Source organism: Phyllostomus discolor, chromosome 5 (genome assembly GCF_004126475.2).
Source record: "Phyllostomus discolor isolate MPI-MPIP mPhyDis1 chromosome 5, mPhyDis1.pri.v3, whole genome shotgun sequence".
Taxonomy (NCBI): domain Eukaryota; kingdom Metazoa; phylum Chordata; class Mammalia; order Chiroptera; family Phyllostomidae; genus Phyllostomus; species Phyllostomus discolor.
In genome coordinates, this window is record NC_040907.2 from 772,564 (window position 1) to 904,545 (window position 131,982).

General features: G+C 71.6%; 5 protein-coding genes and 1 long non-coding RNA gene across 9 annotated transcripts in view; 3 read left to right on the forward strand and 3 right to left on the reverse strand.

Annotated features, from left to right (window-relative positions):
* The first annotated feature begins 432 nt into the window (after nt 1-432).
* Nucleotides 433-55,570, forward strand: SKI (SKI proto-oncogene). The gene is made up of 10 exons (XM_036025103.1): nt 433-656; nt 3,751-4,044; nt 6,237-6,423; nt 6,888-8,534; nt 49,614-49,733; nt 49,826-49,941; nt 50,522-50,784; nt 50,873-51,174; nt 52,159-52,389; nt 52,690-55,570. The coding sequence occupies exons 1-10, from the start codon at nt 433-435 to the stop codon at nt 52,882-52,884; spliced, it is 3,579 nt and encodes a 1,192-aa protein (XP_035880996.1). The 3' UTR covers nt 52,885-55,570.
* An 11,547-nt stretch (nt 55,571-67,117) lies between these two features.
* MORN1 (MORN repeat containing 1) lies at nt 67,118-98,165 on the reverse strand. Of its 3 annotated transcripts, none has more exons than XM_036025206.1 (14): nt 98,085-98,165; nt 97,058-97,129; nt 95,697-95,795; nt 95,091-95,201; nt 93,982-94,072; nt 93,471-93,558; nt 90,158-90,254; nt 89,000-89,110; nt 85,229-85,352; nt 84,846-84,994; nt 76,640-76,770; nt 76,442-76,521; nt 69,269-69,327; nt 67,120-67,435 (listed from the first exon to the last, which is right to left on the reverse strand). In XM_036025206.1, the coding sequence occupies exons 1-14, from the start codon at nt 98,146-98,148 to the stop codon at nt 67,287-67,289; spliced, it is 1,425 nt and encodes a 474-aa protein (XP_035881099.1). In that variant the 5' UTR covers nt 98,149-98,165; the 3' UTR covers nt 67,120-67,286. The 3 variants fall into 3 exon arrangements, with proteins under 3 accessions (XP_035881100.1, XP_035881099.1, XP_035881098.1); XM_036025205.1 differs by having other exon boundaries at nt 76,640-76,773; XM_036025207.1 differs by lacking the exon at nt 95,091-95,201 and having other exon boundaries at nt 67,118-67,435; nt 76,640-76,773.
* A 249-nt stretch (nt 98,166-98,414) lies between these two features.
* On the forward strand, nt 98,415-116,542 carry RER1 (retention in endoplasmic reticulum sorting receptor 1). Of its 2 annotated transcripts, XR_004903045.1 has the most exons (9): nt 98,415-98,554; nt 101,409-101,496; nt 102,616-102,720; nt 104,150-104,249; nt 105,378-105,456; nt 106,196-106,331; nt 106,725-106,863; nt 116,489-116,491; nt 116,531-116,542. XR_004903045.1 is itself a non-coding variant. In XM_028511744.2 (7 exons), the coding sequence occupies exons 2-7, from the start codon at nt 101,416-101,418 to the stop codon at nt 106,812-106,814; spliced, it is 591 nt and encodes a 196-aa protein (XP_028367545.1). In that variant the 5' UTR covers nt 98,415-98,554; nt 101,409-101,415; the 3' UTR covers nt 106,815-107,566. The 2 variants fall into 2 exon arrangements, 1 of the variants encoding a protein (XP_028367545.1); XM_028511744.2 differs by lacking the exons at nt 116,489-116,491; nt 116,531-116,542 and having other exon boundaries at nt 106,725-107,566.
* LOC118500496 lies at nt 107,519-125,775 on the reverse strand. The gene is made up of 3 exons (XR_004903046.1): nt 125,764-125,775; nt 115,158-115,163; nt 107,519-107,609 (listed from the first exon to the last, which is right to left on the reverse strand). It is a non-coding gene; the product is annotated as an uncharacterized LOC118500496 (long non-coding RNA).
* Nucleotides 108,629-113,414, reverse strand: PEX10 (peroxisomal biogenesis factor 10). Its single transcript, XM_028511741.2, has 6 exons — nt 113,239-113,414; nt 112,321-112,401; nt 111,470-111,888; nt 110,153-110,328; nt 109,895-110,030; nt 108,629-108,853 (listed from the first exon to the last, which is right to left on the reverse strand). The coding sequence occupies exons 1-6, from the start codon at nt 113,348-113,350 to the stop codon at nt 108,785-108,787; spliced, it is 993 nt and encodes a 330-aa protein (XP_028367542.1). The 5' UTR covers nt 113,351-113,414; the 3' UTR covers nt 108,629-108,784.
* Nucleotides 122,389-131,982, forward strand: part of PLCH2 (phospholipase C eta 2) — a 51,472-nt gene continuing 41,878 nt past the window's right edge. The window contains exon 1 of the mRNA XM_036025196.1: nt 122,389-122,494. Coding sequence (XP_035881089.1) covers nt 122,416-122,494 — 79 coding nt within the window. The 5' untranslated portion in view covers nt 122,389-122,415. The remainder of the gene's footprint in view (nt 122,495-131,982) is intronic.

The window sequence follows — 131,982 nt, forward strand, 5'->3', positions numbered from 1 at the left end:
CCAGCAGGGGGACACAGGAAGACAGGGGTGGGGGGGCACAGAGCGGGCAGGCATCCACTGTCCGACCAGCGCCTCTGGCGGTGTGCTGGGGTCGCCCCCTTCCCCCCCCAGGTGACAGCAGCGGGGCTCCTGTGCCCAGGACCTGGCCCTGCACTTGGCTTCCCTGGGCGTCACCCCCACTGACCCTGAGAGGCTGGTCCTGGCTCCGTGCTGCAGGCGGGGACCCATGTGTGACGCCCCTGGCCACCCCAGGCGGGCAGACACACGCCCTCAGCCACATGGGGCCCCGAAGCTGGCCCCACAGAAGGTTCCGTCGGGGGAGGGAGGGTCCCTCCCGGCCGGAATGGCCCGGAAGGAACAACGGGGAAGGTCAACCGAACTGACAGCAGCTCTTCTGGAAAACCAGCAGATGCAGGTCGGCACGAAGAAGGAATGAAAAGGGGCCTGGAGTTCCCGCACGCGGCAGAAACCGCTCTCTCGTGTTCCAACACGGGGACCTCGGACACGGGGACCGTGGACACGGGGACCTCGGACACCGGGACCTCGGACACGGGGACCTCGGACACGGGGACCTCAGACACGGGGACCTCAGACACGGGGACCGCGGGCTGCAGGGGTCTCAGCACCGCGGCGGCCTCGGCGGAGTCCGGTCTCGGGTGTGTTCGTTGCCGTCCCGCCGCAACGCCCCCCGAGTCCAGTTTGATTCCTCCCTCCCCGGACAGACGACCCGTCCGGAGTGCGCCCCGCGGCGTCCGGGCTGCGCTGTTTTGCGGGGAAAGTGTCCGTTCGTTTGCCTTTGTTATTTATGTTTAGTTGAGAGTCCCGGTTTGTTTGCTTTTATTCTTATCGAAGAAAGACACAGATTAGACAAGAACGGGGAGGGCCCAGAGGGTTAGCACCCTTGTGAGGAGCCTGCAGCGCCCCCGCCCCCCAGCCCCTCCCGACTCTGGCCCCGCGCCCTGGCCCCTCGGGTCTCTCGGCGGCCGCCTCTCCGGCTTGTCTCCGCGGCTCCAACGACGTGTGTGTCTCTGTGTTGACTGGGTCTGGATGGGGTGCGCCGTCCACCCGGGGCTCCCGCCCAGCACCCTCGCCCCCCCCCCACCGCCCCCGCTCTCTCCGTCCTTCTTCCCCGACGAGGCCCGCGGCGCGTCCTCACTCTGGCGGTCCACACCACCCCAACTGCGCACACGCCGCTCACCCGGGCCGGCCTGGGAGCTCTGCTCGGACGCCCCCTTGTCTCTCCCGGAGCTCGCCTGGCTCTGCCTCGTCCTCCGCCCGGTCTTCCCCCCCGTCCCTGCAGCGTGCCCCGCTGCCCTCTCCCGGCTCTCCGGACGCCTGGACCTGGCCGGACACACCCGTACCCCAGCCTGCGTCCTCCGGTCCTGGTCCCGCTGGTGCTCTCTGGGCTCCGCCTCCGTCCCCTTCACGGAGGGAACAGCCCTTCGCAGCTCATCTGGTCGTGGCCATGAGCTGAGAAGGTGCCCACCCTGGTGGCCACCCTGTTTCGGAAGGGGCCTGCGACCCGGATGGACCCCGCCCGGCAGGGGCCCCGCCAGCCCTGCTCACGTGGCCGCCTCTCCTGCACCCGCTCCCCTGCGGCTCTCCAGCACGGGGGAGCGGCCTTCCTGGCGCCTCTTCCCAAGACACTGTGAGATCCCCCCCGTGTCCCCTGGCCTGTGTGGCGAGGGACGAGGAAGGGGCAGCTCCGTGCCCTGGGGCTGGGGGCCACAGCAGATGCCCCAGGTGTCCCGCTGCGTCCCTTCCAGCCACGCCCCCCGCTGGGCCCCCTTAGATGCCCCCGTGGGCTCTCCCGGTGCCCAGCTCCCCAGAAACCTGCACTGACTGTTCAGGGAGTGCCCCCCGCACCTGGCATCGGACAGGTGACGCCCCCATGGGGCCCTGCCCCGGCCCCCCCACAGGGACGCCCTCCCGCAGGGCTGCAGTGCCCGTCCCAGGCTGGGTGGCTGCCGTCTGCTCCTCAGATCACGTCCGGGCCTTTCGGCTGTCCTGCCGACGCCCTTTGCCGTGACTCGAGGTCTAGCCCAGGCCCTCACGCGGTGTTGAACCTCCCCAGCTGTCTGGTCTCCATTGCTCCAGAACATTCCTCGGCCGTTCCCTGACTGCGTGGCCCTGACCCTTTTGAGGGCTCTGGGCCCGGCCTGTACAAAGTCCCGCTGTGCGGGCGTCCGAGGGTTCATCCTGGCCGGATGCAGGCTGTGCCTCTTTGGCAAGAGAGCCACAGACGTGACGTGTGGGTCGCGACCGTGACGGTGGCGTCTGCCTGCGTCTCCCCGGGGCCTCGCCCCTCTTCCCGCCGGGAGTAACGGGAGTTTTGTGGGAGCAACGTTGAAGCCATGCAAGAGGTCCACTTCCCATCTAGCTGCCCACTTACGACTGTGTTTATTGTAAAAAACAGCCCTGGCTGGTGTGGCTCAGGGGATGGAGCACCGGCCTGTGAACCGAAGGATCGCCGGTTCAATTCCTGGTCGGGACACGGGTCTGGGTTGCGGTCCGGGTCCCCAGTAGGGGGAGTGCATGAGTGGGAAACGATCTCATGTCCACGTTTCTCTCCCTTTTCTTCTCCCTCCCTCCTCTCCTCTCCAACAATACATAAATAAAATCTTTAAAAAACATTGAGATATGCTCGGACTCGTGGTTCCTTATTTTACGCTCCAGTTACGATCCATGAGCAGCAGAGTGGTCTCTGGCTGCCTGCGGGGGCCCCGAGGGGGGGGGGCCTCCGTGTCCTTCTGGCCCCTCCCTGTTGTGCTTTAAGACCTCCTCGACCTCCCGGCACAGTGACAGGTCTCAGACCTGCCGTGGGTGCTCCCTGACCACGCCCCGGGACCAGCCAGTTCTCCAAAGGGCTCCAGTTCCTTCCAGCGGAAGACGGACTTCAGAGCACAAGGGGGGGGGCTCTCGGGGGGCTCCCTGCCTCCGGGGTGTCGCCTCGAGCTGGGCAGGCCCACGGACGGGGCAGAGGCCTGTGCCAGCACACCCAGACCTGTAGCTCTTCTGTTTGCTCACAAACACCAACGTGCGTCCACCGTGAATTCTGGCCCAGCCCCGCCCGGCTCCCGTGTACATACCCCTCCCCGCGTGAGCTTCCGTCTGGGCCGGCGGAGACCCGGCTGCCCTCGCCCGCCCTGCACCACCTCCTCTGCTCAGTCCCGTCGGCAGCCGGTCTCCCCGCGCCGGCGGCTGTCCCCTCCCCCGCTGCGCCCCACGATCCGGCTCCCGGAGCCCGAGGGTGCACAGCACCCGCCTGGGCCCTGCCTCCCCCGCCCGGCCCCCAGCCCGAGCCCCGGGATCGCCTCCCCGGGGAGCTGTGTGCACCCATCTTTGTGTCAAAGTCACATTCGGCGGAACGAGAAAATGAAGACAAAAGTCTTTTCTAAATTTTTATCAAGATCACGTTTCTTGAGAATTTTTTTCAAATTTAAAGTTTGAAGACGATATCTTTTTTTAAAAACAGATTTTATTTTCAGAGAGCGGGGAAGGGAGGCGGAAAGAGAGGGAGAGAGGTATAGATCAGTCGCCTGGCACGCGCCCCCGACCCGGGCACCTGACCGGCAACCCAGGCACTCGCCCCGACGTGGGGGGGGGGGTAATGAGCCGGCGACCTTTCGGTTGGGGTACTGGGGCGCAGTCCGCTGAGCCACCGCGGCCGGGGTTTAAGACGATACCTTAGCCCTCTCCTGACGGGTGGTTTGTGCCCAGCTGCAACCAGGTGCTCCTTCTGCTCCCCAGGGAGCAAGCAGCAGGAGCCGGTGGGAGCCAGGAGGCTGGAGCCGTCCTCCCAGGGCAAGCCATCTGTTGGGGTCCCCCTGAGGGGCCGGCCGACCTGAGCCTCGCGGCCCATTTCCCCCGTTGCGCCTCGAAGCGCCTCCCGAGGCAAGGGGCCCCTGCCGTCGCCAGCACCCTCACTTCTGTGGTCCGGGAGCGTGGCCGCCCCAGGACTGAAGCCCTGGGGCCCCGGGAGCCCCCTCAGGGCCTGCAGGGTCTCTCTCTGTCGTCAGACTTCTCTGTTCTGCGCCCGTCTCGGTAGGAGAGAGGGGCCACGCGGGGAGACCCTGGCTGGTCCCAGGAGCTGGCTCGTGCCTGCAGGGTGTAAGCTCCGTGTGCTTCCTGGGTGAGTGGACACACGCATGACCAGCCGCCCACAGCCATAGCTGGGCCGGGGCTGGGGCTGGGGCCCTGCCTCAGCCCCCAAGTCGACTGCGGCCAAGCCTGCACCCTGGCCCCCCGCCGGCTGGCACGCTGCCTGGCCCGTGGTCTCGGGACAGTGGGAGGAGCGGGCCGCTGGTCAGAGTGGCTGCCGGAGGAAGGCCAGGAGGCAGGGAGCAGCGCCTCCACGAGACTCCGGCTCGGAAGCAGGCAGGGCCTGGCCAGCTCAGTACTGACGCCTGGTCGTGGGCGGGCGGCGAGGGCTCGGCTGCTCCCGGAAGCTCCAGCATCTTCCAGGAGGAGGCCTCAACTTCCCCAGGGTTCCCGAGAGCCGCTGACCTCTCTTTCTGCCCCTCAAGGCACCTCCGCCCTCCCCTGCCCCCCACCACACCCCTCTGGAAGCCACGCTGGCTTCATTCTGGGTTCTGCGGCTGTGGGGACCTGCTGGCCCTTGGCCGGGCTCTTCCTGGGACCCCTTGTCGGAGCTCCACCAAGCCAGAGGTGGTGGGGGGAGTGGCAGGGCCAGCATGCCCACTGAGGATGGGAGGGGCATGCCTGGTGGCTGAAGGAGCAGGAGGGAATCCTCCCGTGGTCAGAGGCCCTTGCTGGCTGGTCCTGTGCTTGCTTACCCAGCAGCCACCTTCTCTCAATGACAGGGCCTGCCCGGGGTTGTGCCGGGTTCAAATCCAGTGGAAAGGGCGGATGCTCTCGGGGGGAATAAAAACATTTATTTTTATATTATATTTATTTTATCTGTGCTGGGGGTCAGCCAGGTTTTCCAATACTGAGCGCCCTGCACTGAGTCTCAGGCCCCGCCCACAGTCCTGTGCTGGCCTGGGCCTCAGCTCTGAGGGTGTGAGGTCGCCCCCCCACCCCACCCCACCCGCCGGCTGCCTCTCCAGGCACCTGCCCGACCCTCCAGTCCTGCAGAGGTGCCCGGTCGGCTCCCTGGGCAGGCACTGCCCCAGGGGCACTGGTTTGGGGTCAGTTCCAGCTTCCACCAGGGAGGCGGGAGCCGTAGGTGGCAGGTTGAAGGTCACCCAGGCCCAAGTGGCTGTGGCACCATGGCCTCCGCCCAGCACCACAGGTATTCCCATGTCCCCCGGTGGCCAGGCTGGTGAGGGCACCCTCGACCTGTGGAGGAGGAGGTGCCGCTGCCCTGCTCTGCCGGCCTGTCTGTCCGTCCTCACTCAGGTTCCAGACAGCTGGCACCGTTCCCCTGATTTCAGGTCCCACCCCCAGGCCTCTGCGGGACTCTGCCTCCCCTGGGAGCCACCCAGTTCGGGTCCCTCGGCTCTCGGCAGACACCCTCTGTGTCTTCCCCACGACACAGCCAATGCCGGGAAGGACAGGCGCTGGGGGCTCACTCCATCCACACCCCAGGGCCCTGCAAAGGTGCATGTAGCTCTCTGGCCTGGGAAGCTGAAGGGTGAGGGTCCCGCCGCCCCGCCCGAGGCTCTCAGGGGCCAGGCTCTGCTGACCCAGCCTAGGCCCGGCCCTGGCAGCAACCCGGCCCGGCACAGGGCACAGCGCCCTGGACGCAGTGCCGACTGTCTCTGGGGACACAGCGCTAACCCTGCTGCCCGCGGTCGGGCCTGGGACAGCGGGGCGGGGCGGGGGGCAGGGGGAGGGGTGAAGCCCCGTGGGCTGCGTGGTGGGGACTCGGGTGCAGGGTCCGCTCGCGGTGGGGACTGCTTGTCAATCACCCCGGGGGGAGGGGCCGTGCGGCCTCGCGCCAGGTGGGCGTCTTGGGACTGCGGCGGTGTGTCTGCCTCCTGTGTGTGTGGGGGGGGGTCTCCGTCGTGTTTCCACTCTAACGCGTTAGCAACCCTCGTTGTGTTTCCTGGCGTCCTTGTCCTACGTGGGACCTGGGGTCACGCTGCGTGGAGTCCCCGTGGTGGATGGGCCCCGGTTCGTGTTTCGTGGCGTTCTCATCGTTGCGGGGACCTAGGTCGTGCTGCGACGTCGCCACCGTGCGTGGGGACCCCGCGGTGTGTTGCGTCCCCGTCCCGGAGGGGGTCGCGAGGCGTGCGCTGGGGCCGCGTGGTACGGTCCCGCCCGCCTCTTAGCTGGTTTGCGGTTGTGGCGGGGCCGCGTGTGGGTTTCTGGGAGCCGGCGTCGGCGGCGGTGGGACGGGAGCCCTCCCAGCCGCTCAGGAAGCGGCCCCAGCCGGAAAGGGGGCCCCCGGCGCCGCCGCCGCCGCCGCCACCGCCCCCGCCGAGCGGCCTTCCGGCGGGCGGGTCCAAGAGCAGCCGAGTAGGGTCGAGTCCCGGGTGGGCGGGACCGAGCGGAGCCGAGCGGCGCCGACTCTCACACGGGCGGGGCCGAGCGGAGCCGAGCGCGCCGAGTGGGGGCCGAGCCGAGCCGAGTTCCGGGCGGGTGCGCCCGAGCGGAGCCGAGCCGCAGGCGGACGGGGCCGAGGCCCAGGCGGACAGTCCCGAGCGCGGCCGAGCGCGGCCGAGCGCGGCGGGGGGAGAGCGCGCTCCTGGAAGAGCCGGCCGCGGGGCGGTCGCATTCCTGGCCAGCGCTCGGCTGAGGCGGACGCTCGGCCAGACGGCGCGCGGGGCGGGGCGGCGGCGCGGGGCGGGGCGGGGCGCGGGGCGGGGCGGCGGCGTGAGCTCAGCGCCGGGCACTCAGTCCGAGCTGGAGCGAGCCGCCGGGAGGATGTACGCCGAGCCCCGCGCCGCCGCCGCCGCCGCGCTCTGAGGGCCGCCTCGCAGGCGCTCGGCCGCCCCGGAAGCCGCGCGTGCGGGGGCGGGCGGGCCGAGGAGCCGGCGCGGGCGGCGGGGTGGGCGCGGGCCGGGCCGGGGCGGCCGGTGGCGGACGCGACGCGGCCGGCCAGCGCCGCCGGGACGAGCCGGGCGGGCGCCGCGCGGTGGGAGGAGCGGGGCGGCGGCGGCGCGCCGCGCGAGGACGGCCCGGCGGGCCCCGCGCCCGCGCCCCCGCTCCTCCCGGGCCCCTTGGCCTCGGCCACCGCGGCGATTCGCGCCTCGCGGCGCCGGCACCTGCCCGCGCGCCCCCCGCGAGCCCCGGGCCCGCGAGCGTTGGCGTTGGCGTTGGCGGCGCGCGCCGGGGCATGCCCCGCGCCTAGGGCCCGGGGGGCGCGCGGGGGACGCGCGGGGGGCCCGGGCGGCGGCGGGCGCGGCGTGGGGCGCGTGGATGTGGCGCCGGGCCCGGGCGGCGGCGGGCTCCAGCGGCGGGACCCCTTCGCCCCGCCCGCCTTCCCCTTCGCGCCCCCGGGCGAGGCCGAGGCCGCGGCCGTGATCGGCCGGGAGCCGGTGGCGGGGGGAGGTCGGGGCCGGGGCCGGGGCCGCCGCCGGGGCGCGCGGGGCGGCGGCGGGGGCCGCGGGGGTCCCGGCGCTCGTGAGCGGGAGCGGCCCGGGGAGTCGGAGCGCACCATGGAGGCGGCGGCCGGCGGTCGCGGCGGCTTCCAGCCGCACCCGGGGCTGCAGAAGACGTTGGAGCAGTTCCATCTGAGCTCCATGAGCTCGCTGGGCGGCCCGGCAGCCTTCTCGGCGCGCTGGGCGCAAGAGGCCTACAAGAAGGAGAGCGTCAAGGAGGCGGGCGCGGCCACGGTGCCCGCGCCGGTGCCCGCGGCCGCCGAGCCGCCGCCCGTGCTGCACCTGCCCGCCATCCAGCCGCCGCCGCCCGTGCTGCCCGGGCCCTTCTTCATGCCGTCCGATCGCTCCACCGAGCGCTGCGAGACCGTCCTGGAGGGCGAGACCATCTCGTGCTTCGTGGTGGGCGGCGAGAAGCGCCTGTGCCTCCCGCAGATCCTCAACTCGGTGCTGCGCGACTTCTCGCTGCAGCAGATCAACTCGGTGTGCGACGAGCTGCACATCTACTGCTCGCGCTGCACGGCCGACCAGCTGGAGATCCTCAAAGTCATGGGCATCCTGCCCTTCTCGGCGCCCTCGTGCGGGCTCATCACCAAGACGGACGCGGAGCGCCTGTGCAACGCGCTGCTGTACGGGGGCGCCTACCCGCCGCCCTGCAAGAAGGAGCTGGCCGCCAGCCTGGCGCTGGGCCTGGAGCTCAGCGAGCGCAGCGTGCGCGTGTACCACGAGTGCTTCGGCAAGTGCAAGGGGCTGCTGGTGCCGGAGCTCTACAGCAGCCCGAGCGCCGCCTGCATCCAGTGTCTCGACTGCCGCCTCATGTACCCGCCGCACAAGTTCGTGGTGCACTCGCACAAGGCCCTGGAGAACCGGACCTGCCACTGGGGCTTCGACTCGGCCAACTGGCGGGCCTACATCCTGCTGAGCCAGGACTACACGGGCAAGGAGGAGCAGGCGCGCCTGGGCCGCTGCCTGGACGACGTGAAGGAGAAGTTCGACTACGGCAACAAGTACAAGCGGCGGGTGCCCCGGGTGAGTGCCCCCGCGGCCTCCGGGCGGGCGGCGGGCGGGGGGCGGGGGGGAGGGGCAGGGCCGGGGCCTCTGTCTCTGCAGGCTGAGACCTGTGCCTCTGTCTGCTCCCGCGTTTCGGGGTTTTGCTTTGTCTCAGAGAAAGTGGGTTGGTCGGAGCCTCTGTCGAGGGCCCTGTAGCTCGGGAGGAAGGGCCTCCTCCTGCCCAGCCCCCGGGACCAGCCGGCTCGCCTGGCATGGGGGCCGGGGCCCCGCCTGGCGGGCGGGGGAGCCCCCCTGAGGCGCAGCAACTGCTCTGAGGGGCCGGGAAGGGCAGGCCACGCTCCGCCAACACGCCTGCCGCAGCCCGGGAAGTTAGGGCTGGGCCGGGCTCAGGCTGGAGGCGGAGACCCAGGCCTTCCCCCGGGGTGCCCGAGGGAGCGTCCGGACGGGGTGGGGGCAGAGGGCACGGCTGTCACCCTGGAGCTCCCAGACTCGCAGACAGGTGCCTGCCTGCCCGGGGTCCCCCGGAGAGAGAGGGTTTGGCCAGGCGGAGCCTTTGGTGCCTAGAGGTCTCGGGAGACACACTAAAAACACGAGGAAGCTAGGTGTCCAGGCGCCGGCTGCGGGGGCCGGGACTTGGGGGCTCCAGCTCTGTGTGTCTCCCTGGCCCTCCTGCGCAGTGAACCTGGGGTCCCTCGTGCTGGGGGAGGGCCCCTGGGCCCTGGGGGCGGCCCAGGCTCTGGACTTGTTTTGGACTCGCCCGTTTCCCTCTCCCGGAAAGGCTGGAGGGTGCTGCGGGCGGGGCGGGCCCTGCCCAGGCTCTGTTGTCTGCCTGCGGGGACGTCTGTGACCCAGGCAGCTCCTCGGCCGCTGGACCCGGGGAGCAGCCTCGGAGGCCCTCGCCGTGGGCCCTGGCACCGGCCCCTCCCCAGGCGTCGGCACCCTCCCCCTCGGTGCCCGGCCCCCCACGCCGCACACGCAGCACGCTGGCCCGGCCCGGCTGTCCTGGGGAGGGCTCGTTAATTCAGCCGTCGCGTCGAACTCCTTTTTCCGAGTCTGCGAATAGAGGCTCCCCCCGGTCTCCTCCGGGCGCCCCTCCAGCAGAGCGTCAGTCTCGGGGTGGGGGAGGGGCCGGGGACGACGAGGCCCCGCCACCTGGGCTCGCAGGGGCCCCGTGGGTGCGCACGCGCGCCGTGCTCCTGCCGGGTGGGTGGTGTGTCTGCCCGCGGCGCGGCCGGCGCCCGGGTGGCGGCGTTCTGCAACGGTCTGTGTGGACGGCGTGCGGCGGGGGTGCTGGCGCAGAGGCTTGCCGCGGGGTCCTCCGTCTCAGGCGGGGAGGTGGACCCTCCCGTGGACCGGGGGCCCTTCCGTCTGGGGTGGCTGAGCCCTGTGTGGCCGCCACGGCCCGACAGAGGCGTGGGCAGGATTGGTAGGCTGCGGCAGAAGGGAGCGGGTGGGCAAGGCTGTGGCGGCCCCTGACCTTCCCCGAGGACGGCACAGGGTCGTCTCAGGCGGGTGCGTCCGTGTCCGTGTCCCGAGCCGGGTCGTGTGTGTTTGTGGGCTCCGGGCTTCGCGGGTCTGGCTTTCCGTGGCGGCTGCAGACTCGGGCCCAGGCTCCCTGGCGGCGGGGCCTTCAGCTCCGGGCCAGGCGCCCTCAAGCCCAGGGAGGGCCCGGCCTGAGTCTCCCGGCCCGGTGTCGCCTGGGGAGCAGGCGGGCCGGTCCCCCCAGCCACAGTCCCGGAGGAGGGGCTGTGTCACACCCCCCCCCCCCCCCATCGTCTCAGCAGGGGGCCCTCGCCCCTGCTCCTCCTGCAGTGGTCTCCCAGGGCTGCTCAGAGCCCTCACGTGCTGCTTTCAGGGAAGTTTCTCGTGTGGTGGTGGTCGGGGTCTCCAGGCCCGGGGGGCAGCCCAGCCCTGCCCTCACAGCGGTGGCCTGGGCCTGGGGTCTGGTGCACCCCCTTCCAGGCCCACGCGGTGTCCGGCCGGCTGCCCGTCCCTCCCCAGGCCCGGAGGCCCTGCTGCCTCGGCTGGGACGGCACAGTTGTGAGTCTGGGGCGTGGGGTCCCCTTGCAGTCTCCCCCGCACGGCCGCGTGCTGGTGTGTCTACGGGCCCCCTCGTGTGAGGAGGGGGCCTTAGCTTCAGGGCAGGAGGACTCGCAGCTGCCCAGACCCTCTTATTCTGGAAGGAGCTGCCGGGAAGACCCCCCCGCCCCCCGGCACCCTGCCTGTCTCAGCACACCCCTGGACGGTGCGTCTGGGTTCCTCACGTCCTCCGCAGCCCGTCCTGGCGTCTGACGCGCCGGGGGCGAGGACAGAGGGCGGCGAAGCAGGCGCAGAACTGCTCTGCGTGGGGCCGAGGCTCCCGGGGCAGAGCGTCCTGGAGAGCTGCCGGTGGGCAGAAGCGCGTCCCCGGAGGTGCTGGCCCAGGTGCCTGCCGCCAGGTCTCCCGCCCAAGGGTCACCTAGTCAGCGTTCCTGGCCCCCCCCGGTGGGAGGGGCCGGTGAGTGCACTGTGCCCCGCCCCCCACCCTCCCCTCGCTCTGCCTCCCTGCGGCCCGGCCGCGGTGGGCTGGTGGTTCCTGTGGCTGCCCCAGCGTGGGGCCGGCTGTGGGGCAGGTGCCAGCTCTGCGCCTCGGAACCCCGTGAAGGCGGCTCGTCTCCTGCAGGCCGGTGGCCTCCTCGCGACGTCGCCGCCGTGGCAGGGTCCCCGCGCGAGTGCTCTCCGCTGTCCCGGGTCCCTCCGGGGGCCCCCCCGGCGGCTGTCCGTGGATGGCCACAGCGGTGGGCCAGGCGCAGAACGCACGGGGCTGATCCCGTCCCGCACTCCGCTCCTCGCGGGGCTGCGTGCCCTGGAGCACGCCGCGTCAGCCGTGCTGCGCCTCGGTTCCCTCGTGTGGCCGCCGCTGCCTTGCTTCTCTCTGGCGTCCGGGTGTTGGTGTCAGGGGAAGGGTGCAGCGGGCCGATTCTGCGGTGGGAGACGTGGCGAGGAGAGGGGGGTCCCGGCCCCCACGCGCTCCGTCCGCCCTGCCCGTCCCCTCGGGCTTGTCCGGTGGCGTTCGGACTCAGTGGGGCTGACTTCCCAGCAGCACACGGCGCTGTCAGTCTCGGAGGAGGCGGTGGTCTGCCCGCCTGGGTGCCGCCCTCTGGGTGCGGCTGCTGGGTAACCAGGGGCCTCCCCTGGGGGGTCCCCAGGCCAGGCTGCGTGTCCGAGAGCCGGGCTCCCCGGGGGTGCTGCCCAGGGCTCCGAGTCCCGGGTCTCGGACGGGAGGAGCTGAGCCTCTGCCCTCCTGATGCCCACGTTCTGCAGGGCTCTTTCCCACGGACTCGCCCCGTCACGTGGTTGCGGCCGAGTGGGGGCCGGGGGGGGGCCGGTGTGCAGTGTGGGCACCCGAAGCTGGGGAGCCCAAGTTCTCAGCATGGACACGCTCTCCCCGCCACCCCCGACGGCGTCGCCGCTCCGAGGGCAGCGTTCCCCCGATGCTGGGGCGTCCTGGTGCCCGTGGGGGGGACGCCCGTGCGGGCACGGCGGCCTCCAGGTGTGGGGGTGGGGGTCTCGGGCAGCCCTTGGAGCTGGGGCTCCTGCAGGATGGAGTGGCGTCAGGAGCGCCCTGCCGGGCGGCTGCCCTCACCCGGGGTTGTCAGGACCGGGCAGAGGTTGAGAGGGTCGGCTGTTCCCTTGTCCACCGGGTCTGTTCTGTGTGTTTGGGGGGGTCTGTGGCGATTTCGTGTCCCAGGCGTTTGGCTGAGAAGGTGGGTCCTGCTTTGAGGCAAGGCCCCCCCCGCCCGGTGCACAGGAGAGAGAGGGGGTGTCTGCGGGCCAGCCAGTCTGGCCATCGGGGGGCAGGCCCAGAGCAGAGGTGGGGGGACAGCAGCTGTAGTGAGGTCCCCGGCTCGCGCCCTGCGCCCTGGAGTCGGCCGTGTGAGCAGGGGCAGGGGCGGGGTTGCTGGGCCCCGGTGTGTCTGCGGTGAGCCGGACCGCCTGTCCACTCTAGAACCTTCTTTGGACTGCTGTTCTTCCGGGGTTTCCTTGGTGTGGGGGGGTCTTGCTTGGGGGTGGCAGGGTCATTGAGGGCCCCCCTCCTGCCCTTGTTGCCCTCAGGGTCCCTCGGTCAGGGTAGGGCTTCCAGGGCAAGGTCATTGCCTCTTGGTGCCCGGGTTTCCCAACCTCCGGCCGCGGGCCGTCTGCGCTGGGTGTTGGCGCGGCGGGAGGCAGGAGGTGAGGCCGTCTGGAGAGCGTGACCCCCGCCCCGTCCACACCCCTGGCCGCCAGGCACTTCCGGGCCGGCCCCCCGGCTGTCTGGCGGGACCTCTGCGGCCCGGAGACCCACACAAGCAGCAATAATGTGTCTCTTTCTAAGGATTGCGAAAGTCAGGGAGGTTTCTCCACTGGAGGAGTTATGCAAGTTTCAACTGAAATGTTTTTTAAAAGTTTCTTTGTTTTGAGTCAAAACACAGAGGCTGGATTATATCGGCACGGCCTGGGAGCGCCGGGGAGGAGAGGGCCCCGCTCACCCGAGGCCGTGGCCCCGTGGGCAGGGACACGGAGGCGCTGGGCCCGCCTCGAGGTTACGAGCCGCTCAGACGCTGCGGGGGGGACGGTGCTGGAGCCGGGCCGCCGAGGGAACAGGAAGTCGGTGCTCCGGACTGTGTGTGTGTGGGGGGGTGCGGCCGCCCGGTCTGGGGCTGCTGCGGTTTCAGCTGTCAGCCCTGGGGTGGGGCCTCGGGGCCGCAGGAGGCCGGTCCCCAGGTGGGCCTGTGGGGCGTGTTCAGGTGATGGGGTCCGCTCAGGAAGCACCTGACCGAGGCGGGCGGCAGAGCAAGGGGCAGCTCTGAGGGTACCTCTCTCCGGACGGGGCCCGGGGTTCCCGAGAGCCCCACACGCGAGCCTGTGGTTGGGGCCGCCCCAGGGCTGCTGTTTTCCCACGCAGAGGTGCCGGAGCCTCCGGCAGGGTGGGGCCTGGCCGGGGTCCCAGGGGTCCTGCGGCTTGGGCGTCCCCGCCCCTGGTGTCCGCTCACCGACCACAGTGAAGGACCCAGCCCCGGGCGAGAACTTCAGGGGAGATGGGGGAGCAGAGTGGGTGGGGCTCCTGCTGGGTCAGGGGGCCCACGGGGTGGCTAGGGCCCCTGGGGGCGCCGGGGCGCTGGGCGTGGGGCCTGCGGGTGGGGGGCCTTTTGGCCTGAGCCCTGGAGGGAGCTCAGGCTCTGCCCTGGGGTTCGGCACTGGCGTCTTCTCTGATTTCACTGGGGTGTCACGTGGAGATTCAAAGAAAGCGGCGACTTCTTCATTCTGCAGCCGCGGATAAGGATCCAGGAAGTCCCGGTGCGGCTCCCAGCCTGCAGCCCGCGGCGGTGCGTCTGTGGCTGTGCTGGGCCTCACCGGGGCGGGGGTGGGGGCCGAGTGCAGCTGGGTCCCTGGTTCCAGGCGGGCAAACACCGGTCCAGTGACTTGAGGAGGCTCGGTGTCCTGCCCTGCTGGCCGGGAGGGGTGGGGCCGAGAGCCTCCCCGGGACGGCCGCCGAGGCCCCAGGGTGGGGGGGACACACCAGGCTCTGCCTCCATCTCGGCTTAGCTCCCGCCGGGGTGCTGAGCCACTGCTTTGACAGAGACAGTTTCTGTGGGGGACAGGCTTTCTGCTCGGGGTGGAGACATGGGGTGGTGGCTGCGGGCAGGGAAGGCGGTGTGGCCGGCACCCTGGTCTGGCTTCCTTCTGTCCTGAGGGCCATCGGGGGGCCCAGGGGGGCCTGTGAGCTCTGGTGTGGCCCTGGGCCCTCGTGCGAGGGAGTGACCGTCACTGCTGGCAGCAGAGCTTCGCCGCCTGCCCCCCCGGGACCACACACCGTGTGCAGGTGGCACGGAGGAGCAGACCAACGGAGCCAGATCACGGTGGGGGTCGGGGTACACCAGGGGCTCCCCCAGGTGTCGGACTGTCCCGCAGGCTTGCACCCGCATCCCTCTGTCCCAGGGGCTGTCGGCTGTCATCCCAGGACCCAGCTGGGTGTGACTTGCTGAAGGGGCGTGGCGTGGAGCCGGGTCTCCTGCACTCCACTCTTCCTAGCCGGGCAGCGGGTCCCCCAGGCCCGTCGGGGCCAGGCAGCCCTGTGCCCTCAGAGGAAGCCGCAGGCTGAGGGGCTGTCGGGAGACGACCAGCACCGGAGCCCCTGCCATCCGCTCCCGTGAGCCCGGCCACCCTGGCTGTGACGGGCAGCTGGTGCTGGCGCCCAGTGAGGCCTCGGCGTCCGGGCGACCTGGGGGAATCTGATGGAGGGCCAGCGCCTTCGTTCCTCGGGAGCCAGCTGCTCCGGCATGGCCTGGTCCGTTTGCTGTCACCTGGGTGTTCTGTGTGTGATCCCAGCCCGTGGCGCTGCTCTGTGGCTCCGGCCGGGCGGGCAGGCTGGCAGGACGTCCCTGTAGAAGCAGCAGAGGTGGGGCTGGTGCCAGGCTGCATCCCCGTGCCGCGTGGGTCCTGGGGTGCCTGCTGTCCAGACCCCGCCCCACTGTCCCTGCGCAGAGCCGGCGTGGCAGTGCGCGTGGTCCTCCCGCTCATGGTGGGGCGGGCGGTCGTGTCCGAGGGCCATCTGTCGCCCTTGGGGCTGCACTCGTTTGCCCAGCCTTCTGACATCGTGGCCACTCGCCGCCGCCCTTGCCCTCGGAGCATGGCATGACCTCGGCCTGGGCAGCGTCGCGTGCAGGGCTGGGTGCCTCGCGCGGGCCACGGGTCCAGCTGTGGGGAGGCCAGTGTGTGTGTGCGCAGACGGTGGGCGGAGGGGCTGGGCTGCTGGAGGCACTGGAGGCGCCGGCTACCAGGGGGCCGTGCACCTGCCTCACCTGCGGTTCTGGAGCCGGCTGGGGAGGTTGAGGTGGGCGTGCTGGGCAGCAGGGAGGGGCTGTCACCGCACTGGGCCGGGGTGGGGGGCCTCCTGCCTGAGGTCGGGCTCCTGATGCCCCAGACTCGCCCGGCCCTCCCCGCTGCCTCCCCGAGGTTGCAGCCGCGGTGCCCGGACCATTAGAAACGTCGAGCTCCCAAGCTGAGTGATATGCAAATGCAGTCAATTAAGCGAGGGGATTTTAATTAGCAGTTTAAGTTCATGTGTGAAGTGCCTTGCCTTAATTACTTGACAGTTTTGTTGTAAATTTGCTAAGTTTTTTTTTTGCAGAACTATCAAAACTGTGATTTTTTTTTAACATCCTTGCACGCAGTGAGTGTCGCCCAGCGCGCCTGACCCTGGTCGGTTTTGTCTCGGTGCGTAAAGGTCTCTCAGCCGTGAAGACGGGGCGAGCTGTGGGCTGCCTCTGGTGGGCAGCGAGGGGGGCCCTTCCGTCTCCCAGGGAGAGAGAGGCTGGCGTGGCCCTGGGCTCGGGGAGGGGTGGGGGGTAGGGCAGCTTGCCCAGCCAGGTGGGGGCTCTCCCCCCTGGGGGTGGCAGTGGGCAGGCTGGCAGGCAGGTGTGCCTGCATGGAGGGTGGGGGGTGTCTGGACCTGTGGGACTATAGGGGAGCGGTGGCCACGGAGCCCAGCCCAAGGGCAGCTGCGTGGCAAGGGGCCCTCGTCCTGTGGGCTGGGACACTGGGTCCCTGCTGTGGGCGCCAGGGCTTTCGAACCTCCGTGTTCCTTCTTGGCCAGGTGGAGGAAGCCCCCCCTGGCTGCCTCCCGAGACCAGAGCAGGTGGGCACAGTGCCGGCACATGGCTCTGGGGTGGGTGGGCACCCACTGCTCTTCCCGTCAGACTGGGGGGCTGGGGGAGGGCAGCGCTTGCCGCCGCCGTCGGGGTGGTCTCGGGCTGTGGGGCCTCTGCCATGCTGGCAGCCGGTCTGTGTTCCCTCCTGAACGTCCACCCTTGAAGTGTGGGGTCTGTGTGACAGAATCCCCCCCCCCCCGCCCCTCATCCCTCTGTGAGTGCTGCAGGCTGAGGACAGCAGCCGACCAGCAGGCCGGGGGCCCCGCAGGGTCCGGCTCGGCAGGGGTGGCGGGCGCTGGGCCTCCGAGGGAGTCGCTGACTGGCCGCCTGAGTCCCCTGCACCCGCTCCTGACGGGCCGGGACGTCCTGACAGCCCCTGGGTGCACAGTGTCGTGTTGGGAGGGGTGCACCGAGCTTGCCCCCGGCGGAGCCTCGCTGAGGGCCGAGGTGGCGGCGCCCACTCCCGTCCTCTCCGCTGACACTCCCCTCTCGTTCGGGGAGGGGGCTGGGGTTTTCCAAAGCAGATCCCGGCCATCGCCCTGCTTCACGTCCACGTGTTTCGGCATCTGCTGCACGCAGGGAACTGTGGGATACCACCGACGCGGTGCCGCCTGCGGGCCGGGCAAAACCGGCGGGGTTCCTCGGCGCCCCGGACCGCGTTCGGACCCCGCCACCGCAGAAACCGCCCTCCGCAGCTGCTGGGCGGGGCCTGGGGCCTTCGGTGCGCGCCCGCCTGCGCACACGTGTGTTTGCGTGTGCGCGCCCGCGTGCACACGTCTGCAGCACACCGCATCGTCGAGCCTTCCGTGGCGCCGAGGGTCTGGAGTCGGTGGAACGTCTAGGGCGCTTGCTTTCCTGTCGTTGCGAGTGACGCGCCCCAGACTTCCGGCGCGGCAGTGACGTGTGACGGCGCGGGCCGCTGGCCCGCCGGGCCTGCCCTCGAGCCGCGCCCCTGGGTCCGGCCCTGTCCCCCCGCGCGCGTCAGGGCCCCATCTGCCGTGTCCGTCGGCCCGGCTCATCCCGGGGCTCCGGGGCTCCGGGGCGCCCGCCTTCGGCCCCGGCCCGGCCCCGTTCCGGGCTGGGCGCACCTGTGCGCCTGCGCCTGGGGCCCCAGAGGCAGGGGGCGGGGCCTGCCGGACGGGGCGGAAGTGGCGGCACGGGCTGGCCGTCCCCCTGCAGGGAGGCGGAGCCCGCGACCCAGCGTGGCTCGTGGGGGTGGGTGCGGCCCCCCCCCCCACGCCTGTGATGTCAGGGGTGCGGGCTTTCTCGCGGGAGGCCGGGCGGGTCACCCGCGACCCTCCCGTCTCACGGAGTCACGCGCGTGCGGCCTGCGGGAGTGCGTGGTTCTTCTGCACCTTGGATCGCGCGGGTGACCGGTTTTGCGCTGGGAGCTCGGGGCGCTTTCGAGGAGGAGGCGCAGTGGGGTGGTGACGCTGGGTGGCAGGGACGCGAGTGACGAGAGTGCGGTCCGGGAAGGGCGCCGGCGGGTGTCGCACTGCGCGCACACTTCCGGTCGCTGCCTCTGTGGACGCCACTCCCCGGGGGCGGGGCCTTCCGAACCGTCTCGGTCTCACGGGGCATCTCCTCCAGACCCCGGTCGGGTGTGCGCGCAGGGCGGCTGCCGAGAGCCGCGGGCGCTCCTGCCTCCTCACCACCTCAGGCTGTTGTCGCGCAGAAAGTACAATCCCCGGGTCGTGTGGCCGTCACCACCCCGGTCTCCAGAACCTTCCATCCTCCAGGATGGCACCTCTGTCCCCGTGACACGCTCCCCACCCGCCCCAGCCCCCGCACCACCATCTGCTCTGTGTCTGTGGGTCTGCGTCCTCCGGGGACCCCCTGAGAGTGGAGTCGCTAGTCTGTCCTTCTGTGTCTGGTGCGTGTCACGCAGCGTGACGTTCTCCGGTCCGTTCTCCTTGTGTCGCGTGTTATGGCTTGTTTCCTTCTAAGGCTGAGTATGTTTCTGCGTGCGCGTGTGTGGGAGACGTTCTGGAGACGTTCTGTGTGTCCACCCATCCACACGTGGGTCGTCCCCACGTCGGGCTGCCGTGAGCAGAGCTGCCGCGGACGTGGGGGGCGCCTGGAAGTGGAGCTGCGGGTCGCAGGGGACTCTCCCCGACGCTCCGAGGAGCGGCCACACCGTTCTTGTCGCGTCTGCACCGTGTGTAGCCTCCCCAGCCCTGCTCGGGTTCCGATTCCTCCGTGTCTGGCTGGTACCTGTTTTTTAAAAACATCTTTCTCGGGGAGTCACTGATTCGGAAGACTGTGCACCCCAACATTTGTGGCGGTGTTTACCGGGGCCGAGGGCCCGAGCAGCCTCAGCGCCTGCCAGTGAGTGGGCGGGTCCAGAAACCGCGGTGCATCCGCGCAGTGGCCCGCGGCGCAGCAGAAAGAACGCCCTCCTGCCCTCCGCCGCAGCGGGTGGACCTGGAGAGCGTTGTGCTGCGGGAAATAAGCCAGGCGGTGGGACACAAACGTCGTATCATCTCGCCTGTAAGTGGGGCCTAATCCACCACACAAGCAAGAAAAATAGAACCAGAGACGTGGAAATAAAGGACAAACTGACCGTGACCAGAGGGGGAGGGGGGAGGGAGACGAGCGGGAAGCGGGGGAAGGGGCGGGCCAGGGAACACGCGCGGAGGACTCCGGAGGATTCGGGGACCAGGGCGGCGGTGGGGAGGACTGAGTCTGGGAGGTGGGGCGGGTGGGGCAGGGGGAGAGCGAAGGGAAAGCGGGGACAATGTAACCGAAGGACGACAGAAACCGTGCTGTGCTGCGTGTAGAAAAGAAGTTTCATTGGTTGCGAACAGAGGAAGGGGGGAGAGAGAGACGTCCAGTTGTTTCAGCCGCTGGTGGACTCGGGCACAGGCCGTGACCGGGGCTTGAACCCGCAACCTTGGCCCAGCAGGTTGACTGTCCGGAAGCTGACCCTGGGGCCAGGGTGGCCCCCCCCACCGTGGGAGCTGCCCCCACGGGCGTGAGGTGGTGCCTCACTGTGGCCTGCGCTGTGCCTCCCTGGGGATCCGTGATGCTGCTGTGCGTGTGTGTCGTCCCGTGCGCGCTGGCCACGTGTGTGTCTCCTTGGGAGACGTGTCTGAGCGTGTTCGTCGCTGTCTTCGAGCTGGGCTGCGGGGGTTCTCTGTCGTGGGAGTCGGCCCTGCCACACCCCAGTGGCTGGCTGACATTGCTTCTGCCGCGTGTCGTCCGCGTCCTGCCAGAGCCCCGGCCGCAGGGCATCGGGGGCCGGAGACCCATCTCCCCAGGAGGAGACGCTGCGCCCGCCCCTGTCTGCCGGACGTGGCAGCGGCCTGCTGGGCGGGGGACAGGGGGTGAGGGGCAGCTGCCGGCCTGGGGTCCCACGGGGGAGCGTGGCCGCAGGCTGACCTTAGCCTCCCAGGGAGGCCTGTGTGGGAGCCGTGGTGCTTGCGTGTGGGCCTCGGCCTGGGGGCCGGGCGGGGCGGGGCGGCAGGAGGGCTCGGGGTCCTGGGGGTCCCTGCGAGCCCTTTGTGTGCTTTCTCTCCTTGTGTCTCTGTCCCCTGCATCTGGAGGAGGGCCTCTGGGAAGACTGACCGAAGGGCGGACTCACCAGAAAAGGTGCCTCTTGCCGCACGAAGGCTGCACCGTTTTCCTTTCAGTCTTGGCACCGAGGGGCCCAGAGTGAGTGACCCCCGCCCCTGCCCTGGGGGGGCTGGACCCTGGCCCTTGCGGAGGGCAGCAGGTGTCGGGGGCTGGCTGCAGCCCCTGCTCCCCTGGAGAGCCGGGAGCATGTGTTGGGCCCGCCCGCCACTTTCCTCCCCGCTCAGCCTCTGGGAGCCACGGCTCAAGGCCTCCTCACAGAGGCCGGGGCTCCTGGGTCCCAGCTGCTGTGGGCCCCGGTTTGCTCCGGTCTGGCCCAGTCGGTCACCAGAGCCGTGGACACGGGGGGCCTGGCCAATGCTGGCCCCGCAGGAGGGCCGCTGGCTCCTGAGCTCTGCAGCTCTTTGTGGGGAGGCAGGCCGGCAGGAGTGCCCGTGGTCCTCGGGCTCAAGGGGAAGGCGGGGCCCTTGCCCCCGGCCTGGCGAGCGAGGCCCAGGGCCTCTGGGCCCCTCGGGGGTAGGAGCCTGGCTGGCAGGCTGGGGTGCCTCGGCTGGGACAGGCATGGCCCATGCTACCCCAGCCCCTCCACGGCTGCACCGGTTGAGCTGATGACTCAGCCGCAGCCGCCATTTCCGTTACTTGGTTTCCAAACGCCCCGTCTTGGCCTCCTGCGTCTGTGCAGGCCGGGGCCTGGGCGGGCGGACTCCGGGCTGGGTGAGCCCCGGGCTTTTGTCCTGCTTTGTCTCGGCTGTCGAATATTAATGAGGGGCTTGGGGAGGAGGGCAGCACCCCCACCCCCAGAGACTCCTGGAAGGAGGAGCCTCGATTTTTGTTTTGCAAAACTGCTGGGGCCCCACCTGCTGGGTGGGGTGACCCCTCTGCCCCGAGTGCACAGGAAGGGGCGGGAGGGGCTCCCGGCGTCTGGGGCGAGGAGGGCCGGGCGGGTCTCGCGCTGGGAGCGCAGCAGCAATCACTGTCGGCGGCTCTGATTTCGACCTCCTCCTTCCTTCCCCATCTCCTCTGTGCAAGCGGCGGATGGTGCAACCTCGGCACTCCTGGCCGAGGAGAAGTTCTAAGAGTTCGAGGGAGGCGGCACTGCCCAGCGGCCCGGGGAGTGGGTCCCCGTCTGTGGCAGTGGGTGGCCGGTGTGCACCCACGCCGGTGCCACAGCTCCCAGCCGCCCTGCCCCTGCCCTGACGGAGCCGGGTCCTCTGATGGGAACCTGCCGGGGCCTGGGTGGGCACATGGGGCGGGGGCAGTGCCCCCCCCCCCCCAGTCTGCCAGGCCAGTCGGACGGGCAGGTGCTGTGAGTGGAACACAGGGGGGGTGTGCCAGCCGCTGGCGCATCAGTAGATGGACAGGCACCCGCTGAGGTCCCGGCCGACTTCCCTGGCGGGTCTGCAGTGGGGCGCGTGACGGTGCCTCCCGGTGTGGTCCTGTCTGGGGGTCCCCACGGGCCCCGCCTCCCTCGTGGGGAAGCCAGCCCCAGACCGGCGACGCCACAGGCTCCTGGACCGTGTGCGGGGGGGCGTGCGCACGCAGGTGGGCGGTGTGCGGAGAGCCGTGCCGGACTTGGTGGCCGTGACGGGCTCAGCCCGTCCCTTCTCTGCCAAGTGCTGACCTTCAGGGGACGCCACGGCTGGACGGGAACCCTCCGTCCTGTTTCGCACAAGGCTGGTGGGACACGGTCTCGTGGGACAGCTTCGGGGGGGTCTCCAGCAGTGGTTCTCGCGATGGGACCGGCGGCCCAGCCTGGAGGGGGGTGGCCCACGCCCGGGGCGGCTCCTACTGGGAAAGCGAGGTCTTTCAGAAAACAGCCGTGTGCAGGGGACCTGGCTCAGGAGCTCAGGGGCTGGGGCTCGCGTCCTGCTGGTCTGGGCGTGGCTGGGAGTTTGGGGCGAGGGGGGCTAGCGCCACAGGCTCGTGGGCCTGGCCTCCCCAGTGTCACTCGCCGGCGTGGGGCTGCACAGTCCATGGTCCGGGCGGGCAGGCAGCGGGGTCCCACACCCTCGCGCTGGAGGGCCGAGCGCTCTGTTCCGGCGCCCGGGGCTCGTCCGCAGGGCGGGAGCCAGGAGTCCTTGGAGACGGGGCCACACTGTTCGCTCTGGGGCCCCGGCCACCCGCTCTGCAGAGCGCGCCGCCGTGGGCTCGGGCACGGCGGGGGCGCACCTCCCCGCACAGCCCCCCGGACGCCCAGGCACAGTCCGGGCAGCCGGCGTGCGTTCTCAGCACGTGCTCTCGCGTGTTCCTGGCGTCCCTGGTGTGGGGCGGGCCCAGTCCTGTGGCGGCGGTGCCCTGGAGGAGATGTCCTCTGCGTGGCTGCTGCGGGGGACCCCCGGGACCCCCGCAGCCCACCCCCCGCCGCCGTCCGGCCTGGGCTGTGTCTCTCGGCCGTGTGTCCCTGCCCGGGCCCCCGCGGGACACGCCTCTCAGGGGGTCTCTGTCCCGCAGCCCTCTCCTGCGGGCCCCTCCCCGCCTTTGGTCCTTGCCCACGCCTGTCTGCTGGGAGGCCGGGCCGCCCTGTGGATGGTGCCTCCAGTCGGGTGCGGAGGCGGGAGTGACGTTTGGGTGGGGGCCCAGTGCCCCCCCCACGTCCTGCCCAGCACCCCGGGGCGGGCGGCCCGGGCGTCACCTCCCCTCAGGGCTGGTGGCTCTGATCTCGCTCTCAGGTGGGTCTGCCTCTTCCCTCCCTGGCTAATGAGTAACCCTTGGGGAGACTTTAGACTCGGCCCGCACCCCGTCCCCGAGAACCTCTGTGGTTCAGCGCCCCTCGCGGTCCTGCCCATCCCCGCCAGACGCTGATGGCGCGAGCCCCCCCCCTCCCCCCGCCCCGCTGTCCTGTGTCCTCCTGGCTGCCTCCCAGCCCTGCCCCGCACAGGCTGCGGTCCTTTCTTGTCATCGTTGGGGGGCCTGCGTCATCCCCGTCTGAGCCGCCTGCTGGGACCCCGTCCCTCCCGGTGTCCCTTCCTGGGGTACCCCCCGCCTCACGGCAGCGTGCGAGGCCCGTCCTTCCGGAACGGTCACCGGGAGGGAACCGGGTCACCGGCGCGGCTCAGGAGGACCGGTTTGCCGGCCCTGGGCGGGGACACGCCTCCCGCACGTGAACCTTGGCTCCGGTTTCCTTGTCCAGGTCGTCCCCAGACACCGAGCCGCCACCTCCCGGCGCTGGTGGGCTCCTCCCGCTCCTGCTCAGAGGCCTCCCCCGAGGCGCGTCCGTCGGGGTTGCGCTCTGACCGCACGCCTCGGGACTGCGGCCGCGGCCGGAGGGAGGAGCGAGTCTGCGGGGCAGGGGCGCCGCTCCAGGGTGAGCGTGTGCCCTGGGCGCGGCCTCCCTGTCTGGGGGCCCCGCGGGGCCGGGCAGGCTCCCGGCAGGCGCCCGTGGCAGCCAGGACACTGCCCCCACTCCCGAGGTCTGTGCCGGGCACACGCAGCCCCCAGGGGATGGCCCGTGCCTGGGCCTCGCCTGGCACCAGGCGGAGTCCGTGAGGGTCACGGTGCCCCGCACCCGCTGCTGGCTGTCGTCTTGGCGACCGCAGAGCACTGCCGGACGCTCGGCAGAAGACCCGCGCCCCAGTGGCCTGTGGCTGCGCCGGCGGTGAGGGGTGCACGGCGTGGCCACTCGGCCCTCGGGCCTTGGCCTGAGGCCCCCGGGCCCCCCGCACGCCGGCCTCGCCCCCGCATGGGTGCAGCTATATGTGTCTTTCCAGGGGAGGTTTTACGAGTTCACTTCGGAGGGAGGGGAGAGCGGGGGAGAGGCGTCGGTCGGCTTGCCTCCTGCACGTCCCCAACTGGGGGCCGAACCTGCGACCCAGGCCCCTGCCCTGACGGGGAATCAAACTGGTCACCTGTTTGGTAGGACCTCGCCCAGCCGACAGGGCCACACTGGCCGGGGTGGGCTCTGCTGCTAGACGCCACCTTTGGGTGCCACCTGTGCACTCAGTGTGACTGCCAGGACCCTCAGTGGACGCTGGTGGCCTCTTGGCTCCCCAGACCTGTCCCCCCTCCGGGGCCCGCTCCTGGGGCCTGCCGCCCCTGCACAGCTGACCCGGGCTGTGCAGGGAGGGGTCCACGCAGTGCCGGCGGCCCCCGTGTGCGGTGGGTCGGCGTGGACGTCGTGTGCAGAGCACCTGCTGGTGGAGGAGGAGGCCCGCCCCTCCGGCACCGCGGGCCCACGAACCGCGGCCTGCCCCAGCCTCATCCCCGGGGGCTCTGCTCTCCTGGGAGGCCGTCCCGGGGGCCCACGGGCACCCCCTCGTTGGCGTGGCCTTGCTCCTCGCCCGGGGGGTGGACACCGCCCTCGGCACCCACCCTCTCCCCTGCTTGTCGGCTAGGGAAGGGCCCCTCCCAGAGGCGCCAAGTGCAGAGACCGGCGGCCTGCCCAGGCCTGCTCCCCGGCTGCGTCCAGGTTGTGACGAACCCACCCTTGGTGCCGCCGCTGGAGCCCGGGGGAGGGGCCGCCCCGGGCTGGCCCGTGTGCACCGACCCCACGGCCTGCCTGCTCTGCCCAGGAGCCGCCGCCTGCAGTTCCGACCGACCGCACTTCCTGTCTGTGCCCCCGGGTCCCCAGTTCCGACCGTACTTCCTCTCGGCCCCCAGCCCCCCTGCCCTGGTGGTCCCAAGCTGGTCCTCTGGGCCCCGCACAGCACTCTCCTCGCCCAGGTCAGCGTCCGGGGGCAGGCCCTGAGCTGGGTGCCCGAGCGCCCCGGCCCCCGTGGAGGCTGCTGGGGTGTCCCGGTTCCCCCTCTGCAGGGCCTTCTGGCCCGCGCCTGGTCCTCTGGACATCTGGGCCCCCGCTTGCCCTGGTCCTCCTCTCTCTGGGGGCCGCCCGGTGCGGCTTCCTGAGCTTCGGCGCCGAACCCTGCCCATCCGCCCTGGGCTCCCGCGCCCACCACGCTGCGGAAGCGCCGGGGCCGGGGCCGTGGCGACGTCGCTCTGGCCACCCCGTCCGGTGGTCTTGGGTTGGTTTGGACTCCGGCCTGAGCGTGCAGCCCTCTGCCCTGCACTCGGACTTGCTCCCTCGAGACCCCCCTCTGCCCCTGGAGCGTCCCCCCTCGCGTGCTCACGGCCCCGTGGTCCCCTGTGCGGTGCCGCGTGGGGGCTCGTTCCAGAGCCCTCCTGGTGCGGCCCCGCGGGTTCCCAGAGGGTCCCCGTGCGCGGTCACGCTCGAGGCGGGAGGCCGAGGGGCTGCCCCGAGAGAGGAGCCGAGGCCACGCCGGGGACCTGCGACTGTAACAGACGTGTTCCCCCCGGTAAACGGGGCTTGTTTTCTCAGAACGTCTGATTCCACGCGTGTGCGTGTGCACGCGGGAGCCGCCGCCGCCCTCACAGGTCTTCACACGCGATGTGTGTGTGCCGGAGCGTGGTCTCCGTGGCTGTTTGGGGGAGTGACTCAGGCCCCTCGTCCGGAGGCTGAATCACCTCCGAGGAATGAGCAAGTGCCCCCGGTCTGTGGCGTGGAGGGAAGGGGGGGGGGGCCACGGCGGGTGAGGTGGCTCGGAGGGGCTGCCGGCCGTCGGTCGGTCGGGGGAGGGGTGCAGAGCCCCACAGCCCCGCGCTGCCCGTGGGCCGGGAGGGGCCTCGTTTCCCTCCCTCCCCCTCCTGCCTGTCTTCTTTGGGGATCCCCCGCAGACGGACTCGACCCGAGATGGCCAAAGGCCGGGGCCGCCTTCTGGGGTTCGGGCCCCAGCCCCCCGAGGAATGCTCCTCATCCCCGGCTCTGGGTTGGTCTGCTGCCCGTGCCGGCTTTCCCGGGCCCACGGCGCCCGAACCGGAGCTGAGAAATGCCGAGATAGTGAGCTTCTGGGCCCCGGCTCCAGGGTCGTGGTGCCTAGGCCTGCGGCGGGCCCTGAGGACCTGCACTCCTGGGGATTGTGCAGGTGATGCCGCTGCTCCGGCAGCAGCGCCAGAAGCCTCCCCGGCCTCCGGCGCTGGGCTGGGGCCAGCCCCCACCTGCTCCTGTCAGTCCCGGGGCTCGGCTCTCGGCCCCCCGCCGGCTCGCCTCGCTGGCAGCGGCGGCCCTCACGCCGGACCCGCGGAGCCGGGAGCACCTGTGCTCTGGCTTCCTTTGCAGGGAGAGCGTACGGCCCCCCCCCCCCCCCCCCCGGTCGGACCCCCGCTGCGGGGAGGGCGGGCCTGGAGTGTGCACTGCTGTGTTCTGTGTGCCTCTTCGGGGAGGGGAGAGTGTGTTTGGGACCCGCCGGAGGAGGGACGAGGGACGAGGGACGGCGGCCTTGTGCCGTGCCCTGACGCCCATCACCGCGCCCTGGACGTCGTGGAAGGCCCCGGCCCAGATGAGCCCCCGCGAGTGGCCGGTCCGGCCGGACCGCTGCTCTGAGGTCACTCGAGACGGCAGCTGGTGTGCGCACCTTGGGCGTCATGAGCTGCAGGTCACGTGTGCTGGCTGGCAGCTTCGACAGACGTCTCCCCGAGTGAGACACGCACTGGAGTGGAGATGAGCACCCTGTCCGGCCCCCACAGGGGTCCCTGGGACCCTGGCGACCCCCGCGGGCCGCTGGCCGGCTGCCCGTCGGGCTGCGTGGCTTCCCCGGAGCCCCGAGGGAGCGGCTCTGGCTGTGGCCCGGCCCCTCCCACGCGGCACGACCGTGCTGGCGTGCCCTCCGTGGCCGCGGGGGTCGGTCCCCTCCTGTGTGTGTTTTTTCACTGCTGCTGCGAGGTGCCCCGTCGTGCGCAGCCGCACGGTTCCGTGTGTCTGAGTGACTCCAGTGCCTCCGCTGAGGGACCGGGGTCGCCCGCGGGTCTCGGCCGCCATGAGCTCGTGGACGAGGCTCTGCGGGGCGCAGGAGCCTTCTCCCGCGGGTGGGCACCCCGCTGTAAGCGGCCGTGCCACCCGTCCATGTGCACGTCTGGCTTTTCAGAAAGGCTGCGGCGTCCTCCGTGGCGCGCACCGGTGCCTCCCCGCCCTCGGTGCTCGGGATCCAGGCCGCACGGGGCGCGGGCCGTCTTTCGGCTCTGACCCCCCCCCGTGCTCCGCCGTCCTCCCGGGCGCTGCCGCTGCGTCGCCGTCACCCTCTGCGGGTGGCCTCTGCCCGGAGCTCTGCCCCCGTCGTCTCCCTGTCGGGTGCCGAGCGCTCTTTGCGTTCCAGACCCAGGTTCCTCTTCGCGTTTGTGTCTTGCAGAAACTTCCTCCTTGTCTGTGGCTTTTTCCCCCTTTTCCCTGACCAGCGGCTTTTGACGCAGGCTGTCGACCTTCCGATCAGCCCCGGTTCGCCGGCGTCTTCTCTGGCATCGGGCTGCGGGGCTGCAGCCGGAAACCCGTGCCTGGCCCGAGGTCGCGGGGTCATGTCCTGGGAATGCCGCCGAGGTCAGGCTTGCCCTCAGGTCCGAGGTCCGGCTGGAGTTACGGTGTGCGCCCGGCCCCCGTGCCGCGTGCCGGCTGTGGTTCCGCAGCGCTCGGCGCCCGGGCAGGTCCCGGCGCGCTGGCTTGCCGCGGCCCTGTGGTCGGAGGCAGGCTGTCCGGAGGTGCGCGGGCTCGTCTCTGACCCCCCCCACCCCCCACCCCCGTGCGTGAGGTCGGTCTGCCCGCCCCCACCGGTCAGCGCCCAGCTGCTCCGTGACCGACAGCGGGCGGTGCTCGTCCTCCAGCCCTGTGCTGTGCTGTGCCGGGGGCTCTGGCCGCGCCGGGGGCTCTGCATCTCCACGTGGGTTTCAGAGTCAATTGGTCGGTTTCTGGGGGGGAAACCTTGACGAAGCTTCGATCAGGGCTGAGTTGGATTTGTAGATTCGTCTGGGGAGAGCTGGGCTCAACAACACGGAGTGTCCCAGCCTGGGGTTAAGGCGCAGGTCCTCCCGGCTTGACTGAGCTCCCAGGTGTGGAGTTTCTTACAGGTCGGGGGCAAGACCCCCACCAGCAGAAAGCCTGCGGCTCCCGCAGCCCGGCCCCCACCCCCGGTCCTCGCGTGCCCTCGAGGCACCCCACTTGCTTCGTGGGTTTGACGTCAGCAGCGTCTCCAGCGCCCGCATCTTGGATGCCGTTTGTCAGACTTGCCGGCCTACTGTTGTTTAAAAAAGGTTCTGTTTCTTTCCTGGAGAGAGGTGAGGGGAGGAGAAAGGGCAGGAGAGAAACGACAGTGTGAGCGGGGATCACCATCCGGTTGCCTCCGGCGTGCCCCCACTGGGGGCCTGAGCCGCAGCCCGGGTGTGGGGGTTGTGCCCAGACTGGGGATTGAACCTGTGACGACGTTCTGGTTTGCGGAACGGTGCCCAGCCCACTGAGCCACACTGGTCAGTGCGGCTTCAGAACAGGTTTCTCTCTCTCCTTTGGCTGTCACCCCACGCGGTGCAGCGCTGAGGTTCTCGGCCCCGACGGGAAGGTGCTGGCACCTCTGGGTGTGTGCGCTGGGTGTCCTGCGTCCTGCAGCCCTGTGACCCCCACATCGGTTCTGGCGGCTGTTTTCCTGGGGGGGGGTCAGTTCTTGACACAGGTGTCGCCGCCGCCATCTGTGAGGGAGGACAGTTCTGCCACTCCCTGTGCCCGCGGGACGCCCAGCGTCCGCGTCTCCCGAGTGCGGGCCGAGGGGCTCTGCGCCACGTAGGGCTGGGGGGCCACCGAGGGCCGGGTCGGCAAGTGCGTGGTCAGGAGCGGGGCTGGGTGGGGCCGGGCGCCGCCCCTGAGCTCCCCGAGGCGCCTGTCGCAGGCGACGTGGTGAGGTACGGCGGCCGACCCGGGGCACCTCTGGTCCCCGGGGTTCTCCCCGGCCGGCCCGGCCCTGGCGTGGGGCGTGCTGGCCTGTCGGAGTGGCTTTGAGTCGGATTTGCTAAAACTCTGTTTGTTGTTTTTGCATCAGACCTTGTGAGGGATCTTGGTTTTTGTTTCTTGTTTCTTCCCATTTTGTGTTTGTTGTTGTGACGCCTCCGTCGGGTCTCGCCGTCCCAGTGGCGCTCGACCCGTGGGCCCCTTGGGGAGCGTCCTCTCCTCCCACGTTCCCTGCGGGCGTGCCCTCGTTGTCGTGGAACTGGGTGGCACTCAGGGAGGGAGCCCGTCTGGGGCGGGGGGGGGGGTCTCCGGTGGGAGCCCTTGGAACAACCCCGGGCAGCTGGGGTTGAGGCGCCTGCGCAAGGCCTCGGGGGACCCACCTGCGGGGGCGTGTGCTCCTGGCGCCGCTGGCCGAGCTCGGCCCAGCCTGGCGGGGGCTCGCCCGCCCCTCGGGTCCCCCAGAGCCCCGGCGCTGGGTTCTCTGGCGTGTTTTCTGTTCCTCCCGGGTCTGCGTTCCGACCGTCGCGCTTCCTTTCCTTGGCGCCTGTGGGTCGGGGCTGTCCAGTTTCCGGCGTCCTGAGTCGGCGGCCGAGGCGGTTACTCGGGACTGTTCCCTTCTGCCCACGCAGACGTGCGGGTCCCTCCGAGCGCGGTTCGGGGCGCCCGCGGGTGCCGCCACGTGGCGTTGCTGCCTCCGCCCACGTCCGCAGCTCTTGTCTGTCGACTCCGTGAACGTGTTTTCTCTTCGGTGCGGTTTTCTTTCCTTCTTTAAAAGATTTTACTTACTCACTTTTAGGCAGAGGGGAAGGGAGGGAGTAAGGGAGGGAGAGAAGCATCCGTGTGGGGTTGCCTCTCACGTGCCCCCAACTGGGGCTCTGACCTGCACCCCAGGTGTGTGCCCTGACCGGGAATCGAACCGGCGACCCTTTGCTTCGCAGGCCAGTGCTCAGTCCGCTGAGCGGAGTCCCAGAGTCCGGGACCCCGTCCGGTTTTCTCAGCGACGCCGTCTCTCCCCCAGCGGCAAGGCTGCGAGAGCGTGTGTGTGACACAGGCGACACGCACAGCGTGCGTTAACTGACAGTGACGTTGGCCAGGCTTCCGGGCCACCGCGGGCTGCCGGTGGCTCAGTCTGGGGGAGTCCGGAGTCACATGCAGATTCCCTGCACTCCCGGGGGGCAGCTGTGCTCCAGGCGCTGCAGGGCGGCGGGGCGCCTGCCTCCGCCACGGCGCGGTCGGCCCCGGGGAGCGTCCCCCGTGCTCGAGCGGGGCTGCAGGGCGGCGTGCCCGGGCGCCAGCGCTCCTGTCCACGCCGGCAGCTGACGTCTCCTGTCGCGGTGCAGGCTGGGCCCTGAGCGGCCACGTCCCTCTGCTGCCCGTGCTCTGGAGCTCTGTCCGTGGGGACGGCAGCGGTTACGGTTTGTGGGTGGCTTTTCGTGGCCACTCCTGGACCCTTTCCTTGACCCTGGGATCTCCTGTGTCCTCAGGGCTCGCACCTGTTCCGAGACGCCCTGCGCCTGGCACCGGCCCCGTTCTGTGGGAAGTGGGTTTCCCGTGGCCGCGTGTCCTCCCACCCAGGCCGCCGTCTCCGCCCTGCAGGCGGGTGTCGCCACCGTGGGTGTCGCTGCCGTGATGGTCGGGGTCAGGTGGGAGTCTTGCCCCTCGCTGGTCGGGTTTGAACTCGCTTCCTTCTCGGCAGCTTCTGCGTTCTCCGGGCTGCCCAGACAGTTCCCGTGGCGTCCTCGTGTCTCCCTGCCGACTGCCCTGCCACACGCGCCCCCTTCGTCCCAGCGGTGTCCCTGGGCGTTAGGGACGCCCCTGCGTGCTGCCCAACGGCCCCGTCCAGCCGCCAGCAGGGACGTCACCGCAGGGCCCCCACCCGACACTCAGACCAGGAGGGAAGACGTGGGCAGTCCCGCTCCGCTCGCCCTCGTGCTCCGGCCTGTTCCTCCGAGTCGTGGGCAGGCGGCTCCCGGCGGCGGCGGTGTCTCCTGTCTGCCCGAGGGTCCCCGCGGCCCCCGTCAGGGCGGGCCTGCTGGGTGGGGTCTTCATGGGCCGGAGTGGCTCCGACACCCCGCCTTCCGGGAGACCTCGGCCGGGGTCTAGGAGCCCGGGGTCTAGGAGCCCGGGCCGGCTGCGTGTCCCTCCGGCCGCTCCACGGGGGACGTCTTCGGGACCCGCGCCCCGTCTCTGGCCTCCAGCCGCCAGCGTCTCGGCGATGACAAACTTCGAGGTGGCGTTGGCTTTTAGGGGCGTGTGTGCGCGCAGACGGGGCGCCGTTCTGTTGGGGCTCCGCCCACACGTCGGGCTGTTTGGGGCGGCGGCTCGGCGGCCCCTCTCGGTCCCCTGGGCTCCGCTTCTCCCTGCATCGTGACAGCTGCTCGCGCCCCCCCCGCCGAGCGTCCAGCGCGGTTTTGTCTCTGCCCCGGTTCTCGTCTCCGAGCTCCGGGCGCAGGTCCTCGGGGTCTTCGGGCCTCGGTCGGACCCCTGGGACCCCTGGGGCGTGTGGAGGGTGGCCCTCCCGCCGGTCCCCGTGGCCTCTGCGGAGTCACGTGGCACAGCTGGGGTGCGTGCCGGGGGACCGCTGCCTCCCCGGCGCCTGGGTCCTCGACCTCACTCCTGCGGCCGCGGACGTTTTGGGGTTCACCTGTTCAGGTGCACATGTCCCCGTGTTCCCGTAGGCACTCTGGGGCTCTGCTCTGGGGCGCCATGGAGCCGCTGGGGGACAGCGGGGCCTTTCCAGTTTTGCTCTTGTGATTTCCTGGTGGCCTTGGTGCTGCATCCCTCCTGCGGCTCGTTGCCCCCCTTTCTCCGTGGCGACGCCCTCCTGAGGAGCCCACGGCCCATGCACCTGGGGGTCTTCCGCCTGCCCGGCGCAGCGGGGGCTGTGCCCAGGTGTGTGTGAGAGCAGGTCCCTCCCATGCGGCGGCTGACCTGCACTCCCCTCCGCCGTGCGGCCGGGGGCCCCGGGCTGCCCCGTCTCCCTGGACGCCAGCTGCAGAGGGGAGGCCCCGCGCTCCCGGAGGCGCCGTGCTCGGGGCCTGACACCGTGCGTGCGGCGCAGAAGTAACTCCAGGCCTCGAGGGGCAGGTCCCGGGTGTGGCCGTGGGCGGCCTCAGGAGGGAAGGTGAGCGCATCCAGCTCCTCGGCCACATTGGAGACGCCGCTGGGCCGCGCCGGCCGGCGTGAGCGGGCGCGTTCCTCTTTGTGGGTGACCTCGGCCGCGTCGGTCGGCCCGTGAGCGCGCTCATCTCGGGCTCTTGGGTTCAGTGGGCCTCGGCGAGGAGCAAGAGTGCCGTGACCCTGCCGGCTCAGACCGGCAGCTGCGGCCCCTGCGTGTCGGGGCGCAACGGCCTGAGCCGAGACGGGGCTGCCGGTGTCAGCGTGCCGGAGCCCCCGGGGCAGCACGGCCCCTTCTGAGTGAGGAGGCGGCTGTGTGGGGACCCTGTGCGGACGGCAGAGCAGGAGGCGCGGCTGCGTCCCCTGTGGGCCGGCGTGACCTCCAGCAGCGCCTTCGTCTGCAGCCTCTCGTGGGCTGCAGCCAGGCCCGGGGCCAGGGCTGCGTGGCTGCGAGACTCCCTGGCACGGGGGCCTTGGGGACCGCGCAGGCCAGCGCCATGCTCCCATCTGTGCGGTGCTGGGCCGCAGCCGGGGCACCGGGAGGCCCCGAGGAGTGTGCACCTGGGAGGCTCTCGGAGCCTCCGCCCGCCCCGGGCCCGGGCCGAGTCTCGGTCTCCGCGTGTCCACGTGTGCGCGTCCTGGGCCTCGGGCGCTGCGGCCTGTGCCTGGTTCTCCACACGACGGGGGCCCGCGAGCCCGAGGAGCGGCTGGAGGCTCCAGTGGCAGCGGGCCGAGCCCTGTCTGTGCCACGGTGCCGGCTCCACGCCGTGGTGCTGGACGGCTTGTCCCCAGGGCCGGATGCCCAGGTGGGAGCGGGGCCGTGGCGTCGGGCAGGCCAGGAGAGTGCAGTTTGCTCCCCGGCCCGGGCGTGGGTGGCGGAGCAGCCCGGTGGCCAACCCCGCCCCTCCCTGGCCCGAGGGGCGTGAGTGCTGGGCTGTGCAGCCACGTCTGGGTGCGGTGGGACCGGTGCCCGCGGTGCCCACGCAGCCTCCCCACTGGCCCGTGTTGGACCCAGTGCCTGCTCCGAGGGTTGTGTCTCTGTGTGGTTCTCACGGGAGCGGGTCTGGGAGACGCCGGACGCTGCCTGCTGGCCTGCACCGGCCCCTCCTGGGCTCAGGGGTGTGGCCCCAGGCCCAGGGCTCCGTCCCCGTTTACGAGGGTCAGGCGGTCACAGTGGGTGAGGAGGCCCGCGGCCCCGGCCGCCATCTGGCGATCGTAAACCGGGCTGTCCCGCCGGGGAGGGGGCGGGGGCCCGGCCGCCCCCGGCAGACAGCTCTGTGGCCTTTCCCTGCGGCGTCTGGGCCGAGGGTGAAAAGTTCAGGTGGCCCCGGCCCCAAAGGGGGCTGGGGGTGGGGCGGAGCCGCTCTCTCTCGCCTGGGTCTCTGGAATCGGGGGCGAGTGGTGGGGGCAGCCAGGGCCGGCCGAGGTTGGGAGGCCCTGATCGCCCAAGGTGGGGCATCCTGGGGCCGGACCTCGGACGGACCCATACGCCCTGCACCGCCACCCCCCCCCCCCCGCCCCGGGCCACGGGGGTTCACTGTCGGGGCCGACGGGAGTGTGAGCATTGTCGGGGTCTCCCCCTCCTTGTCCCTGAGGGGCTCCCCAGTGTGTGCCTGGCCCGTGGGGACCTGGGGACCCCGGGGTGCCCTACCCGTGGCCGCAGGGCCAGGATGTGCTGACATTTGTGCTGCTGGCTTCAGAGGCTGATGCCAGGTTGGGGGCTGCCCGGCCTGCTTCCCCGGAGCCCCTCTCTCGGGTCTCAGGGAGGATGGGGCACGAGGGGCCTCGCTCGTCCTGCGCCCTGGCTTCTCCGCCTCCGGGCGCTGGCCCCGCGGGCAGGTGCAGGGCCGAGGGGCCGGGGAAGGGGCTCGGCCTGGCTGTGGGGGCACAGCCCTCCTCCCAGCCCCCTCGCTGCGCTCCAGGCTGGGCCCGGCGAAGACGCTGGGGTCGGAAGGTCACCGCCCTGATTTTTATTGCCGCCCTCTGAGTTCTCACGACCCCGCGCCCTCCGCAGAGGCGGTCAGGGCCGGGGCTTTGAGGAGGGTCTTTCAGGGGGTGGGGACTCGCTGCAGGGCCTGCACTGAGCGTCACCACGGTGGGATGTCCCAGTGGCTCTCTGAGGCGTCACAGCCGCGAGGAAACCCATGCCCGTCCAGTGTGGGCGGGGAGGAGCCGGAGGGGCAGGCACCCTGCGTCCTCCTGGGGCGCCCCGTCCGAGGGCTGGCAGGCAGGGACAGCTCCTGCCTGCGGGGCCTGGATGCCCTTGGTGCCTTTGAGACGATGGGGGAGCCGGGTTTCTGCACCGCGGGGGCCCCAGGGCCCTGCAGTGAAGCACCGCCCGTGGCGTCGGCAGCCTCGCACTCCCTCCAGACCGCGCCTCCCAGGGGGGGGGGGAGGTCAGCGTGTGGCCCGTGGCGCCGGCGGGGGCTCGCTCCTCATCCCCGCACTGCATGTGCCGGCCTCTGTGGGCCCTGCAGCGGCTCACGGGGCGTCAGTGGGCACCTCCATGAGCCTCGCCAGCCCTGCCCGGCGTCCCCACGCGGCCTGCGAGACCCCAGGCACCCTGGGCATCCACCGGCCCCCAGCGGGCCTCGTCCGGCGGTGGGGCCGGTGGCCAGAGGGCCGGGTCTCGGTCCGCAGCTGCCGGGACGCCCCGTGGCCTGCGGACACCGGTGCTGCCCGTGCTTCCGGGAGCTGTTGCTCCTGTGGCCCACGTGTGCACTCGGGACCTGCTTTTCCCAGGGGATCCCTGGGGCCACCTGTCTCTCCGCCTCCTACACGTCCAGGGCCTGGCCCCGGGAGACGCTGGGGCAGCCGGGACGGAGGGTCGGTGGCGCCGTGTCCCGGGGCCTGTCTGCGGGTGACGGCGAGGCTGTCCCACGGACCCTCCTCCTCATGTGGGGCCTCGGGGCCGTGGGCAGGCGGGGCGCGTGGCCCTCCCTGCTCTGCGGCGGGACCGCCCCCCTCTCTGTCAGCCTCGCTGCCCTGGCTTCAGACACCCGCAGCCCGGACGGCTCCGGCACCGGGACAGCTCGTGGGGAGAGCTGTGGGCCCTGCGGGTCGCCCCCGGGCTGGGGTCCGAGTGTGGGGTCCGGGGTGTGTTTCCGGCTCAGAGTCCACTCGGGTGGCCGCACGTGTGTGGGGTGGGCTGGGCCCTGAAGGTGGGGGTGGTCCGAATGCTCGGTGCTGCAGAGTTGGGGTGCAGGGGACTGCAGGGAGGGGGGTCGAGTGGCCCTGGGGAAGGGTGCAGTGGGCCGCCAGGTGGCCCCGTCTTCGGGCCATCTTGGTGTCGCCACCCCGGACCTGGCGCAGCTGAGGTGGCGGGCAGTCTTCCGGTTTGAGGGCTCCTGAGAGTGCCATCGGAGCGCAGGGCGGGCCCAGCGCCCCACACTCCTGCCCTCCCGTAGCCCTGCTTCTGCGTACCCCGGCCGTCCGCCGTCTGCCAGGGGCAGGTCCACGCTCACGGGCCGGGGAGGCGCCCGAGATTCCGCGCAGGTGATGCCGCAGGTGCCTGCCCCCTGCCCCCAGGACGCCCGAGTGCCCCGTCCACTCCGTGGCAGCGTGCGTTCCCGCGTGCGGCCACCCTGTCCCCAGCACGGCTGTGCGGACCCCACGACTCGTCCTGCTCTTCCTGGGGCCCCTTGGTGGTCCTGGCACCCCGGTCTTTCAGCGTCCCCCCCCCCGGGCCGGGCCCCCCACCCCAGGGCTCCTGCAGCCCCTCTGCTCCGGGAGGAGAAGGGCCCCGCCCGCCCGGGAGGGTGCAGCAGCGGAAGGGGCCGGGCCGGGACACTGGCCGGCGGTGCCATTGGGGCTGCGTGTGGCTGGGGCGTCTGAGTCTTCTGTGACCTGGTCGGGCAGGGCCGGGCCCTGTGTCCCGGGGCTGCCCCGGCCCCGGCCGGGGGGGTGCAGTTTATAGGAAACACTCCGCTGTGCCTTTAAATGTTTGCCGGAAGGAAGTTCCCAAGGGGGCTTGGCGGGGGCGGGGCCCCAGCAGCCCGGCGTCCTCCTCTCCTGGCTCCTCGGGAGAGCCCTGCACCCCTCCCTGGCCACCCCCCGGCTCCCAGGGACAGCCCCCCCCTCCCCTGGGCCCGGGCAGGGGTTCCCGCAGCCCTGGGAGCCCACGAGGGCATTGGGGCCAGGCCCCAGGGGCCGCCTCGCGCCCTCCTCCCCCGGGCCCGGGGGTGAGTGGCTGCGTCCCGCCTGTCCCAGCGTCCCTTTCGCTCCGAGCGCGGTGGGGGTGGGGCCGCTCTGTGGGGGAGGGGGCCCTGGTCCCGGCTGCGCCTGCCCTGGTGGAGCTCAGGCCCCTGACGCTGCCTCGGCCCCACTGCCCGGCGGCCCAGGCCCGGGGGCCGTGTGCCTTGTCGCAGCCAGTGCTTTGCAGGGGGACGTGTCAGTCCTCCGTCCCCCCCGCGCCCCGGGCGGGACATGCCCCTGGGGACCCCAGGCCCCTGCTCTGTGGCAGCCAGAGGCCCTTCTCTGGGACGGGGGGCAGAGGGGGCGGCCTGGGGACCCGACGGGAGGCTGCAGCACTCACTGGGCAGGCGGGCCTGCGGCCTCTGCCCAGCCCGCTCCTCCTGGCCCCCTCCCGAGGTGCACAGAGTCTCGGCCCCTGCAGGAGACTCACCCTGGTCCGTCCCCTCCCGGAGCCCTGCCTGGAGCGGGGGCTGCAGGCGGTGCCCCCGAAAGGAAGGGCAGGCGCCCGCGGCCCTCGAATCCCGGGTGCCTTCCCTGACAATTGTCAGTGCTGCGGCCTGAAGGCAACAGCCTGTTCCTGTAGCTTCGGCCCCGACGGTCCGGGATCCCGGCCGTCGAGGGCCTTCTCTCCCGTCCTGCAGCCTTGGGGGGGGGGGCGGTGTCTCCTGTGTCTGTAGCAGGGGCCTGTGGGGTCTAGGCCCTTTGCCATCTGCTGTGGGGACCCCCAGGGCTGCTGTGGGGACCCCCCCAGAACCTGGTGCTGCCACCTCTCTCCTCGGGGGCTGAGAGGGGAGGTCTCCGTCTGCCCGGGGACACGTGTCTTGTTCCAAAGGAGGACCGAGTCAGACTTCCAACACACGGGGCGTCTGGAAACGTGTGTCCTCCCCTCTGTCCACCGGGACTCGGGGGCTGTGCCCCCCCACCCTCGACCGCTGCCTCTCCGCACCGTGGCTCCCAGCGGGGGCGTGCCATGGCCGTGCATGACGATGATATGTGATAATGTGTGCACACGCACAGGCTGCCGGCCCGGCAGGCGCACACAGTGCCATCCTTGCCGTCCCTGTGTGACTTCCTGCCTCACGGCTCAAAGTGGCTGCTCGAGCCGGGTCCTCACGCCCACGTGCCAGTCACAGCTCGCAGGGCAGGGTGGAGCTACGTGGCTGCACCTAAGTGCCAGAGGGCTGGCCCCTGCCGCCTTTGCTGGGGGGTTGGCAGGCTGGCCTCACGCCGGGCCCTTGGGGTCAGACCAGCGGCCCTCCTCGGGGCCGTCCGTGCAGTCCGAGGCCCCTGAACCTGAGCGAGGGGAGGGGAGCCCCCGTGGGTGACCGACTGTGCTGCTGCTCACAGAACAGACACTCCCCCTCTCCTGTCGGGCCCTTCCACCTGCTCGCGCCCTCCTGTTCCGGGGGAGGCCCCGGGGTCTCTGCCGTGCCTCGGGGGTGGGGCCACTCCAGGTCTCGGGGCACAGTGGGCCCCACGCAGCCCCAGGGCCTGGTGGGGAGGCCCTGTCCTGTTCCCCGCCTGCACCTCTGAGGGCCCACAGAGCCCCAGGGCGTCTCCTCGGGGTCGGTCCTGGCCTGGGGGTGGGGACCCTGAGGTGTGCAGACCCGTCTGAGTGCTGTGGTTGGGGGTCCCCCTAACTGTTGGGGGGCCGCGACGATCCAGGCCCTGGGAGAGCTGCTTGGGAGGGACTGCCGTGTTCCGGAGCCAGTGGCCACCGGGGCAGCGCCCACCTGCACCCTGCGAAGCCCCGGGGTCCAGGCCGGGACTCGGCAGTCCCCCAGGGACACCCCCTCGGGCCCCCTCAGGGCTACCTGGGCCCGAGCCCACGTGAGCGACGCAGCCCAGGCGCTTGCAGCCTGGCCCCTGGGGGACCCGCCGCACTGCTGGGAGGGTGGCGTCCCGACGGGCTGTTCCAAGCCGGGGTGCCGGCCTCCCTCCGCTCTGAGGCGGCTGGTTCGGGGCTCCCCACCCCTGGGAGGCGTGGGGGAGGCCAGCCCCTCCCTCACACTCTGTTGAGGTGTCCTGAGCCGTGGCCCAGGGCTGTCGCCCCCACGTCTGCATCACGCCTGGGCAGGGACTTAGGGACCAGCCGCCGCACTCCTGCCCACTGGGCGCCTCTGTGTCCTGCAGGAGCTCCCCCCGCCCCAGGCAGGGGTTCCTGAAACCCGTCCCAAAACCCGTGGTCGTTGGGGGCGTGCAGTCAGTCTGCAGGGCCGGCCCCAACCCCGCCTGCCCGCCACCCGTGCCCTGGTCCCCTCCCGCTGCACGGCCTCGGGGCCCCATGGGCCTGGAAGACACCCTCCAGGGAGGGCAGCCACAGAGGGAGCCCCGGTCCCCCGCGGGCCACCTCCGGGCCCTGTGCACACCCTTCCTCCAAGTCCAAGCCCTGAGCGCCGACCGAGGGGGGAGGGGGCCGAGGAGGGGGGGCCGGGGAGTGGGGCTGGGGCCGGCCCCCTCCCAGCTCTCGCTGCCTCCTCTCTGGGCCTGCCAAGAACGCCGGGAAACCGGGGGGAGGGGATGCAGGAAATGCCTCCTTGCTCGGAGGAGCTCCAGCTGCACGGGAGGGGCGGGGGAGGGGCGGGCCTGCGGCCGCTGTCCCCCTGCCAAGGCAAGCCCGCCCGCCCAGCCCTGCAGACAGAGGGGCTTTTCTCCCCGGCTCCGGCCCCTCGCAAGTGTCCTCTGAAGGCCAGTCGCGGCCGGGGGCCAGCAGCCTCCTGCTCTCTGGCAAGGCCTCTTGAGAGCAGGGCTGCGGGACCCTGGCCCTCGGGGGACCCCACCCCCGCCCTGCTGAGGGCGCCCCGAGGTGTGCTGGGGGGGCCCTGCCCGGGCCCAGCAGCCCCGTGAGCGCCTCCCTGAGTGCGAGCCCCGTTCGAACGCCCCCGGGGGGCCGTCGAGGCGGTGGCTCAGCTCTTTAGGAATTAGATCAGGGCACCCCCCTTGATGGGGTCGTCTGAGCCCCACTCTCGGAGCGAGGGTCAGGGGTGAGGTGGGCGGGGGGAGCCTGGGCCCGTCCCCACTGGGACCTGGTCCTCGGTGAGCGGAGTGGGCCCGGACCCCTGTGCCGGGAGCCGGCCGCGTCCGGTGGGCGGGGCTTCCCGGGCCCAGAGGAGGGTCCGTGGGGCCTGCCCTCGCTCCCCGGGGGGCGGCTCCTCTGCAGAGACACGTGGCCTGGAGGGGCCCACCCTTCCTGCCAGGGCCGTGGTTTCAGCCCGTGGAGGACGGGGGTCCGACGAGGCCCGTGGGGGGCGGAGAGCCAGGTCCTCCTTAGCTGTCCCCTGTGCAGGGACTTCACCCGCACACGGGCCTGGCAGCCTGGGCGGGAGCCCTGGAGCCCGGAGCCCAGGCCACCTCCACCTGCCAGGCCTGCCGGGGCCGGGGCCGGGGACCTGCCTGCCGGGGGGCGAGGGTCTCGGGGCCAGCTGGCTAGGCCCCGAGCTGTGGAGGGTTCTGCGGTTCAGAGATGGGCCGGGTTTTCAGTGACAGGGTTCGTGTGGGAGGGCGGGTGTTTGGGGTCAGCGATTCCAGGACCCCCATGCCGCGCTGCGGGCGGCCGCTCCCAGGTGGCAGAGCTGTGTCACCCGCCTTCCAGCTGAAACACCAGGTGTGGCCCGGAGCAGCCGCGCTCCGCACCTCACCCCTCGAGGGCCCCAGCCCCGCGCTCAGCCCCGGAGGGCCGGCTTGCGCTTCCCCGCCCCAGGCCGGGGCCCGGCCGGGCCCTTTGTCCCTGCCCCACCCCACAGGCAGCGACACCCTATGCAGGACAGGTGTGTGTCAGTCCCGCCTGTCCCTCTGTCCGTGCTCTGGAGGGACGGGTGTGCTGTGCAGTGCGTGCCGTCGGTTTTACCGGGGAGCATCCCGGAGCCCCTGGGGGGCCCTGCCTCCCTGGGTGCCGGGTGGAGCTGGCGGTGGCCGGGTCTGCGGACCCCTGCCCCCTGAGCCCCACGTTCAGAGCACAGCTCCGACCCTTGGGGGGGGCCCTAGGGGCCGTCCTCCTGCCCAGGCCCTGGGGGCCGACCTGGTGTCTGGGCTGGCGCTGGTCAGCCTCGGGCTCCGAGCTGCTGCAGCTGGCAGCACCGCCGCCACCGTCCGCCTGCCGGCCCGAGCACTCCCTCGGTGTTGTGTCGGTTTCTATGGAGAGAAAACAACCCGGGCGTCTGCCGCGCTCGGGAGGCGGAGGCGCCAGGAAGCCCGGCAGCCCTGCATGTGGGCGGGGCTGGCCGCTGGTTTCCACTTCCTGGCTGGGGGGCGGGTGAAAGTGTCCCGTCCTGCGCCACAGCGGCCGGGACGGCCAGGCCATGCCTTCCACCGGAGCAGGACTCGTGTGCCCCCCCCCCCCCCCCCCCGGGGAGCCCGCCCTGGGACACCAGCCCAGGGGCACCACTAGGCAGCCACAGGGTGGCCCTGGGGCTCCTGTCCTGCAGGGGGCAGCATGCAGTGGGCCTGGGGCCAGCTGGCCGTGGTAATGACCACGTCCAGGCCTCGAGTCCATTCCGCACAAGCCTCCCCTGCGATCCCGCCTGCCCGCCCAGCCCCCTGCCGGCACAGGCAGCTGGCCTGCCCAGGCACCATGCCTTTCCTCGGGGCCGTGGGCAGGCGTGGGGCCGGTGGCCTCTGGACGTGGGGGCTGAGGCCACGATGCCGTGCTCACCGCGGTTGCCGCCCTTTGGCCCCCGTCCCAGGGGCTGTGCCTCTGTAGGGGGCGCCCAGTTCCCCCCTTCCCTCCCCTGCCTCCCCCCAGGCTGTGCCCACCCAGGGCTCCGTGGGGGCTGTCCTCGTCCGGGCTGGCGCCCAGGGGAGTCAGGGACGAGACCGCCTGCTCCTGTGTGCCGGCGTGCCCCCCGGCCGGACCCCTGGACGACGGAGAGAGGCAGCACGTGGTTTTGTCACTTGAGTCGGGCACACTGGAGACGCCCTTGCTGTCACTGACGGGCGGTGTCCCCTCCTCACGGTCAGACGCGCGCCAGGACGTTCCGGGCTCGGTGGCGGGCGGGGTGGCGGGGCCCTGCTCGCGAGGTCGTCCTGCGCGGGCGTGTTGCCGGGAGCGCGGCGCGGCGCCGGCGCTGCCTGCGGCTCAGGTGTGCGCCCGCCCCCCCCCCAGCAGCCCCCGCAGGTGCACCCGGGGAAGGTGTTCACGGGTGGGAGGTCCCTTCGGTTTTCAAGCAGCTGAGAGCGTGGTCTGCGAGTCCCCGCGCCCCGGGTGGGGCCGCTGGCCGGGCGGCCTCCCGGGGACGCTGGAAGGTGCCGTGGGCCCGTGGGCCTCGCAGCCGGCACCCGTGGCCACAGCGGGCCCGGCCCGGCCGCGTGGGAGGCCCGTGGCCCCAGGACCCTGCCGGCCCCGCCCCGCCTCCGGGAGAACAGCGCCCACCTCGCCCACGCAGCCCTGGCCTCCCTTCCGCCGTCGTGCAGGGTGTTTGCGGCCGTCTAAGGTGCTTCCAGGTAAAGGAAAGCGGAAGATCCAGGTTGTGCCTGAGCGGCACTGTCAGAGCACGCGATGCCCCTTTAGCCCGAGTGAGAGAGCCGTTCAGGAGCACGGACGCGGGTCCCGGGACACGCGGTCACGTGTCGTCCCTGCAGCCGTGTCCCGCCCACGTCTGGGCCCTCGCCCCGCCCGCGCTGGCACCGCGGAGCAGGAGGGGCTGGGGGTCCCGTGTCCGTGCCGCCCTGGGAAGACCGTTCGGCCGGACGGCGGCGCTGGCCTCTAGGGGCCGGGGCCGCGCTCACCCCGCGTCCCCCCGGATGCCCTTCCGAAGCACCACTTGGTGAGAGACGGGCCCGCCAGGACGCCGGGGGAGCGGCAGCGGGGCCTTCCGCCCTGGGTGCACAGGTCACAGGTGGCGGGGGGCCCCGCCTGCTGCCGCCGCCGCCGGAGGGGCCGCGGGGTCAGGCGTCCTGGAGGACGCTGGGCTCCACCCGGGTCTGGGCGCCGTGCAGACGTGGGCCGCGAGCCCTCTGCCCGGGGGTGCCCCTGGGGACGTCTGTGGCGTGGAGCCCAGCGCTGGCCGTGCCCCTGCCTGAGCCACCTGCCCTCCAGTGGGAGGCAGGGGTGCGGGCTGCAGCCCCCTGGGTGGTTTTCCTGGGGGAATCGCCTTCGGGGTCCATGCTGAGGTGGGTCTGGCAGGTGGGGTGCTGCGGGGGTCGCTGTTTCTTGTGTGTGTCCCTGGGGACGCTCCACGGAGGGGCGGTGGGCGCCAGGGTCCGTGGCCCCTGTGCTGACCCCGGCCCGTGGCGGCCGCCACGCAGGCCCAGCAGCTCCTCTTGGCGGGGGCCCTGGTGGCACCGAGTGTGTCCAGCCCTGGGGTCTGGCTGTCGCCGGGTCCCTGGCACATGGCAGGGCTGCTCTCTCGGCACCTGGGTGATGGAACAGGGTCCAGGGTGCAGTTTGGGACTCGGGGCCAGGCTTGGAGGTCTTTGTTTTTTGACCCCTACAACCCCCCCAGCCCTGCCCAGCGGAGCCTGTGTCTGTCTCTTGCCCATCCTCAGCCTCGGGCTGCGTGGGGGCTGTGGCCACGCTGCAGGGCGGGAACCCTGTCACCCTGGGGTCCGGTTGCCTGCCCCCCCCCCCCCGGCTGCCCACACTCTGGTGCCGCTGCGGCTGCACACTCGTGCATAACTCACAGCGGCACGGAGCCTTTGTGCCGGGAAGGGGCTGGATGCGGGAGCCGTGCTCTGCTCTGCACGGGGCCTCAGTGGGCCCGGGTCCTGCTGGCAGGAGTGGGCAGCGGGGGGAGACAGCCCCCGTGTGGGGTCAGGTGTCCTGGGGTCGGAGCTGAGTGTGCGCGCTGCAACCGCTCGGCATCTGCTCCCGGCCGAGGCCTGGGGGGTCGCCCGCTCCGGGACCCTTGCTTGGCGTTCGGCTCAGCGGTGGGAGGCAGGAGGAGGCAGCAGCGGCCGGGGCCTGAGGGCCGTGACGGTGGCCGGTGGAGTCTGTGCCGGGCGCGCCTGCGGCTCAGCAGCACCGGTCCCCCAGCAGCACCTGCCCCGTGGCCAGACTGTGGGGTGGGGGGGAGACCCTTCCACCGAGGCCCTGTCCCACCGCCACCTGCCAGCCCACCCAGACTTGCGGCCAGAAGGGCTCTCCCCCGCCCGTAGCCCTGGGAGAGGACTTGCGGGGCCCCCGGGGCCGGGGCAGCGCCAGCAGCTCCCCGCAGTTCCCGTCGGGCTGCCGCCGCACTGTGTGTGCCCCGCACCTGACACCACGGGGTCCGCAGCAGCCTCCCCAGCGCTGTGCCCAGGGCCCCTCACTTCCTGTAGGTGACAGGCACTGTGTGCTGTCACACGTGTGCCTGTGCCACACACACGTGCACTTGTACGGGCACACCCATAGACCTTGGGGTGCCCACGCCGGCAGGGGTTGCCGTGAGCTGGGAACGGGCCTTGGTGCTGGCACAGGGCCAGGTGGGGGCAGTGGGTGCGAGGTGCCCGGGGGTTCGAGGAAAGTGGCTGTGAGTGTCCCCAGGCCGGGCGCATGGCACCGTGGAGGAGGCAGGTGTGCAGGGGGCCCACCCCCCTCCTGGCAGCAGGTGGGGGCAGGGGAGGGTCCAGGCCTCGCAGCAGGGTGGGTCAGCCACAGGGGAGCGCTGCGAGCTCTGGCCGCTCCCAGCTTCCGGGCGAGCCCGCCGCCCTGTGCAGCCAGGGGCCCCGGTCAGCGGAGGCCCGGACGCCCGGTGGTGCTGGGGCCGGGGGCCCTCGTCTGAAGCAGCGTCGGCACCCCCGGGCCTGGAGGGCTCTGCATGGAAGGCGTGGCGGGGAGCGTCCTGCCTGGGGGACGTTGGCGGGTGGGGGCTGCCGGGCCGCGAAGCCTGTCCTTTCTTGAGGCCGGTTCTCGGCGTCCACCCCCCAGGGCTCCACCGCAGTCCCTGGCTGTGTCCCCGGTTCCCTGGTCCGGCAGCTTCCCGTCCTGGCCTGGCTGCGGCGGTGCTGCTCGCAGGGGAGCCCCTGCCCCTCACGCGGCTCCCCCCACGCCGGGCCCCAGGGGACCCCTCCTGCTCATCAGCCCCCGGAGCGAACCGGGTTTCCGGAATGGCCTCGTCGTTCTGGGCGTCTGTGTGTGTGTGTGTGTGTGTGTGTGTGTGTGTCGAGCCCTTTGAGCTGTCCCCCTCCGGTGGCTGAGAGGAAAGGGAGGGGAGTCCCACCCCTCCGTCCACCTGGTCTCCTGGCCCCGAAACCAGAGGGTTGTGGGCTGGGGGAGGGCCTGTGGGCGGCGGCACGAGGGGCACAGAGGTCTCTGCGGTCGAGACGGATGCCCCCCGCGCTCGCGGAAACCCACTTCCGGCCTCGGCTCTGTGGCTCTCGCCCAGGGCCCCTGCCCGGGGCGTCGGCGGGGGAAGCACTGTGGCCCCCGGCCGCAGGCGCCCGCCCTTCTCGTTGGAGGGTTCCTTCCTGTTCAGACAGACTGGGGGCCGCTTGGCCCTCCTGGGAGCCCAGCCCTGGCTCGCGTCCCGTGTGGGGCCCCGAGGGCCGGAGCCCGAGGCTTCCTCAGCCAGGGGGTGGGGGGGTGGGGGGCGGTGAGCAGCAGGAGGAATGCAGCACCTAATTTTTATTTCAATCCAAGCAACCCTTGGAAATTGCTCTTTCCACTTCATTTTGGAGTTTGCTGGTTCTGTAAATCCGACCTTCCCGTGCACCCCCCAGAGAGTGGGGTGCCTCCAGGTGAGCGTAACAGGAACTGTGACCTGTCAGGTGGGCAGTGCTGATGGCCAGGACCTCCGTGTGGTCTCTAGACCAGGGAGGGGCCGGGGCGGGGCACTCACCTCCAGGAACGTGGGCACAGGCTTCCACGTTGCCTTGAGAGGACAGTGTGTCGTGGGATCTGCTTAGGTCCGGGGCGACCTCCCGCAGTGAGCAGGCGGTTGCAAGCAGCGATGTGTCCCCCAGGGCCCTCATGCGCGTGTGGCCTCTGCCCTGGGTGTGCCGGCCCCGCCTGGGCACTGGGACCAGGGCTGGGGGGGCAGCGCGGCTGCCCCGGACCCGAGGTGCTTCGTGACGGGGTCCCGTTTGCACAGCCCCAATGCACCTGGCGCCGACGCACGGCCCCTGGCGCTGGGAGGCCTTGGGTTGGCGTGCAGAGTGCACGGTGTTCCACAGTGTGCCTCGCTCTCCCGGATCCGGCTGACTGAGCGCTCGGTGGGACCTCCCCTCTCAGTGCGGAGCGACTCCCCGCCAGCAGCACGGCCCCCGGCCGCGGCCCCTGGAGTCCGGCCGCCGCGGGGAGAGCCGCCCTGGAGCGGACGCGCCAGGTTGCGATTCCTCGACGTGTGTCTGCGCCCGTCGCCCGCTGCTCTGCGGCCAGGGCTGGGGCCGGCCAGGTCAGCTGGAGGGGGCCTGGGTCTTCAGGCCCCTGGGGGTGGGGAGACGGGGGGCGGGGCACCAGTGCCAGTTCGGTGACCCGAGAGAAGGGTCCTGGGTCCGGTGAAGGGGGCCGGTACCGGCCCCCCGGCCCGTCGCCTCCGTGTGCAGCGATGATCCCGAGGCACCTGCCCCCCGGTGACCTGGTGCCAGGTGTGAGAGCCGGTGGGTGGGGCCTTGCCCGTGGCCCCGGCCTGGCCGTGTTGTCCGGAGTGGACTCGGCCCTAGCACCCTGCCTAGGGCCAACCCAGGGTGCCCGTCCCCTCCTGGCAGGGGGCAGCCTCCAGGGGCCCACGTCCCCAAGTGTCCCCCAGACCAGCCGCAGTCCGGGGCCCAGGCAGCCCCTGGCTCGGGGGCTCAGGCTCGCCCCTGACAGAGTCAGGGCTGCTCCCTGCTCTCTGACCAGGGCGTTTTCCAGGTTGTGGTGCGTGGTGCGTGTGAGAGCCCTGACCTCAGGGGCCTCGGCGTGGTGCATCCGTGGCGCCCAGGCAGCGTTGCCCACCGAGCCCTGCCCCTCGAGGCAGCCGCCCCGGCCCTGGGTGGTCTGGCTCTCCACCGATTCGTTGTACTTCCTTCTAAGTAGGATTTTCTACGACGCCTTCGTTGAGACAGTCCGCACTCCGTAAAACTCATGCTTTCTGTGCTTGTGCGCGGCTCAGGGGCTTCCCGCGCGGCCCCCGCCCGACCCGTCACCTCGGGACGCCCTCCGCCGCCTGCAGGGGCCCGCTGCCCGGCCACGCCGGTCACATCACACCCCGCCGCTGGCGCCCAGGGCCCGCGCCGTCCGGGCCCGCCTGTGCGGGGAGAGTCGCACTGTGCGGCGGCAGAGCCTCCCGCCGGCCCCGGGTGTCGGCCTCGCGGAGCGGCCGCTCCGGGCCCTCCCGTTGTGGCCGACGTCTGCGCTCGCCGCTGACACGGCTGCGGCACGCGTGTGGGGCGCACCGCCAGCGGGGAGCGGCACGGCTGTGTGGGCGTGTGCTTTTTGGTCCCCCCGGTCCGTGCCCTGGAGCAGGGTTGCCGGGGGGGGGGGCTGTGCTTTACCTGGAGGACCCCGCACCCTGCGTCCCCACTGCCCACGGCCCGGCTCCTCCCCGCGGCGGCAGCACGGGCGGGGTCTCACCCTCCGCTCCACCACCACACCTGTGCCGGCCGTCTGGCAAGCGCTGGCGGGTCCACGTGTGCCCCCGTTTAGCTCTGGGGGGCGGCGGGAGACGCCCTGAGGTTTCGGCCCCCAGTTCACCTTCTGCTGGGTGCTGGCCGGGGAGGGGGCCTGGGCACGTGGCTGCCGCTCGTCCGCCACGTCCCCGCCCGTGGGGGTGCAGGCCTCCCCGTCGGCAGCACCCGCCGCTCCTGTGCCCGTGGCCCTCTCTGTGGGGGGGGGTCTCCCTCCCCTGCTGGGCTGCGCTGCGAGCCTCCCTCCCCGCGCCAGCAGGCCGCGTGTGCCCGAGGAGGGGTGCCCGCCCCAGCTGTGCGGTGCGGGGGGTGGGGCTGAGCCGCCCTTGTCTGCACGCCCTGCGCTGCCCACGGACCCCCTCTGATGGCCTCATTGGCCAGCGACCAGAAACCCCCCGCGCCCCCCCCCCCCCCCGCAGGCAGCTCCTAGCACCACCTGCCCTCGATGGGCCTCTGTCCCCGTGGCCTCATTCCGTGGCACCACGTGGCGTGGATGCTTTCCAGTGGCAGCTGCTCACGGCCACGGCTGAGATTGGCCGCTGTCCACAGCTCGGCCCCCTCCTGTGTCCTGGGACCTGGGCGGGGACGGTGCACGGGGGCGATTGCAGGGGGGCGGGGGGGCGGGGGGGCTGCAGAGGGCGGAGTGACGGGCTGCTGGGCCGGGCGTCACACAGGGCAGCACGTGCTCGCAGGTGACGCCCCTGGCTCCGTGTACCCTGCCTGGGGCGCTCCCCGCTGGCGGGGCAGGTGCTGGTCAGGTTGGCAGTCCTCTCTCGGCGGGGCGGCGGAGCGGGGGACCCAGCTTGTCTTTATCCCGCACCGACACCTCCCGTTCTGCCCGGGAGCCGGCAGTCTCTGCCCGTTCTCTCGGGGGTGGGCGCAGGCCCCAGGGCTGTGGAGGCCACACGCATGCAGCTGGTCCCGCAGCCGTGTGTGTCTCGGGAACTTCCCTGGGCCCGGCCGTGGCTTGTCCTGGTTGTTGCTGACCCAGGCCTCGACAGGTGCCGCCTGCTCGGAGCCGCCCTTGCCGGCTGCTGCAGGACGCCGGGCGCGTGTCCGACTTCCGGTCGGGAGTTAGGGACTGGTTCCATGTGCAGGGTGTCCCGGGAGCCAGGTGATGGCCATCCCGGCCTGGGGGCCACATGGGGGCTGCTGGCGCCCCTCTGCTCGGCCGGGACGCCAAGGCTCGTGGGCCACGGGGCGTGCAGACGGGGCCGCCTGCCGTGGGCTCCCTCGTGTGTCCTGGGGACCGCCCTGCCGCACCCCCGTGGAGTTGGGCGTAGCTCTCGGCGCAGCCCTGGGTTTGGCAAACCTGCCACCGCCCCTGAGAGCTGGTGTGCTCCGGGGGCCGCACCAGGGGCACTGGGTCTCTGTCCTGTTTGGTCTCCTGGTGTCCGGCCCACAGTGGGCTGGGGTCTGGGGGATTCTGCTCTCTGTCCCACCTGTGACTTCCAAGTGCTGGGACCCCTTCCCGAGGAGCTGATGGAGATCCGGCCACGGCCAAGACATGGGCCAGCTCGGCCCGCCTGGCTCCTGCGCTGCTGGGCCCGGGGGTGGGTGTGAGCACGGTGGCCTGGCCGCCACCCAGACCTGCTCGGTGCCCCCGTGTGTGTGTCCCCGGGTGGTCTCACCGGGGGTTGTCAGGTGGACAGTGGGTGTCCCTTCCTTTGTGGGGGATTCCTCGCAGGGGGGTGGGGTTTGACCCCCCCAGGCCTGAGCCCACAGTCGCCCCTCGCGGGGGAGCTCGGACGAGCACCGCCGCTTCAGGGGCAGCGCGGTCGGCGGGGGACCTGGCCCTCGGTTTCGGCCTGGGCCTGCGCCTGGGCCAGCACCCCGGGCGGACAGGGCCTGGCGGTGGGCGCCAGGGGCCCCTCCGGGGGGTGCGGCCCGCCTTCCACCGGGGCGTCTGGCACCCTCGGAAGTCTCCCTGAGGCTTCCCGGAGTCGGCGCCTGTGGCTTTGCGCTCGGTGAGAAGCTCCTGCTCGTTTCCTCCCCGTGCGCCGCTCAGACAGGAAGCCCCGCCCTCGCCCGGAACCGCCCCGCCCGGCTGTGCGCAGGTGGGAGGTGGCAGACAGAGCAGGCAGAGTTCAGAGGTCAGCAGCCCGCTGACACCGACCCCCGTGGCTTCGTCTCCCCCAACAAGCGGCACCGAGCGGGTCTGTCCTTCCTGCCTGGCCTGAGTCTGCCGCCCACCGGCCCCCCCGCCCCGGACGTGTCCCGGGGGGCTGGGCAGAGGCCTCCAGTCCCGCGCGCCCAAGACTCTGGTGCCCCTGCCTCCTGGAGCGAGGCCACTGGCGCCCACCCCTGCAGGGGCTGTGGGACCACGCTGCCCTGGGGCGGGGCAGGCACACAGGCACCGGCTTGCTCCCTGGGCCTGTACAGGCCCTCCCCGGCCCGTGGGCCTCCTGTGTGGGGTCTCGGCTGCGCCCCTCGGGGGTGACAGTGCCCCCCAGGTGCTCCCAGAGGCGGGGGGGTGCCTGCTTCACCCCACCCCTGGGGTCGGGCCTGGCAGAGCAACCGGGCATTGTCTTGACAGCCTCTCACCCCGAGTGGCTCGTGGAGCAGACCCCGGCACCGCTGCTCCGGGGCCCCCAGAGCCTCCGGCTCAGGGCTGGGCCTGGGGGGGAAGAGACCTGCCTCCCAGAGACCGGTGTGTCCTCTGGGGAGAGACGCTGCGCCCCCAGGAGCCCTGGTGGGAGGCGCGATCTGTCCAGGCCCACGCAGACCCCGGCATGGCGGCCTCGGCCCCCTCCCCCGGTGGCAGGCGCCGTCCTGTGTCTGAGCGTTGCCGCGGAGGCTCATCGCTGCGGATGCTCAGCACCTCTGCCCACCGCCCCCCCCCCCGGGGTGCAGCTGCCTTGGGCCCAGGATGCATCTGAAGTCAGTTCTGTTGGGGGAAACCCAGAGCTCTGGGGGTGCTGTGTGGCACCCCTGGGAAGCTTTGGGATGCCCGGCCAGGGGTCTGCCCCCTGGGGGCTTCCCCGACAGGCCCCTGGGTGCCGGGAGGCAGGGGCCACCCTGAACGGACCTCGGAAGGAAGGGTCCTTGGCTCCTACTGGCTGCATGGCACCGAGTTCCTGTGCACTTGAGGGGCCGAGGTGAGGGCCACTCACGCCGAGGGCTCGCCTGGGGGCCCCGCCGTCGTGGGGCGGGGTTGTGGCCACTCGCCCCAGGCCCGCCGGCCAGCGCCCGGTCAGCCCCGCCTGCGGGTCAGGGCCGGGCAGCCCCGGACTGGCCGCTTGCCCGCTGGGGTCTGATGGTGGGCAGCGTTGCCCGTGGTGTCAGCATGAATGTCTGTGTCCCTCACAGGTCTCTGAGCCCCCGGTCTCCATGAGAAAACCAGACGACCCTCCCTCCCAGCACCCCACGTCTTCAGAGAAGGACAAGCAGTCAGGCTGGCTGCGGACCCTGCCCGGCGCCTCCAGCAAGGTTCTGCGGGGCTGGGGCGAGGGGGGGGGGGGGCGGCCTCCGGCACCCTTCCCTCGCACACGGGGCCGCTGACCCCGCGCCTCTCCCTGCAGGGCCTAGGCTGCGCCCACCCTCGCCAGCGCCTCTCCGCCTTCCGACCCTGGTCCCCTGCTGTTTCCACGAGCGACAAAGAGCTCTCCTCACACCTCCCAGCCCTGATTCGAGACAGGTAAGGGCCCACCGCGCTCAGCAGCCAGCCGTCACCGCAGGCCTGGGGACGGGGGCGGGCTCGGGCACTGTGGCCCGGTGGCGATGGCGGTCAGCTCCCTGCTGAGCCCCACAGCCGGCGTCCTCAAACCCCCAGAGCCGGCGCGGTCCTGCGTGTCGGTGCCTGTCTGGGGGCTGCTCTGCGAGTGCCCCACAGGCAGGCGCCAGGGGCTGCCCCGCTGCCCCCCCCGCCCCCAGCCGCTGTGGCTGTGCGGCGGGGACCCACCTCACGTTCCAGTCGTCCTGGGCCTCTGTATGCCCGGCACTCGGGCGGTTTCGAGGCTCTCTGCCCAGACCCCAACCGCCCGGCTGGGGAAGTGTTGGCTTTTGACGGGTGGGAGCCGATCGGGAACCTCTGGGACGTTAGGGTGTGGCCGTGGGCCGTTTGGGACACGGTGGCCGACGCCCCGTGTCCGCTTCCCCAGGCAGCAGCCCGCGTCTGCTCGCCACCTTCCGCTCCGAGCGGTTGCACGCTGGCCCCCAGGGCGGGGGCGGGGCGAGAGGTGGGCCGCGCCTGCAGCCCTGTGCCCCCTGCCCCCCAGCTTCTACTCCTACAAGAGCTTCGAGACCGGCGTGGCCCCCAACGTGGCCCTGGCCCCGCCGGCCCAGCAGAAGGCCGTGAGCAGCCCGCCGTGCGCCACCGTCGTCGCCCGGGGCCCCTCGCCCCTCGCCACCTGCATCCAGCCTCGGAAGCGGAAGCTCGCGGCGGACACGCCCGGGGCCTCGGAGACGCCGGCGCCCGCGGGCGCCCCGGAGGACGACAAGGACTCGGAGGCCGAGGTGGAGGTGGAGAGCAGAGAGGAGTGTACGTGCGAGCTGCCGGCTGGCCCCCACCCCCCCCAGGGGTGTGGCCCGCGCTCCCCCGTAACCCGCGCCCACCTCTGTCTCCGCAGTCACCTCCTCCCTGTCCTCGCTCTCCTCCCCGTCCTTCACCTCGTCCAGCTCCGCCAAGGACCTGAGCTCCCCGGGGGTGCACGCCCCGCCGGCCCCGCCCGCGGCCCCGGACGCCGCGGCCCCCGCCGACGCCCCGAGCGGGGGGCTGGAGGCGGAGCTGGAGCACCTGCGCCAGGCCCTGGAGGGCGGCCTGGACACCAAGGAGGCCAAGGAGAAGTTCCTGCACGAGGTGGTGAGGATGCGCGTGAAGCAGGAGGAGAAGCTCAGTGCCGCCCTGCAGGCCAAGCGCAGCCTGCACCAGGTGGGCCCCGGGCTCCGCGCTCCAGCGCGGCACGCACAGGCCAGCTCGCCGGGTGTCTGCGGGACGTGGCGTTGAGGGGTGTCCCCGAAAGCTCTGGGTTCCGGGCGCTGGTGCCCCGGCAGCGGGTGTGGGGGCCCAACTCGCCCCCGAGAGCCTGGCCCGGGGGGGGGGGGGGGGGCGAGGCGCCGGGCACGTGCACGCATGCTCGGTGCCCACGCTGGGTTCCAGATGATTCCACAGAAGTCGTTGCTTTCTTGTGAAGAGGGGGCCGGAGGCTCGTGGTGGTCTGCACCCGCCAGCACCCTGTGCTCGCACTGAGCAGGGCCGGCGGGGGACCACCTGTGGGGCCCTGAGCTCGGCCGGTGCCCCCAGCACCGCCTCGGCGCATCCTCTCGCCCTGGAGCCTTTTCTGACGAGCCGGAGAGCTCCCAGCGCCTGGGGGCGGGTGGGGCCTTCTCGCCAGCTCTGCTGAATTCACACCTCTGCTGGCGTCTGGCAGCTCGGCCGGCTTCACACGTGGGCTGCCAGCACAACACAGCCCTGTGGTCCCGCGAGCCCTGGGCTTCCGATGCGCGCCCCTCCCCCCGCCCGTCCTGGTTGGAGGCGTGACTTCCCACGTGCTTGTTTATGAGCGCGTTTGCAGGGCGTGAGTCACCGGCAGCCAGCTGGAGGAGCCGCGCGCAGGGGCTCGTCTCCATCGCGCAGTGCCGCCTGCTGCTGGAGCTGAGCCAGCTCCAGGCCGGAAGGAAGTCCCCAGGACCTAGGCACAAGGGGAGGAGCGGTGGGGGCCCCGTGGGGCCGGGTCAGGGGGCTGTGGGGACGCAGAGGAGCCCCAGCGTGGGACACCTCCTGGCGTCGCAGGTGCCCTGCAGCCTTCAGAGCAGCAGGAGGGCGGGGAGGGCCTGTGGCTGCCGTGTTGCGCAACTGTCCCCTGCGCGGGGTGCGGCGAGCAGGGCTGTGACCCCGAGCCTCCTGCCGTCGCAGGAGCTGGAGTTCCTGCGCGTGGCCAAGAAGGAGAAGCTGCGGGAAGCCACGGAGGCGAAGCGCAACCTGCGGAAGGAGATCGAGCGCCTGCGCGCGGAGAACGAGAAGAAGATGAAAGAGGCCAACGAGGCCCGGCTGCGCCTGAAGCGGGAGCTGGAGCAGGCGCGGCAGGTCCGGGTGTGCGACAAGGGCTGCGAGGCCGGCCGCCTGCGCGCCAAGTACTCGGCTCAGGTACGTGGGGCAGGGCTCAGGTGCGTGGGGCGGGGCCCAGGCACGTAGGGCGGGAGGGGACCGGGCGGGGGCGGGCGCGAGGGCGCCACCTGGGGCCGAGCTACAGCTGAGGAGTCTCAGACCGGCCAGCGTCCTGGGACTTAGGGCAGTGGGCTCAGCAGCCCCTCCTCCGGCCTCGCTGGTGCCCCGGGCTCCGCACGCCCAGCCGGTGGCGGGAGCCGGGCTGGATGGGCACCGGGCTCGGGCTTGGGGGGGGGCGGGGGCGGAGGCGGGGCTGCTGACGCCCGGGGCCCCTTTCAGATCGAGGACCTGCAGGTGAAGCTGCAGCACGCGGAGGCCGACCGCGAGCAGCTGCGCGCCGATCTGCTGCGGGAGCGCGAGGCCCGGGAGCACCTGGAGAAGGTGGTGAAGGAGCTGCAGGAGCAGCTGTGGCCGCGGCCCCGGCCCGAGGCTGCGGGTGGTGGCGGCGAGAGCGCGACAGAGCTAGAGCCCTAGCGGACCCACTGCCTGCTGTCCGGTGGCCCGGACCCTGCGGGGACAGGGCGGCGGGCGCCACGCCACTGGGGCTCCGCGTGGGGCGAGCCTCCCCTCTTCCCGGCCGTATAGCACAACGTCTTACTGTGCCTACAACCAAGCGAGTGTTCGCGACCCCATGCTTTTGGAATCCACTGCGAAATTTTCTACTGGCCAAGTTCAAGCGAGCAAGCTGGGTCCCCACCTGTAGCTGGAAACAAGGCCAGCTCGGTGGCTGTGGCTGGCCTCTGCTTGCTGGAACACTCTAACATTTACACTTTTGTTATAAGCTATTTAAAACCAGTAAGAAGACTTGATATTCAGAAAAAATCAACACGTTTTTTAATGACTAACTTTTAAAAGCCCCACCCACACGCCCCGCTGCCGTCCGAGGACCCGCAAGGGGGCGGGGCGTCCGCGGCCCCGCCCCGCCCCGCCAAGCCATCCCAGCCCGCCCGCGGCTGCAGAGGGCAGGAAGGGCTTTTCTCCAGAGTCTCTATTTTTTCAGCGACAAGGACCCAGGCCTCCCCTGCTGCCGCCCGTGAGAGCGAGGAGAGGGCGCCCTGAGCTGACACTGCCGCCTTACGCCCGCTGCCCTGTCCCCACGGGCCGGTGCTCCCAGACACCGCGGGGGCGGCGCCCGCGGGCGGGGACAGAAGGCCGTCCCCGCCGCCGGACTGGCGACCCTCCTCCGCGGGGCAGACACCGCGCCCCCTCCCTGGGACTGAGGCTGCAGCATCGGAACAAAACAGCATTATTTCACCTTTTCTTTTTGTTCGTTTGTTCATTTAAACGTGTATTTAGAACCGCACTTTGTCAAACACCCTCCCTCCTCTTTTTACTCCCCAGTTAACTGAGGTTTTTACTTTCCAAGTACCGAGACCGACGCCTAGAGCAGGTCGCCGCCCCAGTGCGGAGCGTTCGGAACCCCCCTGGTGCTCGTGGGACGAGGGAGTCACGGGATGCGCGGACTGACCGCGGGGGGACCTCTGTGCCTTCCAGCATCGTGTACAGCGAACCCCGAACCGTCTGCTCACCCCCCGATACCCGTCTGCAGTAGCGACCGACTCTGCCGCTCTCAGAATGAGTTCCTTGCATTTATTCCAAATAATCTCGTTTACGCTCAACTGTTTATGCAAAGTGTATATGGTTTCTGACGCCCGAGCTTGAAAGTGACCCCCCCCCGCAGACCAGAGGCGCTGCCCGCCCGAGCGCGGCGGCATTTATCCTCACGAGGAGACCGCGCCGGGACGCCGGGTCGACTCCGCCCTCGCGCCGCCGCGGCCACGCACAGGCCGGGGCGGAGCCGCGGGTGCTGACACGCCTGCGGGGGCTCGCCCCCGGTCTGCCGGGGGCCCAGGTGCTGCCGGACCCCCTCCTGAAGTGCAATGCAAAGGGACACCGCGCGTGCGTCTGGGTTTCGTGTTCTCTCGCTTCGTTTTCCTTTCTCAGCGGCCAGCCCCGTATGCATGGAGTCGCAGCCTCCGCCCCACGTGCACCCCTCGATGGGCATTATTATCGCGTCGTGGAGAGGGTCGGTGGTCGGGCAGCTGTCCGAACGCCGTGTCGGCCTTGTTTCTCCAGAGTTGTGTTTGTTTTTTTTTTTTTCCAGCCATTTTTCGAGGGAAACTAAATGGTTTCGTTGGAGCAAAGCTTTACCCGTGTCGGTGTGCTTCTGTGCGGCCGGTCGGGGAGCGGCAGGGAGACCGTGGCCGCCGGGCACCCCCGCTGCTCCTGAGTTCTCAGGCCGCAGGGGAGATGGACTTTTCTGACTTGTGCTCGAGGGCGCCGCCTGTTCCCTCCCGCCCCCGCACCTCGGCCCTGTCGCGAACCCTGGGAGGAGCTGGGCCGGCGGCTTGTCTCCCAGAGTAGGGGGTCGGGTCGGCCCGGCAGGCCCGGCCCCCCCGGGGCCGCGGGGCGGAGTCGGGGGCGGCGGTTCCCCTTCACCAGCAGCTTGACCTTCCTGGGCAGCTCCCAGGGTGAGGCCGGCGGGAGGGGGTGCCCGCCACCCCCAGCTCCCTGGCGCAGCAGCCTCAGGCCGTGCTGCATGCGCGGCCTCCTCCGAGAGGAGGAGGGGCCTGCGCTGCAGGCCGCTGGCGCCCGCGTGCGGTCGAGTCACCCACTTTCCCGGCCGGAGGGTACCCCACGGAGGGAAGACACAGCAGCAATAACACACCCACGGAGCAGCTAACTCACGCCCGGTGCTCCGCGTTCGGTCAGAGCTGGCCGGTGACGGGCCTCCCCTGTAGATACCCCCGTCACGCCCTGCATCACACGCGCACACGGGGGTCCGGAGACCCCTCCTCCCCCGGTAGCTGAATCATCTGGGCGGTCCCCACCGGACGCGCTCCTCTGCCGGGAGGGGAGGGCGGCCCTGCCCGGCGGCGTCCGAGCGGCCTGGCCGTCGGGGCGCCAAGCTCGCCCCTCTCCAGGCTCCCGGGCCCCGGGGGAAGCTCGTTCTTGCTTCAGGCCGGGAGTCGCGAACGCCCTGTCTCCGAGTACAGCGAAGACACAGCCCTACCTTGTGTCCGCCAGGAGCGCCCGCATCGCCGCCCCGCCCCTCTGCTGCTGCTAATGACAATATGATGACTTACTCTACTATCCGAGAACTATTTTTATGTAATTAATGTATGCGCTCTTGTTTATAAATGCCTGATTTAAAAAGAAAGCTTGGCATGTCTATCCATCTCGTTCTGTGCCCCGCCCCTCGGCGCCCCTCCCCCCGCCGTGATGTCCTGCAGTGAAGGGCTTTGCCAGTCCACCCCACCGTCCGTGCCCGGGTGGGGGCTGGGGGTGGCCTGTGCTAGTCCGACCCCCATGCCCCGCCCATTCCCAGTGCTGTGGCGCCTCCTGGTGCCGGGGGCGTCATCGGAGCCCCGCCCACACTGGGTGCGCCTTGCCTGGCCCAGCTTCCACGGGGTGTGTGAGGCCTGGGCCCCCACAGAGCCAGCCTGTGTCTCTAGTGGGGAGGTGGTGTCAGAACCGGGGACCCCTGTGTCACCCTGAGAGAGAAGCAGAGGTGCCTGCCTGACTCTGGGAGGCTTCCCCAGACCCCACTGGGCTCCCGGCATCCCTGCCTCGCCCCGCCCCTCCCAGCCCCTCATTGGTCCCCTGGAGAAGCTGGTGGGCGGGAGCTCGGGCATCCTGGCCCAGGCCCACTCCCAGGCCCCTGTCCCCTGCAGCTCGGGAGCCCCCCCCCCCCAGACCTGGGTCCAGAAGCGCACAGACCACCCCCCAGTTGTACCCAGGTGCAGGCAGCTTCGCCCCGCTGGCCAGAAAGACCCGCGCCCCAGGGGCTGGCTGGGGGCGGGTGGGACAGCTCAGCCAGCTCCCACTCACCAGTCCTCTGCCCCGCGCAGCCCCTGCCAATGCCCTGGCCCCGGGCCCCCAGCAGCTGCCTGCCTCTCTCTCGGGGTCTGAGGCAGGTTGGGTGGGTAGGGGCCCTGCAGCCCCAAGGTGTGGACGCCAAACCCACCTCAACGGGGCACAGCTGTCCCTCGGCCCAGGTGCCACCCGGACCTGGTGCTCTGCCCCCGAGTTGTCTGGCCAGAATGAGGGCAGCGGGAGACTCCCGGGCTGTGCCCTCTCTGTGGGGCACATAGCACCCCTCGGCCCCTCACCGTGCGAAGTCCCAAAGCCACCCGGACCCCTCCCAGAGATGGAGGAGTCAGGCCATGGGGCGGGGAGGCCCGGGTGGGCGGGCGGATCTGCGTGGGCGACTCTGGGGTCTGGGACGGGGGGCTGGCCCTGCTTGGGCCCTCTGAGCTGAGCCAGGCGGCTCCTGGCTCCGGGCCCCGCTGCCCGAGGCTGGGCCACCCCAAGCTCCACTTGGGAGAGAAAGCGCTGAAGAGGCTCTGGCCACCCCCCACCCAGAGCAGACAGGATGGGGGTCCCCTGGTGTCGGAGCCCCTCCCCCACCATCCTGAGGGGCTCAGGGAGAGGTCAGCATCAGGGAACTACCCCCCCAGTGTGCCTCCAGGACAGAGGTGGACCTCCGGCCGCCACCTGGGGGCCGGCCTCTGCGGCCCGGCCTTAACCTTCCCCGAGCTCTGCAGCCGGCCGGGTCTCCCTTCCCCTCCCTTGCTGGTGCCTGGGGGTGCAGTCAGGCCAGTGCAGAGGGGGTGCTGCTGGAGGGCTGCTGGGGTCCCTAGTCGGTGGCCCCCCCACCCCCACTTTCACTTCTGCCTGTCGCCAGCAGCTCGGCCACCCCCGCCCTCGGCTCAGCTGGGCCGGCCCGTCTCTTCCCTCTCGGGGCCTCTGCTGCCCCCGCCAGTCCAGCAGCACCAACCCCCGCCCCAGGCCACAGTGTGGCCCTGGGGACCCCACCCTCCACCCTGTGGTCAGGGGCTGACTCGCAGGCAGGGAACTCAGGTCCTTATCTGGGGTGGTGGGTGCCAGGCGCGCCCTCCTGGAAAGAGGAAGCCGCCTGCCCACTCACAGCAGCAGCTGCACCGCTCAGCCCAGGCGGCCCCCGACGTGGCCCTCAGCCTCCGCCCCACCCTTGGCCCCCGACGCCCCCGACGCCCCCTCGGCCTCACTTCTGCCTGCCTGTCCCACAGGGCCACCTGCTCTTGCTGGCCAGGAGGAGCCAGACCTCAGGCTCGGTGGGAGCGCTGGGCTCTGCCCGACAGGCCTCCGGCCCTGGCCGGACGGGGGGACCTGGGTGACCATTCCCTGCAGAGGGGAGAGGGCCCTACAGGGGAAACAGGGGCAGGGGCGGGGGCGGCGGCGGGCCCGCCCCTCTGGCGTGTCCCTGAGGACAGTCTGTGCCCTCACATGAGGGTGGGGCTGTGCCCCTGCCCCACTGGCCCCGCAGGATGTGAAACCAGGGGCTTGGGTGGGACCCTGGACCCCCCCAGATGCCCACTGCACTCTGGGGGAGCAGCCCCGCACCCTCCTGCCTGCCCTGCCCAGCCCACGCCAGGCCCCGAAGGGTGGGAGCAGATCTTTGGGGGCCTGGACGCCCGCCAGCCCCTGCCGCCCGCCCTGCCCGCCCTGATGACGTGAGCCCTGCAGGCGCCTCGCGCAGCCATCTGTGCCCAGGCCTGTGCCAGGGGCCGGGGGCCTCGGGGGCTGGGGCTCCGGGCCCTGGAGCAGGTGGCCCCGCCGCGGGGGGCGGACAGGCAGGTGGAGCCGGCCCGGCTTGTCCTCGGAGCGTCCCGTGCTGGGCCGGCGTCCGGTGCGCAGGGTGGTGCCTTCCCGTGGCACACCGGCCTGGCAGCCCTCTCGGGCAGGAGGCTTGGCCCCGGCACTCTCTCTCGGGTCCCTCCTGCCGCCACGGAGGCCTGTTCCAGGGATCTCCCCCAGGAAGGGGGCAGCTTGAGCGCGGGGCTCAGGTCCCCGTCCCCACGAGGCCCCGGCCAGAGGACACTCGTGTGGGGCTGCTGGAGTCCAGCTCCAGACCCGGCCTGCGAGGCAGCCCTGGTGCCCAGCGGAGGCCCCTCGGCCTTGAGCTGCAGCCCTGGGGACAGGCCCAGAGTGGCGGGGCCTCCTCCCGGTCCCGTGTCCCCCCGGGAGGCTGTGGGCCGGCCCTGGCACCAACGCGCTGGCGCGCACAAGAAAGCCAGGTCGGCCTGCACAGAGGCCTTCGGGCGTGGGGTTCCCTCGCCTACCCCCGCCCTCCCCCGCCCCCGTGGCCCCCCATGACCCCTCCCGTCCCCGCTGCCCTGCCACAGGTCCCCCTACCCTGCACACACAACCCTCCGGCCCCTCCTGCCAGTCAGCCCTGGCCAGCCCACCCCCACAGGTCCTCCGGTGTCCACCCCCCATCTCGGCAGGGCCCCCAGGCCCACGGTGGGCGTGGGGGTGGGGTGGGAGCGTCGTCTGAGACCCCAGGGGACGGGAGGCTGCAGTTCACACTCTCCCAAGCCAAACCTGCCAGGCTCTGGCCAGGCAGATGCGGGGTGCAGCGGGGGGGCTCGGGGGCTGGGCCCGGCACAGGACCCTGGGGGTGCTCAGGCGCTGCTCCTGTGGCCGAGTCCACACCCCGGTCTGTGTCCACGGGCACAGAGGCCAGCCCGTGAGCAGGGGAGGGCGGCACATGGGGGGCAGGAGCTGAGCGGGGTCCCCCCCCTCACCCTGCCCAGGGGGCAGATGCAGGGCCAGGGGCTCTGCTGGACAGGAGGGAGGGGCTGAGCCCCAGCAGCCGGGGGGGTGCCCAGAAGGTCGGGGGGCTGGCAGGACGGAGGTGCCCAGGAGCAGGAGCGGCACCGTGTCTGCGGCAGGGTCTCCCGCCTCCCGAGGCCGGACCCTCGACACGCCTGCGCGCGCACACGCCTGGCCTGCGGGGCCGGGGCCTGGGGGCCGCGGGGTCAGGACTCAAAGCGGGAGCCAGGGCGCTCTGCGGGGCTCGCTGGGGTGGCCCCAGCGGGGGAGGGGCCCCAGCTCGGGCCGGCAGGAGGAGGGGCACGGCCAGGCACGCCCCACCGAGGCAGCCGAGTCCTCCTCCACTCAGCCTCGACACTGGGGGCTGCAGGGCCGAGTTTCCGCGGGGCCCTGCCCTGCCCTGCCCTGCCCTGCCCTCGGCGGGGCCTTGGCCAGCCGGGCATGGGGTGCACCCCGCCCTCCTGTTTCAGAGTAAGAAGTCCCAGCAAGGGCCCTGGCGGCCTGGGGAGGAGGCCCCTGCCCGGCTGGGTCTGGGCCTAGGTGGGCCAGGAGGCGCTGCTTCCAGAGGCCCTGGGAGAGGAGGGCTGCAGTGGGCGTGGCCTGCGGGTGTCCCTGGCCGTCACTGGTGTGGCCGGCTGCCTCCGGGGCAGGAGGGCAGGGGCTCGTAGGGACAGGCCTGAGTGTTGCCCCCCCCCCGCCCCCCACCCAGCTGGTTGGGGCTCCTCCACTGCACAGGGCCACCCCGGACCTAGTCTCCCCGAGACCGCCTGGTGCTCTCCCCGCCGGCGACTCGGCGGGAACCTGCCCCCACCCCATCCTGCACCCCCGTGCTTGGGGCTGGCAGGCAGTGGGCGGGGTGCCCACAGGAGCGCGAGGGCCCGCCTGCCCCCTGCCCTGGAGCACGTCCCCTGGCCCCAATCTCCGGGCGAAGGGCGGGGGCAGGGAACCTCCAAGGGAGTCACGGTGCTGGTTCGAAAACTTTCCCGATTCCTGCTCCTTCCGGCCTGGCGGCAAGCCGGGCTGGGGTGGGAGGGTGCGTTTGGCCTCTTGCGGGCCCGCAGGCCCGAGGGACCCCCCGCCAGCGCTTCTTGGGGGACCCTGAGCCCCTTTGCTATCCGGGACAGTGGAACCCACACGGGTGCCCATGGGCGCTGGGCTGGCGCCGGAGTCGGGGGGAGTGGGCGTCACTGGGCGGTGAGTCACCGGACGCGGCCCCGCCCTCCGTAGGGGGCAGGGCAGCCCCTCCTCCCACGTCCGCCTCCAGGACCCGTGGCGGGCCAGGCGAGCGGGGAGAGTCCCTCGCGGGGGGCTGGAGGGCCGCGCAGCTGCTGCCCTCGCCGCGTCCCTCGGAAAGCGCGACTCAGCCCCCCGCCCCCGCCGCCCAGTTTCACTTCCCCGCCCACGCCAGGCCTCGGCCGCGGGGCTCCCTCCGAACACCCAGTCCCCCAGACCTCGACGGCAGGGGCCCGCGGCTTCCGGGCGGGTGGCCCTAAGGGACCGGGGCCTCCCCTTCGAGAAAGCCTGCCGCGCCCCACCGGGCCTCAGGCTCCACGCCTGCGCGGGCCGAGTCGTAGCCCCAGCCCCCGCGCGGGGCGGGGCCTGGGGGCCCGGACAGGCGAGCCTGGGGACCCGGGCGGGCGAGCCTGGGCTCCTGGACGGCGCCGCGGGGACCCAGCGCTGGGCGCTCGGGAGGGAGGGGACGTCTGAGCGCAGTGACCCCTTCTCACCCGGGGTGCGGGCTGTGGGGCGGGGAACCCTGGGGGCGGGGCAAGGCCTGGGGAGCACGTGGAGCTGGAGGCCCCGCCCCCAACCCTGCGGGTGGCTGGGCTCCAGGGGTCCCAGAGCGCTTCGAGCGCTCGTCCCTGTGGGCGGTGGGCACTGACGTGTACAGACGTTCTTGGAGCCTGAGCGTTCGGACACCTGGGATGGGGGGCCCCGTGCGACGCCCCGTGGCAGCAGAGGCGAGAACTGCACCTCTCGGAGATCGCGGGAAGGGGCGCCCGTCCCCAAGGCTCCGTCGGAGGCCGGAGCGCGCCCCAGGACCCGCGATCGGATCCGCCCTCCCCAGAACTTTCCCCTTGGCCTGTTTGGACGCCCTTTATCTGGGGTTCGGCCCCCGTTTTATGCCATTTCCGGAGGAAAGCACCAACCTCTAAAACCCTGGTCCCCGCTGCTCCCCTGGGCCCTGGGAAGCCCGTTCCTGCTGGCGTCACAGGGCGCCCCTGCGCTCAGATCCCTGCTCGGTTCCGCGCGGGGCGCTGGGCTCAGTCCCTTCCTAGGGGCCCCCTTGCCCAGCCCCCAGGGCTCAGACCCAAGCCCAGTGGTTCTGAAGCCTCTGGGCTGGGAGGGGGTGAGGGGATGGCCCCTCTGAGGCCCACGTGGTCCCCAGCTGCCTTCTCTGAGCCCCATGCCCCCCCTACCCCCTGGCCTGGCACCCGGGGATGCTACTGGGGCCCTGTTTGGGGAGTAGGGTGGGGCCCCTGCAGGGTGCAGCCACTGGAGACCCCAAGGCCCCAGAATGCCTGGTGTCGCTGCTCTTCCTGCATAAATGCCCCCGTTTCCTCCTCCTCCAGGCCGTCCTCAGGGTGGTGCCCCCTTGTCCCCCACTTCCCGCTCCCTGAGCCAGTGCCTGCCCCACCCGTGGTAGCCCACGGGCCCTGCCCACCCCAGCCCACCTCCAGGCTTGGCCCGGCCTCGCTTCCTGCTCCTCCTGCCCAGCCCTGCCGCCGGCCGCCTGGGCGGCCCGCCCTCTCCCCTCCGGCCCTCCAGCAGGTGCCTTCCTGACGGGGGCCTGTGGGGTGTCCCAGGTGCACCCCAGTCCCAGCCGGGGCACCTGCCCGGAGCCTCCCGTCCTGGGCCTGCCCTCTTTCCCGGTGGAGCCCTTGGGAGGGCTCACGGAACCTCTGCAGCCGGAACGAGACTGGGCGGCCGGCGCCTGTGCGTGTGCCGGCCGAGGGGGGCTGAGGGTGTGGGGCACCCCCCAGTGCCCCTTCCCAGGCCACCCGGGAGGGAGCCCGCCAGCTGGGCTGGGCCCCGCTCACCGGGCTCTGGAGCACCCGGAGGCCCCTGTCCTGGTCCCCGGCTCTGCTTACAAGGCTGACGGAGAGGTCTCTGAGCCCTGTGAGGAGTTATGGGAGGAGGAGGAGGGACATCCGGAGTCTGGGGAGTGTCGCCGTCTCGGGGCCGCATGGGTGGGGGGCTGGCCTGGTAGCTGAGCCCCGCACACCTGGCAGGGGCTGTCCAGCCACATGGCTGGACGATGGTGGCCCTGTTTATAGTGTCCACCGGCCTGTCAGCGGGGTGGCCTGCCCGCTCCCCGAGCCCCGGGGCCTCAAGCCCGGAGCCGCAGTGTGGGTCACCGCCGGCCCCGTGGCTCCGTGGCCAGGCCCATGCTGGCGGAGGGACTGCAGCAGTCTGGGCCCAGGGCTTCGGGCCCCTGGGTTACTCAGGGCCGATGGGCGAGGGGTCCAGGGCAGCCCCTCCCCACCTGCTCGCCACACCCCTCAGCTCCCAAGGCCCCCTGAGCGTGCCCAGGCTGGGTGTCTTCCATCAGAGAGGGGACAGGGCGGCAAGGGGGAGCCCCGGCAGCTGTGTCTGTCTGTCCGTCCCCGGTGCTGAGAGCTGTCGGCCCTGCAGGGGTCTTGCTGGACGGGACAGGCCTGGTCACCCTCCCCGACAGACACCCCCAGGACCGAGGGCACCCCGGGTGCGGCGGGCAGTGTGCTGCGGGGCCAGGCCGACAGGAACTGGTCCGGCGGGCCGGGCAGCAGGAGAGCCTCCAGGAAGGCCCTGCCCGGGAGCTGCTCTGCACAGCTGGGTTGCCCAGCCGCCTGGCACCGAGGTCAGGCGGCCTGCCCGGGCTGCGGGGAGGGGGACCCCTGGGGGGGCACATCCTGGGTGACCCGCCCACCAGCGGGAGAGGAGGCCGGAGGGGCCGCCTGTGCCAGGCGGGCGGGCGGGAGGCGGCCCAGACAGGCAGGGCTCTGTGTGCTGCTGACCACGGGGCGGCCGCTGGGCAGGCTGGGAGGCCGTGCTCCCCGAGGCCCCAGCCCTGCGGGGAGGGGTCCGGGCAGAGGGCAGGTGGGCCCCCTCGCTGGCTCTGTGTCTCTGTGTCTCTCTCGTGTGTCCGTGTCTGTCTCTGGCAGGGGGACTCCAAGTGAGGGATCGGGGTGTCTCTCAACAAGGCAGCACCTGCCAGGGTCTCCACGTGTGGAGGGGGCTCGGCAGGGAGCCCCAGAGTGGACTGTCCCCAGGGTCGCTGGGGCCCGCGGCCCCTTCAGGGGTCAGAGGTGCACAGGGAGCCTGAGGCCCAGGGGGAAGGCTGTGGCTGGCTCCGGCCATGACCACGGCCACGACCTGGTGCACCTCCGGAGCCTCCTGGGGGTGCTGTAGCTTCCTGTGGTGTAAAGGTTTGGGGGGGTGCCTGATGCTGCCCCCCTCTACCAGCCGCTGCCCACTGACCCCGCTCCAGCAGGGGGGAGGGTGGCTGTGGGCCCTAGGACCCACCTGCCCTTCTGGTTCCCCGGAGACTCCGGGAAGCCCGCCTCCCGTCTGCAGGCCCCAGGTGGACGCAGCTCGCACGGGGCAGGCCTGCCGGAGCCCCCACCCAGCCTGGGAGCAGGGCTGGCCCCGAGCCGCCCGGCCCACCCTTGGGCTTCGGGACCAAGCCAAGGTCGTCCCCCTCCCCGCCATGGGGCCCCACCCACCAGATGGGGGCAAGTGGGCAGGGGCCACAACAGGCTTCTGCCCGTCTGCCTGGCCCCCTGGCCCGGGCTCTGTGCCTCCGGCTCACCCGTGAAGGGTTCCCTGTGACCGGCCACTGAGCCTCACCATTGGACCCCAGGGGCTGGTGGGACCGGAGGGCAGGGCCCTCGCTCTGAGCCCCCCGGGGCCTCGGGGGCAGCCACTGGCCGGGGGCCGGGCCCTGCTGCCTCTGGGCGGCAGTGGACCCAGAAGCCAGGCTGGGGCGACCACGTGGTCCTGCAGAGAGCCTGGGGCTGGGCTGGGGAGCGCCAAGGGCTGGTGGGGCCAGGGCCTGGCCCGTGGCCGTTGCCGCTCTGGCCCCTCGCGGCTGGACGTTGCCAGGTGGACGGAGGGCCAGGCCAGTGGCCGTGGCCTCTCAGGCCTCTGCCGACCCTCTTTATTCTGAGAATTCAAATGTTTACGGGGGAGCATCTGAGATCTTGCTTCCTAGCATGTGGTGTCAGTTTGGCTCAGATGAACTCTCAGAAAATTTATCCAAAAAGTCTGTGAACGGATTTGCCTGTGGGACGCAGGGTGGGGGTCCAGTGTGGGGGGGCCTCTGGGTCCAGCCCTCCTGCAGCAGAAGTCCAGACGAGTCCTGGGGCTGCGGCCTGCAGAAGGCCGGCTGCCCACTCGCTGCAGCCCACTGGCCCAGGGAGCCGCCGCCTCTCTCCACCCCTCAGGGGCCTGGTGGAGGCCGGGCAGCACGTGGGGACCCGGTCCTGCCCAAACGCAGCCCCCTGGGGTCTGAGCAGCCTCTGCCCCGCCCAGGGCAGCTGCAGGGAGCCGTCTTGGCGTCTCCTTGGGTCCCCACGGCGCCAGGAGGCCCTGGACCGGCGCTGGAGACGGGGTTCCCCCACACGTCTGCAGAGGGTCTGCGGCTGAGAAGCGGGGTGCCCTCCGCTCCGAGCACCCCCTGGCGCCCCGGGTGGCAGACCCCCCCCCCCCCCCGAGCTGTGGAGGTGCGGGCCCACCACGGGCTTCCTGCCCTGGGTTTTGTGATTCAGGGTCAGACGCCAGGGCCCCTCCTGACGCTGGGAGGCGCGGCAGCTGCTTCTGTTCCGGCTCCGCTCTCCCGAGACGGAAACACCGTTTCTACCGTTCTTCTTTGGGCGGAAGGGGGCTGCGTCTCGGGGCAGCCGCGGGCAGCGGCCATTCGAGGAGCGTGTGGCCCGTCCACCGGGGCTTCTGCCCTCAGCTCGGCCCGGACCGGTTGCTCCTCCACCACCCCCTCGCAGGCGGCCCGTCCCGCAGGCCCCTCGGCCCCCGCCAGCCTCGGGCGGGACAGACGCCCCAGCACAGGTGGGCCCTGGAGTCGGTGCCCCCCTCCCCCAGGCTGGGACGCAGCCTCTGGCCCCTCTGCACCGGCCGCTGGAGCCCGAGGCCCTGCTGGCAGCTTCTGCGGCCGCTGGTGCTCCTGGAGCCGCACGGAGGCTGGCAGAGGCGGGGGGCCCCCGGGCCACCCCAGGCCTCGGGCTCGGAGTCACAGTACCTCCCCAGACAGCTGTGGGGGCCCCCCCCGAGGTGGCTGCGGGCCGGAGCTGGGTGCAGAGTCCGTCACCCAGGCCCTCCTCAGCTCAGCTCCTGGGGTCCCGTGGGGGTCGGCCCCCTCCCGGTGGCCCCGTCCGCCAGCCGTCAGTTGGCTTCGAGGGAGAGTTGGGTGAGGAACTGTCCACGTGAAAGCAGGACGGGCGAGCGATGGGCTGGCTGCCGGGGCACGCCGAGGCGGGGAGGGCGCTCTGGTGTCCACTGGGTGTCAGGCCCTCCCCCGTCCACCACCCTCCGAGTCGGAGCAGCTGTTCCGGGGGCACCTGTCCTCTGGGGACAGATGAACCTCCGCCCCACCCGTACTCACACCCGTCACCCACCCACCCACCCGGTCCCGTGGCCATCGGCCTGTCCACCCTTCCATTACTCCACGCCTCCATCCTCCCACCCCCGCCCTCTCCCCCTCCATCTGCTCACCTGTCCCTCTGCCACCCCCCCTCCGTCTCCTCGTCCGTCAGTCCTGCCTGCCTCTGCTCCTCTCCTGGTCGTCCCCAGTGCCTCCTGCTCCGCCTGGCGAGGTCGGTCGGGGGCTGCAGACCACTCGGCCCCGGCACGGGGTGCTGAAGCTCTCCCGCAGGCCGCACGCTGCGCTGGGTGCCGAGGCCGCGCTGGAGAGCAGAGCCCCCCAAACTCCTCCCTCCAGGAGGCGACGAACCACCCGCAAGTGAAGTGCGTGGCTTGCCGGCCCACCGTGCGGTGGAGGAGGGGAGGGGACCCCAGGGTGCGTAGGAGGTGTCTCGGGGGTGGGTGAGGAGGCCTCCTGAGGAGACCCCCAGGAGATGCGGGCGGGCACTCAGGCATGAGCAGGCATGCAGGGGCGGCGTGGCCGGCCGGAGAGAACCAGCTTGGGACACCCGGCTGCAGCTCTGGGGGCCTCGGGGTGCTGGGCATGACTGGGTGCGGCCTGCGGGGCCGGGCCTGGGCTGGGGAGACGGGGCCGGACTTGCTGGCCACGGAGCAGGGGAGAAGGCCCACAGGCGCCGCCGTCGGGGCCTGGGCTGGTCTGCGGGGCCAGCGGGAACACCTTTGGGGATGTGCTTGGTCTGATGTGCCTTTGACGCCGCAGGGAGGCCATCCGGTGTGGCTGGACCGGGCGTCTCGCAGCTGGCTGTCCGGGTCTGGAGCTGGGGAGGGGCCCCGGCCGCAGAGAGGACCAGGAGACAGGCTGCCCAGCGCCGGGCAGCTGGGGAGGGCGGGGCAGCACCATGGTGGCCTGCGGCCTCTGCAGCCACATTGGGGGGGGCGTTGTTGGGGAGGTGGGCCTGGACCCTGCACTCCAGCCAGAGGTGACCGTGCTGATGACCTGGGGGGCCGGCTCCGGGCGGTCCGTCCCCCCTCCCGTTTCTCTGTGAAGGCCAGAGCAGGTGGTCAGCAGAGAGGATGGGAGGGCGGGGCCTTCGGGGCAGGGGGTGGCCAGCCCCCCGCCAGCCCTCCTGGCAGCCCAGGCTGCGCACCCGGGTGCGTTTCGGCTGCTGAGGCCCGAACAGTGGAGAAGCGGCCCCTGCAGACGGGCAGCCGGTTCCCAGAAAACCAGTCGCCGGCTCAGCGCCTCCATCTCTCGCCTGGGAGCGGTTCCGACCCCCCAGCCGCCCACAGGGCCCTGCGCCACCCCCAGCCAGGGCAGGGGTCATGGGGCGGAGCCCGAGGGCGCAGGCGCACGGCTTCACCGCAGGACTGGGGAGAGTCGGGGCGAACAGACGTGCCTGCCCAGAGGGGGACCGGCGACCCCCGCGGCGGGAACCAGGGTGCCCCGGGAGCCGCGCGTGTCCAGGGCGTGAGGAGGAGCCACGACACTCAGCAGTCAGTGTGGGGCACTTTATTAGAGCCAGTGGCCCCGGGGTGCGCGGGGGGCTCCTCGGCCCCACCATCTGACCCACCGCGGAGGGAGGCGGGAGGGGGCGGCGCCTGGTGAGGCGGAGGCAGCCTCCGTCCTTCCGAGAACGAGGGGTCTCCTGCAGGGACGCCGTCCCCGGGGGCTGGTGGCCCTCCTAGTCCTGGGCTGTGGGGCCTTCTCCGGGGGCGCGGGGCTGCGGGCCAGGCCCGGACGCCGAGACCCGAAGGTGCTGGAAGGCGGTGGGCAGCGAGCGGCCCAGGAACGGTGGGGCGGTCACGTCCCGGACCATGATGACGTACTCTCCTGCGGGGGAGGGCACGCGCTCACTCCGGCCCCACGGCCTCTGCCTGCCGGGCTGCCGCCCACCCCCCACGGGACACCCTCAGGTCCTCCCCGACCTGGCGGCCCTCTCTGCCCAGCCGCTTGGGGCACGCGGAACCAGCTCCGCCCTCAGGGCACAGGCCGAGCCACAGCCCCGGGCTCTGGGGACAGAGTGGGGGTGGGGTGGGGAGGGCAGCCGGGAGGCCGGGCACGTGCGAGGCCCCCTTCCCGCCGGGGGGCCGTGTGGCTGGGTGCCGGGATCATTCTGAAAAGACTTTCCCATCTTTTAGCAGAAAAATAATTCATTTCTTCTAACGTGTTTTTTCGAAGCATTAAGACGCTGGGGCCCTGCTTGTCTGTTCTGCAGCCCCCGCCTGCCCCACGACCGCAGGGGGGGCCGCGGGGGGGGGGCCGTGGGGGCCGCTCTGCTGGGGACCCCGCGGGGAAGGGAAAGCAGGCTTCCTCTGTGCCGCCTGTAAACTGTCTGGAGAGCTTCGGAGGGGGAGCGACCGTAAAAAAGAAAATAAGAAATAACAGAAAGTGGGGTTGCCATGGAAACCGCCCTCTCCCTCCCCCGAGCCGCTGGGGCTGGCACCGGAGCGTGGAAAAAGCTCGCGGGCTGGCCCGGGCTCACACCCGGAATGCGGCCGCAGCTGAACCGGGGCGCGGGAGCCGGCTGCGCCGCCCGGGGACGTCCCAGCGCCGGGTCTGGAAGACAGGCGGGGCGGCGACCCCCGCTGAGGCTCGGGGGCCGCGGCACTGAGCCCCGAGGGGGGGGCGCACTGGAGGGGGCCCGCCGGCAGGGGGCGCGGGGCCGGAGTCAGCCCCTTCGGAAAACCGCGGTTGGGGGCTGGGCCGGGCGCCTGGGAGGGGCCGCATTCCGCAGCCGGGGCACCGGGCCTCCCTGGCCGCGGGAGGAGCAGCCGCGCATGGCAACGCCTGTGTTCCCAAGCAGCCGGTCTCTAGGTGTTCCCGGGAACGCGGCCGCCCCGACCGCGGCCAAGGGCACCGCGGGAGCCGTGAGGGCTCGGCGGCAGCGGCCCCAGGACCGGCCCCAGCCCTCGAGTGACCTCGTCCTGAGGCCTCTGGCCGGATGGGACGGAGCCCGTGGGGGCCACCTTGGTGGCCTCAGAAACACCCGAGGCCCAGCCCCGACTGCCACGTGGTCCTGTCCCGGGCCTTGCGCCCGGCGTCCCCACAGAGCCCGGCCCACACCTCGGGGGCCAGGCTACCCACTGGCTTTGCCCCTAACAGCCTGGAAACGGCTTCTCCTCGGGGCCCGAGAGGTCCGGCGACCCCCGCCGGCCCCTCCGCCCACCCACACCACTTCCCCTTCAGTCCCGAAGCCCGTGACCCCCGTGTCTGCCCTGTGGGCCGGCCAGTGGACGTGTGTGGCTGCTTGGAGGGGGGCCAGGCCGTCTCGGCCCAGAGGGCAGGTGGGGCGCTGCCCAGCCCCCAGCCCCCAGCCCTCCCCACATGGGCCTTTCGGGGCTTCGCTGCCAGGGGCGAGGGGGTGCCATGGGGACAGGCGGTGCCGGAAAGGCTCCCAGGGCTGGTCGGCGCCCGCGGCCTTTGTGAGGGGCCAGGCCTCGGCGAGGACCCTGGGACAGTCCGTGTCCCCCTCCCTGCCCAGGGTTAGGCCTCCGGGGGCCTCTGGAGAGCTTGCATGGGGGCCGGGCACCTGCCTGAGCTCAGGCCCACCTGCTCAGAGGAAGGGAGCCAGCCAGCGCCCCCTCCAGAGCAGACGGAGATGACCTGTCCAGACCTGCCCCCTGGAAAGGGCGCGCGGGGTGGCGTCCTCCACTGCCCGCCTACCTGGGAAGGCCGCTGTCCCTGGCGCTGTCCCCGGCGCTGCCCCGGCCGCCTCGTCTGGCCTGCGGGGGGGAGAGGAGGACGGACCTGAGGGGGCTGCCCAGGGAGCCAGGCGTGCTCCCCCTGCCCCCCACGCAAGAGGCCACCCCAGGGGGCACAGGCTCGACTGTCCTGACCTTGGAGGCCCTGCCTCGGCGTGGGGGCACCAGCCACTTGGCCTGCACCTGGTGGGGAAGGTCACAGGCAGTGACCCAGCTCTGCCCCGGCCCCGGTGTCTCCCTGTCCGGAGACCGAGCGCAGCTGACCGCCACCCGCCGCAGCCTCGGGCGGGGTCCAGGTGCCCGGCCCGGCCAGCCGCAGGGCCGCCCAGAGAACAGCGGAGGCCCAGGGCCCACTGGGAGGGACACGGGCGAGCCAGTGAGAAGGGACAAGAGGCAGCCGGAGCCTGGGGCTCAGCAGGGGGCTGGGGTCGCAGGGCACTGTGTCCCCTCCTGGGAGCTAAAGCGTGTTTCACCCGGAGAAGCGGCAGAGAAGAGGCGGCCGGTGGAGGCCAAGACCGGGCAGCTGGGGTCCCTGGGGCCAGGCCCTGCGTCCGGGGGATGGGGACCTGCCCTTCTGGCCAGAGCTGCCCAGGCTCTTGGACGGGTGGGGGGAGGGGGGAGTGACCGGTCTCAGCATTTCTGTCTCGACCGGGGGTCTCAGGGTCCCGCCAGCGACGCGGGTCCCACTCCAGAGTGAGTGACGGGCCCACCCGCCTGCTCCAGGGAGGGTCCCACATCCCGGAGGACCTGGCCGTGTGTCCTGGGGAGGGCGCCTGACCCAGCGCCCCTGCCGAGCTCCGGCCGGAGTCCAGCTGGCGGCTTCCCACATGTGTCCTTTGGGGACCGGTGGCTGTGGGGCCTGGATGCCGAGTCCTCCAGCTCTGGGTGGCACAGAGGCCCCGGGTGTGATGGGCCGGGCTGTGCCCGGAAGGGTCCAACCAAAGGGACTGGGGGGCCAGGAAGACCCCTCCTCCCCCCCGCGGAGCGTTCCCCGCGACCGGAGGGTGGGAGAGCGGGTCTCCCTAGCTGGGGCTCGGAGACCCGCCAGGTTCCAGCCCCTCGCCAAGTCAGTACCACATGCGTGGTGCGGGTGATAAAAATTTAAAGACAAAAGGCTTTAAAATGACTCCATTTCGAGTGGGGGGATGGGCCTTGGCTGCCCCCCAGAGCCACGTCAAGGGTTCTGAAGGGGGGGCGGGGGAGGGGGCGGGTAAATAACTCCGCGCTAAGAATAACCAGCGTTGGCCGGGCTGCCGGCTCTCGGAGACGTGAACGCGGGTTACGAGGAGCCGGAGCGCTTTTACAGAACCCCCAGGGCTGCGCGCAAGGCGGGCCGAGCCGGCGGGGGGCTGGGGACCCCACGAGGGAGCCGCCGGAGGCGCCGGCCGGCTGCCCTGCCCACAGACCCACGGGTTGGACCTGGCGCCCCTAGATATCTGGGACGTGTCCCCCGCAGACAGAGCGCCGAGGGCCTGCCGGGCCTCCCGGGCGGCGGCGTGACCCCTGAAGCACCGATCAGGCACCGGCCGGCCGTGTGCAGCGGCTGAGCCTCTGGGAAGCAGGAGGCAGCAGGGGGTCGGGCCGGGACCCTGGCGTGCGGGCCGGGGCGGGGCCTGCGGGCCGGGGCTCCGCCCCTGCGTCCGGCGTTTCCACCTCCCAGATCTGCCCTTGGCCGCCGGGGCCTGCTCTCCCCGAGTTCTCGTGCTGTAGGTAAAGGGTTTTTGGTGAAATCGAAAACGCTGTGCGTGCCGTGTCTCCTGCCCCACCACCACTTGGGAGCCCCCGTGTCCGTGCGTTTGGCGGCGGAAGGCGTCTCACTGCCCGCCGGCGGCCAGCGTTGTCCCCACGGTCCTGCGGCCCCGCCCCCTTCCCGCTCGTCCGCTCTGCCGCTGACCCTCCGCGCGAGCCGTCCCGTGCGACCGCCCGGGGCCCCGCCCGACTCCTTCCCCGCCTTCCCGCTCCCCTCGCCACGCGGGCCCTCGTGAGTTCGTCCTTCCGGCTGCGCCGGCCCCGCGTCGGGTTTGAGGGATGGTGTTTCTCGCTGCGGGTAGGACCTTCCGCCCTTGTCTGTGCCTGGAGCCCGGCAACCAGGCGCCAGGTGCTGCGGCTCCCACCTGCGGGGGCACGTTCGTCTTCTCGGGTCTCCGTGCCGTTGCTTGGAAACGGTGTGGTCCCCTCGGGCCTCGCCATCCAGCTGTGCTTGGTGGGTCCCAGAGGGGCAGGTGTGGCCCCCGACGGAGGCCACGCCTGTGAGCACCACCAGCTGGGCCGCTGAGTCCGGAGGCTTCCGGCCCGGCCGCTGGAAGGAGCCCTTTCTGCCGCTCGCTGGAGCCCTGCGCTCCGCTGCCTTTGGCCGGCCCGATGGCTCCTTCCTCACAGGTACACATGCACGCACTGGTCCACGCTCTCCGCGGACCCCTGCGACCTTGACCCACCTTGGCCCCGGGGCTCCTGACTCTTGTCTCTCTGCCTGGGGCGCCCTGGGCCCACCCGGGTGCCCACCCTGCGCCACAGCTCAGAGGCGTTGAGCCAGGTTGCTGGGCTCCTGCCCCCTGTCGCTGCCTCTTGGGGCTCCTGCCCCTCGTCCCCTGCATCCAGGCTCCCACCAGTTCTCCCAGGAGGAGCAAACCCCGCCCCTGGCACGCCATCCCACAGAGCGAACCGAGACACCGAGACGAGGCGCCCAGCCAGCGCCGGCTCCAGGTCTGCGGTCCGTCCCTGAGGGGCGGCCTCTCGCCCCTGCCGTGCCCGCCCCTGAGCCTGCGGCCCGGAGCCGCCCTCCAGGCCCCGGTGGCATCTCGTCCTCACTGTGTCCCTGAGAGGTGGGCTGTGCCCTGCACAGACCCCTCCGCTCCCGTGGTGGGCCCATCCTGGGTCCCCAGGAGTCCCGCTGGGCCGGGCCATCTGCCTGCCCGAACGGGCATGTGGCCGAGCTGAGGCCGGGAGAAGCAGATGCTCCCAAGGTGTGTGGGGGGGGGGCGTGACAGCCGCCTGCAAGGGTGACCCCACTGGTTGCCACTCGGTGCTCAGCTCCCCAAGCGACCCCCCCAGCCCAGTTGGCTGCTTGTCAGCACAGTGGCCTGGGTGTCCCCATGGCCGCACCCTCCCCTTCCCTGGGCCCGGGAGCACCCGTGGGGGCTGCGCACCCTGGACGGCCCCCCCCCCGACGCCACCTCTCCTGGCGCAGGTGCGTGGCAGGGCTGCCCTGAGAAGCCCCCAGATGTGCCCTGGGCCTCCCCCTCTGGGGTCTCTGTGAGCACACCTGGCCACGGCAGCCAAGCTCCACGGCGTGTGGCCTGGGTCGGGGGGACAGAGGGCAGAGCTGGGGAATGGCCTCGGGCGGAGAGGAGCCCGGTGCCCCGTGCACACCTGTGCCTTTGCTAGGGCCGCCGAGCCCAGTGAGGCACTGGGAGCCGGCACTGGGTCCATTGGTCAAGCGCCCGTCCGGCGGAGGGAGGGAGGGTTCCTGGTCTGGAGTGACCGTTCCCTAGTGATGGGAGCCTGTCCCCTGCAAGGCCCACTGAGACCCTTGGGGCTGTGGGCTTGGCGGCCCTGGGGTCAGAGGGGGCCCTTGGCCACAGCGCGGGGCTCCATGAGGCCTGGCCCTTGTCGCTGTTTTCCAAGCCTGTGAAATGGGCGCACAGGCACGGCATGGGGTGTGGGCACCTGAGACCCAACCTGGGCACGGGTCCCATTTGTGGGGCCAAGGGAGGGCTGCGGCTGCCCCAGGAGCCTCACCTGCTGAGACAGACCCACAACCCGCCAGGCCACTGCCCAGGCGCAGGGCCGCCCACGGCCAGGTGGTGCCCCAGACACACCCCTGTGATGGGGGCGGCTGGCCCTCCCAGCTGAGGGGCCAGCACGTGCCGGACTCCTGGGGGCGCCGTGCAGGGCCCAGGCGGGGCACCAGCGAGCTGCAGACGGGGGTGGGGGGGCCTCGGACTTCACCCTGGACCTCACTTGGGACTTCTTGGGCAAACCTGGGCTGGGCCTGGTGCGGGACTCAGGGTGGCGGGGACGGGACACCCAGGACCTGCCCTCGGAGGTGGCTGGGCTACAGTTGGAGGCCTGGGGGTCCCGGACGAGGTGGGCAGCCCCTGGGCTGTGGCTCCTGTTCAGAGCTTGTCCGAGTCCCCGCAGGGCTGCTCTGCGCTCAGCAGACGAGGGGGCAGCGGGGCTGGGGTGGGCGAGGAGCCTGGGGTACGGCCCGGCCACTGGGCTACTGGGAGGGGCCGCCTCTGGAAGGGACGGAGGCCTGTGGTTGACTCGATGCTCAGGGGTCACCCACGGCCCCGGTGGAGGGGGCTGCAAGGACCAGCTACGTATTCAAGTAAAAAAATTAATTGGCTCCATCTGTGTTGGCCTAATGACTGATTAAATGACTAATCACGGAAGTCTTAATTAAACCCATTTTTCTCTGAGCGGGCTGGGGGAGGGCCCCGGCCTCTTTGCCCAGCCATCAAGGAGCAATCATGGGCAAGGTCGCGCCTCGGACTCCCCACCCGCCAGCTGGTGGGGGGCTCGGCAGGGCCGCAGGCACCGGCTCCGGCCGAAGTGCGGTTTAGGGTTTCTGGGGGGGGGGGCGGGCGGGGCGGCATGCCCCTCCCGTCGGGATCCTGGCGGGGTGGGGGGGGCCGGCCAGCTCTCGGCCACGTTTAGGAACCGAGTCTGGGTTTTGCAGCCGACACCAGGTCACCCCACTCGGGAACTGACGGGCTCTGTGTCACGGTGTGGCGTTCCGTCGTGGGCCGGGAATGTCTCCGCAGGCACTCACGAGGCCGCCGTGGGAGCTGACGTTCCCGGGGAGGCAGGTCCGCCTCACGGGCTGGCCTGGCATCGGGTGCGGGTGGCCCGGGGCGGCCCCGGAGGGCGAGCCCCCGCAGCCTTGGCTTGGCGGCCACCCCCCTCCGGGCAGGGCAGGGAGGTTGTCCGGCAGCCCAGGAAGGCACAGTTGTGGTTTGGGATGCAGGTGGGTGGGCAGCCTGGCCATTCTGGGACCTGGCCCTGTGGCCCCTGCACTGGCCTGAGGCAGCCTGATGGGGTGGGGGTGGTCAGGAGAGACCCAAAGGGGCCTGGCACCCTGTCTTGGCGGCCGGGTCTGAAAGAGGGGTCTGCAGTAGTGACCCCAGGAAGCTGAGAACTCGGGGTCACAGCCGGTCCTCAGGGAGGGCAGTGGGTGGTGGGTGCTGAGGGGGAGGGGCGACAAGAACACAGGGCCAGAAAGCGCCAAGGTCGGGCGCTGGCAGGAGCCCACGGGCCCCTCCGCTGCCCCACGTGCGGCAGCTGGGCATCAGGGGCCTCCCCACCCCGTCCCCAGTCCTGTGGCTGAGCCCTGGTGAATGTCCTGCCCCTGAGGCCCGCAGCCCTGCAGCCAGGAACCCAGGGCCGCGCTGCGCAGCGTTCTGAAGGCGAGGCAGATGCGGGTCTGCGCACCCGCGCGCGCCATGTCCCGGGAGCCGGGCCGGCGGCCGGTTTCCCTACAGTTCCGCAAGGTGGGCTTTCTGGGTCAAGAGCCAGGTTTGGAGGCTGCGGGGAGCCGGCGCCCAAGCTGGAGGGAGCTCGTGGGCGGGGTCGTGGCACGGCGGGGCTGGTGGGAGGCCCCCTCCCCACCGCTCTTCCCTGGGTGCGGGCCGGGCCCACGCAAACACCAGGCCGCTGCGGCTGCGGATCACAAGGCCGTCGCAGACACGGGGACACGGGAGCCCTCGGCGGCGCCGCAGGGCCGGGGCCGAGCTGCGCGCTCCTGCCACTGCCTGCAGGCCGCCGGCGCAAGGCCTTGTTTTTCCTGGAATGAGACTTTCCACCTCGAGTTCCCGGCGTCCGGGCTGCCACGGTGACCGCCTCGGGTTTGGCCCCCGAGACTCTGGGGTGTCAGCTGTCGGCGCTCCGCAGGTCCGGGCCGCTGGGACACTGAGCACGTGGGCGTTCCTGCAGGTCCGCGCTCCCGCAGCTCCTGCGCAGGCGCGCACTGCGTTCCGGCCACACCGAGGCGCAGGCGCAAACGGGCAGCTCCGCACGGGATCCGGGGATCCGGGGATCCGGGGATCCGAGGCTCCTTGGCTCGCGACGCCGCGCCAGCCGCGAGTGTTCCCAGCTTGTCCCCCGTCCCTGGCGGCACCCACGCGTCCTCTCCTTGCAGGTGGACCTGCGGCCGCCCCGCCCTTCCGCCGGATCTCTTATTCTCCTGGGTGTGTGAGCTGGGGCCGTGCCTGAGGCCTCGCTCCTTTCTGGGGCCACTCAACGCTCCCCGCCTCCGCCCGCAGCGTCAAGAAAGGCGCGCGGGTCTCCGGCGGCGCGAGGCTCCCTGGAGAGCCAGCCCTGGCTCCAGGGGGCCGGCGAGCCCCACGCAGGGTCGGAGCCCTGCCGTCCCCCCAGCCCCTGGGGCTCTTCTGCGCCCCCTGGGGAGGCCGTGTGTCTGTCAAGGGCAGTGGTTTCCGTTGGGGCCTGGGGGCTGCGTTTCCGGGACCTCTGCCTCCACGTCCCAGCCCACCTGCCCCTCGTTGCCCCTGAAAACAGAGGCCAGGGGAGGCTCCCAGCGAGGCGGCCCCCTTGGGCTGGGAGGGCGTCACTGGGAGTGGCCACAGGCACGGAGATGTGGGGCCGCACCTCCCCACAGGCCGCCCGCCGGCCGCCCCTCACTTGTCCGGTGGAAATCCAGACGGATCTGGACAAGCGTCAGTCTCCTCCCCCGAGGGCCGGGCTGGTGTGGCCCCCGGCACTAAGGAGCGGCGCCTCCCTCAGTACCCCCGGCCCGCCCACCTGCCTGCCTGCCCTCGGCGTGTCCCTTGGGCTAGTGGCCACTCTGCTCCGCCTGCCTCGGCCGGTCCGAACAAGTCCCCGAGGGGCTGGCAGCGGCAGGGACACGGCTGGGGCCACCTTGCGCTGCCCCTGCTGCCTGGCGAGCCCCTCGGTGCTAGACCCAGCCGTGGGCCCCCACGCGGGAAGCCCCGGTCCCTACTCTCTAGGCCACGGAAACCTCTGCCACCGCTGTGAGCCCGCGGTGGCCCGCAGTGCCTGTGGTGTGCGCGGCCGGGGGAAACCGAGGCGGGCGTGCAGAGAAGGGGCACAGCTGTGGCCCAAGGGCAGGGGGGCAGACCACCCCCCAAATGCCCGTGAGTGGGGCGGCCTCTCCTACCTGCTGCCTCCAGGTGGGTCCTGCACGGTGGGTGTCCCCGTCCCGGGGTCCAGGCCACCCGCGGGCCCGCTGCTCGCCTTCTGCGTGGAGCGGCAGGGAGGCACTCAGGGGGGGCCCTGGTCGCTCCCCTCCGTGCACCCCGACATGCTGGGGTTGGGCAGTGGGTGGACTCGGTCCTGGGGGTTCCCCCACCCCTACCTCACGCAGGCCGTCCAGGAACGGGACGGGGTGGTACCCGGGCGGTGGGGGCCCGAGGCGGATGTCCAGGAACTCGGCGCGGCCGCGCTGCACCCGCCGGCAGTCCTCCGGGCAGCGGGCACTGCGTCCGCCTGCTGAGGAGAGAGAGGGGCTTCCCCAGAAAGATGGACCAGAGGCCCTTCCGGCATCACGTAGCATAGACCCGAGAGGCGTCCACGGGGGCTGCAGGGCTGGGGCAGGACGGTCACGGGGCTGGGGGCCAGGCACCCTGTCCCTCCTGCCCCGAGTGCAAGGGTGAGGCCAGTGGCTGGGGGGTGGGGTGAGCCGAGGCCACACGGGGTACTGGTGACCCCGGTGTCCCCAGTGTGCACAGACAGGCCCCCCCACAGGCATAGTTTGGGGCCTCCTCACCACGGCCCACCTTCGGGGCCTGGAGGGCGGATGCTTCAGGGCTGAGGGGGTTCCCTGGCCACACAGCACCCCGGACAGGCTCTGGGTCAGGGGCCCCGAGCTCAGTGGGACAAGACGGATGTGTCCTCTGGCCGTCCATGTGCTGTGGGGGCTCAGGCCACGTCCACGGCAAGCGGGGCACAGAGACCCCTTGGTGAGAGCCCCGTTCCGCCGTCCCGTCAGAGTGCCCTCCCTCGCCGCCCCTCAGCCCCAGCACCTCCTCCCGAGGACCCGCTGCCCTTGATGGGGCTCCTGGGGCCTCCCTTGCCCAGTGGCCTCTCGGGAAGCCAGGCCCACCCCTCTCTGTCCCCAGGGCACGGCCAGCGGGCCAGGCTCTGGCCACCTGGGGCCACATACGCTGACCCTCCCGCTCTGACACCCTCCCTGCTGCCCCTGTCGGTCCAGCCAGTCCCTCTGCGGGGTGGCGTTGGCTCGAGTGCGGACGGTGGAGGGGAGCATCGGGGGGTGGAGTGGCGGCCCGGCGGAGGCCGAGAGGTGGCTGAGGGGCCGTGTGCGGCCTGCAGTCCCCCAGGGGAAGTGACTGCCCTTGGGGGGCGACGGCGGGGCCTCCAGTAGGTGGACACCCGCTCCGGGCTGTGCGTGCTCAGCGAGCTGTCTGCCACGGGGCGGGGGGGGGGGTGGGGATGGCGGGCACTCGGCTTCTCTGCGTTCCCCGAGGGTCACGTGTCCCCCCTCCTGGGCCTGGTGTCCCCGCCCCTGGCGTCAGCCCCCCGAGCCCCGCTTGCCCCCTGGCTCGTCGGCTGCGGCGACCTTTCCTTCTGCCCCCACCCCCGACGCTGCCACCGTGCCCAACCGGGCTCCCGCCTCTGCTGCCGCCCCGGCTCCCCCTCGGCGAGAGAGCACCCTCTTCCTGGTGCCTCGGCTGGGGACGCGGCGACATCCCGCATCCTGCCCCTGGTCCCGGTCTCCCCACCGCCCCACCGTGGGGTCCGGACCACCACCTGGGCCTGCCTCCACCTCTCCCGCCCCAGGGTGGGGCTCACGCTGCCCCCTCTCTCCTGCACCCTGGGCCCCCCCCAGTCACACCCCGGGGTCCCCGTGCTCACCCCCCTCGCTCCGCCTGCCTGGCAGCACACGCGGACCCCAGAGACCACCCCACGGGAAGGAAGGCTGAGGTCCGCTGGCAGGTCCCGCTCAGAGGAGGTCAGAGCTGCCTGAGACACCCCCCTGCCCACGGGGCCGAGCCGCAGGCCTGCCCTGGCTCCGCACCCCCTGGGCGGTCGTCTGGCCACCGGGACGGAGGGTCCTGCCCGGCCTGTGGGGGCCCAAGGGGCTCCTGCACGTCTCTGGAGGCACTCCTGGCCAGGACGGCCTCGAGCCCGGGCCCGCAAGCGGAGGCCCGGCTCCGGTGCGCGGAGACGTCGGCTGTAACGGCGGCAGCTGCGGCTCGTCCGAGAGAGAGAGAGAGAGGTCGCCGCGCCGCCCCGCGGAGGGGATGCTGCGGACGGGGGGGCTGGGCTGCCGGGGGGGATCGGGCGGCTTGACCTCGCCGGGAGCAAAACGTCCATTAATTATTTCTTAACGGCCGACGCAATTAGGCCCCCAGTCACCTGTGTAGGACGGGCTCCGGCAGGGAAGCCACCCAGATAAACAGGGCTCCAGGGGCCGGCTGCTCCCGCCCGCGGCCGCGTGGCCGGGGCCCCCCCGCGGCACCCCGAACGCTCGCTCCAGCTGAGTGAGGCAAAAAGGTGACAGACGCAGCCCGCTGGGCCTGAGGGCAGACGCGCCCAGCCGAGGGCCGCACTGTGCAGGGTCAGCGCGGCCTGCCACCACAAGGACACGCGGGGCTGGGCCCCTCCTCACCCAGCAGCGCGTGCTGGGCCTGTCTTCCTCTGCCCGAACGCCCCGCATGGGGTGTGTGTGCGTGTGTAGAACCCCTGGGGACCCCGCAGTCTGGAGACCCTGGGGGACGGGCAGGGGGACAGTCACGGGGTCCGGGCTGGGGGCCGCCTCTGTGGGCAGAGCTCTGGCGTTGGGACGAGCTCCCCCCCGCACCTCCCGTCCCTCAGGGCTGGCCGGGCGGGCCCGTGGGGAGGGTCTCCCAGCAGCAGGGCCCGGGATGTGCGTGTCCCAGGCCCACAGGTGACAGTGGTGCAGAAAGGCCGCAGCCCGGGTGTGCACAGCTGGTGGCAGGGTGGGCTGTCCTGGTGGCCGACGAGGGGAGTGGGGGGAGGGCTGCCGAGCGCCACAGGGGACGGAGGTGGAGCAGGGACCCCTCCCCAGCCCGGCCCTCCTGGCCCTGTGGCCCCAGCTTCCGCCCCAGTCTGCGGCCTGCACACTGAGAGGCGCCGGGAGGGGACCAGGCGGGGAGGAGGCAGCAAAGGCCGGCGGTCCTGTCACCATCACCAGGGCCGAGGCTGCCGCATGGGGCCGAGCGTGGAGAGCTGCTGCCCCGGGCGCACCCGACACCCCGGGGCGTCTCCAGTGAGAGGCCGGCCAGCAAGGGGACATGGGACCCGGCTGGGGCCCGGAGAGGTGGGCGTGGCGGAGGTCTGTGGCAGGCAGTTGTGGGTCAGTGGCTCCAGGGTGGGGGGGGCGAGGTTCCATGCCCACTGGCCCCAGGCACCCAGACAGTGCCTGGCCCCGCAGCCACCCCCACAGGGTCGGGCCGCAGCCTGGAGGAGGAGCCCCTGGGCCGCCTCCCCCACCTACTCTGAAGCTCGGGAGCGAGTCTGACGCCAAGCGGTTGCCCCCACGGGCCCACTGCGTGCTCGGAGGGGCGAGGACACCGTGTGTGCCCCTGGAGCTGCGGGTCCGGTGGCTGCGCTGTCCCTGCTCCCAGGGTTCCTCTGCAAGGAGCCGCCCGCCCCGCTCACCCCAAGCTGGCGGCCAGGCCCTCTGGGACACGGTGCCGAGCTGGGCGAGCACCCTGCGGGCTCCCTGAAGTGCCCCCTAACCCTAACCCTTCCCCTCTGGCCGGGCCCTTGGCTGCAGACTGGACGCAGGCCGCCGGCCCGGCGCTTTCTCTGCGTGTCTGGTGCAGGCGGCTCAGCCACACAGCCGCAGCCCGTCCTGGCGGCGGAGGAGCGGGGGGCGCAGGCGACCGGCCCTCGTGGGCTGCTGGATGTCGGGGCGTGGGGCCTGGACTCTGTGGCGACCGTGGGCTCCTCTCCTGTGCCAGTGGCGGCAGGCGGCTGCAGCCGAGGGTCCTCCTCGGGGCCATGTTCTTCACTCAGAAGCTGCTCCGTTCGCCTGGTCCCGGGGGCTCTTGGACGGCCCTGGACAGAGGCGTCGGGGACCACGAGGTGGCCTGCAGTGGGGCGGCCGGCAGCAGCTCTCTGACGTGAGGGGCACTTGCAGGAAGAGCCCCCGGATCCCGGGGCGTGGGCGGCCAGTGGGCAGCCGTGGCCCGATGTGGCGCGGGGCCCCTGCGTGGCCGGCCGGGGCCTGAGGTCCCGGGCTGCAGCCGTGGGCCGTGGGCCTGCGCTTCTGTTTGCAGGAGGAGCCCATTGTTCCCGGTCCTTCAGCCAAAGGAGGGGTGTCTGTGGCTGCGTCGGGGGGCTGGGCAGACGCCGCCGCCGCGGAGAGGCCCCCGGGTCGGGGAGCTGGCGGCTGAGGTGCGGCGCGGGCCTGGGAGAACGCAGGGCGCGGGGCGGGCAGCCTCTGCAGGGAGGGGAGGGGCTGGGATCCCCGCCGCCTGGGCCCGGCGGCCAGGGGCCAGGCGCTGAGACGCTGAGAGGCCGGGGTCGGCGGAGGCTGCGTCTCATCCTCTTCCCGTCGCTGCTCCCAGGGACCCGCCAGCGGTCACCTCTGTGCCCCGATGTGGCCACGGGGCCTGGTGCCCACCCCCACGGCCTGACCTCCACGTGAACGCACAGCTCACACACATCCCCACACTCTGCCGCCCGCCCACACCCCCCCCCGCACACATCACCACGCACGTCACCGCACGCCCACATGCTCCCGCACACGCCACTGCACGCTCACACGTCACCGCACGCCCACACGTGTCCGCACACGTCACCACACACGCGCTCACCCCCACACAAGCGCACACGCCCACCTTCCCGCCACAGGGGGCGGCCCTCGTGGAGCTCTGACCGCGTCTGGCCGGCCCCGGGCACCTCCTGACACCCGCCCCCACCCCCGTGTCACCCCGTCCCCGTTCCAGCTCTGCCCCAGCCCGTGGGGGCCGCCCCCGTGACACGCCCTGCCCCCTCCGTTTGCCTCTCCGACGGGCCTGGGTGGGGTCGCACTGACCGGCAGCGCGTCTCTGCCGGAGCCGGGCTGAGCCCGAGCCCCGTGTCCGCTCCCAGGACACAGGGGCCCGCAGGGTCTCACGGGACCGTGGGGGTGGGGGCAGGCTGGGATGCCCGGGGACACAGGAAGCAGAAACTGACCCAGGAGGGAGGACACGGACCCCGGGGGCCGCCAGCAGCCCCGGCCGAGCTCCCTTACAGCCCCACTGTCAGAAGCTAAATCCGAGGGAGACCAGGACACCCGAGAGAGACCAGGACACCCATGGGCCCACCGTCCTCGGCTGGTCTGGTGGCTCCAAGGGGCCTGGGCCTGTCCCGCCGCTGGCCCAGACCTCAAGGTCACGGGAGCGAGCCCAGCGGCCCAGCCTGGCCCCAGGCAGGGTGTGATGGGGGAGGGCCCGTCTGTGGATGGCTAGGCCCTTGGCCACCCTGGGGGGCTCCCCCATATTCGCACGGGACACAGGCCCCCAAGGCCCTGGCCAGGTTGATCAGAGGGGCGGGTGCTGCTGGCCGGCCCGCCGGGTGCCTGGCTCGTCTGTCCCTTCTGAGACGCAGGTGCACGCAGTGCGTGGCCTTCCCAGAGCACATCCACACCGTCTCAGAGGCCCTGCTCCCCGGGACCCCGGCTCCACCAGGACCCTCCCGCCACAGGCCACGCAGGACCCCCAGTGCCTGGCTCTGCCCTCGTCTCTCTATCCAGGGTCCTGAAGCTCCTCCCCACCACGGTCGCCGAAGACCTGCTCTTGGGGGCTGGATGTGTGTGGTGCAGGCGGCGCCAGCCTCCCGGGCCCGTCCTCCGGCTGCGGCCGTGTGGCCACAGGACGCATGGAACTCTGGGCCCTGGGCCCTGGACCAGGCTCCGGTGGCAGGAAGAGGGAGACAAAGGGGGTGCTCCATCAGACCCCGGGGTGTCCGGCCCCGCTACCCTGCCGACGGGCTCCCTGGAGCCCCCAGGACTCCAGGCTGTGGCCTCGGGGCCCTGTGCTCCCACCCTGGAGCCCGGCGTCTGAGGCTGTTCCCGCTGTCCCAGCCACGCACCTGCGCGGCGGCCTCTCACCCTTCTCGGGGCCGGGCCCCGGGCGCGGGGAGGCTCCTGGCCTGGAAACCCGCACAGGTTTCCCTTGAAGCCCACAGCCCCGCACGGGACTCGCCGCCCCCACGGCAGCCGTCAGCCCCATGGGGAGCGGCCAGGCCGCCCCCAGCTCCCTGGGACATGGCCCGTCGGTTTTAGTGGCGAGATGGGTTTAGCGGCCAAGGGCACCTTGGTGTTTAGAGCTGCCTCACATTTGCGGGTGCTCGTTCCTCGCCCCCCACAGATGCACGCCCAGAGCCGTGTGCTCCGCACGCGGGAGGGGACCACTCGGTTCCAGGGGAAATGTCCCCCGGGAGGGCCTTGTGCCCCGAAAACAGAGAGAGAGGAGGGAAGGGACAAAGCAACCAACCGGAGGTTCTCCCTGCCGCCTGCAGCTCTTCAGGCTCCCAGACCCAGTCTGCGGGGGTGGGGTGGGGGTGTGCACCGCTGGGCCGCCCCCCCAGCCTGACCGGCCCCCTCGGGCCCCGTCGGCACCTGCGCCGGATGCCATGGGCCCGAGGGACCGGAGGCGGAGGCGGACGCCCCGCCGAGGGCGGCGAACAAAGACGGGTCCCCCCCCGCCCCCCGCCGCCCGTTCAGAGTGTGGGCGGGAGCTGCAAAAGGTGAGCGGGCTCCACAGAGAAATCTCCCTGAATGTGAAATCAGCCTGCTTTGTCGCCGAGACGTAGGTGCTGGAATTAGACCGGAATCACTTCAGAGTGTCTGGCCCTCGTCCACGTGGAGGGAAGCGCCTTTGCTCCCCGATGAGATCAGCAACGGGAAAACCAACCGGGGGGTGTTTCACGTCAACGGGCAGTGGGACGCGGGCCTCCGGGGAGAGGCGGGTCCTCTCCCCCCTGCACCTACCGGTGTGACTGGAAACCACGCTGGTGGGGGTTTTTTTTTCTTAACCGCCTGTCGGACGGGGGAGGAAGGACACTGGGCGTGGGGGTGGCCAGCTCCAGGGCGGGTGCCGCGTGGGCCCTGCCGGGTGGGGCGGGGCTGGGACCCAGCGGCCTTGCCCAGTGGGCAGTGGGCTCCGGGGTCCTCTGTGTGCTGAGGCATCGGGCTCCACGGCTTCAGGCTGTGAAGCCGGTGGGGGGATGTGGGGGGACACGTGTCCGCCCTGTCTCCTCGTCTCCACCGCCAGCAGGTCTTTGTCACCCACTGCCCGACGCCCCAGGTGGACCAGCGGGAGAGGTGGCTGGGCGTGGCGGGTCACCTGCTTCCTGGGGCAGGTGGCGGGGGCGGTGCCGAGGGGGGCGCTGGCCTCTGCTGCCTGGGCTCAGGTCCTTCGGTGGCGGCCGGCGGCCAGGCCCCTGCCCACGTGATCCCCGAGGGCCGTGCGCCCAGCGGGGCCCAGGGGTGTTGGCTGACAGCGGGTTTCTCGCTTGAGTTTCCAGAGCGCCTGGCAGAGCCGGCCGCCTGACACGGAATACCCGCTCTCCCCGCTGCTCAGCCGCCGGCCCGGGGTCGGCTGGCAGCTGCGTTTCCCGTCTCCCGTGCCTGGCGAGCTGTGGCGCCCGGGCAGCTTCCGTGGGCCTCAGGCTTCCCCTCCCGCTAGCTGGGACAGGGGCGTGATGGCCGGCACCTGTGCAGCCCCCCGAAGCCTGGTGATCCGGGGCCTGCCCCCCCCCCCACTCTGAACTGCAGGGCGAGGAGTAAAGGCCGGCGGAGCGCCCCCCCCCCCGCTTGCCGTGGCCGTTGCCATTTCTGGGTCTCTCCTGGCCACTGTCCTCCCATCGGCGGAGCCGAAACCCACCGCCGCCAGGTCATTTCCTCCGCGGAGTCCACCAGGGCGCCAGCAGATGGCCAGCATGGCTGTGGCCCAGAGCCGGCAGGCCCCATGTGGAGGGCTCGGGCACGGGCGGGGCGAGGGGCTGAGTGTCCCGTGGGGGCGCCTCTGGCGGCAGAGGGAGGGTCAGTCCCACCGCGGGTTCGGGAGTGCGCTGTCCCTCGAGGGAGACCCCAGCTTGGAGGGACTGGGGAGCAGAACGGGCCCCTCCCTGAGTCTGTGGGGGGCACTTGGAGGCAGTGCGGGGGGGCACTTGGAAGCAGTGCGGTGGGGCCCGGTCAGCCGTCCTGGAGGCCTCCATGCGGCCAGGATCTCAGCAGGTGCTGAGCCACCCACGGCTCCAGCCCAGCGGGTCTCTGCCCGCCGGACACGCGGAGCCCTGAGCTGCCTTCGGGATGGCCCCCCCTCTGAGTGGACGTCAGGAGCGGGGATGGGGATAGGAGCTGTACTCCAGGGGTCTGGGCGCTCGGCAGCGGCAGCCCTGCGCCCGTCCCACCCACCGCATGGGGACTGTCCCGAGGGCGGCCTGCTGTCTGCTGCCCGGCGAGGCCCGAGGGCCGCACACGGTCCCTTGGGACAGCCTGTCCCTGGGTCCACTGTGCCCAGGTCTGGGCAGCTGCTGTCACCGACGCGCTGCCCGCTGCTGACCACGTGGCCGCCTCCACTCACCAGGCAGGCTGCTGGGCGTGTCCCCCTGGCCACGCAAGGCGTCTGACGTCAGCGCCGCCTCCTCGTCTCCGGCACTTTCCGGGGCGGCTCCGGGCTCCAGGCCGCCGGGCGAGGGGCTGGACAGCGGGTATGCGATGCACTCGAACCCACTGTGGGGGGACGGCAGGCGGGCTCAGCTCTCAGCTCGACGTGGGGGCAGGGCCGCCCGGCCCCCCACTCCCTGCCCGGCCAGCACCCACTGGGTGCCTGTGTTTCCCACCCTCCCGGCAGCTGCGTCTGCTGGTCCCTGCCGGGCCCCCAGTGCTGGGCGGGGACCTTGTGGGGGACTCTCAGAAAGGCCCCTCCCCTGCCCCCCGTGGGGGTTTCCCGGGCCCCCGACTCACAATGGGGTCTGGATGGGCGCCTCCCGCCTGTCCCCGTCCACGCGGAAGAAGCAGACGTCCGAGCAGGCCGCGAGCTGCACGTACCTGACGCCCGCCGAGACCCTCAGCACCCGGCCGTCCTCGCCTTCCGGAAGGAGACAGAGGCACCGTGGGCCCCGGGGCCGGGGAACGGCCCCAAGGGCCCAGGCTCCTCCCCTGGGGCCCTCACAGCCCAGCCCCGGCCGCCTCCCACTATCCCCCCCTCCCCAGGCCCTCAGCAGGGCCGTCCCCACTGCTCGGACCCCAGCCGGTTCTGGGCCCGGGGTGTCCGCTGTGCCTCTGGCGCCAGGGGACCCCGTGGGGGGGGCGTCTGCTGGCCGTGCAGTGGCACAAGCAGACACACGGAAGCCTCCCTCGGGGGCCTGGCCACCCCGGGGGGGCATGGCCCTCCCCCCCCATCTCCCGCCCTGACCCGGGGACGGGTGGTCCCACCTGTCCACACCCCCACGATGCCCAGCACAGGGCTGGCCCCTGGGGCTCAGGGACCGATGGGGAAGGAGGGGCAGGGGCAGGGGCTGCCCAGTGCCGGTGTGGCCTGCTGCCCAGCCCCCGGCGCTGAGACCTGGGAAGGACGCAGCCGGGCAAACCCGGGAGGACCCGGACCCAGGAGGACATGGAGCCACGTGCGGCGTGGAGACCAGCGCGGTCCGACCGGCCCCTGTCTCGGGTCCAGACGGAGCCGCCGCAGCCGGTTCGCCCTCCTGCGCCCGGCAGCCGGGGAAGCACACGGCACCCAGAGAGACACCGGTCGCCGGGGCCCGGGCACCGGGCAGCACGGGCGGCCCTGTGAGGCGGGGAACGGCTGTGTGGCCCCCGTCGCCCGGCCGCTGGCTGGGAGGACGCGGGTGCCGCACGGGCACCTGGGACAAGCCTGCCCCCAGGCAAGGGCGCGGGGAAAACGAAAGTGAAAAGTGAAAGTAAACGCAAGATGTTCGCAGACGGCTGGAAGCGGGAGGGACCCGTCGCCAGAAAACCCGCGTGACGGGGAACGTGGGGGGCTGAGTCCTTCCGGCAGACGGGAGACTGGCCCGGGCGGGGTCTGCGAGGGCGGGGCAGACCCACGCGTGCGCCCTCGCAGGGGAGGTTCCGTTCTCCGTGTTACACGCTCTTTTCAAAGTTTCAGGTGTGTGTGTGTTTGTTTTTTAGAGCGAGAGGGAGAGCGGGCGGGGGGCGGGGAGGAGGGAGAGCAATGTCGGTGTTGAGAGAGAAACGTTGATCAGACGCCCCCTGTAGGTGCCCCCGCGCCCCCGCAGGGACCCGCCCGCAGCCCAGGCCTGTGCGCCGGCCAGACACGGAGCCCGTGACCTTTCGCTTTGCCGGAGGACGCCCGGCCCGCCGAGCCCCGCCGGTCAGGGGGTCAAACACTCTCCCCAAGGCCCACGGCCGTGGGGATGAAAGGGAGGGTGGTGGCGTGTCAGGAAGCAGGGAGCCGCAGCGTGAGGGCGGCGAGGAGCGGGGTGCGTGCCCTGCCACGGTGCCCCAGGCAGTGGGCGGGTGAGCTGCGCGGGCTGCTCGCCCTCAGCCCCTGGAACGACGAGACGAGGAGTGGTGAAGACCAGGCCGACGGCGCGGGGGATGCGGTGCAGGGATGAGACGCTCTCGGCCCAGAGAGGTGGCCGCTGAGCGGGCGCACCAGGGAGGAGAGAGCTGAGGGGGGCGGGGCACGAGGAGCAGGCCCGGACGTCTGGACCCATTGTGTCAGGCGTGTTGTGGACCTTGAGGCCAAGTGCGGGCTGGGGTGCAGGGAAAAGGGGGGGGGTGCTGAGCGGCAGCGGTCGCCACAGCTGGGCGACAAGTGCCAGGCCCCGGGGGGCAGCCGGCGGCTGGGGCGCCACGAGGGGGCATCGGTGAAGTCAGTGCCGTGAGAATCCCCCACGTCGATGCTCCTGGCAACAGAGCATTGAAACGAGGAAACGGAAGCTTCCGGAAATGGAAGCAGAAGGGACACGCGGCGCTGCCGGGAGCAGATGGAACAGGCCTGCGGGCAGCGGGCAGCGGGCGGGGACGCAGCGGACCGGAGCACAGGTGCCGGCAAAGTGCACCGGCCGGCCGCCGTTCACAGGGCAGCCCGGACAGAGGGGTGCAATCCACGCCCCCCTCGAGGTGCTCACAGCACACTCGCCCAAAGGGACCGTTCTCCGGGCCACCGGCGCGTCCCGTGAGTGAAGGCACGGGGACCCAGGACGCACGGAGTCGGGCCCCCGCCCGTGGCCTCGGGTGAGAAACCCTCCGCAGAGGGGCCTCCGGGAGAGCCTCCGCGCTGGGCAGTGAGACGACACCCTCCTGCCCCACCCCCCCACTCTCGGGCCCGTGAGGAAGGAGCCACGGAGTGTCTCGGGCCGAGTGGGCGTGAGGGCGCCCCGCAGGGGAGCTGGGGCGCAGCCAACACGGCGCCCAGAGGGAGAGGTGCGGTGACGACCCCGGCACCAGGAAGGGCCCCGACCAGCCTGGGTCTCCTCCGTCAGAACCACAGGAAGGAGGTTAGCTTGAACGCAACGCAGGGAGACTCGAGGACTCAACGGGACCGAAATGGGGCGGGGGGAGAGCAAAGACCCGGGACCCGCCTGGGGAGGAGGCCGGGGCCTCGCTGCGCGGAAGGGAGAGGCCCGGGAACCGGCTCGTGCAACACACCAGGCGACTTGCCTGACACGGCCCAACACGTGGGAAGAAAGAGATGACCCGAACGGCCCCTCGTCACTCACAGGCTGGGGTGGTGCCACGGGACACCCTCGGGTGGGGCCTGGGGGGAGCCCCGGGTGGCAGGGGGTGCGGTCAGCAGGACGGGAAGCGCGCGCCACCCTCGGGAGACGCTGTGGCGATTTCTTTAAGGCTCAGACACAAATCCCGTGCGCTCCAGCGCTCCGGGTGTGCGAGGGAAACCCACATCCCCGAGGAAGTGTGAGCGTGGGCACCCCCAGCAGCGCCACACACCAGCGTCCATGGGCGGGTGACGGGCGACCCCGGGGCAGGAGAGGGAAGTGGGCGGGTCCGCGAGGCTTCGCGGCGGCCCCGGGAATGCGGTGCCAGTGCACGCTGCGGGGCGGGGGGCACAGCCCGCAGGACGCACCCAGGGGGGCGAACCCACAGGGTGGGGGGGGGTGGCGGCACCCGGTGGGGCCCTGGCTGCAAGGGGCTGAGGGTGTGGATGGCGTGCGTGGGGGAGGGTCCCCCTTGGTGACGGAAACGCTGCCAGTGAGTGCTGCAGGGCGGGCACAGCTGCCCGGCTGCCGCCTCCCTGAAAACCGTGGAACGGCCAACGAGGGTGTGTTTTATGGCGCGTTGAACGGAGAGGCCAGTGTTCAGGGGTCTCGGGCGTTCCCTGGCGGGTGGGCCTGCCCCCCACGGTGTCTCGGGGCGGGGGGGGGCCTCTCTGGGCGCTCGCTCCCCGCTGGGAAGGGCTGTGGGACGTCGGCGTGCCCACCCCCACCCCCAGCACCGCAGGGCCGGCTGGGTCCTGTGAGAGCGCAGCCCCGAGGGACGGGAACCTGCCCCTGCTTGATTGCCCCCAAGCACGAGGGCCTCTCCCCGTGCCGGGCGGAGCCTGGCCTGCACAGGCGCACGCAGGGCTGCAGCCACGGGCACACACACACGCTCTCACATACACCCGGGCACACGGAGCACGCGTGTCCACACCCCCCCATGCACGCGCTGCCATCCACGTGGCTTCTTGTCCGAGACCCCGACGCCTGCCCGTCGTTCTGGGACGGTCGGCCACCCCGCAGGGACACTTACTCTCAGCCGCGGCCCCGTCCTCCCGCTGCAGCTGGACGCGCACCGTGAAGGGAGCCCCGGGGGCCACACGCAGCGTCTCCGGGCCCAGGATCGCGATCCTCGTGGCTCGCGCTGGGAGAGAGGGGAGGCGGCGTTGCTGGGTGCCGGGTGCCGGGTGCCGGGTGCCGCCCGCCCGTGGTTGGGTCCCCCTACCGGCAGGGCCTCTCCCCGAGGGGTGGGACACCCTGTGGACCCGAGGGGGGCCCTGCCCGCAGGCCCGAGCATATGGACGGTGTCCCTCCCCCAAGCAGTGGCCCCGGCGTCAGCCAGAGGCCCCTCTGACCCGCCGGAGGGCCAGCCGCCGTCCCCCGAAGCAGCCGTTTCCGGGCCGACCGGACTGGGTCGGAGGGGCTGCAGGGTACCCACCAGGTGTGGGTGGGGGTGGAGGGCTGGCCAGCTGGCTGGGACTCTGATGGGGGAAGCGAGGCGGCACACCCCCCCCAGGGGTTCTGACGGGACCCCGAGTCTGAGGGTGGGGAGACCTGGACTCCTTCTTGAGGTGGTGCTGCCGGGAGGCGGACCCAGGGCCCTGCCTGAGGCTGGGGGGCTGGGCCTTGTCTAGGGGCTCCACCTGAGCGGGGGTGCCCCGGCCCAGCCCTGAACCCTGGCTGTGGGGTGGCTGTGCACCCCCAGGGGTGTGCCTTGGGGGCCAGAACCCCTCCCAGGGCCTCGGCCCTCACCCAGGAGTCCATCTGGCTCAGTGGGCGCCCTCATGGGCTGGGGCAGCTGACATTGGTGCCCCTGGGGCCTCTCCCCGCCAAGGGTGCCGGGGTGGGGGCACCCTGTCCTGGAGGCTAGCAGGGTGGGGCCCCACTTTGATGCTCGGGGGCAACACGATGGGGGAGCAGGCCCCCAGAGGAGGCCCCCGCAGGCTCATGTCACAGAGCAGGGAGCTCAGGCGGGGGCAGGACGGAGGCTGGGGGCACAGAGGCAGGGGCCAGTGCACAGCAGGCCCCCCTCAGAACCACGCTGAAACGGGCTTCTCGTGAGGGACTTCAGATTCCGTTCACCCCGCCCCCCACCTCTGGGCCCAACGCCTTCCGTGCGACGGGAGAAGACCCCGACCCAGGGGCGACCCCACTGGAGGCCCCCGCGTGGGCCGGAGGCGGGGACACCTACCCACCGGGTGGCCGTTGATCCATATCCCGCGGTAGACCACCCCGGAGCAGTGGGCCATGCTGCCCAGGCCACTGAAGACCCCGTGGTGCCACTGCCCCTGTGGAGAGAGCCGGGGGGCTCAGACGGCTCCTCGCCGCCCGGGATGCGGGGCACCGGTGGGGGGCGGCCCCCGTCCCCCTCCCCAGGCTGCACGGGCCCTGCGGACCCTGGGCTGGAAGCCGCGCTGTCCCGAGGGCAGGAACGCGCCCGGCCTGTGGACACGGTGCGTGTGGTGCACTGCGCACTCCCCTGGGAATGTCCCGGAGCCGGGGTGTCGGGGAGCAGCGGCACGCGCCCGGGCACGGCACAGCAGGGCGAGGAAGGGCCCGCCTCTCGGCAGGAAGAGCCTGCTAGCCAGGGACGCGGCACCGCGCCGACCCCGGCCCAGGAGGCCAGGCCCCCACCACGAGCGGTCGCTCCGGGATAACGAAGAGATAACGGTTCCCGCGCACACAGCCGTGCGCCCGGCCCCGGCGAGCGTGCCTGCCGCTCCTCCGCGCGGCCGCCCCCCAGCGAGCCCCTCTGTCTGAGCCTCGCACACGAGGGGGGAGAACAGCGGGAAACGGGGGGCACGTGATTTCTGTGGGAAGTTTCGGGATCGTCGGCGTTTCACACGCCTGCGAAGTAGAAGAGAGTGTGGCCAGCGGCCCGTTCGGTTCCGTCCCCTCTTCCGCAGAAGCCGGTCGGGCCCGGTGCCTGCGCTGCCCTCCAGGGGGCCAGGACGCTCGGCCGCTGGGCCTGGGCAGGGGCTGCAGTCGGTGCCCTGCTTGGGGGTGCTGCCCGCGGGGGACCCCGGGTCCCCGCCACGGGACCATCGGGCTGGGGAAAGGAGCTCGGGGAAGGCAGCGTGGTGGAGGCCAGGCTGTGCCTCAGGTGCCTTGGGGGGGGGGGGCGGGGGGAGAGGGGCCCGTGGGCCTGGCCCCCTCGGGCTGCGGCCCTCAGAGCTGCCCCTCCGACCACGCAGCCACGCTCCCCCAGGGTGAGGGGCGGGGCCGTGTCGGCCGGCGCAGTCACCCCAGTCACGGTCACGAAGGAGGGGCGCCCCGAGGTGGGCCCACGGTGCCGTTCTGGGCAAGTGCAGCTTCTCGACCTCAACACGGACCGGAGCCGGGTGCCACGGCCCCGCGAGCAGGGTCACAGCGCCAGCGGGGACACTTGTGGCGGACGCCGTAGACCACGCCTGGGGACGCCGGCCCTTCCCGCCGAGGCCGGGACCCGACAGCCAGGGGCTCAGACGGACGCACCCACCGCTGCCCCCTCGCCCTGCGCGGCGGGGCCCCCCGTGTGGCCGGCGTGACACGGGGGAGGAGACTGGGACGGCCAGCGTGGGACTGAGGGGGACAGGCCCCGCGTGGGGCGTGTTCTTGCAGGCAACCGTGAGGGGCACGGTGCCGTGTCGCCGTCCCCGCCGGCTGGGCCGCTGGACGCTGCAGGCCGGGTGTGAGGCCGGCCCGGCCCGTGTCCACCTCCCCAACGGCACTGGGCCTCCTCGCACCGGGTGAGGGTGGAGGACGCCGGGGGTGCTTCCCTCCCCCCGGAATGCTCTGGAATAAACTGTCGGAATTAAGTGCGGACCCTCCCCTCAGCCCAGGCAGCCCTTTCCAGCGGCCCGAGGCCGGTTTTCTCTGAGGAAAGTCCTGGTGCCTCCCCTGGGGCTGCTGCCGCGCCTGCCGGGCCCAGGCAGACCCGGGTCTGCCACACCCGGACCTCGAGGGGCCACTGTCCAGGCGGCTGCCGCCTCCTCGCCCCTCTGACAAAGCTGCAGGCCGGGCTGTTCCGCCCCCCACCAGGCCCAGCCCTGAACCAATGGGGAGCCGCGGGCTGCCAGCAGGGCTGGGCCGCCCTCTGGCGGTGAGCAGGCAGGCGGCAGCCTGAGGCCTGAGTGGGGCCCAACCGTGTCCAGACCTCGACGCCCAGGCGGCAGCCCCGGCCCTGGGGGCCCAGAGACACACCAGCCTCTCGGACGAAGCCGCCGCCGTCGTCCCTGGAAGGACGGGAAGCTCTCTGCCAGCCCCGCCCGGCCTGCGCACCCACCCTGCCGGCATCCTGGTGGGGCCCATGGGCTCAGGTCTGGAGGGCGCGGGAGCCGGGGCTGGAGGCGGCGTGGCCACTGGCTCCCTGGTCTGGGAGGCCTCCGCGGTGCCTGGCTCCTGCCCCTGCAGGGCAGCCCAGGGCCCTTCCTTCGGGTGTCAGGAGGCCTGAGGAGCTGAGGGTGTGAAACCCGACACTGACACCGGGAGTGCCCGCCTGCAGGCTGGGAGGGACCGGAGAGGGTCGCACCCAGCTCTTCCCGCAGTTCCCTGGGAGCCCCAGGGCTCGTGCGGGCCCCGAGGCCGGTCCCAGGAGGCTGGACGGACGCCCAGTGGACAGAGCTTCCACGGGCCACAGCAGCGTCCGTGAGGTGCTCAGGTCAGCACCCGCAGCTGCCGAGGCCTGTGGGCCGGGGCAGAGTGGGCACGGAAGCCCCAGAGCACAGAGGGCGCCGGCCTGGCCGGCGGGGCTGCAGCCCCAGCAGCGGTTCCCGGGCGGGGCCTCCGCTACTCGGTGCACGCGGCCTGGGCTCAGGGGCCAGCTCGGCTCTCTGTCTGCGAGGCCGGGGTCCTCCCCCGTCAGCACCCCACAGGCACTGCACACTCCACGTGGGCCCCGTCACCCGTCCTGCTGACGGCGGGACCCCCCGAGGGACCAGGAAGACCTCTGAACACGAGGACCAGGCCACCGCCGGCTCCTGCCAGCGCCCCCCGTGACGCCCGGGACACACTCTGACCAGTGCCAGGTGCGTGCCCTCCCCTGCGGCCTTCCAGGGGCAGCTCCTTGTGTCCACTCGGGGCTCAGCTCGCACGGCCTCGCCCAGGCAAGATGGCCCTCTGGCCACCGGGGCTGCTGGTCTGAGCCAGGGCTCCCGCGTCGACCGGGCACGGGTGTGAGCGTGCCAACACCCGCCCTGGCCCCCACTCGCTTTCCGCCCGTCTGACACCCAGGCCAGCGTCCGGGGGAGAGAGAAGGGTGGGCCCTGGGTCCTGAGAGGGCTCCCGGCACCCCTGAACCCCCTCACCTGCGTGCAGCTCCAACCTGAGGGTGGCACCCGCTGCAGTGACCGGGTCAGGGGTGCAGAGGGGGATGCAGGGCCTGGCCCCCAAGGAGCAGTCGGGCACCCACATTCCCTCCCCGGAGCCTCAGCTTTGTCACCAGTGAGGCGGGGTCAGTCGCCGTCCCCCACCCCCACCGCCGTGGAGGGCCACACGGGCGCAGGGCCCCGCGGGGAGGCCGGTACCTCGTAGGTGGAGCCGTCCGCACAGCGCAGCACGCCGTGGCCCTGGCGCTGGCCCCGGACCCAGTCGCCGTCGTAGGTGTCCCCGTTCCTGAGGGCCGCACACACAGAGGCCGCTCTCAGGCCGGGCGGCCAGGTGGCGGCGTCGACGCAGGCTGGCTCTGCCGGCCGGGCCCAGCGTGTCCTGCTGGGGCCGAGGCAGAAATAGGCCCAGAGCAGATGGCCGGGCCGCTGGGGCGCCAGGCGCCAGTCCTGACGGGCACGCAGCCACGGGCCCCCGGGCTGCGGGGTTTGGGGAGGACGGCGGCGGAGGAGGAAAGGGGAAGGCGGGTTCCGAAGGCAGGACGTTGGCCGAGGAGCCGGTCCGGGGTGTGTCGGGCCTGACGCCCAGCCCGGGACCCCTGCTGGCCCCTGCACACGGCCTCCCCACTCCCGAGTGTGCTGTGGGGGGCGGGGCCGCACCCAAACCAGCCAGGACCTGGGGCCGGGGCTCAGGTGTTGGCCGCACACTCACCGAAAGGCCATGTGCCCTCGGCCATGCTGCTTGTTGCTGTGGAAAGACCCTCGGTACACGTTCCCGTCCTGGTCCACCAGGCACCCGTGTCCTGGGGAGGAGCCCAGGGACCCGGGTCACCTCCCTCCAGGGGCAGGCGGACCCTCCCCGGAGCAGGAAGGTGGGGCCTGGAGGACCCACGGGACACAGCACCCTGGGCACCCCCAGGGTGGGGGGCGAGGCTGGTTCTCCAGCACGGCGCTGGCAGCCTCCACGCCGGGACCAGCAGCCCCGGGCCCGGGCCTCACAGGCCCCGAGGGAAGGGCGGGGCCAGCGCCGAGGGGCCCAGACCCCCATGCAGCCTGGGGCTCCCAGCTGTCTGCGGGCGTGCCGCGGCACTGGGCCTGACCTGTGTGCAGGCGTGTTCACGGGAAGCCGTGCGTGGGCGGCTGGAGGACCTGGTCCATACACGGGACGGCCCTCAGTGCCGTGTTCGGGCTTTTCTGGCTCCAGGGGGTCGGAAGTGCGACCCACGTCCAGTGCGAGTGGACACTCGGACGACTGACTGTCCTGCTCACCTCGGGGGGCAGCTCGGCCTCCGGGAACCTCGAGCCTCCGGCCTTTAGGCTGCGCCCATCGCCCACCACCCTCTCAGGGCCCGGTGCCTGCCCCCACTCCCAGGTGCGGCCTCCAGTCTTGCTGTCCAGCAGGGTGCGGAGGGCTCTGGGAGCCCTGAGGCCATGGAGACGACCCCGGGGGCCACCTGCCCAGCTGGGCTGCTGTGGCTGCAGCCACACGGCGACCCCACACCAGGCCAGAGGACCTGCTCCTGGAGCCCAGGCCACACCCGTGAACCTGGGATTGTGAGCAAATGGTCCAACAGTGGTGACTCCGAGCCCCTGGGTTCTGGGGCCTGTCACCGCCAGAACCCAGGGGACACGTGGCACCGGCCCGACTTGGCTCTGGGGGCGGAGAGGGGTGCATGCCTCCACCCTGCCCCCACAGCCACGCAGGGGTGAGGCTCCTGGACCCATGGGGCTCCGGGTGCCCCGGCCGGGTGCAGGTCCCTGAGCCCGCCCGGCCCGCCGACCCCTCCCATCGGGCGCCCCGAGTTCCGGAGGACGCCTGACCTTCCCTCATGCCGCGGGACATCGCCCCCTCGTAGCAGCCCCCGGCTCCGTAGGTCATGACGCCGTGGCCCTGCGGCTCTCCCAGGACAAAGCGCCCGGAGTAGGTGTTCCCTGGGGTGGTGGTCAGGGGGAAGGGAAACACACGGGCCGGGTCAGAGCGGCTCCCCGTGCCCCCGCCCACACCACGTGCCCCGGTGGCAGCGGGGCATTTCAGAGCAGAGTCTGTTTTGTCCTGGGTTCTGGGTGGTGGTGAGGGGACAGAGGACAAGGGGGTCGGGGCCCGCCCGCCCTCCCAGTCCCCGCGGGGTCCACCCCACGCCAACCTCAGGGGCACTGGTGTCCGGGATCTGTGGGGTGAGCTGTCTCCCCACTGAGGACTGACAGCCACGCCCATCTGTGACAGTGGGGGGGACGGGAGATAGCCCCAGTCAAGCCATGGGTGGGACGCCACCACCCGGGCCCAGGACGGCAGGTCCCGCCATGAGATGCCTCCGGGAAGCCAGGGTCCCCGGTTCACGGAGGGGAGTGCCTTCCGCACCCGGAGGCAGAGGGGTCATGAGGAGGGAGCGGGGCGGCGGCACGCTGCCAGGCGAGCCCGGCGCTGACCTGTCGCGGCCCAGTGCCGGCAGCCTTCACCCGCGATCTCCCCATCCGCAAACTCGCCCTCGTAGTAACTCCCGTCCTTGAACAGCAGCTTCCCGCGGCCTGGCGAGAGACACTCGGATGCCACACCGGACGGCAGCTGGGAGGGGCCCCCGGGCTGTCGCCCGGGGAGCAGAGCCGGGCTCCGTCCGGAGCGCTCGGGCCCCTGCAGGTGCGCCTCCTCCGGTCCAGTGGGCGCGCTCCGCAAACTAGCCCGTGTGTGCGTTGGTTGTGAAAAATGTTCTTCTTTGAAAAGTTTTTATTTATTTTTAGAGAGAGTAAGGGAGGGAGAAAGAGGAGAGAAACATCGGTGTGTGGTTGCCTCTCACGCGCCCCCTACTGGGGACCCGGCCCAAAACCAGGCCTGTGCCCTGACTGGGAATGGAACCAGAGACCCTTCGGTTCGCAGGCCGGCGCTCTGTCCACTGAGCCACACCAGCCAGGGTGAAAAACGTTCTTGACACAGGAGTGAGCACTCCGCTGTCTTGGCCGGGGTACCGGCAGAGCCGTCACAAGTGCAGAGGGCACCCAGTGTCCTACACCCCCTCAGCAGGGACCCCGGTCACCTCGAGTCAGTGCAAGGGCAGAAGGAGAGAGCCTGTGGACACAGGGTGTCACTGAAGAATGCATTTCAACCAGGGTGACCCGCTCGGTCCAGGCCAGGCTCTGAGCGGTCTCAAGTGCGACCCTGGTGCCCAGCCGGAGGCAGAGACAGAGACTGGAATAACAGTGACAAGTCTCTGTGTGGCAAAAACACTGCAATCAAAGTCAGAAGGTCAAAGACACAGAAGATACTGGAGCCGACAGACACAAGGACGCATACAAGAAAACACCAACAGGCCGATTCTCCAGCAGGAAAACCAGCAGAGAAGGGACAGAGCTGTGGACAGACGCCAGACCGTGGGCCGAGCTCTGGGCCGCCGGGGCTGGGCATCTGCAGAGGCCTCCCGGCGGCGTGCCGCGGCTCTCTCTCCTCCGAGGCTGAGGCTTTCTGCGGAAGGCGGTGAGCTCCCTCTCATCGGAGATGAGCCAGGACGGCAGCTGCCATTACTCCCACTTGGGCACGGGTGAACTAGAACTCAGGGAGGGTTTCCCAGGGCAGTGTGGCAGGCTGAGGTGTCACTGTGAACACCGGCTTTGGGGCCTGTGGCGGGGCAGCACCAGGGTGTGGTATCCGGCGAGCCCCAATGCCACGGACAATAGTGACAGCGTGAGGGCCCAGTCCTGCTGGTTGCCGGTGCCACCCGCCCGCCCCGGCTCCCCGAGGAGACGGGCTGTCGGCGGTGAGGTGGCCGCTGCAGGAAGAGGCCACGGTCGCTTCTTACCGTGGGTCTTCCCTCCTCTCCACTCCCCTTCGTAACGGAAAAAAGAGTTCGGGAACGTGTAGACGCCGTAACCTGACCGTCGGAAAGAAGACACACGGGTGAGCACCTGCCACAGACTGCCTGGCTGACGTCCAACACACACTCACGTGGGGTGATCTGGGGGCACGGAGGGACAGCAGGCAGCCCCCCTGGGGGACCCGCAAGGCATCGGTGCACGCCACCTCTTGCAACTCCCCCCCCAACGCTGCTGCCCAAAGCTTCAGGCTGGGGGTCAGGAGACTCTCCCTGTTCGCTGGCCACGCACCCACTCCTTCACTGGCTTGTACACCAGCCCGTGAGCACCTGCTCCGCGCAGAGGGGCGGGCCCAGTGGGAGGGCCTTGCCAACCCGCGGTGTGGGAGCGATTAGTAGGAGGGGCTTTTGAGCTGACCCGGTTGGCCAGAGGAAGGCAGGGACGCAGTGGGGGAATAAACCGCCCCTGCCACTCCTCTGCGGGGCCCGCCGGTGGCCTCGGGTCCCCTGAAGACCACGCCCCCACTCAGCTGCTGAGCTCACCGTCTCCCATCTTCCAACCCCCCCCCCGCCACCCCCCCCCCCCGTGTGTGAGGCGCCCCTTGGCGGGGGCGTTGCCGGACTCCAGTATCTGCCATAATCGCGGGTCGGGGTCTGCCTGAAGAGAGTGGCGTGGGCTTGGAGTTCACTCCGGTCCCTTCCCTTTAAGAATAGCTCCCGTCAAACCTCTGAGCCACGCGTCCTGGCTCGGATCCGCTGGGGTGCGTTTCCAGGCCCCGGGACTTCCCCCGCCCGTCCCGAGAGGCACCAGCACATTCGGGGGCGCGACCCCTTCCAAGGCCAAGGGCGATCGGGGCTCCGGGTGCCGACCGGGGCTCGTGGAGGCTCGTAGCGGGGAGCCTGGCCAGGATCGGGGGACGCGGGCTCCTTCCCACCGCCCTCCTACCCAGACGGAGGCCCCGTAGGGCAAGGGGCCGCCGGACGCCCCCCTGTGGCCCGGGCCTGCAGCCGTTACCGTCCTGTGGAGGCCGCCCCGGCGGGTCCCGGCGCTGCAGGACTCCTTGCCTGGCAGCTGCCATCTTCGCCGCTAGCGGTTTCCCTTAGCAACCACTAAGCCCTCCTCCATTGGCTGGTTGGTTGCTAGGGGCGTGGTCACGAGTCAGGTCTCGGACGGAAAAGAGCTCCGGCCCCGCTGCGTCGCGCGGGGAGCCAGAGGACGCGTCTGAGCCTGCGCGGCCTCGCGCGTTTCCTCCGCTGACGTTTTTCCGCTGAGAAGAGGCGCCCGCACCGGAAGCGGAAATGGTTGGAGGCCCTGGGCCCCGCCCCGGCGTCCATCTTGGAGGCCCGGAGGCGGCGCCGCGCACTACGGAGCGGAAGTGCTCGGCTCCTCGTTCCCAGACCCAGCGAAGTACCGGCGCGGCCCCTGCCCGCGTCCTCCTCCCCGCGGCCTCCGGAGACCGCGCTCGGGCGCCGCAGAGCCGCGAGGTACCGGCGGGCGGGCGGGGGCCGGGGTAGGCGGGACCGGGCGGGTGTCGGAGGCGCCGTGGCAGGCGGCGGACGCTGCCGGGACAGGCGCTGCCGGGTGAACGAGGCCGGTGCGGGACCCCGGGGCCGGCGGGGTGCTCGGCCCCGCCCATCCCGCCGCGCGTCTCGGGAGCGGCCGGCTGCCCGCCGCGGCCGTGTGGGGGCGGCCGGCCGCTGCCTTGCCCGCCCGCTCGCTGCGGTCCGGGGCTCGTCGGTGTGGACGGGTGGGAAGGCGGCGCCTTCCGTTCGGCTTCCTTGTGTCCGCAGGACCTTGTGTCTGCGGGAAGTTACCGCGCGCGCGCGCGTTGTGCCGTGTCTGCTCGGTGTCTCCCTGCCCGGGAGCGTGCGAGGGGGCGCCCCGTGCCCGGGGCCGGCTCCCGTGGGCCGCGGGCGGGGAGGGCCGCGGTCAGATGTGGTTCGGGCCGGGTGGACGTCTGTGGGGCGCTCGCGCTCCGAGGAGGGAGGGGGGGGCCCGCGGAACGCGGCCTTGCTGGGCGAGCCGCTGCGTCTGGAAGGGCTTTTCCGTGGGGGGAAGCGCAGCACCGGAGGCTGCGGCGTGACAGGGTCCCGCAGGGGACCCGGGAGGAGCGAGGGGACGGGGATGTGAGCGGAGCGGCAGTGGGAGCCAGACTGGCCACGGCTGGAAGCCTCCGTCGCGCACCTTGGGGACAGATGACCTCCAGAAACCGGGTGCCGACAGGCTGTGCCGGGCTGGAGGCGCCGAGCTCCGCCTCTGCCGCGTTTCCTTGTGGCTGACAGCGAAGCGGTGAAGCCTGATCGCTCGCTGACCGCCTGCCAGAGCGGGCCTTCCTCCTCCCGGATCGGCTCCGGGCCCCACACAGGGCCCCCTGGAGGGGCTCGACTCCGGGAGGAGGAACGAGAGAAAAGGAGCCGGAGAAAACGGCAAAGCGTTGGCCACACAAACTATTCACGGGGCGCTGCGCCCCGAGGGCCTGGGAGGGGGTCTCTGCGCGGAGGGAGAGCAGCCGGTGCAGCGGCCTCGGCCGGGAGGGCCGCGGGGCGAGGGAGGCGTAGGGCGCTGTTGGGTCTCCGTGGCGCTGGGGCAGCGCGGAGGGGCCGGGCCGCTCCCAGGCCGACTTGGGGGTGCAGAGCGGTCGCCCAGGTCCTCCGCTGGGAAGTGACCGGACCGGGCGCCGAAAGCAGCTTGTTTGGCTCCAAAGGTCACATCCTCGAGGCTGTTGTTTTTGGCCGTGCGTCGGTCGAGAGGGAGGGCCGGGCGCGTGCGTGGGGTTGGAGCTCCTGAGGGCGGCTGCTCGCCTCTGGGAGGGTGTCCCCGATTGACCGTGTCTCCCTGGGGGGCTGCTTCAGGGGGACGGACAGTGGTTTCCCTCTGACTCCACTCCTGCGCCCTCGCTGGTGCAGAGGCGCTCCGGTGTGAGCGCCTGGGTCGGAGGGAAGTAAAGCGCAGGAGGCCCTGCGAGGACCCCGGGGCTGGCTGTCGCTGCTGCAGCTTCGGCCTGAGCCCGGCGGCCTCGAGTGCTCATTCAGCTCGCTGGGAGCACAGGGTGCTCCCACGGGGCTGTGCAGCCGCACCTCCTGGGGGCGGGAGGGCCGGGAGCCCGGTCCTGCTCTGTCCAGCCCCGCGTCTCCGGTCTGCGGTCTTCCTGGGGGCAAAGGGCGCTCTCCCGCCTTCCCCACGAGGCTCCCCAGGACTCTGCCCCGCGGCAGCTGCAGGGAGTGGTGTCCCAGGGCCACCACTGCCCTTCGCACACAGGCTTGGCCGTGGGGCTGCTCGGGCCGCTGGGCGTCGGAGCTGTGGCTGGGAAGTGTCTCCACTGGAGGCCCCCGGCTGCACCCCCAGCCTGCTGACCTCCCCGTCCAAACGAGGGCGGCCTGGGGCTTCCAGTGCAGGCTGACGGGGGGGTGGGCCCGGGCAGAGGGGCCACCCCACCCACCCTGTCTGCGGAGGGGAAGGGCTGCTGTCCGTGAGCCGCGCCCCCCGGAGGAGGGAGCCGAGGCCGGTGGCACGCGGGTCAGGAGCCTTGGAAACAAACCCGACTGTGGCCCCAGGTTGGGGGGTGCTGCCTGCAGGTTGGGGACAGCGGTGAGCTTTGTCCCAGAGTCCTCACCAGCGCAGGCACAGGCAGTGCTCCGTCCTCTGGGTCCTCCTCCTTCCGAGGTTCGGGCAGCAGCCTGCCCTGTTGGAGGAGGGGCTCCCGCCCTTGGACAAGTGACTTAAACTGTTTAAGACTGAACCCCCGCCTGCCCCCCCCCAGTGACATGGGGGGACGCTGCCCACTTCCCTCGGTCACTGGGGTTGTCACAGGAGGGCTCCCCAGGGAGTCACAGTGGCACGTTGCATTAGTCACGAGCAGGTAGGGTTACCTCCGCTCCCCGATGGGGAACTGGGGCACAGGCAGCGGGCCGCGTTTCCCTGGGTGGGGTGCAGGCTGTGGCCTTCGGGGGCCAGGAGAGGCCTGGCTGGCGCCGGCACCACGGAGAGCAGCCCGAGGGGCGACTGTGGGAGGTGGCCCGGAAGGGGGCCCAGGGAGCCCAGGGAGCCGAGGCAGGCGTGGGTGCAGCCCCAGGGGGCGGGCGGGCGGGCGGGCGGGCGTGCAGCCGTGTGCGGGGGCCTCCCAGAGCAGCAGTGGTCCCCGGGGACCAGGAGAGGGGAGGGACGCGGGCGCAGCGGCAGAGACGCGAGTGGACCTGCGCCACTCTGCATGCCCCCGGCCCCCGGCCCGCCGCGTGGCCCGAAGGAGGAAGTGGTGTGGGGGGTGCTGCAGGCTGGGCGCCCGCCTGCTGGCGCGCCGAGGGGGGCGGCCCGCTCACGGAGAAGCCCTGTGTCTCTCAGTTCCAGGATGTCAGAGGGCGACAGCGTCGGGGAGTCCGTCCACGGGAAGCCTTCTGTGGTGTACCGGTTCTTCACGCGGCTCGGACAGGTGGGTGTTCTGAAGACGCGCTGCGCCGCCGTGTGGACCAGGAGCTGTGGTCCCAGCACGCTTTCTGCAGGGCGTTCGCGCACCGGCCTCCCCGGTTCCCCGGGGGCCTCACGGTCACGCCGGCAGGAACGGCCCTCCCTTTGTGGGGAGTGCTGTGCCTTCTGCAAATGGCCAGGCGGTGAGTGGGTTGGGCCTCGGGGCCACGTGTGGCCTCCGCCACGCTTTTGTGTTCTGGGGGGTTTCCAGCCTTCCGTGACGCGTGAAGACCATTCTCCGCTCCAGGCGGCACAGGTGTGGTGGTGCGCCTGGTCTGGCCTCGCCGCCCCTCGCCTGGCTGCCCACGCCCACACCCCCACGCCCCCCGGCCCCTCTCGCCGGGGTCTGCCCTCGGCGGGTGGGCCCAGCCTGGGGGCGGTGCCGGGGCCTGCAGCACCTCAGCAACAGGTAGGCACCGCGTGCGAGCTCTTCTGGAGAAGTCGTCTGACTCGGTGAAGCGTTGCCCGTAGCCCTGTATCAGTTTTTAGAGATGAAAGACAACTTCTACACACTCGATAACCGTGGAATCCGGGTGGTGGGTCTGTCTAGTCTCGTGTATTCTCTCTGCTGTTACGGCCCACGGAAAGTTCCCACAGTTAGAACTCGAGCACTTCGGGAAGCGAAGTGGGCCGACGCCACACGCACACTCACCGCTCAGGTGCTCACGCGCGTGTGCACACAGACCCAGGGTCCTTCCGTGTGCCCAGACCCAGGGTCCTTCCGTGTGCCCAGACCCAGGGTCCTTCCGTGCGCCCCGTGGCTGCCGGGGCGCCCGCCTGTGCGCGCTCCGCACGGCCGCGGTCGGGGCGGCTCCGAGGGGCCCGAGGGCCAGGGCCCGCGCGTGGGCGGCAACCCCCAGGGGCTGCTCCCTGCCTCGGCCCGGCCTCCCCAGCCGAGTGCCCCCGGCGCTCCGGCCCTCGGCTGCGACGGCGCGTTCTGGAGGAAGTGCTGCTGCTCGGGGTCGGGCCTGCCTCGGGGGCGAGTGCGGGTCCGTTCGGGCCGGCCGTCATCGCGGTGCCGCGCAGCCTGGAGCAGACGGCTGCGGAGGGGCCGCCTGACACGCGTGCCCTCTCGTCGCTGCAGATCTATCAGTCCTGGCTGGACAAGTCGACGCCGTACACGGCCATGCGGTGGGTGGTGACGCTGGGCCTGAGCTTCGTCTACATGGTCCGAGTGTACCTGCTGCAGGTAGGTGCGGGCCGCCGCCGGGTCCGCGCTGCCCGTGGCAGAGGCGCTGCCGGTGTCTCGGGCACCTGCGGGTCGGGGTGGGGTGAGGACACGGTGTCTGGTGTGGGTTGGGCCCGCAGGTGAGGACAGTCCCCGAGACTGTCTCCCGAAGGAGGACTGTTCCCAGCCCTGCTGGGCCCGCCGGGCCCTGCGGGCTCCCGGGAGAGTGCCCGCGCAGCCGGGCCCGGACGCCCAGGGCGGGCGGAGGCCGTGGGCACAGGCTGGCCTTCTGGGCCAGCCGCCTCGTTCCCCGGGGCGTGGGGGCCTTGGCTCCCGAGGGCTCGGCTGTGGGAGCTGCCCCTCGGAGGCCGCGGAGGAGAGTGCGGGTCGCCTGGCCGAGGGGGGCGCTGGGGGCCGGAGGGGCTCACGAGGGGCTCGTCCCCGGCTCAGGCGACACCCTCTCAGGCCGAGCCCGACTGTGCACTGGCTCCGGTGGCCGTCGGGGCCCCACGTGCGGGTGCTCTCGAGGGGGCCGTGCGATGTGCCGGGCGCAGGCCCGTGGAGAGTTCTCTCTGGAGCCCGGAGGGTGTTCCCTCGCTCGTGCAGACCCTCCTCCCGGGACCACCTGGGGTCGGGGGCCACGGGGTCCCCAGAGGGACGCGTTTGTTCACTGGACGCCATGCCGGTCTCAGACCTGGGGGGCGTTCCCACTCACCCCTCGCGTGGAAACGTGTCCCGGACGCCGCGCCTGGAGGTCCCCTCCTTGCTCGGCAGCCCCCTGGAGCCAGGGGGAGGGGGTCGGCGCGGCGGGACGCGGTCCGCAGCTCATGCTGAGTTCCCTGGGGCCGGTTCAGGGCGTTTCGGTTTTTTTCCTTTTTACGCTGGGACCCCCCCCCCGTTCTGAAAAGACCGGGGCAGGACCCTCAACTCCGAGAGCTCAGGCGGGGCGTGCGACCGCGCGGGGCCAGCCCGGCCCGCACCTGGCGCCCTGGTCCTCGGGCCTGTTCCCGTCGTGCGGCCCTGCCCGCCTCCGCGGCTCCCAAGGAGGCTGGGCTCTGGGGTGGTGTGACCTCGCTCTGGGCTCCCCGACTTTCCGGTTCTGGGTTTCTCCCGGGAAAGGCGGAGACACGCCTGCGGAGCGTGTGGTAGCGGGTGCGAGGCTCCGTGGCGGTCGGCCCGGCCCAGGCGCGCTGCTGGGAGCCAGCGGCCTTGGCAGTGGGTGCGTCTGACTGGCCCCTGCTCGTCCCCTGGAAGACGCGCACCCCGTCTGAGAAGGCTGTCACCGTGGACGGGCACCGTGCGTTGTGGCCACTCGTCCCTTCCGTCCCGCGAGGGACGTGTCTGCGGCTCAGTTCGGCTCCCGGGTCCCGGCGTTCTGCCGGGTCACGTGGGACCTGGCCCGGCGCCCCTGGTGCTGGCGGCGCCGACGACCTCGCGCCTTCTCTTCCAGGGCTGGTACATCGTGACCTACGCCCTGGGGATCTACCACCTGAACCTCTTCATAGCCTTCCTGTCTCCGAAAGTGGACCCTTCCTTGATGGAGGACTCAGGTAGGGGCCGCGTCCGCGGGCTGCTGGTCTGGGGGGCGGTGGCTCCGGGCGTCTTCTCGGTGCTGCACGGCGCCCGGAGCCCCGGCGCCTGCGGCGGTGCGTTTGTCAGGCGGCCCGGGAGCCCTCCGCACGACCGCCTCAGCCGGGTCTGCAGAGGAGGGACTGGGGCACGCGGGGCCCTGCCGCGGTGGAGGTCCCCCCCCAGGGTCGCGTGCAGAGTGGCGGGGGCGGGGCCCTGGACGCCCTCCCGTGCTGCTTCCCAAACCACTCGCCCGTCTGGGCGCCGTCGCCACCCTCGGCAGCCAGGTCCCCTCTGAGAGGACCCGGGGTGTGACTCCCGGGGCCACTGGGAGCACCGACGGCCGGCCGCGTGGAGGGGCCCCAGCTTCCCAGGGCCATGGGCGGGAGAGTTCTCGGCCCGCAGCTCATGCCCAGGCCAGGCGGGGCCCGCTGGGGCGGTGCGGGGGGGGGCCCCAGCACCGGTGCGGCCCCACTGGAAAAACCCACCGCCGCCTCCTGCCCCAGAGCGCTGCTCCCTGGTCGGGGGGGGGGGGGGGGGGGGGAGGAGCAGCACTGTCCCGGCAGCGGGCGGTGGCCTGCAGCTTCCCTGCAGGGCGTGTAGCGTGGACGCTTTTTCTGCCGTGTTGCGGCCTCGGGGGGTTAGGCAGTGACGCGGGGCCCTCGCCTGTGGCCTCAGCCCTCCGTCTGGCAGGAGGGAGGCGCCTTCTCTGGGGTGGGTTGAGGTCAGGGGGCAGGTCGGCTCTCCACTCGCTGGGGGCAGCGCTCCGTGGGCAGACTGGCGGCCGGCAGGTGCTCCGCTCGGGTGGGCGCCCCTTTATGGGGTGCGTCTGCGTGTCCCCGGGCTGAACCCGCGTGCAGGTGACTTTTTAAGCAGTTGTAGGGTGTACACAGTTCTTCCTGAAAGGAAACCTAATGCGAATCTCTTGAAGCGGTGAGATCTCCGGGCCCCCTCTCACCCCGGGGTCAGTGGCCGGCTCCGCTCCGCCATGAGGCCTCTTCTCGCGGGAGCGCTGGGGCCCGGGGCCCGGGGCCTGGGGCCGGGCTGCGCAGCGGGGAGGGGAGGGGAGGGGAGGGGAGGCACCCCCTGACCGGTGCTCTGCCCCGCAGACGACGGCCCCTCGCTGCCCACGAGACAGAACGAGGAGTTCCGGCCGTTCATCCGGCGGCTTCCGGAGTTTAAGTTCTGGTGAGTGGTTCCTGACGGCGCCGCTGCCCGAGCGCACTGGACGGGAGTGAGGGCAGGCCGTTCCTGTTCTGGTGGGCCGGTGGGTGCGGTTTCTCAAGCTGTCTTTGTCCTGGACACCCGTTTACCCAGAGCGCCAGCGCTGTGCTCGCTGGGGGGTGGGAGGGCCCCCCCAGGGAAGCTGTGGAGCTGGCAGCGAGGCTCCCCCCCCCGCCCCCCCCGGCACAACCGACGTGCTGTGGGGGCCGCTGCCGCCGTGGGAGGTGCGCTCTGCACGGAGGGCGGGCTGGTCCCAGTCTCCCCAGGGGTGGTGGCGGCCAGACAGAGATGGGTCCGTCTCGGGGTGTGGGGGCTCTGGGACCTCCCTGGTCCTGTGTTTGTCAGGCCAGGAAGCTGAAGCGGGTGAGCCCGCGTGTCTTTGCTCTGGGCGCTGGGCCGGTCTGGGGGTTGAGCCTGAAATGCTGGGGACAGGCAGTGGGAGCAGGCGAGCCTGGGAGCCCCCCGAGGGGGCTGGCCTTCGTTGTGCTGAGAGGGGAGCTCCGAGGAGCAGGTTCAGTGGGGGCCACCTGGCCCCCAGCCGCCCCCGAGCGGGGCAGCGCCAGCACCCCCTCCGCTCCCGGACCGGGCGTGACTCGGGAGGACGCTCGGAGCCGCACTGTGGTTCCACGTGGTGCGCGGCCCGGGACGTGCTCTCGGAGCCTCACCGCTCAGCAGCCGCACGCTCACCGCCCCCTCCCCCCAGGCACGCGGCCACCAAGGGCATCCTGGTGGCCATGGTCTGCACCTTCTTCGAGGCGTTCAACGTGCCGGTGTTCTGGCCCATCCTGGTCATGTACTTCATCATGCTCTTCTGCATCACCATGAAGAGGCAGATCAAGGTAGGCCCCGGACCGTGCCGCGCCCGTCCCGGCGGCGTGGGGCGGTGCGGGAGGGCGACACGGGGTCTGCGTCACCTGCACGCGGAGCCTCGGGCCGCTCCCAGCAGGCCAGGACGGGGGCATGACACCTGCCCCTCCCCCAGCATAGCCCTATGCCACAGCCCCGGGGGTGGGGGGTGGCCCTGGGCAGACAGCTCCCGAGCTGGACGGGAGGGGCCCCGGCTGTGTCCTCCTGAGCAGTGTCCTGTTGGGCAGTGGGAGGCAGGACTGGCCTGCCGGCGTCTCCCCTGGGCAGGCCCAAGCACACCCTCTTCGGGGCGCCCCCGCCCTATGAGCTGCTGCCGGAGCACTGGGGCCGCCGCCTGACGTGTGTCTGTCTGTGTCTGTCCCCAGCACATGATCAAGTACCGGTACATCCCGTTCACGCACGGCAAGAGGACGTACAAGGGGAAGGAGGACGTGGGCAAGGCCTTCTCCAGCTAGAGGGCCGCCGGGCCGCCCGCTGCCCGCAGCCCGCGTGGGTGTGAGCCGTGCAGCCGCCCCTTTCTCCGCCTGCAGTAGTTGGTGACGCGGGAGTCGGACTTTCCTTCTAAAGAGGAGCTTCAATTATTGTAACTGAAATACCGGGTTCTGGAAGACACTGGCATTTACGCGGAATTGCATTGATTTATTTTTCAGAGGTGCAGGTGTTCACACAGACAGAGCCGGCAGGGCGTAGGCTGGGCGATGGCCGAGGTGGGGCGGGGGCCGCGGGCCGCAAGGACCTTGCCGAGGACGCCGCCGTCCGGTCCAGGTGCCCCGCTGGAGGCCGCGGCTGCCGGAGCCCTGCCCTGGAAGGAGCTCGCGGTTTTCCCGGCGTGCTGGGTCCTCGCCACGCTCCCCATCGTCGCCTCGAGGAGGGGCGGCGGCCGCCTCTCCTCTGACAGGAAACTGCGCGACTCCCGCAGCCACTCGGGGGCCTAGGGGCCCAAATACACATTATATTTTCACTGTTGGAGGTCACTCTGACGTGTCTTTTGTGTGGAGAGACCTGACTCGGTCCGTGGCCGCGTGTTCACACGGCAGCCCCCCCAGGGGGGCGCACTGGGGGGCACAGCCCTGCCCCGGGGGCCAGGCTCCGCTCTGTCTTCCGTGGGAGCCGCTGCCCTGCACGGCGACGTTTTTGATGTGATGAAGACAAACGCTCAAACCTTTACTGACTTTTTAATTCAAACGATTAAAGACAGTCTCCCCTTTCTCGAGTGGTCTTTATGGGAACCGCACCCTACAGGGGAACCCCTTTCTCCCAGGTCTGCGGGCTCGGGCTGGGGGCTCCCCGCCGTCTCAGGGCTCTGCACCTCAGGTGTTGGCTCCTCCCTGCAGAGGCCGTGTGTAGACCCCTCTCCCGGGGACAGTGTCACTGCTCGCGACACCACCAGTCGGGCTGTGGACGCCTGCCCCACCACCTTCCCAGCAGGCTCAGCGGGAAGCCGTGTTCCTGCTCAGGCCTCTGGGGCCAGGGGCGGCCGGCTCCAGGCCCAGCCCGCCTGCAGGCCTGCAGGCCAGCCTGCCCGTGGTTCCGGGGCCTGCCTGCGGCTGGCCTCTGCCCCCACAGTGCTCTCTGAGGATGGACGACGGCTGAGCCGCAGTGTGCGGGGCACCCATGCTGGCCTCCACCACAGCCATGCCTCGTGCTCCCGCAGGAGCGCCCTGGAGGCCCCAGGGCCTGTCACGAGCCTTCGAGACGTCTGATTTGCATCTTGCCCTTGTGACACTGGCGCACCAACACTGCTGTGGGACCTGTCTCCTAAGGATGCCCGAGGCAAGGTGCCGTCTCTGGCACATGCTAGTTTCTGAAACCTGAAAACACAAGTGGCAGGAAGGAGGGTGGACCTTCCTCACTGCCGGCCTCCGAGGGGGGTCTCGGCAGAGATGTGGGCACAGCAGAGCCCCCCCCCCCCCCGTAGGCTCGGCCACAGTGGGAGCCCTGGGTGGGGGAGGCCCCGGGCGCCCGCAAGGCCCAGGACCAGACTCCACGTCCAGGCGGGGAGCTGACCGCACATGTGCGTTAAGAGGTCGCGCTGAGCACTTTCTGAGCCGACGGCGCCTTTCTCCCGGTCCCATGAGTGGACGTGCTGCCCCTGTCTGGTGCCCGGCACGGTGCACAGGGACGGGCTGGCAGGCTGGCCACACCCCCGAAGACAGTGCCGTCCTCCGCTCGTCCATACCTGCTCGGCCGGGCCAGGTGCCTGCGGCCCGCCAGGTGGCGCCCTTCCTCTCCCCAGGTCCAGCCGGCGTGCCCCAGCCCGCCTCCGGAGCGCCGTCCGGCTCCCGGCCCGTGGGACTGCTGGCGCAGCGCCTCCCGTGACGAGAGTAAAACTAGAGAACTCGGCGTCTCCTGTGGGAATTCATCTGGAGGAGAAACTGCGCGTTCCCCTGGGGCCAGGCGGCTGCTGGGTGGCCCTGCCCTCGGGTCATCGGAAGTGCCGCAGGTAGACGAGCTTCTGGGGCGGGCACTTGTCCCTGCACAGAGGACACTCCGTCTGCAGGGGGAGGAGAGGTCACACAGGCTGCGCCCCCTGCCAGAGCACCAGAGCACCAGGGCCCCCCGACCCTACTGGCATCTCCAGTGACACGGGGGTCCTCTGTCCAGTGCAGAGCAGGAGGAGGCCGTAGACCGGGGGGGGAGTCCCGAGCGGGCAGTTGGGAAGAGGAGCAGGGCACAGTAGCCCGGATGAGAAGACCCATGCAGGGGCTGGGGTGGGGCAGGGCTCTCGGCCGCCACTGCCCACTGCTCTGAGACGCCCGCGGGGCCTCACAGCTGGTGGGCGACTGGCTGGCTGTGCCCCTCGGGGGGTTCTGGGATGAACAGGCCTGCCCTGCCCCACTGCCCCAGGCCTGGTGGTCCCCCTCCTCAGGACCACCCACGCGGAGCCAGGCCAGGCTCCCTCCAGCCCTGGAAGGTCTGCCGCTCGGCTGCCAGGCACCCACTGGGGCCCACAGGCCAGGGACAGGGACCTGGGGCAGCCCGTGCTCGGGCACACAGGTGAGCACCGTGTCCCCGTCATTCCCCTGCCCTGCCTGGGTGGCCTCCCCCGCCCCCTCCACCCCAGAATGCTGGATGCTGGCTGAGCCTGCTGGTTGAGGGGGACAGGGCCCAGGAGCTGCACCCCTCCCTGGAGTCGGCACGGAGATGGGGCGTTCTGTGCTGACTGCCGGGCTACGCACGGGCCTGTGCCCGGGGGTCCAGAGGGCCAGGGCAGGTGGCTGCGTCCTGGGCTCCCACAGGGGCAGTCTCAGTGGACACCTGTCCAGCTGGAGGGCAGGGTCCGGCAGGTGTGGGCAGGCCAGGCACGCCCAGAACGGACGCCCAGACGCTCGGGTGGCTCCAGTTCACTTTCGGCTGAGCACCCACACGGCAACCGTGGCACCTGGACTCCCGAGTGGACCCCGTCCCCGGCTTAACTGGGGGCCTTTTAAGACGCCCGTCCTCTCCCACCGCTCAGGGGCAGGCCGCGACCCTTAGCCGCAGGGCCACCTGCACGCCTGCCTGGGAGCCGGGCCCCAGGTCCCTGGCTGCTGACCTTGGTGTCGCACCACTGGGTGATGCACTCCCAGCAGAAGAGGTGGCCGCAGGGCGTGGCCGTGGGGTGCCTGCGCTCCTCCAGGCACAGGGTGCACAGGCTGCTTCTGGGGCCCGCTCTCTCCTCCGTGTGGCTCCTGCGAGGGGGGCGGGGGGGCAGGGTGAGCCTCCAAGTCTTCGCCGAGAGCCAGGGTGCTCGGCCCTCCCGCCAGCGGCACGCCCGAGCCGAGAGCCCTCGCCCAGGGGCCCGCCCGTGCACCTGCGGTGGGACAGGACGCGGTGCAGCTTCCACTCCCGCCGGGCGCGCTGCCTCTGCCGGAGGCTGTAGAGCTGCAGGCCCACGGACAGCGCCAGGTGCAGCAGGGAGACGAGGCCCAGCAGCCTGTAGCTGGCGAGAGCCCTTGGGTCCCCCACAGGCGAGGGGTGGGTGCGGAGCTGTCAAGGACCACGGGGACGGTCAGCAGTCAGCCGGCACGGAGTGCACGGCCTGGAGGTCCGGCCGCCCCCAGCACTCGAGCCCGTCGGCTGAGGCCCAGCCCGCCCTGTGCAGACTGGACAGAGTGCTGCCACGGGGCCCTCGGCCGAGCGAGGGGCAGGAGCACCAGGTGGGCGGGCGAGGGGCCTCCCTCCCGACAGGAGCGAAGCGCTGAGCCCCGATGTGCTTGGAGCTGGAAGTGTGCGGGCCACTCTGGAAGCAGGTGAGGGCTGGAGGGTGGGGGGACATCCCGAGACCCCCTCTCGGAGAGAAAGGAACCAGCAGGGCGGGGGGACGAGCGCGGGTGGCAGGCGCTGCCGACCAGCTGTCGGCTGCAGAAGCTCCCTGCTCATGGATGACCCCACGCCCCCGGGGGCCCAGCCGCCCCTGCAGCGCGTGACGGTGCACCTCCCGGCCGTGTCCCCGTCCTGTCCCCCTGGGCTGGGGGTGCGGGCAGCCACACGTGCCGGGAGGGAGAAGCCCTCTGGGTGGGGCCTTGGGCTTTCAGGCCCCTTCGTCACGGCAGCTCAGCCACACGCACTGAAGGGCGACGTACGCGTGAGGGACAGAGACTGGACTGACAGGGGAGGCCCGGGCGCCCAGGACAACGCTGCCGAGGGCGGCGAAGGAAGGGCCAGGGCAGGCTCTCTCCGGGGAGCGTGATGCTGAGAGTGACCCAGGAAGGCGGGTGAGCGGGAGCAAGGGACCCGGTGACAGAGCGGGTGAGTGGTGGCCAGCGGAGTGGGCGCGCAGGGAGCAGGGGAGACCAGCAGGGCGCTGGCAGCAGTGGGGCTCACGCGGTCACTGTGGGGCTGCTGTCAGGAAGGCACCCTGGCACCCAAACTCTCCGGCAGAACTATCTGGAAGGGCGGCCTGTGCCCAGAGCGGACGGCAGGGCGCAGGGCCTGGCACCCAGGGCGGCCTCACTCTACCCTCAGGGTGTGTGCACAACGAACTTCCTCTCTTTTCAGCGGAACGTGAACCAGCAAACCCCAGTCCAGGATCCTGGGCCTGCGGCCTCGCCGGCCCACGAGGGCCCAGAAGGGCCACCTGTGCACAGACGGCCCAGGGGGGAGCGCGGGTGGGCAGTGCCACACTTACGTAGGTGACCCCGGTGAGCCTCTTGGCCAGGTGGTAGAAGGCACCGTGCACGTAGAACCAGGCGATGTGCAGCCGCTGCAGGCAGCCCAGGGCCGGCCTGAGCACCAGCACGGCCCGCAGCAGTGCCTTCCGCTGCTGCTCCGCCAGGGCGGCCACCTGCCGGCGCACCCAGCGCCTGGCCCCCGAGCGGCCCCGAGAGCCGGGCGCCGGGCTGCCAGGTGAGGACCGGCTGCTGCCGCCGCCGCCGCTGCCGTCGGTCTGCAGCTCGTGCTCCAGGTGCAGCAGGGCCTTGTCCAGCAGGTAGGGCAGGATGGTGTGCAGCGCGACCAGCACTCCGCGGCGCAGCCTCGAGGGCACCTGCCTCTGGGACGGGTCCACCTGGACGATCCCGACGTACTCCTCGCCGAGGGTCTGGTAGCCTGGGGGCGGGGGACACCCAGCAGAGGGCTGAGGCGGGTGCTGCCCTCTCCCGTGTCCCTGCCTCTCCTGCGAAGGGTGACGCCCCGCCAGGGCCCTCGTGCCCGTGGCAGCGCTCCTGCCCAGGGCCCTCCTGGACCGCGGGGTTCAGCCACGGAGGGTCGGTCTCAACGACACCCTGGACACGGCCCAGGACAGAAGTCCCCGGGGACACAAAAGGGACAAAAGGAGGACACAGACACGCCAGGCCCTCCTCTGGGGCGGGTCCCGGGGTCCTCTCCTCCGCCGAGGCTGTGTCCGGGCCTGCTCCGGCGGCCCTAGGGAGCACCTCCGGGAGCTTTGCGTTCTGCTGCGCCCCCCGCCCCGCCCGCTGTCCTCTGGGCTTGGCCCAGGGGCTGTGGGTCCCCAGGCCCCAGGGCCCCCCGGGGTGCTACCTGCCAGCGTGGTGAGGCCGAAGTAGGCTGCGTCTGACAGCAGCTCGAGCTCCTTCCTCCACTCCAGCCACTTCTTCGCACCTGGGGCGGGAACAGCGCTGTCACTGTGGGGTGGGGCGAGGGCAGGTGCGCCGGCTGCCGAGGCCGGGCCGAAACACCGGCCCTCGAGGCTGAGAGGGCCCCAAATGCACCTCCAGCCCCCGGCCTCCGGGGTGTCTCGCCTGGGCCGCTGAGTCTCCTGGGTACCTGCCCACCTGCAGTCCGTCTCCCCCTTCAGAACTCACCTGGGCAAGGGTTTGGTGCCCAGAGGGGCCACGAGGCCGGGCAGTGTGGTGGAGGGACCAGCAGCACAGGCGAGACCCCTGTCCGGCCTCCTGTCCCAGCTCCCACCTGCTGGCTGTGACCTCAGGCAAGGCCCTGGGTCTCTCAGGAGCCCCAGTGTCCCAGTCCGCGAGACTGGGCGTGACAAGTCCCCCCGCGCGGTGATGCTTTGAGGACTAAGTGCGTCAAATGTCTGCAAAGCGCCGACGGGGCGCCTGTCACCAAGCCGAAGCGTTTGCAGCGTGAGCGGACACACCGCTTATTCCGACCGTGGCCCAGACCCGGGCAGCTTCGGCTGCGGCCGCGCGGCTTCCCCGCCCTCGCCCTCGCCCCACACCCGGCCCCACCCCGCCCCGCTCCGGGCCGTCGGGGAGCCGCTGGCACTCGCTGCTGCTTTCGGCGCCAGCCTCCGTGCGGGCGTGGGCCCGAGCCGAGCTGCCCGTGGCGGCTGCGCCGGGCGCGTCTGGGGGCTCGTCCGTCCGCCTCGCAGCGAGGCGCCCTGCACCACCCGCGGGCCAGACCTTGCTCCGGCGCCCGCGGACGGGCCCGGGCGGCCCCCAGCCCCAGGGCCGCCCCCCCGCACCCCCGGGGCCTCACCCGCCAGGCTGTGCAGGACGCTGCCCGCCGCGCTCCGCAGCCCGCCGCGGTAGTAGTCGTCCTTCTGGGCCGCGCGAACCACCTCGGGGACGCTGGCGGCCGCGGGGGCCATGGCCGCGGGTGCCCGGCTAGCCCCGCCCACGCGGGCGGCGCCCGCTGGCGGCCGGGGCCCCACGGCGGCGCACGCCTTGTGCGTCACTGCGGACGGGGCCGCGCCGGGCGTGCGGGCTCGGATTGGGCGACGCGGGGGGCGGGGCCGTGAGGGCTCCGGCGCGACCGTGGGCTCGGATTGGGCGATAGGAGGGGCGTTGCCGCGCGCGGCGGACTGTGGGCCCCGCCTAGTGCAGGCCCAGAACCCAAAGGGTGGCTTTGTGCCGGAGCCGAGTGCGCAAGCGCGGAGGGCGGAGGGGCGGGGCCGGGGACCCGAGGGCGCTGAGCGCGGTGCGGGGTCTGGGTCTGAAAGCTGATCCGGCTGCCTCGGGGAGCGGGCGTGGGACGAGCCCGAGGGACGAGCCCGAGGGACGGCGAGCGGGCTTTTAAGTCAGAGGCGGGTGCTGACCCTCCGGACGTGGGACGGCATCTAAGCCGGGGGGCTCAGGTGGTGCAGGCTCCCCTCCCTGCGTTGCTCCGCCCCCGCCCCCGTCCCGGCAGCTCGGACACCACCTTAGGTCGTGATCCTCAGGGACCCCACCGAGGCCCCCCAGAGGTGCTCCGGGGGCCCGAGGTGGGGGGAGGGGCGCGGCATCTGTGAACCCCAGTGAGGAGGACGGACAGGCTCCTCCACTCATCCACCTGGCGGCCCTGCGCCAAGCGCCACAAGCTCACACCCTGACCCCTCCCAGCCGCCTTGCTCAGCAAGGAGGGACCTCGGGGGGCCTGGGGACTTGTCAAGGCCGCACACCAGAGCTGGGAGAGCCCATCCTCAGGCCACAGCTGGCGGGGGGGCCCTGGGAGAAGGAAAGTGCGAGAAAAGGGAGGGAAGGCAGGCACGGGCCCCGGGCCAGCCTGCTAGCAGAGAAGCGCCCTGCCCTGTTGGCACCGAGGGCTTGCGGGGGGGAAAAAGGGTGGGCGGGCTGAGCCCCAGGGTGGGGAGGGTGGAGAGGCACCAGGCCCCACTGCCCTGGGCCCGGAGGGCATGGGGCAGGACCAGCAGCACCCCCGGCCTCACCTCTGCTCTGGTCTCCAATCTCAAAGTCCCAGCCCCATGACACAGCACCAGGCAGTGGCCTGGCTGTGGGGGTTGGCTCAGAGCTGGTGGCGGCCCTGCGGGCCAGGCCGGCCCTGCTTAGAAGGTAGGGGCACAACCTGAGTGGTCTTGCAGTCTCCTCTGCCGCTTGCCTCTTGAGAGCCACACCCGGGCCCCTGTACCCCATTTCCTAGACTCAGAGGCTGCCTGCTGCTTTGGCTGGCCGCCTGGGGCAGACCCTTGGGGTGGGCGGCAGGAGCAGGGTGTAGCCCCACATGGAGACCCTGGGGCCTCACAAGCTTCTGGCCGGTCTCAGCTGACGGTCTGAAACCCACAGGTCCTTCTGGGCCTCAGAGGCGCCCAGGCCTGTGGGTTTGTGCAGACGGACACCTGTGGGCACCGAGTCGAACTTGGAGTCAGCCGTGTGGCCTTTCTCAGGGTCACGGCTGGGAGGGCGGGGCCTGCCCTGGGCGCCTTCCTGCACTAGCTGGTCGTCCTACCAGCCTGGCCTGCGGTCCGGGGGAGGCCAGAACCCGGGTGCCCCCTCACCTTGTTCTCCGGAGGTGGGCACCTCCGCGTGCTCGCTGGAGCCGCCAACCCCCAGGGCGGCCAGCAGGTGTCGCCATCAGCTCGTCCGCTCTATCAGGTTAGCAGCAGGATGGTAGGGGTCCGGGAGTGAGTTAACACCTCCAAGCGTGAACTTGGATCAGAACCAAAGACTGAGCGGAGTGACTGCTCCCTGGGCCTCCTGGTGTAAAGGTGGGGGCACGGCTGAGGGGAGCGACGGATGGTGGGTTTCAGGGAAAAGTCGGGGTGGGAGGTGCAGACAGGAAGCTCTGGCCTGTCAATGTATCAGCTCTCCGGTCCCCGGCAACCACGACCCGGAGTCCCGTGGGCTCCCGTGTTCTCCCGTCCCAGGACTCTGCGATGGGCTGGGGGTGGGGACGAGGGCGCCGCCAGAGGGGGCGTGGGCCCCTTGTCACCGTCAGCCCTGTGTGAGGCTGAACTAGGAGCCCTTTCCCTCTCACCTTCTAAATCTAGCCGGCCGGTACTCAGACTCAGAGAGAGTGAGTAACGGGGAAACCCGGCTTCCGTGCAGGCGAACGGGGGGGTTCACACGGGCACACAAACGCCGGAGGCGGTGCGGCCCCATCGGGCGTGCTGGACATTTTTGGAGAAAGGAGAAAGGGGGAGGGGGTCAGGGTGTTGGGTTTCCGAGCTGAGGAGGGTGGTTTGCAGGTGGTTGAGGGCGAGCCGAGCTCGTGGCAGGAAGTTTCCCGCCAGGTACCTCGGAGCCAGTGGGACGCAGCGGGGGCGCATCACCGACAGGCCTGGAGCCCCTGGCCGAGCCGGGGCGCAGGTGTGGGGGGGGCGGTTATGGCCAGGACCCGTCCTGAAGCAGGTGTCTCTGAGTCTCTTGGGTAGGGAAAGGGGGCGGGCCAACGGTTCTGAGTCTTTTGTTTCTTAATAAACAGCTTAAAATCGATACCCCAAAGGGCGCTTTCAGGGCGGCCAAACACATTCCCTTCCCGGAGTGGCCGGGCTTGTGCCCAGGTGTCTTCTGTGACCTCTGACCTGCTCTGGCTCGAGGTGAGGGCGGGAAGGCGCCGTGCTGTGCGGACTTCAGGCAGAGGTGGCTGCCACCCCCCCCCCCCCCAGCAGAGCAGCCTGGGCAGGGGGACTGGGGAAGGCCTGGGCGGGACCTCAGGGTGCAGCTCTCACTGATCACTCGAAGGAACCCAAGGAGCAGGACCCTGACCCTGGAGGCGGTGGGGGGTTGCAGTGGGGTGGGGCGGGGTGGGGAGGTGGGCATGGGCGCAGGGGGCGGCGGACTCCTGCCCGGGATTTGGAAACTCGGAGGCCTCCCTGAGCCAGGCGGTAGGTAGGGAGGCGCCATGGCAGCCCCCAAAGCAGTGCCCGGTCAGGGGCTTCTTCGGTGGGGTGAGGACAGGGGCCCTGTGCAGAGCTGGCCTGGGACCTGGGGCTTAGGCTGCTCCGGGAAGCGATGGCGGGTGACTCCGGGGCACGGGCAGGGGGTGGGGGCTCTGCCTGTGGCCGGGCCAGTGTGTCCTGTGCTGGCCGGGACAGGCGGCAGGTTCCTGGTAGAACAGCGCTTCTGCCTGGAGCGGAGCCAGCTGGGGGGCTCGGGGGGGAAGGGAGCCCGCCCCGTGGCAGAGCTGAGAAGTCCGAGCTCGGGGCGGGGGGGGGCGGCGCCTGGTCCACAGGCCTGTCTGAAAATGCAGGGCTGGTGGGCACCGGGCAGGCAGGGAGGGAGGGGAGCCTGAGCAGGGCAACCAGCTGGGCAGGGGCATTGAGACCACTGGCGCAGGCCGTCTGTCCCCACCCCCCACCCCCAGCTCAGGGGAGTGGCACCCGCTCCAGGTGCTGGCTTTGGGGGGGCACAGGAGACAGGGCCCTGACCTGGCGTCTCTTCTGGGAACACAGAACTTCTCAGCAGGGCATGTGGTGCCTCTCTCTGCTGGGCCCCCCAGCCCCTCCTCCACTCCCTCTCTGGGCCTCCAGGAGCTGCCCTGGGGTCACAGCACCCCCATGGCCAAGCTGGGGATCTGCCCTTGCCCTCAGGCCCCTGTGGCCACCTCAGCCCCTCCCGCAGTCTGCTGGGGGCCGTCCACAGAGGTTCAGCCAGCTGCTCACTGCCCTTGCCTGGTGGCCAGCCCCACCAGGGGCTGGTCCTGGGTATCCTGCTTCCCCCTGAGTGTGGAGACCCACCACAGTTTCGGGGGAAGAGGAAGGGGCCACAGGTCCTGGGCCCTGTTGCCGAGAACGGGTGAGGGCTGGAGGCTGGCGCCCCCTTCTCGGAGCGCCCTGAGCCCACGGCAGAGAGTAGCAGGACTTCAGTCTGCTGGCCGAGGGCCAGGCAAGGAGGGAGGTGCAGGGGCCGAGGCCAGTCTCCTCTGGGGTCCAGGGCAGCGAGGGAGGAGCAGGGCGAACAGGTGGGCCCTGGCCACGAAGGGAACAGTCCCCGTGTCAGTCCTTGGAGCGGTGTGACCGGGACTCCAAGCTGGCCCTGGGCCCAGGACAAGCCCGGCTTTCCCGCCTCAGGGCCTTCGCCCTGCTGCCCCTTGTGCCGGAGGCTCTCCCCTCGTGCAGAGGGCTCTGCTCACAGCTGCAGCCCTGGCTCTGCACCCCCGGCTCCTCCGAGCCCCCCGGTACCCTCCCACACTGGAGCTTCGGAGCCCCGGGACTGGCCTCCCTGCCGGCCTGCGCAGTGCGCTCTGGCTTAGGGACACGGGGCCTCGCCCTGTGCCGTCCCCTCGGCGAGGACTCGGGGCTGCGGGGGCTGCGGGGCTGATGGCTCTGCCCTCCGCCTCTGGGCCCTGGGGGTGGGGGGGGTCTGACTCCGTTTAAACCCCTGCCCCGTGGGGTGGAACCAGCACCCCCCAAACACGCACCGTCCGGCAGGGGGAAGGCCTGCTCGAGTGTGGCTGGCGAGGCAGTAACGGGGGTGGAGCAGTGTGTGTGTGAGAGTGTGAACATTTCTCCTACAACGCCCTGCGGTGTGCCTGAGGGCGACACTGTGTGTGGCAGAGTGACGTGCTTCTGACCGTGTGATGCCGGGGGCGTTATCTGTGCCCCACAGCGTGCTGACGTGTCCACCTCGTCCGGGAGGCTGGGGCCGGGGGTGCTCCCGGTAGAGAGTGCGGGGTGCAGGCAGCGCGGGGCCTCGGGGCTGCCCTGGGGCCGCGGGCCTTGTTCGTGGGGGGACCCCGTGAGGCCTGTTCAGCCGTGGCACAGCCGTGGTACAGCCATGGGAAAAGGCCACCAGGGGCCCAGAGCACGAGAACGGGGAGGGTGGCCCACCCATTGGACTGGGCTTTTCTGGGCCCCAGGCTGGGGGCCCCTGCACCTGCCCTCTCCTGTGGGGGAGGGCGCCCTTCTCTCCCCACGGTCCACGAGGGGAAGCCCCCTGGCTGTGCGGGGGCCAGCTTCAAACTGCGTTCTTACCAGAGACCCCCACTTCCCGGGGTCCCCAGGCCTTGGGCAGAGGGAGCGGCAGGGACCGGTCCTCACAGCCCCCGGCCCCCCGACCGGGTCTCCGCGCCTCTGCTTTCCCCGGCGTGCGTGGTGTTTTACCACGACGGCTTCTGGTCTCGGCGAGCAGCTGCCCTCGTGTTGCTCTGTGGCCCCTCCCGGCTCCGTCCGACCGGGCGTTGGGACACCAGAGCCTCGGCAGGAGCGTCGCGTCCAGCGGCGACGGAGCCGCTCGAGCCGGCTGGAGAGCGGCCGCGAGGGCGGCAGCGGCAGCTGCGTGAGCTGGTGGTCAAGCGCGGCCAGCTCGGGGTCCGGTCCCGCCACCAGCATCACGCAGGGCAGACACCGTCTAACAAACAGGGTTTATTGTGGCACCGAGCACTCCTGGCCCCCCGGTCCCCGGCAGCAGACCCGGGTGTGGCTGCGTCTGTCCTGGACACGCGTGGAAACCATCCTGGACACGCGTGGAAACCATCCTGGACACGCGTGGAAACCGCAGAGGCTGGTGCTCGGCCCCCGTGTTCCCGGCTCCGAACTCGGGATCCCGCCGTCAGAGCGTGACATCGGCCACAGCGGGAGGGGCCACTCGGCTCACACCACCCACAGGCCCGTCCCCCAGGGCGCCGGCTGCCCAGTCCCGACTGTGGCCGTCTGCTGTGTGCCACACTAGACGTGAAACCCAGTCCTGCAAAAGTACTTCTTGATGGCCATTAAAAATAAAATAATTAGCCCTGGCTGGTGTAGCTCAGTGGATTGAGCGCGGGCTATGAACCAAAGTATCGCAGGTTCAATTCCCAGTCAGGGTACATGCGTGGGTTGCAGGCCATGACCCCCAGCAACCGCACATTGATGTTTCTCTCTCTTTCTCTTTCTCCCTCCCTTCCCTCTCTAAAAATAATAAAATCTTAAAAAAATAAAATAATCAACTTGTGACATGTTGATGTCAATACCATTTTATGAAAAGTAACTGTTTTTTCTGAAACAAAGTTTCTCGAGAAGAGCGCCATCGTGTTACATTGTTGCAAACCTCTGGCGCTCAGCGGTTCTCTCTTCCGTTCCCTCCACCCGGGACCTCGTGGGGGACACACAAGGAGCGAGCTGGCGTGTCAGACCACGGGGATTTTCTCCTTCAACGCCACGCCCAAGCTGGACAAATGGGGGCTCCTGTCGGGGGGTCGCCGTGGGGGAGCCAGGGCCGCCAGCGCCGCCCCAGGTTCTGCTGTGCTGACAGGCACCGCCCCCTCGTCCGCGCCCCGTGGGCCCTCCGGGCGACTTTGGAACGCCGGGGTCGGGCCCCGTGGGAAACCCTGGCTTGCTGACCTGGGCCGACTTCCCGAATGTCCACACGTTTCGTCACCTCACGTGCGTGCCCGCCGTCCTCGGGAGAAAGACCCTCCACGCGTCTGGGGACCCTCAGGCTCCCGGGGCGGGCACGGAGGTCTCCCAAAGGGCTCACTTTAACCTAAGCTTGACTTTCACCCTTGGGGACAGGACCCGTCCTCTGTTGCCACTTTGTTTCTCGAGTGGCGGCGTGCCAGGTGCAGACTGGACGGGGCCTCCGCAATGCCGTGCCTGGGCGCCCAGCGGGACCGGCCTGGGTGGCCCTCACTCTTGGCCGTCTCCACCAGGCCTGGGCCCCGGTGGTGGGGGCTCCCGGGAGGAGAGAGGGCACAGCCACGGGGCCTGGCCTGACTGCCCAGTGCGTCGCCGGCTTTCCTCCCGCGAGGCCCGACGCCCAGCCTGGAGACCTCGCTCAGGGCGGCGTGGGGCGGTGCGGGGCCACCTGGAGAGGGGACCCCTCTGGCAGCCCTTGCTGGGGGTGGGTGGGGCCGGGGACCCTGGGTGCGGGAACCCAGGACAAGGCAGACGCTGGGGACAGGCAACGTTAGCCCTCGGAGCCTCGGGCCATGTGTCCAGCCCAAGGGTGGCCCAGGGGCACGCTGGGCGGCGAGTCTAGGAAGAGCCGTTGCAGCCAGGGGAGAGCTGGCCACGCGGGCTGGGTTGTAGGGGGTCTTGTCCCCCCCGAGGCTGTGTCTCCCCTCAGAGAGCAGGATTCCCAAGGTCTGGGCGGCTGGCGGGGGTGCTGGGAGGGAGAGGACGCCCCACCCAACGTCTGCCCCTCCGGAGGCTGGGGCCCCCAGGCCCTGCAGAGCCAGGGTGGGTGTGGCGGCTCCGCTTCCCGGGCGCTGGCACAAAAGGTGGGGGCAGGAGGGAGGGTGTCCGGGCGCAGGCTGGGGCTTGCCGGGGCCCCACTGGCACTCCCTCGGCCGGCGGCCGCACTCCGGGACCGGCCAGGGGTGCGGCGGGTGTCGGAGGCGGTGAGCAAGTCCCACGTGAGGGGAGCGGGCCCGGCAGGGGTCGGCCCACCGCGGGAGCAGCCAGAGCCCCTCTGACCCACAGCCCCCCTCTGCTCCCGCTGGCCCCCGCGCCGTAGGAGGCCCGGCCCGGCTGGAAGGGACAGCTCAGTGAGAGGGCCCGGCGTGGCCCGCGGGGCAGGGACAGGCAGCGAGGGCCCGGCACCCGGCAGCACACAGCAGCCGGGCCCGTGCCAACGGCTGACCTCACAGCCTCGCCGAGGCCTGCGCCAGGGCTGTTGCCTAATTAGGCTTGACTGCGCCAGCCCCACCGGAGCCCCACGCCTAGCCCGTGCTCGCAGACGTGTCGAGACACGGCCCCGGGCTCCCACTGCACCAGGAAGCCGCGGTGCCGCCCAGGCAGCCGGCAGTGGCAGCCTGGACGGTGGCCGGAGCCCACGTTGGCCTCGGGGGTCCTGGCCGGGAGACCCCCTGCGTGTGGGTGAGCCTGCAGCGGGGCAGCCAGCGGGGGGCGCCCAGGAGAGGAGGGTGGGCACGTGGCAGGCGCAGCCAGGCCTGGTGGCGAGGCCTCTCTGTGGGGGGGTGGACCGTGAGTCCCGGGCACCCGGCCTTGGCCTGTCTGGGGTCCGCTCCCTATGGCCCCAGGGAAGTCCCGGCAGCCAAGTCTCCCCGCTGCCGACCTTGGAGTGGGTGGGCCAGGGGCGGGCCCAGGGCTGCAACGGGCTGGCGTGAGGCTGGGAGGGACGGCCGAGGGAGCCTGAGGGGCCTGGGCTTGAGGAGGGACCTGAGGTGGGGCCGCGGAGGGGGCCCCTGGGGAGGGGTGTCCCCGTGTTCTGCATGGGGACAGCACAGCTCCAAGGATCGGGAGGGCCTGGGGGTCCTGACATCCACCCGAGGGCCAGGTCTCGGATGCTCTGCCCTGGGCAGGTCCCGCCTCCCCCCTGCAGCCTCCGCAGGTCCCCGTGGCCCCAGGGAGGAGGCTCGGGGCAGGGAGCGGCTGGCACTGAGCAGGGCTGGGGCGGCAGGAGGACTCGGGAGGGCAGCGAGGAGGGAGTACGGGGGCTGGGCTGAAGAGGGCCCGGGCAAAGGCTGGGTGGGGGCCGAGCCCCGGGGAGACTGTGAGGAGGCCGGGCAGGGCCTGGGGCCCACCTGGGGCCAAGGTGAGAGTCGGGGGCTTGGAGCCCAGCCAAGCGGTCCAGGGCAGGTGGTGGCCTGAGAGGCCACAGTGGCCTCCGTTCACTGCACAGGCCGAGTGGGGGCCCCACGGGCCGAGCCCTCGGCCCCAGGAGTGACCTGAGGGCTGGGGAGGGGCCGAGGGGCGCCCACTGGGCCGTGGCCCCCCCCATGGCCAGGGGTCCCCCATGCGGCCCAGGCCTGGCAAGGGCGCCCGGGCCGTCACGGCAGGATGGATGAGAGGAGGAAGTCCCCGCACAGAGACATGGTGGACCCCCGGGCGAGGGAGCTGTCGGGACAGACCAGGCTCACTGCCCCCCCCCCCGACTCTCTGCAGGTGTCATGAGCGTCAGACTGCATCCCAGCGGGAGACTCGGGGGCCCTGGGCACAGGGGCACCCCTGAGCAGCCCCTCCCTGCCTCCCGCTGACAGCGGGCCCAGCCGGCAGCACAGCCTGAGGCCAGTCTACTCTCTCCAGCCGCCGCCGCCCAGAGCCCGGATCCCTCTGCTATGGCCCTCCCGCCCGCGGACCCGGGGCCCCGCCTGGAGGGCGGACGGACTTTCTTGCAGACCAACGTCTTGCCTGTGGGTGAGTGGGGCTCCTGGCGGGCGGTGCAGGGGTCAGGGTCCAGCCCCCCAGCGAGCGCCTGCAGGATGGCTGGGCTGCGGCAGGGGCCCCCACCCTGTCCCGGGTCGGAGGGGCGGTGGCACGGGCAGGTCAGGAGGACAGCGCTGGGCTGCAGGCTGCGAGCTCGGCCAGACCCCCGGACCCCCCTGTTGACCGGGGGCCTTCCACAGGCCTTGCTGCCGCTGGCCGTGTGTCTGGCAAGGTGCTCGGTGACTCTGGGCCTGGTCCTTGCCGTGACACTGTCCGCCTCCTGTGGCCTCCTGAGGTCGGTCGTGCTGGCCTAGACGGCCGGTCCTCTCTCTCTCTCGACCTCAGAGGACAGGACTGTGAGCCGGCTGGGCCGAGCTGCGTGTGCAGGGGACCCGGCCGGGCGAGGCCGAGCAGCCCCACCCAGATCAGGAAGTGGGCACGCTCTGGGACTGTGCCCTCGAGCCCCAGGGGTCACCACTGTGCTGGCTTCTGCCACCTGACGCTCGCTGGCTGCCGTTCCGCTTCCCACAGTGGCATCACGCAGGTGTACAGCGGCACCGCTGAGCCCAGCCAGGTGTGAGAGCCCCGCGGGGAGGGTGGTGCTCCGCCGGCCGCCCCACCCGGGCGGCGCAGGCCCCGCCCCCCAGACGGCTCCTGCCGTGTAACCAGCTCCACATCCAGCCAGGTGGAACCTGCCCAGGTGGAAGAATTACACACCTCTTGGGTACCAGCCCCAGGCCGGGACCCCGCAGTCCGGGGGCGGGGCCTTCCTGTTGCGCCCGGAACAATTGGCGGCTTTCTGCGCTGAGCGCCCACGTGGTGCCCTGAGCTGGGGCCCCCTGAGGTGTGGGTGTGTGTCTGTCCGCTGGCCCCGCCTCCCAGCCCTGACTCAGGGTCCGCCCTCTGGGGTAGGGGAGCTTAGGCCCCTGGGGAGGGGTGGGCTTGGGGGGCCTCTCAGGAATGCTGTCTTCTCCGAGGGGTGCTGGGCCCGATGCCTGGGCGCCGTGGGTAATTGGGGGCGGGGCAGGGGCGGGGTCTGGTCTGCCTGCCTGCTGCAGAGCCGGGGGTGCGGGATCCGGGTTTGCTGGGCCCTGGGCCAGCCTGGGGCTGCCGGGTGTGTGCAGGGGGGACACGGCAGCTCGGGGACCCTGACTCAGCCGTCCCGTGTGGGGCCCGGCCAGCAGGGGCTCGGGGGGGGGTGTGCCTGTGTACCTGCTCTTTCTGGGGGCTCCTGCTGCTCGCTCGGCGGCGGCTCCCCAGGACAGCGGTGGCGGAAGTGAGCGTTGGCATGCGTGCACACGCGTGTGTGTGCATCCACGGTCCCTGCGCCCTTGCGCCCCCCGAGGCCGGCCCCCGCATGCCGCTCCCAGTTCCCCAGACGTTTTCACCTCTGCTCAGAGGCTCACAGCCCCTGCCCGCTCTGGGGTCCTGCTTCTCAGCTCAGTTGCCAGAAACACTCAGGGAGAAGGGGGGGCTGGGACGGGGGAGGGGAGGCTGCGGCGGGGGGGGACCTCCCCGGGGGCCTAGAACCCGGAGCCAGGGGATGGGGGGTGGCCCTCGGGGCAGCCTGCAGCCCTGGGTGTGGGCGCGACTGGACGGGGTCGAGGGTGCTGGAGGGGGGGGCTCCGCCCTCGCTGCCCCTCCCTGCGCGCCTAGTCTCCTCCCCACACTCGCCGTCCGGCTCCAGGACGGGCTGGCTGATGCGGACGTCCCGCCACGTCCTTTGCAGGGGCTGGGCCCGGGGCACCAGGCCTGGCCCTTGGGGTCCTCCTGGAAGGCTCCCAGAGGACGCCCGACCACCGGCCAGGGGGAGGTGTCCAGCCCACGCGGGGACGGGCCCAAAGCCTGTGAAGCGGGCCAGCGTGTCCCGGGACGGTCGAGGCTCCGCCCTCTTTGGGGCTGAAGTTTGCCTGGGCTCCGGAGAGCCGCAGCGCCCGCCCCGGCTGCGGCCGCAGACAGACCCGGGGGCGTGTGAGGGCGAAGGTCACAGCGGGGCCCAGCAGGGGTGGGGCTGGGGCCTGCCCCGGCGCGTTCGCCGCTCGGGCCCTGGGACCCAGTGACTTTACGGGGTACCCGCTCCGCGCCTACACCGCAGAGACCCCAGGGCGCGTCTGCAGGGGGCGTGGCCCCGTCTCCGGGACGCGGCCGTGGGCGGGGCCTCGAGTCCCAGCGGTGCCGCTGGTCGCCCGCGCCTCCGGTCTCCCCCGGCCTCTGGTCTCCCCCGGCCTCGGCCCCTCGGCCCTCAGGCCGGAGGCTCCCAGCTGCGGGCTGCCCCGTGCGTGTGGCCAGGCTCCGGGCCCCAGCTGCCGGCTGCGCTGGTCGTGTGGACCGTGTGGCCAGGCTCCGGGCCCCGCCCCCGGCCCCTACCCCCGCAGTGCCGCCCGCCTACCCCAGTTCCCGGTATCCGTGGTAACGAAGGGGGCGTCAGAGCTGCTCAGCCCCGTTCAGCAGGTCCAGGGACAGGGGAGAATGCAGACGAGCTGCCTCCAGATGTGACCCGGCTCAGGGGGCTGCCGCCGGAGGGGCCGCAGCGCGCGGCGGGGCCCTCGTTGAGTGGGGGCGGGGGCCGGGGACTTCCAGCATCGGGGTGTGGCGCCAGCCGGCCACCTCCACAGCCCTGAGACAGCAGCGGCCCACGCTGGGTGGGGTGAGGGCCCGACCCTCGGGGCTGGGTCCCCCTGGGCCTTGCAGGCGCCCCCTCTGAGGCCTGCCAGCACCCGTCTGGAGGTGCTGCTGGGCTCCCGGAGGCTGGATGGGATGGCTGGTCGGGGCTGTGGGCTGGGCAGGACACCGTGGAGGGTGTGCCCTCGGCGAGGGAGGCCCCAACCCCTCAGGGGTGTCGGGGGCAGTGGCTGCCCCTTGGCCACCGCAGGTCCCAGCCTGCCCCACCACGGGGCTTTGCGGGCTGCCCGAGGCCTTGCCCCTGGTGGGGGGCAGGGCTCGGTAGCATCAGAGGCGTCCACGGCCCCCGGGGGGTGTTGAAAAGTACCACGGAGCGTGAGGAAGGGGGGGGTGGCCCTCGCCCCCCTCCGAGCCTGTGCCTCGTGCCTGCCGCCTCGCTGCCCTGAGCCCAGCCTGGGGCCGGCACAGGCCTGGCCCCCGTCCACCCTCGGCCTTTCTCTCGAGCCTGATTTTTCTCGCCTGCCTCGCACGCCAGGGACTGTGGCGCTGCCGCCGTCCCGGAGCGGCCAGGAAACTCCTAAGCGCCCCTCCCTGTTGTGAGTACTTGTCGTGGGAGGGACCCGAGCAGCATCCTGGACTGGGCCCTGGGGGGCTGCCCCCAGGAGCTTCTGAGCTCTGGGAAGCCCCGACCGTCCGTGCCCTCGGCGAACATCCGCGGGGCGGCGGGGCCCTGCTCGAGGCTGCGTTTCCGGACGGAGCCCGGCCCGCTGCGTGGTCAGCAGGACGCAGGGACCCCCCTCAGGGCGATCTGGGGGGGCACCCACTCCCTGCACTGGGGCGGCTTCGGGCTCCCCTCTCCCTGGGCGGGGAGCCCCGTCCTCACCTGGCAGAGCGCCGCCGGGCAGTGAGCAGACCAGCTGGGAGGTCCCCGTGAGCGCGCTCGGGCGCCGACTCGCGGTGGTTTGGACTCAGTTCTAGCGGGCAGCCAGGAGCCCAGGCGGCCGGCTCGGGTCTCTGGTCTTGGGGGAGTGCGGTAACTGGCTCCCTCCAGAAACCCCCCCGGAGGGGCACTGAGGGCAGAGCCCTGCGGGTGGTCCCCACTCTGGGGCCCAGTGGGCCGCGTCCCTGCTGCCATGTGCATGCTACTCCGGTGGGGCAGCCCCGTGGACGGGCCTGGGGCCCCACTCTGGGCCCCGGCACAGGGCTGAGTGCCCAGAGCAGGCAGAGGAGAGAGCATCGACCCCAGACCTGGCCCAAGGGGATGTGGGGTCTGGGGCGTCAGCTTGCTTTCTGGCCACAAGGGAGTGGACTCGGGCAGCGACTGGGCACCACGCTGTCCAGCTCTGGGCCCCTCTTCTCGGAGCACGGAGGCCTGCTCCAGAGACTCAGGGTCCACTGACACCTGGGGTCAGCCCTGGGGTGCCCAGCCCCATGGCTGCCCCAGCTCCCCTCAGACCTCCCCAGGCCGCCTGGCCGGCTCTGCCTGAATCTCAAACTCAGCATCTTTGAGAAGTCGACTTCAGACCCCGCCCCCAGCTGCCCTGTTCCCGGAGCCTGAACCTGCAGGTCTGCGTCTCCAGCCTCCGCCCTGTTCTCCGCCTCCAAGCCCCCCACCCCCACCCCCGCCCCCATGGAACCACCTTTGTGTCCCGGCCCCTGGCCGAAGGGGGCCTGCCCCCTGGTGTCCCCACCTCAGTCCCTCCCTCCCCTCCCCTGCCACACCGCCCATCTCTTCTGGGTCTGACCCAACAACCCCTCCTCGCTGAGCTCTCCGAGACCCTCTGTGGCCCGGTCCCTGCCCCTGCGTGCCCCTCCCACTGCACAGAGCTCCGCCCCCACCCTGGCTGGGGCCCATCTGGTGTCCACTGTGACTGACGTGGTCAACCGCATGGCCAGCTGGTTTTCTCATGCTGGCCAGCAGGCAGAGCCTTCCTGCAGGGCAGGGCTCTTGGGGTGGGTACCCCAGATTCCTGGCCACCCTGCCCGGCGCCCCGCGGGGCGTGCTGGTGAACAGGGACAGGAGTGTAAGAACAGATGAGTGAGTGAGTGAGTGAACAGCCGGCTCTGGCCGATGCACAAGGGGCGCATAGCAGCCCCCAGCCTGGCCGTGGTTGGGTGCGGGGAGGGGGGCAGGGCCCAGCGTCCCTGGGTCCAGAGACCCCCAGCGAGCAGCCCTGGGCTGCGGGACCTGCCAGTCAGCGGGAGGGCCCCGGGGAGGGTCTCTGCTGGGTTCCCCCTTGTGTCCTGGTCACCGGCTCCAGCTTGTCCCTTTGCCCTCCTGGCCCTCCTGGTCACCCCGGCCAGGTGCAGACATGCCCCTCGTGCTGACATGGGACGGGACCCAGACAAGACGGGAGGTCGTGGTGTTTTCCATGCCCCTCCCCGCCTGCACCCCGGCCTGGGGCAGGCGCCGCCGGACCCCTCCAGCCCCGGCGGCTGAGGCGCACCCCCCACCCCCGACTGCAGGACCCGGATGGCTGTTTTCTCCCCAGCTGGCCTGGGGTCATGTGGGCCAGGGGAAGCCCCCCGTCCTGTGGCACCCCCCTGCGGGTTTCAGGACTCGGGGGCCCCATGGATTTGCCCTGCGGAGGCCCAGCCGTTCACACACTCGAGGGGCTTCAAACACGCCCACCTCACGCAGGGGCCCAGGCCGGCTCGGAGGAGCGAGGCCCCGGCCTCGTGGGTGGGTGGATGGCAGTACTGGACACGGCCTGGTCGGGGCCCTCTCAGGCCTGACCCAGTTCAGTGGCCCCACCCAGTGCTCTCAGGAATCTGAGACCCCTAAAGGCCGGCAGTGGCTGTGGAAACACTGGACCCTTTGGCGATGGCCCTTCCAATGTGCTGTGTCTCAGGCGGGTGGGTCAGCCCTGCCCTGGGCCTCGGGCCCGGCCACCTGCCTTGTCCTGTGCCCACGGGAGGTGCCTGGCGGCCACCCCTGCCAGCACCAGCCGGCCGGCCCGGGCTGCCCCCGGCTCGGGCTCCGCCGCGTGTGGGGAGTGGGCGCCGAGAGCCCGTCCAGCACGCTGTCTCCAGTTCTGATTGAGAACGAGACGTCTTAAGAGCAGATGCTCGGAGAAAACGAAGCGCTCACTTTCTAAATTTAGCGGGTGGAGATGGCACATTCACCCAATTAGGCTATCGATGCGGCGGGCGGGCGCCTGCTGCCCTGCTGCGCCTCTCGCTGCCTCCGGGCGCGTCGGGGGCCTGCGCGGCCTCGCTGGGGGCCCGGGGCCGCGGAGGGCTCCCTGCACCGCGGGCTCGCCAGGGCACAGTCCCACGGGGACAGTCTCGGGGCCCCTGGGCCAGGGGCCCATCTTGTCGGACTCCTCCTCCCTGCCGAGGCCGCAGACATGCCCCCGAGGCCACCAGCAGCCGGTCGGGCCGGCGTGTTTGGGGGAGCAGCGGCATGGGGCCCTGCCTGCAGGGACCCCGTGATCTTGCTTGGCCAGACAGGAGGCCAAGACCCTTGCAACATCTGGGGTGGAATTCTGCGGCTCAGACCCCAGGGGCCACACAGTCTCAGAGGAGGCTCGTGTGAGAGCAGAGGGAACCAGGGAAGGCTTCCTGGGGGAGGCAGCTCACTCCGGCCTTGGAAAGTGGGTGGGAATGGAGGTGCCAGTGGGCGGGACCCCAGGGTGTCAAGCTGAGAGGTCAGATAGATACGTCGTGGTGGGAGGGCCCAGAGTCCCTGCAAGTTTGCAGTCGGAGCAGCCTGCTGGCGCCTGTGCTCCTGCGTGGCGGAGGGGCGGGGAGGAGTATTAGAACGAGGCCCGGACACCTCCCTGCAAGGGGGGCAGGGCTGAGGGTAAGGCCTGGAGCGGCTCTCAGGGGGCAATGGGGACCGCAGGGCAGGCTGTCCACCAGCTGTTGGAGGTGCCCCCGCTGGTGGGCACGGCGGACACGGTGGGCGCATCACGGCACAAGCCCCGGCATCCCCGGGGTCTCTGGCGCAGGCCGGAGACTCCTTTTGTGGTTTCCGATCCGCAGGTCAGTTTTGGCCGCTGGCCGGAGGGCGCCCCGATGTCCCTGCCTCGGCGCCGCCCGTGTCTCCAGGTCTCAGGCCCTCGGCCCCGTCCCCCTGCATCCCCGGGGGCTCCTGGGGCATCACTGTGGGTGGGTGTGTGCTGGGCGCCCGGGCCCTGAGAGAGAAGCCGCCCCACCCCACCGCGCCGAGTCCCCTGCTGCCTGGGGTGGGCGAGGGCGGGTGCCACCCCCCCGGGCGCCCGGGAAGTCTCCCCGCTGGCCGGCTCTCAGGCCGGCGGTGGTGGGTAGCACTCGGGGCCGTCGCTGAGGAAGGCCAGCGAAGGCCCGGGGGCGAGCAGGGGAAGCCCCTGCCCCCGCCTGACCAGGCGCCCGAGGCCGTGTGGCCGCAGAATGCCGTGGGCCCTCGGGGATGGGGCCCCGTCCTGGCCCGGCCGGCTCCTGCCGGGGCGCCTCCACTTTGCCCGCTTGCCCCTCGGGGCCTCCACACACGCCTCTGGGCGTCTCCGTCCTCATCCGTCTGAGGCGTGTCCGCTGTCCCACTCACGGGGGGGTCCTGGGTCATCTCGCGCCGTCCGGGTGGGGGTGGGCAGGAGAGAGGCGTGGGTGGCCCAGGGGAGGGGTGGACACTGGACACAGCCCCTGGGGGGGGAGCTGGGAGGCAGCCTTCCCTGAGTGACGGCACCGGGAGGCCCCGCGCGGCCGTGGCCGGGGTCCTGGGTGGGCAGGAGGGGACTGCCCTAATGGCCTCATGGCTTTGATAGCCCCTCCCTCGATAATGGCAGGGTGTTTGCCACCAGCTGGCAGCCCGGTGGACACGCTGATGCTGCCCCCCCCCCCCCCGCAGAGCTGCCCAGGTGAGCCCGGCTTCGGTGGGACAGAGAGTCCCGGAGCGCCCGGACGGGTGTGGAGCTGCAGTCAGGGCACAGCCCCGTCCCGTCCCGTGCTCCTGGAGAGCAGAAAGCCCTGTGAGCTCCGCTGGCGCAGGCCGTCGCCAAGATGCCAGCTCTCGTGGGTCAGCGTTTGCTCTGGGCAGGGTCCTGGGGCCCGGCCGGGCAGCCCGGTGCGTGGCTTGGGGGGAAGCTGGGGACCTCCCGGGGCTGCAGCGGTCTGCAAAGGACCTGGGTGGTCAGCAGGTTTTGTGCCAGAGGAAACCGGCGGCTGAAGGCCCCAGGGACAGGAGGGGCTGGGCTGAGGCCCCAGTGGGTCCTGGGGAGCTGGGACACGCACCTTCGTCCTGCGTCCCGCGTCCTGCCTCCGGCTAAATCCCTGGACCAGGGCTGGCCTCTGTGGACACGGGCCCAGCTCTCCTCACTGCTGTGTGGGGCTGGGGGCGGGGGTTGGGGGTCCCAGGGCCAGAGTGGTGCTGCCGCCGCGGGAGTGCCCGGCCTCAGGATGGAGAAGCGCTCTGGCCCCGCCCTCTTCCCGGGTCGCCGCTCGGGGCCCCGCGGAGCGGGGGCGGGAGGACGGGGAAGTGGGGTACCTGGGAAGCCGCGGGAGCATACTTTGGTGGGGGCGGGCGCTGGGTGGGCCTTCTGGCCCCACTGCGTGCTCTGCGCCCCGCTCTGCGCTCGGTGCCCTGGCTCTGAGCCCGCCGCGGAGCCCGCGCCCCCGGCCCCCGCCCGAGCGGGGCGGGCAGGGGGTGTGGTGCGGGCGGCACGAGTGACAGCGCTCTCCGCGCGCAGCGCCACTGCACGGGCGCAGTGTCAGCGCGCCTGAGCCCGCCGCGGGCCGCCCGAGCCGGCGGGGCGATGCCGCCGGAGCGGGAGCGGGAGCCGAAGCCCCAGCCTGAGGCCGGCCGCTGACAGCGCCCCCACCCCGCCCTCCCCGGCGGCCCTCCGCTCCCCGCTGCCGCCGCCGCCACCGCGGAGACAATGGACGCGGGAGCCGCCCCGCGGAAGCACAGTAGGTGCCGCGCTGCTCCTGCTGCTGCGCCCGGGCTCGTGGACGCGCGGGGGCGCCGCTGCCCTGGGGGGTGGGTCGGCGCGGCGGGGGGAGGGGCGCCCGCGGCTCCCCTTCCGCCGGCTACCTGGGCCACCAGGTGGGCTGAGCTGTTTCGCAGGTCCAGACCCGAGCGGGAGGGCCCGATCCCGGAGGGGCAGCAGGTGTGTGCGTGTGGGGTGGCGGGCAGGTGAGGGGCGCCAGGAGCCGTTGCAGGCCGCAGGTGCGGGCTGAGGGAGCTGGGGGCTGCCCTGTACCAACTCTTCTTCCCCCCGTTGGAGGATGGGTCCTGAGAGTGAGAGTGAGCCCCACGGAGCCCAGGACGGGACACCAGTCCCCCTGGCCGGGTGGGCGTGGATGGTGCCTTAGGGGCACAGCCATTTGGGCCTGTGGGGCAGCCGCTGGGCTGGGTGCCTCTGTGGGGCAGCAGGTGCCATCCTGGCGCTGGGCCAGCCTCCTGCAGCACCAGCAGGCTGGGCACAGTGGGCTGCTGGGGGGCGCTCCCTCCTGGGGCTCTGGCCTGCGATCGGGCATCCGGGAGGGCACTCGGGCACTGCTGGGCCAGCGGAGGGGAGACCCCGTGGAGGCAGGAGGCCCCCCACCCCGTTCCCACTCCCCCCTCCGCCCACCCTGCTCCTCGACCCCAGAGGCGGACAGAGTGATCGCTGACTCCCCTGAGAGTCACGGGGCCTGTCCCCCGTGAAAGTGGCCCCGGTCTGTGTTCTGTCTAACCCCGGACACCCCGATGTCTGAGAGGCGACACTCAGTGGCCCTGGCGCTCAAACGCTTCTGCCACAGGGAGCCCACACGCGCCCGGCCGGGGCCGCTGGGCCGCAGGCTCGGCCACAGAGGGGCAGGCGGGAGGTCGGAGGTCATCGTGACCCTCCCCCTGGGGGTGGGGACACAGCCAGCCTGTGGGCCTCCCTGCGGGCGCT

Coding starts and splice junctions, on each gene's coding strand:
- SKI (XM_036025103.1), top strand. CDS start 433: ATGAAAAGGGGCCTGGAGTTCCCGCACGCGGCAGAAACCGCTCTCTCG. Junction 4,045..6,236: donor TCTGTTCTGCGCCCGTCTCG/GTAGGAGAGAGG, acceptor CCCGCCTCTTAG/CTGGTTTGCGGTTGTGGCGG. Junction 51,175..52,158: donor CCAAGCGCAGCCTGCACCAG/GTGGGCCCCGGG, acceptor CTGCCGTCGCAG/GAGCTGGAGTTCCTGCGCGT.
- RER1 (XM_028511744.2), top strand. CDS start 101,416: ATGTCAGAGGGCGACAGCGTCGGGGAGTCCGTCCACGGGAAGCCTTCT. Junction 101,497..102,615: donor TCTTCACGCGGCTCGGACAG/GTGGGTGTTCTG, acceptor TCGTCGCTGCAG/ATCTATCAGTCCTGGCTGGA. Junction 105,457..106,195: donor CTTCCGGAGTTTAAGTTCTG/GTGAGTGGTTCC, acceptor CCCTCCCCCCAG/GCACGCGGCCACCAAGGGCA.
- MORN1 (XM_036025205.1), bottom strand. CDS start 98,148: ATGGCAGCTGCCAGGCAAGGAGTCCTGCAGCGCCGGGACCCGCCGGGG. Junction 89,111..90,157: donor GATCAACGGCCACCCGGTGG/GTAGGTGTCCCC, acceptor CCTCTCTCCCAG/CGCGAGCCACGAGGATCGCG. Junction 85,353..88,999: donor GGACGGGGCCGCGGCTGAGA/GTAAGTGTCCCT, acceptor TCCTTCCGGAAG/GCGAGGACGGCCGGGTGCTG.
- PEX10 (XM_028511741.2), bottom strand. CDS start 113,350: ATGGCCCCCGCGGCCGCCAGCGTCCCCGAGGTGGTTCGCGCGGCCCAG. Junction 111,889..112,320: donor CGGCCTCACCACGCTGGCAG/GTAGCACCCCGG, acceptor CCCCGCCCCCAG/GCTACCAGACCCTCGGCGAG. Junction 110,329..111,469: donor GGCTCACCGGGGTCACCTAC/GTAAGTGTGGCA, acceptor GGTCCTTGACAG/CTCCGCACCCACCCCTCGCC.